This window comes from Sarcophilus harrisii, chromosome 2, assembly GCF_902635505.1.
Source record: "Sarcophilus harrisii chromosome 2, mSarHar1.11, whole genome shotgun sequence".
NCBI classification, from domain to species: Eukaryota; Metazoa; Chordata; class Mammalia; order Dasyuromorphia; family Dasyuridae; genus Sarcophilus; species Sarcophilus harrisii.
In genome coordinates, this window is record NC_045427.1 from 355945876 (window position 1) to 356090054 (window position 144179).

The following is a 144179-nucleotide window of genomic DNA, read 5'->3' on the forward strand; positions in this document are numbered from 1 at the left end:
TTCTTGGACATCTCCCAGCATTTAATGAAGGTTTTTATTTTCAAAACTTATGTATGGATAATTTTCAACATTCACCCTTGCAAAACTTCATGTTCCAAAAATTTTCCCTCTCTTCCCTCCTCCCCCTCCCCTAGATGGCTCCAATATATGTTAAACATGTCTAACTTTTCTATACATAGTTCTACAATTATCATGCTGCACAAGAAAAATCAGACCAAAAAGGAAAAAAATGAGAAAGAAAACAAAATGGAAGCAAACAACAAAAAGTGAAAATGCTATGTTGTAATCCACACTGGGCTCCCATAGTCCTCTCTCCGGGTACAAATGGCTCTCTTCATCACAAGACCATTGGAACTGGTCTGAATTAGATAAGTAATTTTAACATCATCTTCACCTCATTCACTTCTCCCTCATCTCCATATCTATTTCTGAACCTTTCCATCTTTCCATCTCTTGAGATTTGCCTTTGACTTTTCTTCCCATTTACACAACCATACTAACCATAGTTAGACCATCATCACATGTCCTGGACTAATAAAATTACTTCTTTTCAACTTCTTCCTTGTTCAATCAGTCCTCTGCTCAGCTGCTTAAACAATCTTCCTAAAACAGTTTTGAAAACATATTATCTTCTTACTTCCAAATCTTTAGTGACTAAATTATATTATATCACTTTCCTTCATGGTCTCTTGCATTCCAGATCTACTTCCATTCAATGAATCAATCATTTCCCTTTGCATTCCAGGTACTCTTGATTCCTTCAGGATTCAGACCAGGTACCACCTCATCCATGAAATTTTCCCTTTTGGATAAAACAATCAACAAATATAGCAACCTAGTCTTTGACAAACCCAAAGACCCCAGCTTTTGGGATAAGAACTTACTGTTTGATAAAAATTGCTGGGAAAATTGGAAACTAATATGGCAGAAACTAGGCATTGATCCACACTTAACACCATACACCAAGATAAGGTCAAAATGGGTTCATGACCTAGGCATAAAGAATGAAATTATTAATAAATTAGAGGAACACAGGATATTACCTCTCAGACCTGTGGAAGGGGAAGGACTTTGTGACCACAAACAAAACTAATGCAGACAAGATTAGAAGGGAAGCAATAAACTGGGAAAATATTTTTACAGTTAAAGGTTCTGATAAAGGCCTCATTTCCAAAATATATAGAGAATTAACTCTAATTTATAAAAAATCAAGCCATTCTCCAATTGAAAAATGGTCAAAGGATATGAACAGACAATTCTCAGATGAAGAAATTGAAACTATTTCTAGTCATATGAAAAGATGCTCCAAGTCATTATTAATCAGAGAAATGCAAATTAAGACAACTCTAAGATACCACTACACACCTGTCAGATTGGCTAACATGACAGGAAAAAATAATGATGATTGTTGGAGGGATGCGGAAAACTGGGACATTGATGCATTGTTGGTGGAGTTGTGAACGAATCCAACCATTTTGGAGAGTAGTTTGGAACTATGCTCAAAAAGTTATCAAACTGTGCATACCCTTTGATCCAGCAGTGTTACTATTGGGCTTATATCCCAAAGAGATTATAAAGAAGGGAAAGGGACCTGTATGTGCACGAATGTTTGTGGCAGCCCTTTTTGTAGTGGCTAGAAACTGGAAACTGAATGGATGTCCATCAGTTGGAGAATGGCTGAATAAATTGTGGTATATGAATATTATGGAATATTACTGTTCTGTAAGAAATGACCAACAGGATGATTTCAGAAAGGCCTGGAGAGACTTACATGAACTGATGCTGAGTGAAATGAGCAGGACCAGGAGATCATTATATACTTCAACAACAATATTATATGATGACCAGTTCTGATGGACCTGGCCATCCTCAGCAACGAGACCAACCAAATCATTTCCAATGGAGCAGTAATGAACTGAACCAGCTATGCTCAGAGAAAGAACTCTGGGAGATGACTAAAAACCATTACATTGAATTCCCAATCCCTATATTTATGCCCACCTGCATTTTTGATTTTCTTCACAAGCTAATTGTACAATATTTCAGAGTCTGATTCTTTTTGTACAGCAAAATAACGTTTTGGTCATGTATACTTATTGTGTATCTAATTTATATTTTAATGTATTTAACATCTACTGGTCATCCTGCCATCTAGGGAAGGGTGTAGGGGGGTAAGAGGTGAAAAATTGGAACAAGAGGTTTGGCAATTGTTAATGCTGTAAAGTTACCCATGCATATAAACTGTAAATAAAAGGCTATTAAATAAAAATTTAAAAAAAAAAGAAATTTTCCCTTTTATGACTCTCCCCCTATCTCAAGACATTATTGTTTTTGCCATCCTCAAATTATACTGTTTTTATTTATTGGAACATAAGTTGTAACTTTTGCAATAATAGGGACTATTTCATTTCTTAAATTAAAATCCTAATACCTAGCATGGTGCCTGCTTTTAGAAACTTAATGAATATTAAGTTAAATTATGGACTTAGCTAATACAGAAAAGTAGGGAGGGTAAGAGTAGGGGAGAATTCTGGGATTTTGATGTTTAAACAGAATGGAAAGGGGGATAGATACCACCCATCTCAGGCTCAAGCCAGGAAGACTTTCTAGAAGATGCAGTTCTATTCTTGTATATCTTCTTGGTCATTAGAAAGAAGGCTCCTTGTTTTGTGCAGTTAGTTAGTGATGTACATAAAAGATTTAAATCTGGAAGCATTCTTAGAGATAATCTAATTCACTTGCTCATTGATCAGTGTCAGATATCTAATACATGAGGAACTGACAAATATATAAGACCAAGAATTAGTCCCCAATAATTACACGATAAAATGATATATACAAACAGTTCTTAAAACAAAACGTGTAAACTATTAACAGCCATATGAAAGATTATACAAAATATCACTAATACTAAGAAAAATGTAAATCAAAACAAGGAAATTTTACGTTATGTCTAGCAAATTGGTAAAGATGGCAAAAGTTTGTAACAGTTAATGTGGAAGGTCATGGAAAAAGACAGGAATGCTATATACTGTTGATGAAGCTGTGAACTGATCCAATCAGTCTGGAAATTGTTGTGAATTATGCTAAGAATGTGACCAAAATAACTCAAGATCCCAACTCTAGACAAGTACCTCCAAGAGACCTAAGGCAGAAGAAAAAGTCCCATATGCACCAAAATCTTATAATAATACTTTTTTTTGTGGTAATAAAGAACTAGAAACAAAGTAAATTGTGGTACGTGAATGTAGTGGGATGTTATTGCTCCATAAGAAACAATGAACATAAAGAATTCAGAAAAAATAGGTTAAGACTTTTGTGAACTGATGTAGGAAGAAGTAAGGAGAACAGGAAAACAATGTATACACAATGAATACAACGTTGTTGACAGAAAGAACAAAATCTCCAAACTGAACAAAAATAGATTTCCATTCTTTTTTTGCTGAGTAAGGGACTAAGGTTGTGGAATATTGCACTGTCAGGAAAGATCATTCTTTTGGTTGTTTTTGATGAACCACTTTTCTTCCTCTTTCTTTCTAATATTTTTTCCCCTGGTAGGTGGCTTGCTAGGTAGGAGTAACAGGAGGATTAGAGTTAGGATTAGGGTTAAGAATATATTCAGAAATGAAAGTTATGTATAAACAAAATGTATCAAGAAAAATCAGGTTGAAAAGGTGCAATGAGTTTACAGTAGAGGGATTTGGATTTTTAATTTAGTTTTGTTGTTTTGTATAAACAAGTTACTTCAATGCTTTGGGTCTCAGTTTTGTTATCTATAAAGTGATGACCTCTAATAGTTCTTTCAACTCTAAATCTATGAATTTAGGAGTGTCAAAAACATATTGTCTCCAGTAACATAAGCTTCCATGGACCAATAAGGAAGTTCCCTAAGAGAGAGGATTGCCTATCTATTTGTTAGCAGTTTGGGTCAAGAGGAGATGAGTACCTGGCAGCCTATATAGACAGCTCTTCCTCTAGATAGTAGCACCATTCTATGAAACTGTAGGAGAGAATATAGTAGCCATATTATTAGCATTTGTTGATTAAGAAAATGCATGAGGCAAACACTTTTTAAAAAGCCATTTTAAAAAAAGAAAGCTCACGTTGGAAATCAAGAAGACCTGGGATCAAGTCCCCTGACAGATACTGACTGTGACTCTGAGCAAACATTTAACTTCTGAATACTTCCTAGGCAGTTCTCTAAGACTAAACTTTGAAAAGTGGTAAAGGGAGTTCTTTCTCTGAAGTTTCCTATACCAATTGAGACAAAAAAACAAAAATAAAATCAAAATACCAATTTTCCCCCAAAATATGTTAAAATGAATATTTTATTAATCACAATAGTATCTACATGCACTTGAACACTAGTAATATGTATATGTGTTGACATATTAGCAATTCAGTCAGTCAATAAACATTTATTAAGTATCTACTATGTACCAGGTACTGTGATAGACTCTAAGGCTAAGCACTAGAGATTTTAAAAAAAAGACTCTTGCTGTCAAAAAGTTTACAATCTAATGGGGAGAAAGCAAGCAAACAAATCTATACAATCAAGGTACATGCAGGATAAACAGGAAACAATAAATTATTATTGTTATTAAAGATAAATAGAAAATAATTAAGAGAGAGAAAATTAAGAGGAATTGAAAAAGATTTCCTGTAGAAATTTATTTTTAATATTTTAATTGGGACTTAAAGAAATTTAATTGGGACTTAAAGAAAGTCAGGAGGCAGAAATGAAGGAAAACATTCTAGGCATGGGAGTTAGTTTGTTTTTATCCTTCATTCTTGAAAAGGATCGAAATTATATCATTATGTTGGAGTCAAAGTAAAATGTGTCTGACTGTGGCTGATCAGATCAATAGGAACTTGGAATCTCTATCAGAAGTTGGGTATAAATACTCCATGTGAACATTTGCAGTGTAAATGTCTTTAAATTTGTGTGTCTCATGAATCTTTAGAGCTACTGCAATTCTATTTCCCTTGTAGAGAAGGGGCTTTCTTTGATGATGAGGACACACAAACTGGGCAACTCTGTCAGCATCATCCATGTCAAGCAAAGTTCTTCAGAGAGACCTCAAGAGTGTCCTTGTATCACCAACTACCCTGTGAATGTCTTCCTTGTGTGAGTTCTTTGTAAAATAGTCTTTTAGGAAAATGTATATTTGGTATTCAAACGCCATGACCAGCATGGCAGATGGCAAGAGAAGATAACTAGAGCCAAGGGATAGAGTGTCTTGTTTGTGAAAGAGCCAGGAGACCATCGTCACTGGATCAAGAAGTATGTGGAGAGTGGGTGGAGGAAGGACATTATAAGAAGGCTTCAGCCTCTTTCAAGAGGACTGGATTGTAAAAGTCTTTGAATGTTAAAACAAGGGGGTGATAGGAAGCCACGGAGGTTTATTGAGTAGGAGGTGACATGATTGGGTTTAGAAAAATCACTTAGATAGCTGATTGGAGGGTTAACTACAATGGGGAGAGGCTTGGGCCAGACAGACTCACCCGCAGGCTATGGCAATAGTCCAGGTATGAAGTGATTAGAGCCTACATCGGAGTGATGGTAATGTCAGAGAAAAGAAAGAGGACTCTTGGGAGAGAAGTTGCAAAGATAAAATCAACAGGCCTTGGCAATAGTTTGGATATAGAGGGTGAGAACTAATGAGGAGTCCAGGATGAATCCTAAATTGTGAGCCTGAAGAACTGGAAGGATGGTATTGCCCTTTACAGTAAGAAGGAAGGAAGGAGCTGGGTAAGGAGAGATTGCTTTCTTGTTGGAAGGGAGCTTGAAGGAGGAGAGAAGGAAGGGCAAGTTTCATAAAGAAAATGACTTGAATTGGGGCTTGAAAGAGCAAAAACTTCAACATATAGAACAGATGGAGATTAGTAATGAATAGATGGAGCCATTCTAGCTTTTGCATTATGTGGGCATAGAGTCTAATACTTTAAGATCCCTGATTTTAATAGCTGAATAATCCTTTTTCTATCTCCTTCATACTGCAGGGAGTTTCCCAAAACCAAAGTCTCTTATGAAGAAAAATCAAGTTCATAAGACAGTAAAGCAATCCAACATTATAGAAGGGAGATTGTCACAATATGAAGGACAGTCAGGGAAAATGATGGAACCCTGGAGAGAACGGGACATCTTTCTTCAAAACGGTAAAAGTCTGATGGGTTTTTTAGAGGCTATTTATCTGGGTCTAGCAGCACCAGGCATTGGGGGAAGGGAACAAGGAGTTTGGACCTGGACCCTGATACTGATTCTTGCTAGTAAGGGGAGGAGATTATGGGGGAATGGGTGGCTGGTTGATATTCAAACTTCCTGCTGTCTAGAAAGGGGCTTTGGACCTTTATTGCTGGTCTTACTGGGACAGAATAACTCAGGATTTTCTAAACTTCCCTGAGGATTCTTTGTTTAATGGTTAGAAACTACAAAAATCATTATACCTAAGTGGTCAGTTTGGTGATTTTCTGTGGCTAGAAACATTCCTATCCTGCTGGTCTGGCTGGTCCTAAGATAACAAAAACACTATTTCATGACTATTATTCAAAGTCTTTCTATAGTATAAAACAATTAACAAAACTTGGGATCTTCTGGGAATTCCTTCTAGAGTACAAAGGTAATTTCCATACCACCATGAAGTATAATAGAAGGGAATAAGATGAGGAATCTGTGAGTTTAAAAAAATTTTTTAAAGCCACATATTCACTATAGCTGTGTGAGGCAAGAAGTACAAACTTGGGAAAACTGAGGCTCAGATCTAGGAAACTGTCCTTTCCAAAGATTAACTTCAAAGATTAAACTATAGCTAATCCAGGACATGAAGCAAGTCTTCAGACCTCATAGTTATAGGACACTTCTTTTAACGTAGTGCTTCCCCTGGTTTCAACACAGCCAGAACTTTCACAACTTCTGAGGTTAAAAACAGTTTCATTTTTTAAAAAATGCTACTTATTCCCATTGAGCAGGGCCTTTAAAAATTCTATATTACATCAGGGAATTTCCACTAAAAGGTTTTTGGATTTCTTCTTCAATTCTTGGAAATCAAAACTGGCTTCTCTCTGTGAAAGTATCTGAGCAAGTAGAGCACAAGTCCCTGTCAGGAATAGTGGGAGAGAATTCCTGCTGCCGGAAGAACATTGAATTAAAGACATTTTGGAGGCCTTTCCTGACTCATAGATTCTGGAATTTTAGACTCAGAAGCCCCTCCTCTTCACTAAAATTCTACCATTATGAGCTCATTCTTTTGGTTTAAGCTTTGCTTTTTAAGTGTTTTTTTTTTTTTTTTTTTTTTTTTTTTTCTCTTCTTTTTTTTTTTTTTTTTTTTTTGGAAGGAAGGGAGAAAGGAAGGAAAGAAGGAAGGCAGGAAGGAAAGAAAAATCATGTGAAGAATTCACAATGACTATTTTCTTTGGCAAAAGATAAATTTATTTAGGGGAATGGGCTACAGACAAAATTTAGGGACACAATAGGCAATGGTAAATATGAAATAGAGTTGGGAGAGCATATGAAAGACAAATTCCTCAGTGGAACTCACAATTTCCTAGTAGAAAGAGAGTACCCCATGAGGTTAGAGTATGCCCTTAGGTGGCAGGCTAAATCCTGAAAGGGACTTAGCACTTTAAAAGAGTTAGTTATCTTTAAGAAGTGGCATTGAAAAGCATAGTAGAGAGGGAAAATACCATGTGGCATTTGGGCTGATCCAAAGGAAGGTAGCAGCCATAAGAGATAGCCCATAAGTAGATTTAATAGGGAAAATTTAACCTCAAAAACATGGCTGGGATTCTTGTCTGGGCAGAGAGAGTGCCTCAAGAGTTTGATGTAACTTGGATTTCAGATTGGACTACCTCCCCAAAGGTGGGACTATGGAGCTAAACCGATCTCTATTGGAGCCTTCTGCCTGCTTGCCCCAGGGATCAATTCCTCTACTAACCACACCTAACACTGAAGACCTCATCATTCCTCTTCAACAAATTGTTGAGGGTCCCTAAATCAGAAAAAGGCTGAAATTTTAGGGGCCAAATCCTGGAACACTTGTTATGTGGTGTCCAGAACCTGGAAGAGAAATACAGTGGGCTATGAAATTGGAGTGTTACAGAATAAACTGAAAAGTGATATTGCAGGTGTAACAAAATTAGTTACCAGGGAACAGTAGCAGAGATTAACACAAAGTCAGTTAGCAACTTACTGGGGGCCTACTCAGACACTGAGTGGAATTTCCTGGGGTCCATTCATCCAAACAGTTTCTCTCCAAAGAAATAAGGGCCAAAGTCCTTTGGGAGATGGGATGATGATCTCATCTTCTGAAACTACTTCCTGCTGATGTAATATGATTTTGTAATCCCCGATTTTAGAGGGGGCTTCTGTTCTAACAATGTCAATAAATCCTAAATCTTCTGGTTTTGGAGTCTGCTTCAGGGAGTTCCCACACTCCCAAATTAAGAACAATCTGATTCTGAATAGACAATTCCTCAATTCATTGCTGATTGATAATCTTGTCAGTGATAATTTGGTCAGTAAGAACTACTCCTCTCCTATCTCTGGGCCAGAGAATTATCTGGATAACTGCGTCTCTTTGCTTCTGTTTCTTTGCTAATTTCTTTTGGAATTAGCCCTGCTTGTAATGGTGTTACAATTACAAAAAAAACTTTGCCCCTTGACTAGGAAATGGGCTCAAGCCTGCAAATTCTTTTGAGACACCTTGCGACACCAATCTGTGACCCCAAACTTTTGAAAGTAGAGCTGATTTGGAGGGGTGGGCCAGGAGGTGACTGAAATGAGAATCCAGAGATGTTTCAATTTCAGATTCTTGAAGCTGGTCATTGCAGCTGTCAAGTGCTCGTCATTTGAAGGTGACCAAAGCCTAAAACAAACCTGAGAAGCAGAGGTTAATAGTGTTGCCAACAGCAAAGGGGTCACTTGGGTGGCCAAGGACACATGCAAAGTGTTCAAAAGGCATTAGGTAAGGAGGATAACAGATTGAGATCAGACTTTGTCCTAGTCTGATAAAAAATCCTAATCCTGAACTGACAGGAACCCGCAGGATGGGCAGAGATAGCTTGAGAGAGCACTAAGAGCAGAGTTCTCGTCTCAAGGAAGTGTGTTCAAAGGGAATAGAATCTTCTCCACCTTTTGTGAAGAGACAGAGTCAGCCAGACAGAATGGAGATAATAATTTTAAGTGCCTTAGCCACAGTTTGGGTGACTGGAAGGCTAGTACTCTAAAGAGCTGGGCAAGCCAAAATCACAAAATGTGATCTCTTTTAGGAGAGACTTTGCTGTTCTGGGGGTGGTCTAGCTGTTCCTCCTGAGGAATTTTCTCTGCATCAGGAGTAGAAACAGGCTTAGGGACTTTTCCAGCAGAGAAATATAACCCTGCGGGATTGACATGACAACATGGCTTTTTGTTTGGATAGTAAAGGTAGGGTTTCCAGATCTCCCCACTTGGGAAAAAGTCTATTGCTTGGAGAACTGGGGGAGTAAGAAGGCCAAAATCAGAGTAGCCTCTTTTGTGACTGCCTCAACAAACCAATTTCTTATGACTTGGTCTGTACATGTCAAATAAGTTATAAAAAATCATGGTAGTGTCACAGACACACAGGACAAACATGTTATTCCCCATTAACTTAAATAGAATTGACTTTTTGCGTGGTTGTAATACAAATTCTGTTACATTTTTAAAAACTGCACTAAAATTCTCTTAAGTCACATTGCATGACCCACCTAACAGCTGGATCTCACAAATGGTTCATCAGTAGCTAAATGTTCTTACACTTTGACAGATTTAGAAACTTTATACAAATATCTTTCTTTTGTTTTGTTTTGTATTTTTAAAATTTTAAAAATTATTATTAAAGCTTTTTATTTTCAAAACATATGCATAGATAATTTTCAACATTCACCCTTCTAAAACCTTGTGTTCTAAATTTTTTCCCTCCCTTTCTCCCACCCTCTCCCCTAGACAGCAAATAATCCAATATATGTTATATATGTGCAATTCTTCTATATATATTTCCACAATTATCATGCTGCACAAGAAAAATCAAATCAAAAAGGGAAAAAAATGAGAAAGAAAACAAAATGCATGCAAACAACAACAAAACAACAATGCATGCAAACAACAAAAAGAATAAAAATACAATGTTGTGATCCACATTCAGTTCCCACAGTCCTCTCTCTGGATGCAGATGGCTATCTTCACTATAGAGCATTGGAATTGGCCTGAATCATCTCATTGTTGAAAAGAGCCATGTTCATCAGAATTGATCATCATATAATCTTCTTGCTGCTCACTTCCCTTAGCATCAGTTCATGTAGGTGTCTCCAGACCTCTCTGAAATCATCCTGCTGGTCATTTCTTTACACAATAATAATATTCCATAGCATTCATATACCATAACTTATTCAGCCATTCTCCAACTGATGGGTATCCACTACAAAAATGGGGTACACAAAGATGGGATGCACTACAAAAAGGGCTGCCACAAACATTTTTGCACATGTTGGTTCCTTTCCCTCCCTTATGATTTCCTTCAGGAGAGACACATCTAAATCAAAGGATATGCACAGTTTTATAGCCCTTTGGGCATAGTTCCAAATTCCTCTCCAGAATGGTTGAATCACTTCACAATTCTACCAACATTGCACTTGTATCCCAATTTTCTTTCTTTCTTTCTTTTTATTAAAGTTTTTTATTTACAAAACATATGCATGGGTAATTTTTCAATATTGACTCTTGCAAAGCTTGTTCCAAATTATTCTCTCCTTCCCCCACCCTCTCCCTTAGATAGTCCAATACAAATTAAATATGTTAAAATATATGTTAAGCCCAATATATGTACACATATTTATACAGTTATCTTGCTGCACAAGAAAAATTGAATCAAGAAGGAAAAAAAAAACTGGGAAAGAAAACAAATTGCAAGCAAACAACAATAGATACAGTGAAAATGCTATGTTGGGCCTACACTCAGTGCTCATGGTCCTCTCTTTGGGTATAGATGGCTCTCTACATCACTGAACAATTGGAATTGGTTTGAATCATTTCCTTGTTGAAGAGAGCCATGTTGAAGAGAATTGATCGTCATATAGTCTTCTTGTTGCCATGTATAATTCTACTCATTTCACTCAGCATCAGTTCATGTAAGTCTCTTCAGGCCTCTCTGAAATCATCCTGTTGGTCATTTCTTACAGAACAATAATATTCCATAATATTCATATACCATAATTTATTCACCATTCTCCAATTGATGGGCATCCACTCAGTTTCCAGTTTCTGGCCACTACAAACAGGGCTGCCACAAACATTTTTGCACATGTGGGTTCCTTTCCCTCCTTTAAGATCTCTTTGGGATATAAGCCCAGTAGAAACCCTGCTGGGTCAAAAGGTATGCACAGTTTGATAATTTTTTTTATTATAGCTTTTTATTTACAAGTTATATGCATGGGTAATTTTATAGCCTTGACAATTGCCAAACCTTTTCTTCCAATTTTCCCCCTCCTTCCCCCCATCCCTTCCCCAAGATGGCAGGTTGACCAATACATGTTAAATATGTTAAAGTATAAATTAAACACAAAATAAGTATACATGTCCAAACAGTTATTTTGCTGTACAAAAAAAATCAGACTTTGAAATAGTGTATAATTAGTTTGTGAAGGAAATCAAAAATGCAGACGGACAAAAATAGAGTTGGGAATTCTATGTAATGGTTCTTAGTCATCTCCCAGAGTTTTTTCATTGGGTGTAGCTGGTTCAGTTCATTTCTGCTCCATTGGAACTGATTTATTTCAAGTTTGACAACTTTTTGAGCATAGTTTCAAATTGTTCTCCAGAATGGTTGGATCTGTTCACAGTTCCACCAACAATATATCAGTATCCCAGTTTTCCCACATCCCTCCAACATTCATCATTATTTTTTCCTGTCATCCTAGACAATCTGACAGGTGTGTAGGAGTATCTCAGAATGTCTTACTTTGCATTTCTCTGATCAGTAGTGATTTGGAGCATCTTTTTATATGACTACAAATAGTTTCAATTTCTTCATCTGAAAATTGTCTTCATATCCTTTGACCATTTATCACTTGGAGAACAGTTTGAACTATTATAAATTTGAGTAAATTCTCTATATATTTTTGAAATGAGGCCTTTATCAGAATCTTTGAATGTAAAAATGTTTTCCAGTTTATTGTTTCCCTTCTAATCTTGTCTGCTTTAATTTTGTTTGTACAAAAACTTTTTAACTTAATATAATCAAAATTATCTATTTTGTGATCAATAATGATCTCTAGCTCTTCTTTGGTAACAAATTCCTTTAAAATATCCTACGTTCTTCTAATTTGTTTATAATAGCATTCTTTATGTCCAGATCATGAACCCATTCGACCTTATCTTGGTATATGGTGTTATGTATGTGTCATTGCCTAATTTCTGCCATACTACTTTCCAGTTTTCCCAGCAGTTTTTGTCAAATAGTGAATTCTTATCCCAAAAGCTGAGATCTTTGGGTTTGTCAAACACTAGCTTGCTAGAGTTATTGTAATGTCCCAGTTTTCCTACATCTCTAATATTTGTCCTTATCTTTTCCTGTTATCTTAGCCAATCTGAGAGGTGTGTAGTGGTACCTCAGAGTTTTCTTAATTACAAACACAATTTCTAATAAGACATATTTCTAGTAACAGGCAAATGACGGCCAAATATTCACCTGCCTGATGATGGAAAACAGTCATTTACCTAAAGACTACACATTTTCATATAGAAAACAGGAAGATTTTATATTTGCATTTTTGCTCATGGCTTTTAACATAGTCAGCTTAAAGCTTAAAGTTCACTTGCTCTGAGCATAGAGATTTGCTATAAGAGAAAAGGCAGGGATAGGACAAAGCATCTTTAGCTGTTTGATTTCAGGTATGAAAACCACACAGGAATTCTACCCTCTGGCCAGACTCAGAAAGAGGTGGGAATCATTCCTATAGAAACTGGATTTGGGGGGATCAAGTTAGAAGGGTCTGACCTCAAGTAGAGCTCAAAAAGCCATCCTTCAAACTCCTTTTACCCAGATGAACAAACCCCCACCTTCTGAAGTTCTGTGGCATTTCTCCAGGATGGCAGGTTTTCTGATTTATTGGTCCTCAAACATACCTGGATTCTCTCAAATAGTCAAATCCCTTATTGAGGCTTCAGGTCTGAAAAAAGGCCTAAACTAGGCATTCTTATGCCATGATTTGTTTTCACATGCAAGATCAACTTGAAGATAGATGATTTCATTTCCCAGCACTGTGCAGAGGGCATAGATAAAAAAGAAAATCCTGATTTAGGTATTTTAAGAAAGCCATAGATTATACTGGTTAAATAACAAGACCATGGTACACTAAATAAATGCCAAATAATTTGCTGAATGGATTTTTAAATAACCATTTTCAGAGAATTTGCAGTTGACCAGAAATCTAACAAACTTTTCTTAGAAGTTCCTTGATTCACTAATCAGTAGAACCTTGATATAGTATCTTATACAAGTTATCTTTAGCATTTCAGAAATGATTTTGCTCTTAAAACAATCACATATTTGAATAAATAAAAACAAATATTCATTTATTAACACCTTTTAAACATAGGCTGAAGAGGGGTTTGGTGTGCCAAGGACCCTTTTTCTCAGCTTGGTGGCTAGTAGTGACTACCACATAATGGTTTGAGGAATGAGCAGCTATCCTATTGGGGAGATGCTTAAAGTTAGAGAAATGTCATCTAATTAGTAGAGCAGGGCCTAATGAAGGGCTGGGAAGAATGGGATTTTTTCCTCTTCCCCCAATAATCAGTGAAGTGGGGGATGAGCTCAGGCCTGACTAGGAACAGCTGTACCAAGTGAGAAAGGAAATACGACAATTGGTCTAAAATAAAACTATGATACAATTTTCAGTCCTAAATTTCAGATTACAGTTGTATTTTATTTCTTGTATGGAAATTTCACATTCCATACTAACCCCATCTCCTAAAGCTTATGACTTTGCTAGCTACTAGAAAAAATATGCTAACAGATCCAAGAATAAAATCCATCTAGATAAAGTCTTCTCTGTATCCTTCTAACCTAGATATAATAGGAACAGTTTTAGGTTTTAAAATCATCAATTTCAAATAACTCAAGAGAATAATTTATCCCAGTACTACAATCTCAGAAAGAACTCATTTACTCAGTTAATATGTATTCAGGAGATTCAGCTACTAGTTTTTGTTAAAGAAACAAGATAATTCTAGAATTCAGGACACAGGTGATAACTAAATAATTTTGAGTGAACACTTCACTGTGAAAATCGCGTATTTTAAAATCAGCCGGAGTCAGGAATTCATATTAGGGGAAAATCATCAGTCTTTATTCTCAGTGAAGAAAGATCGGAGGTGGAAGAGAATGGGCAATAGCAATGCCTGTAGCTGATTCAAGAAGCTAGCTAGACCAGCAGCCACACAACTAGCAGCTAGGAGTATGGAACCCAGGCCCAATCTCTCCCAGCCTCTCTTCCTGTCTCTCTCTGCCTCCACCCACCAAAACCATCACTTCCTATACAACACATCAGGACTTGCACAGAGAGTGGACAGGGGCCATTCTTTATCCAATCATGTATATTAATAGAGTATAGCCCAATTACTATTTAGCCTCATGTGCTTGGGACCTCAGTGCATCAACTCAAACCTCAGCCCATTACACTTCACAAAGTAAGCACATGTCCAATGGGGCGATACAATTTTAAAACACAGCTCATAACATTTTTACAAATTGTACACTATACAATTTAGAAAGCAACATAACATCTTTTTTTTTTTTAATTTAATAGCCTTTTATTTACAGGTTATATGCATGGGTAACTTTACAGCATTAACAATTGCCAAACCTCTTGTTCCAATTTTTCACCTCTTACCCCCCCACCCCCTCCCCTAGATGGCAGGATGACCAGTAGATGTTAAATATATTAAAATATAAATTAGATACACAATAAGTATACATGACCAAAACGTTATTTTGCTGTACAAAAAGAATCAGACTCTGAAATATTGTACAATTAGCTTGTGAAGGAAATCAAAAATGCAGGTGTGCATAAATATAGGGATTGGGAATTCAATGTAATGGTTTTTAGTCATCTCCCAGAGTTCTTTTTCTGGGCATAGCTAGTTCAGTTCATTACTGCTCCATTAGAAATGATTTGGTTGATCTCGTTGCTGAGGATGGCCTGATCCATCAGAACTGGTCATCATCTAGTATTGTTGTTGAAGTATATAATGATCTCCTGGTCCTGCTCATTTCACTCAGCATCAGTTCGTGTAAGTCTCTCCAGGCCTTTCTGAAATCATCCTGTTGGTCATTTCTTACAGAACAGTAATATTCCATAATTTTCATATACCACAATTTATTCAGCCATTCTCCAACTGATGGACATCCATTCAGTTTCCAGTTTCTAGCCACTACAAAAAGGGCTGCCACAAACATTCGTGCACATACAGGTCCCTTTCCCTTCTTTATAATCTCTTTGGGATATAATCCCAGTAGTAACACTGCTGGATCAAAGGGTATGCACAGTTTGATAACTTTTTGAGCATAGTTCCAAACTACTCTCCAAAATGGTTGGATTCGTTCACAACTCCACCAACAATGCATCAATGTCCCAGTTTTCCCGCATCCCCTCCAACAATCATCATTATTTTTTCCTGTCATCTTAGCCAATCTGACAGGTGTGTAGTGGTATCTTAGAGTTGTCTTAATTTGCATTTCTCTGATTAATAATGACTTGGAGCATCTTTTCATATGACTAGAAATAGCAACATAACATCTTAAAGATATTTCATCTAATTAGGAAATACAAACATATGACCTCTTTAAGTAAGTTATTAAGAGAGAACTTTGTATTGTTACTCCACCACTGGAGTACCCAATTTTTAGCTTAGAATTAAATCAAATTTACATTTAAATGTCCAGTAGTAATACTACAACATTTGCACAAATTTCTAAGATTTTATACCCAGAATAAACAAGTTCACAATTTAGTATGTACCAGTTAATAGTAATTATCTCTTAATAATTCTTTCATACAATTTCAGTCAGAATTCCAAAATTTAAGGTGGCAGAAACTCCCCTTTCAAAATAAGTCTATCTAATTCAACTCTTCTGCAATTAGGGTTGAAAGGAAAGTAGTTACAGAAAGGCTGAGTGGAGAAGTCATACCCTTTTACTCAGTTGAGGTTCTGAGAGGAGAATTTTAGCACTCAAGAACTTGGAGACATAGGAAGTCCCTATCTAGAGAGAAACTGACTTCAGGATATAGGGAGAAGTTCTTATAGATATAGAGAAAGAAGAGTGCTTTTTAATCTTAGATGGTCAGATATCAACACTAATTCCCTTTGCAATATTGAGGATGCAAACACCCCCCCAAAATCTCAAAACACAATCCTACAGTCTAGCAGCTTCTTCTACTCCTATTCCATCCTCATAGCTCATTCCCACAGATCCAGCCTTCCAAAAAAGTGGGGTACTCAACAGAAATAAAACAACTTGATTCAGGGTAGCCCCCACTTTTTTGCGAAGTGATCAATGAGCCTTTGGGGAAGAAAAAACAAACTGGGTCTCCAGCTGGTTAAAGATAGAATGTCTCTCTTCCAGTCCTTCTTAGCCCTTATATACCTTATTGTAATTACATCATTACAGCATACTGATTATGTGTGAACTAGAGAACCATTACATCACCATACTAAGTACTAAGTATATATGTGAACTAGAGAACCATCATATCATCAATTCCACTGAGTTAACATCTTGTTTCCAGTATACTTCTCCAGAGTGCTGGCCCTCTACACACTGGAACTGGCTTGAATCATCTCATCGTTGAAAAGAGCCATATCCATCAGAGTTGATCATCACATAATCTTGCTGTTGTAATGTACAAAGTTCTCTTGGCTCTAACTCATTTCAACTAGCATTCGCTCATATAAGTCTTGCCAGGCCTTTCTGAAATCATCTTGCTGATCGTTTCTTATAAAGCAATAAATATTTGTAATTCTTTTTCAGGGTAACAAAGTATGGTCATCTGAGACCATTGGGAGAACACATTATGATATTTAAATATTATGGATTGCTATTGTAATGCTAGAAATAATGAAAGGAATGGTTTCAGAGAAATCTAGGAAAACTTACATGAACTGATGTCAAGTTAAAATGAACAGAACAACCTATCTTTAATTAGTTAATTAATTTAATTTTCTCCCTCTTCCCAGTCCCTACTCCATTAATTGAGAAAGCAAATAATACGTATGATACCTATTAGACATATTTCCATATTAGCCATGTTGCAAAAAAAAAAAAAGTTGTCAAGAAAAATAAAGTGAAAAATGCATGCTTTAGTCTGTACTCAGAGTTTACCAATTCCAAGAGCATACTTTATACAAAGAAAACAATTTGATAAAGACAAATGACTTTGGAAGAATTGGGTACTCTGATTGAAGTAATCACCAATCATGAATACAGACAACTAATGATGAAACTAATGATGAAATGATGAAACATGCTGCCCATCTGTTGATACAGAGGCGAAGGACTTGGAATGAGATATTTTTTTGGGACATTACCAAGCAGAAATCTATTTTGCTTGACTATACATGTTTGTAACAAGAGGTTCCTCCCTTCCTCCCCCCCCCCCCCACATATTCTTAATGAAGGAAGTGGTATTGGTTAGGAGGGAGAAAAGGAAGATTCTTGCTGACAAAAAATATTTTATATATATGTATGTATACATATACACACATATATATGTATATATACACACGTCCCATACACAGACACACACAGATATATATGCATATTTGTATTTTTTTAAACTGCAAACAAAAAGAAAGATAATCCCTCCCACACATGAAGGAACTAAAAAGAAGTGGGTGGGAAGCAGTGTGGGAATGAAGGTACCCAAATAGTGACATGGTTTGAAGTAGAGAAATCAGGAGCAAGGCTAGAAGGGATTGAATGAAGGCTAGTTAGCTTTAGCCCCTCTACAAAATGAAAGTCCCAGGAGAAATTCACCAAGGAGAGCACAACCTTTTCCCTAGAAGTGTGAATATATTGGTTCCTATCATTTGAATGATCATATAATCATAAAAGTGGAAGGAATCTAAGACATCATGGGCTCAACCTCCCCCTTTTAAAAATGGCAAAACTAAGGTTCATAAAAGTTGAATAACTCCCTCAAATTCATACAACTGTTCTGGATTGAAATTTAGATCTTTATACAAATGCAGGAATTTTTCCATGACCCCAATCAACATTCCCTGGTTGAAAAAGCTAGTTGAAGAAGAAGGCTGGCTAAAGAGGCCCAAAGGGTGAAAGGAAAATAATATTATCAGGCATTTCTGACTTAGATCAGACAGAGACCTGGAAATGTCTGAAGAATAGACACTGACCTGGAGCTCTCTGACCATTTCCCTCTTTGCATTACCCACAAGTGCCTTGTCTTTACAGCTTATCTCTACAATTGTTCCTTTTTGACCAGAGACATGTTAAAAAGACTCCTTCCCTTCTCCTGACTCCTCTGTGGTATCTACTATTGGCCTAGGTCCAACCTAGCTGCTGGCTGAAGGACGGAATAACTGGACAACATCTGTCACAGTAGCAATCAGTGCCCTCTGCCAATGGGAGAGTGTTGTGTTTGGATGAAGGTCCCACTTGAGTAGAAGGAAGCCTTATCCCACCCCTTACCTCCTGCCAGGACAGCAGCCAACAAAAACTAATGACCTGCTGGAGCCATTCCCTGGGCCCCTGGAGCTTTTAATAGTCCTTAGGTCTTAGAATAACACTTTTTTTGGTGACAACAAATAGAGGAAGTGTTTTCAGGAACCAACCCAAAATAATTAATAACAATAACTCATATTTCTATTGGGGTTTAAGGTTTAAAAAGAATTTTCCTCATGACAACTTGGTGAGGTAGATATTAGAATTGTTATTATCCTCCTTTTACAGATAAGGAAACTGAGTTTCCAAGAAGTAAAGTGAAGTGAGGGGGCTACTGTATAAATACAGTGACAAAAGCACTGTATTTGGGGTCAGAGGACTGGAATTAAATTCTTAGCTGTTATAGAAATTTGTGTTATTTTTACCTCATTTTAAAAGTTTATAAAGGAAATTTTTATTGTTAATTTTGTCATTAATTATTTAAATTGTTAATTTTAAAAATTAAGCTTAGTTAAGTTTTCGTTTTCTTAATTTGCTTGATGAATTGAAAATGTCCTTTATGGTTTAGCATTCAATAAACATTTCTTCTAAAATAGATAAATAACTAAATAAAAATCTTCTGCTTGTACAGTCTAATAAAATTTGCTGCTCTGTGTACTTACTTAACTGTGTGATTTTAGGCAAATCATTTTTCCCTGGGTTTCAGATGCTTCATTTGTAAAAATGGAGGGGTTGGGCCAAATGGTCTGTCTCTAAAGTCCTTACTAGCTCTGAATTATTTGATCATATGCCCAAGGTCACAGAGCTGGCAAATGTCTCTGAAGCTCAACTAAGCCACAGATTAGAACATTCCCTTCACTTCTTTTGGTGAGAAGGTTCTCCATTTTAGGGAATGCTTCATTTCTCCACCCTTCATCACTGCTCCCTTTCTTTACTTTCATCCTCCTACTTCCCTCAGATTTCTTTTATAGATTATCTTTCCCATTATATTATAAACTTCCTTGAGAGTAGGGTCTAACTTTCTTTTTGCTTCTATTTGAATTCCTGGCACTTAGCATAGTGCCTTATTATAATGAAGACGTAAAAAATATACTTCACTTGTTCCACTGGCTCCACTTTCTCCACCATGATGGATGTCAAGGTCCTTCTTAAAAATGTAGACTTAGAACTTACATTTACTTCTCAGGAGAAAAGTATGGACAATCTTTTTCTGACTCAGGATATTCAGATGGTGAGGGCAGCCTCATGGAGGCATTGGTCTCCATCCAAACTGGCTTGATTTAGGTCAGTTTCAGGGATATATATATATATATATATATATATATAGAGAGAGAGAGAGAGAGAGAGAGAGAGAGAGAGAGAAAGAGACTTGTTTGAGGGAGGACCCACCTCCCTATGGATCTGAGGGGTGAGGCCCTTGATTACAAGTAGTATGAAATATAGTTGCCTAATCTCCCCGTCATGGGATGTTATTTTGGATGCTTTCTTCGAGGCCCAGACAATCCTGGCCAAATATTCAGGAAACCCTGACATTCCTGATTATTATCCTTTTCCCTTCCCGAATGCCAAGCCTTGCTCTCTTGTCCCAAGTCACAGTGGGTAAGATAACAGGATGAAGGAATAAAAATACTCCAGCTTTATTTACATAACCTACACCCCAGGGCCTCTCCAGATAAACTATTAAAAAAAAAAAAAAGATGAAACTAGCCAAGCACAAGCTTGGACATACAGGAAGTATCAGTAGGCAGGAAAAAGCCTTGGATGGGGTCTGTGATTCTGTGACTTTTGGTTTGATTAATTCTTAGCCAATCCAACCCATATCTTCCCCCTTTCTAGATGTAAATATTGCCTCACATCTATCCAGATTCTTTACATAATAAGGAAGTTCTTTCCTCTCCTAATCCTTTAGTTTGGTTCTATAGACCTCCTTTCTGGTCCTCAAATCTGTAAACACTTCTTCCTGTCATTACTTCCTTCCAGGTCTGACCCATTGAACCATCACAAACACCTTTTTTCTCCAGATTTTCTGTACCATCAGGATGCTATTTCTGGTTTCCCAACTTTCCCCCTTAAAATATAAACTCTTTGAGGCACAGGGACAGTTTCTATTTTTCACCCCAATATCTCCCAGCACTTAGGACGGTTTCTGGATACCAGCAGGTACTTCATAGAGACCCACTGATTGTTTCCATGTTTAGGTCATGTGGGGAGACCTCCCGCCTCCTCCATGAAGGCAACACCTACTTCTCTATCCTGCATAGAACTTCCCTTTATTTTGTTTCTCATAGCAATGACAGGAAGCCCTGTAATTTGCAATTTCAACATTTGTGTTTTCCAGAGTCCAAGCTTCTGAGGCACAGGGGGCTGCCAGCATTATCAGGGTTTTACACTTCAAACTTGTCAAGGACCCTCTACCCTAATCATGGGCTTCTTATACTCCAAAACCCTCAAAAGAAAATTCTAGCATCTTACCATATAATGTATTTTTGATGGAAGAGCTTTTAGAATAGTGGTATCAGTCTTAAATAGAACTGGATACCTGTGGGCTGCGTATTAACTCAGAAAGCTAAATATTAGGAGAAAATGACAAACATTGGAAGGAATATGGAAAAATTGGGAAACTTATACACTGTTGGTGGAATTATGAAGTGATCCAACCATTTTGGAGAGCAATCTGGAATTATTCCCAAAAAGTTATAAAACTATTTATACCCTTTGACTCAACAATACCACTAGTAGGCTTATTTCTCAGAGTGATCAGGGGAAAAAGAAAAAAAAAAAACCTTTATGTTCCCAAACATTTATAGCAGCTTTTTTTTTTTTTTTTTTTTTTTTTTTTTGTGGTGACAAAGAATTGGAAACGAGAGAATGCCCTCCAATGGGGGAATTTTTGAACAAATTGTCATAAAGTTGTGGTTTGTTCTTGTTTTTGATAAGAGGACCATAACATTAGGGAAGTGATTCCATGACATGCAAGTCAATTGGATTTCACTGAGGGAGGACTGTTCAAAGTCCCCTGCCTCACTTTCCCCTCCAGAGCCATCTGGGTCTAGTGGCAAGATATAAATCAAAACAATTGGAAATGGCCCTGACTGAAATGGGAGACTTTGGACTGTTAAAACTAAGGTCTTCAATAGATCTTAGTTTGACTGAGACTATAACAATTTTAGTGATTCAAGTAGCAATTGAGGCAAAGCATTTCTTCTTTCACTTAGTCAAAAAAATTTAAATGAATGAATCGAGATAGGGAAAACCCTCAGGCTTTCTGGCCAAAGCAGAATCCAGCAAGTTATAAAAAAAAAAGAAAAGTTTTAAGAACAGCCAGATGAGGAAGTATGAGGAAAAAGAGGAGGACAAAGAACAGATTAATGACCATATTGCCAGAGGGCATGGGGAGTTAAGTGATGTTGAAGAGCGTGGTGATTCTTGATCTCACAAGGCAGCTTCAACACCACCTAAACCGGAGCAGGTTCTTGACATGCCCCCATCAACTTCACCTTCCCCGTTGGAGGGAGGAGGAAGAGTGGGAGGGACAGTGATACCACTAGCACCTCCCCCCCACATTCACCCCCTCCTATGTATGACTAGATTACAAATAGCCTGTGCATTATTGCTATGTGCTTGTATAATACCTCCCATGCTGATGGATTTGTGCATACCTGTTTCTTATAAGAGCCTTCAGCTCAGAAACCCACTAGCAATCCCCACTTTCCTTTGGAGCTTTTCATCTCCCTTCCTGAGATGTCAGGGAGGGCATGATCATCTCCTTTTTAGTGCTTTCACCTCCCTTCCTGAGAAGTCAGGGAGGAGTGTGATTGCTTCCTTTTTGGGGTTCTCACCTCCCTGAGAAGTCAGGGATGATGTGACCACCCGTGTTCTAAAACAAAAGAAAGTGGGAGATGTAAAGGGCTGAAACTCTGAGTTGATGCACTAAGGTCAGGCAACTGAGCACTTAAGGCTAATTACTTATTGGACAATACTCTATTAGCATATGCTTGGAAAATGGCCCTTCCCACTATTCTGTGCTGACTCGATCTTTTGGTGTATACAGATAATTGTAGGGGGGATTAGGGGATGGAGTAAGACAAGCCAGGATCACTTTAACAATGGACGAGGAGAAGGGAGATTGTAGCCGAGCTTGTGTCCATCCCCTTCACTTCTCCCCTTAAAGACTAAGAATAAAGACCAAGGACTTTTGCTTATCCTGACTCCGGCTGATTCTGGCATCCAGGTTGCTAATCTGGACTTCACACCTCATGACCTGTTATCACCCTGCCTTTGTAGTTTTAGTTTCTACTCTTACTCTCTGTGTTTGCTATATACTTCCATACTGAACCGTTCATGATGGTTTGGTTGAGAAAGATCAGCAGCCCCACCTTCACTTCTACCACTACCATCATTATCCCTCACTTCCCACTTCCTTCACACACACAATCCAGCTGAGCTCAGTGGGCTGGCTAGTCACAGAAGGCATGTTCAACCTCTGGAGCATCAAAAAGAAACCTGTATTATTATAATATGAAAGCCATCAAGATGAGCTGGTGGTAGTGGAAGAGGAGACAAAAGCTCTTTCAGCCAACAGGGATTTATAGAGTAGGTTCCTATTAGAGAAGATTCCTGAGATAAACCTTGAATGATGCTTGATGCAGGATCAGTTTGGTAAGTGAAGTTGCCTCCATTTGGGTTTCAGGCTTGTTTTTCAAAGTGGGGCAATCCCACTCCTCAACAAAGACATTTTTCTGTATATATATATATATATATATATATATATATATATATATATAAACAAAGTGCCTCAATTGGTTCTTTTTATAGATGAGGGAACCAAGACCTAAAGTCTCCTGTATCAGATCTGGTATAGCAAAACCTCCTGACTCTAGAATAATTCCTCAATACTGCTTCTGAAAAGATATTGTCCCTTCTCACCTTCTCACCTATTCTGACTCAGCGGATTATCATTGAAGGAGTTGGGAAAGAGTTCTGGGGAAAAGAAATTGAAATCTAGAATTATCCTGGGGCTCTGCCTCTAGACAGTTCGGTCCTATTGCCATTACCATAATAAAGGATTAGATTGAGCCATAGGGTTACTAGAGCTGAAGAAGGTAGGCTAACTTCTGGGACAGCTTCTTTGGCTGGGGAACTTTCAAAATCCATTTTTGGGAAATTTCCAAGGAAACCTGGCAGTTATCCCATCTCTTCTCCTGGAGTCAGGTAAACAATGCCAGACAACAGCACCAAATTCTCTCTTTGAAGAGAATTTCCAGGGCCTAACTAGCCCCTGCCCCAGGAAGCTCAAAGGCATTCCATGGGAAACAAAGGTCACAGGTCTTCCTCTTTCACTGACAGAGTTAGGGTCAGTAAGAGAAATGAGGCCTCTCAAGACTATATGTAATATAGGAAATCAATTGCAAACTGGGTAAAGTGCTGGCTAGTTCACCAGGTTACCCTGGCTTTCACAATCTGAACTCCTTGATCTGTTTTACCAACTACCAGAAAGTTTCCCTGGAAATGTTCTAAGATTGGATTTTGCAAGTCCCATTTTCCCAGAATCTGGGGCTTTGAATACCAAGGAGGCTGTACCAGGGGTCCAGAGTTTGCCATCTCTCAACCTGTCACTATTCAACAGGGAATCATGAGCAAGCCTGGACCTGCCCAAGGCCAGATTCTCTAACCAAGCAGAAAATTAGCTTAAAGGTAATGTGAAAGAAATGTAGTAGGATTTTTTCCTTCTTTTTATTTCTACTGAGACCTAAGCCTTTCCAAGGAGAAATAAGGATATGGCCTTAGGGATAGGATTAGAACTGAAAGTTGGAGATAATTTTTTTTAATTCATCCTGATTCAGAAAAAAACTCAACAGAGTAGACCAGGTCAAATAGAATAAATATAAATGTAAAGTTCAAACTTCAATTTATGTAAAAACAACATGCCTACTATCTACTACTCTATGTACTGAATCTTGTTTATATATATATATATATATATATATATATATATATATACAGAAAAATGTCTTTGTTGAGGAGTGGGATTGCCCCACTTTGAAAAACAAGCCTGAAACCCAAATGGAGGCAACTTCACTTACCAAACTGATCCTGCATCAAGCATCATTCAAGGTTTATCTCAGGAATCTTCTCTAATAGGAACCTACTCTATAAATCCCTGTTGGCTGAAAGAGCTTTTGTCTCCTCTTCCACTACCACCAGCTCATCTTGATGGCTTTCATATTATAATAATACAGGTTTCTTTTTGATGCTCCAGAGGTTGAACATGCCTTCTGTGACTAGCCAGCCCACTGAGCTCAGCTGGATTGTGTGTGTGAAGGAAGTGGGAAGTGAGGGATAATGATGGTAGTGGTAGAAGTGAAGGTGGGGCTGCTGATCTTTCTCAACTCCTTCTTTATCTTGGACAGGGAGCAGAGGAATCAAGAGAGTCCTAGGTAAAGCCAGGCCACGCCAGGTAGAGAAAATAATAAAAAAAAAAAAAAAATTCCTTCTTTTTTTAAATATATTTTTAAAATTTTATTTTTATTTTTTATTGTCACTTTTTATTGACAAAACATATGCATGGGTAATTTTTCAACATTGACCCTTGCAAAAATTTCTGTTTCAACTTTTCCCCTCCTTCGCTCCACCCCCTACCCTAGGTGGCAGGTAGTCCTATGTTAAATATATTATATTATACATTAAATACAATATATGTATACATATTTATACAGTTTTCTCGCTACTCAAGAAAAATCAGATTTAGAAAGAAGGTAAAAATAATCTGGGAAGAAAAATAAAAATGCAAGCAAACAATAACAAAAAGAGTACAAATGCTATGTTGTGGTCCGTACTATTTCCCAGAGATCTTTCTCTAGGTGTAGCTGGTTCTGTTCCTTACTGATCAATTAGAACTAATTTGGATCCTCTCATCATTGAAGAGAACCACTTCCATCAGAATTGATCCTCATATAGTATTGTTGTTGAAGAGTATAATGATCTCCTGGTTCAGCATCAGTTCATGTAAGTCTCTCCAAGCCTCTCTTGTATTCATCCTACTGGTCATTTCTTACAGAGAAAAACAATGAATTTTTAAAATGACTCTTAAGTTTTTCCCAATCCTTCCTGTTGCCATTTCACTGGGAAGTAAACTGAGGCCCAGAAAGAAAAGAGAACCTGCCCCTAATCCCATAGAAAGCTAGTACTAAGAACAGTATATATAGGATCATTGCTCTAGTAGTCCAAGTAGTCCAACCCCCTTATTTTACAAATGAAGAATTTAAAAACCAAGGCCTTAAATGACTTGTCCAAGATTACACAGAGAGTAATTATCAGAAGTGGGATTTGAATTCAGGTTCTCTAAATCCACAATCAGAGTTCTTTCTACTATGTCATTCTATTACTCAAATTCCCTTCTCCTAATTCAAACTCAAGTTTCTCATTCCTAGTGAATTTGCCATTCTGCCATTATCTTTTTTTTCCCAATAGCATTTTTTCCAAATATATACAAAAATAGTTTTCAACATTCACCTCTGCAAAACCTTGTGTTCCACATTTTTTTCCCTTCCTCCTCCTACTCCTTCCTCAAGACAGCAAGCAATTTGATTTAGATTAAACCTGTGCAATTCTTCTAAACATATTTCCATATTCAGCATGCTATGCAAGAAAAATCTGATCAAAAGTCTACCATTATCCTTTAACTATTATTGCTTGACCCTGATAGTTCAAAAATTAATTATATTATGTTCAGTTCTGTTCTTTGTCCCCTCTGAAAGACAAGATATCTTTCTTCCCAAGACTTTGAGAAAGGTCAAGACCTAAATCTGACCTTCATTTTTTCTCTCCAAAATGTAGCAGAACACAAGGCTGGACACATAATAGGTTTAACTTTTAAAAAGTATTCTTCATTCATTCATTCAATAAAGATTCCAGAACTTGTCTTGGGGCTGTGACAGCTAGGATAGTGGTATTAGAGATAATCATATGAAACATATTCCCTCAAGGAAAATCTGTAGTATAAAATGGGACATGTATAATTACAGTATAAGAGACATCAAGATGAGCTGGTGATGGAGGAAGATGAGACAAAAATCCTTTCTGCTAAGAGGGAATTAATTATAGAGCAATGTCCTAGAAGAGATGATGCTTGAGATGAATCTTGAATGATGCTTGATGCAGGATAACTAGGAAAGAATGTTGAAATAATGTTATTCAATCTCTCTTCTTTGTCTCCTTTTTTCCTCTCTCTCCAAATCTACCTATCCCCTGCTGCCCATAGCTCCTGCCTTCTACCTCCTTACCCTTATCTTTAGGACCAAATTACCCCCTCACATAGTCAGTTTTCCCCAGCAAGGCTCTGCTTGAAGTTTCTGTTGTGAGTCCAAATAAGTGATAACCAATGCCAAAAGAAATGTAAATTAGTAAATAACATAGTGTTTGTCCCTTGGGAATTTGAGGGGCACATTGAAAGAGAGAAGCCCTAGATTGATGATGCTGGAGCTAAAAGGATTGTTTTTAAAATTCCAGGCATTTTGACAAGTTGGTGGGACAGATATTTGATCTTTGGAATTCATGATAATTTCCCCCTCACTGACTTAGAGAATCACCAAATTTGAAGGTTACAGGGATCCAAAAGGATTCTCACTACTAACATATCAGGAGTTATTAGGTTCTACTTTAAGAGCTCCAAGAAGAAGGAAGCTACCACCTCTTGAGGCAGCTCATTCCACTTGGACAGCTCAAGTTGTTAGGGTGTCCTTCCCGACATCAAGCCTAAATTAGTTTTGTTCTTGAAGCCAAAGAGGACAATCCCAATCCCTGACAGGAGATAGCTATTATGTCCCTTTCTCCTTCTCTTTTTCATGTTAAATAAGAAGACCTGACTTCAAATCCAGGCTCAGACACTGACTAGCTATGCTCCCCTACGCAATTGAGTAGCAATTGAAGAGGGTGAAAACATAGCAAAACAAGAAGGAATAAAAAAAGAATAATCAGAACTTATTATATGCAGTTATTTGCTAACAAAGCTGAGAACATAAAAGAAATAGAGTATCTTCAAAAATATAAAATACTCATACTATCAGAAGATGAATTAGAGATAGTAAATAACCTAATTTCAAAAAAGGAAATCTATCTAGCTAAAAAGGGACTATTAAAGGAAAACAAAATAAAGCAAAACTCTTGATCCAGGTAGACTCACATGAGAAATCTATCAAACTTTTAGAGAACAGTTTATACTCATACTTCACAAATTATTCTCAAAAACTAGTAAGGATATCCTACCAGAATTCTTTTATGAGATAAATATATGCTTAAACTATGGAAAGATAAAACACAAAGAAAACTATGTCAAAATCATTAATGAATATTGATTCAATAATTTTAAACAAAATTCCACCATATTACCATGATTTATCCAAGAAATCATTTGTTATAACTAGGAAGGCAAAGATGTTTCAACATTAGGAAAACTATCAACATAGTTAATCATGTTAAAAACCAAGACATCCAAAACCATGATCATCTCAATAGATATAGAAAAGCCTTTCATCCTGGAATACTAATGCATTGTTGGTAGAGTTGTAAAATGATCCAACTATTGTGGAGAGCAATTTGGGACTATGCCCAAAAGGCTATAAGTGTGCATACCTTTGATCCAGCAGTATCTTTACTCAGTCTACATACCAAAGAGATCACAAAAGAAGGAAAAGAACCCGCAAATGCAAAGATGTTTGTAGTAGTCCTTTTTGGAGTGGCAAGGAACTAGAAATTGAGTGTACGACTCTCAGTTGGGGAATGATTGAATAAGTTATGGTATATGAATGTAATGGAATATTATTGTTCAACTGATTCCAGAAAAAACCTGGAAAGATTTATATGAACTGACATTGAATGAAGTGAGCAGAACCAAAAGAACATTGTATACAGCAACAATAAGAGTGTTACAAAGAGCAACAATAGTGTGATGATAGCTGTGATGGACTTAGATCTTTTCAATAATGAGGTAATTCAAGACAATTCCAATACACTTGTGATGGAAAAAGCCATCCACATCCAGAAAGAGAACTATGAAGACTGAATATAGATCAAAACATTGTATTTTTACCCTTTGTTGTTGTTTTTGTTTGCTTGCTTGTTTTTCCCCTTTCTCTTGTTTTTTTTTTTTTTCATTTTTGATTTTATTTTTCCTGTTTTGCTCAGGATGGAAATATGGAAATATGTTTAGAAAAATTGCACACATTTAACTTATATCAGATTGCTTGCTGTCTTAGAGAAGGGAGAAGAGGGAGGAGAGGAAGAAAAATCTGGAACACAAGATTTTGGGAAGGCAAATGTTGAAAACTATCTTTGCATGTATTTGGAAAAATAAAATATCATTTTAAAAAAAGAAAAGAAAAAGCCTTTCACAAAGCACAGCACTTTTCTTAAACTAAAACTAAGCATAGAGGTATTTTTCTTAATATCATAAAATTTCTATCCAAAACCAAAAGCAAATACCATATGGAAGGGAGATGCACTAGAACATTTTCTAATTTATATAAAAATGAAGCAAACATATGCATTCTCTTCATTATTATTTGATTTAGTTCTGAAAATACAAGCAAAAGTAATAAGACAAGAAAAAGAAGTAAAGGCATAAAGATAGATGAAGAGGAAACTATCCTAACTTGCTGATGACTTGTTAATTTATTTGTAAAATATTATGGAATCAGCATTGATTCTGACTAAGCCAATTAACAGTTTCAGCAAAGTTGTAGGCTGCAAAAAACATTCTCAAAAATCAACAGTATTTCTATGTAATAATGACAAAATATAAGAAGAATAATAGAAAAGGAAACTGCATTCCAAATGATTATAAAGTTATTAAATATCTAGAGTTCATTAGCTTACCAAAGTACACAAAAGGCTTGTGTAGATTCAATTGCAAAACATTCCTTAAAGAAATTAAAAAAAAAAAACTTAATAACTGGAGGAATATTCAGTGCTTGTGGCTAGGCCATTACAAATAATAAAAGTGATAATATCACCAAAATTAATGTTCACTTTTAAAGCTGTCAATTAAATTACCAAAGGGATAATTTATAGAACTTAATAAAATAGTAACAAAATTCATTTGGAAAAAGAGAAGATCTAGAATATCAAGAGAAATAATGATAACAAGATGGAATAGCACTTTCATACCTCAACCTATATTTGAAAACAATAGTCATCAAATTTGTTGAAAAATAGAGGGATAGATCAATGAAACAGATAAGGGAGAATCAGAAGCAATAAAATCCAGTAATTTAGAATTACCTAAGGAAAAAAAAACTGATAAAAACTATTAAAAAAAAAAACCTGGAAAGTGGTCTGATAAAAATTAGGTTTACATCAATATTTCACACATACTCCCAAATATTCTACAATAATGGATACATAACCCTACTAATAAAGGTTACACTATTTAAAAAAGTAGAAGACAAACAAATCATAACAATCAATTGTTCAATAAACATTAATTGTCTTCTTTGAAGAGTTATAAAAAAAGTGGCAAGATAGTCCCTACCCTCAAGGAGCTTACAATCTGATGAGAGAGACAACATGGAAACAAATATAAGGCATGTAATATACTGAATAAATAGGAATTAATTAACAGGAGGTACGTACTGAATTAAGAGGGGTTGGGAAAGGCTTTCTATAGAAGGTCAGATTTTATTTGAGACTTAAGGAAATCCAAGATGGTGGAGTGAAGCCAGGAAGATGCTCAAGCTTTCCCAGTTTCCCCCCCCCAAAACCACACGAAACCAAGCTTCTGAACAGAGTCTGATGGAATGAAACACTCTCTAGCTCAAGACAGATTGGAAGAACTTCAAGAAAGGTTAGTCTCACTGGGGTGAAAGAAGTGTTCAGCCCAACTCAAAAGGTGTCTAAGAAAGCCAGTGAGAGGGTCTTAATCACAGCAGATCAGCATCTGAGACCATTGGTTCTGGCTCAGTAGCAGAGCATATAGTGGGGCAGCCTCCAGTCCCACCACAGAAATTGCAAGCCTGGGAAACCAGGCTGGGAACAAAACACAAAACACAAAACACAAAGGGTGCCTGTGCTCAAAGCCAAGGCTCTGAGTGGCACAAGAAGCTTGGGACTGCCTCCAGCCTGACTAGAAAAGTCACAAAATGGGATAAAAGAAAGAGAGGAAATGAGCAAGAAACAGAAAAGAACCTTAACCATAGAAAGCTACTATGGTGACAGGAAAGACCAAAACACCAACTCAGAAGATGACAAAATACCCACATGGGAAATCTCAGAGGTTGCTATAAATTGGCCAAAGGAGAAATCCTATTGACAATATGTTACAATGCATAATATACTTGGGCTCTGTCTCTTAACCTTTGCATTGATATCCTCCAGTGCAAAATGATAGGTAGATGGCACAGTGGATAGAGTATCAGACCCAGGTCAGGAGGATGAATTTAAATCTGGACTCAGACACCTACTAGCTTCAGTTTCCTCAGCTGTAAAATAAGGAGAATAATAGGACCTACCTCCTAGAGTTATTGTGAGGAAGCGTTGATAAAGGATTTTAAAAAGCAAATAAGAGAGGTAGAAGAAAAATTGGGGAAAGAAATGAGAGGTATTCAAAACAGAGTCAACAGCTTGGAAAAGGAAGGGCAAAAATTGACTGAAGAAAACAATTCCTTAAAAAAAATGCAATGGGACAAATGCAAAAAAAATTCACTGAAGTAATCAATTCCTTTAAAAACACAATTAAATCTTAAGGAAGCCAGAGAAATCAGCAGTTGGAGAAGGGGAAGGAGAGCATTCCAGTAATGGAGGAAATGCAAAAAAAAAAAAAAAAAAAAAAAAAAAAAAATTCCTGGAGCCAAGAGATTAAATGTCTTGTTTGTGGAACAAAGAGGAGATCAACTTCTCTGAATTGAAGAGTATATGTTGGGGATAAAATGTAAGAAGACAGGAAAGGTAGGGGGCTATATAATGAAGGGCTTTGAATGTCAAATAGAGCATTTTGCCCTAAAAGCAAAAGGAAATCACTGGAGTTTATTGAGTATACTTCTCCCAGATATGAATAGAAAATGTATTTTTTAAATGAAGCTAAAGCACAGACTTAAAAATTTTTTTTATTCTATTCCAAATTCTGTCCCTTTCTCTTCTCTCTTTCTCATTCATTAAGAAAGCAAGAAAAATGAAACCTGTTAAAAATATATACAATCATGGAAAACAAATTTCTGCATTAGGAATGTCCAAAAAAAAAAAAAAGCATGTAACAATCTCTTTGAGTTAATGCAGAGTGAAGTATGAAAAGCCAAGAAAATTTTATACACACACACACACACACACACACACACACAGTAACTACAACAATGCATTTTGAAAGAGAAGCTACATATCAAAAAAGTTAAAAGCAACTATGGCAAAATTATCAGCAAACTCAACTGAAGAGATATGAAAGAGTAACCCTATCCCAGTTTTTTGGGGAGGTGAGATTTCCATAGGTTTTATATATCACACATATTTTTCAGACTTTTTCAATGTATTGATCAGTTGTGCTAATTTATTTTCTTCTCTAAAAATTTCTATGGGGTGGTTCTCTAGGAGGGGAAGGAGGAAGTCTGCTTGGGACAACTGTCATGATGTAAGAAGCAAAAAAAAAAAAAAAATAATTAAAATTTATGAAATAACACAAAGTGATGGAGAAAATGTTAAAAATAAATTTAAGAGGGTATAGTACATATTAAGAAAGATGGTTATGTTGTGCCATAGTTCCCTTTAATTGTCCTGCCTCAGTTTCCTTAAATTGTTCTGCTTCAGTTCCTAATAGTTCTGCTCAATCCTGCAACACCACCTCTCCCTCCTAATCATCATGATCCAGATAAGGAGAAAGACTTATCTTAGATATTATGACCTCAGACCTTCCCTACTTATCAGAATAACTGGTGCCTCCCCCCACCCTATCAGAACCAGATTGATACACTCTCAGTGTTCTGACTCTGCCCCTGCCTCAGTCTACTCAGGTCACTTGGAGCCACATGTGTATATATACTTCACGGAAAACACACGTTAGCTGCTGGATTCTTGGAGACGATAGTCTCATTCAGCCCTAGGACCAAACCATGGATCCATTTGGTCCCCAGTAAATCTCTCCCTCCCATATAAAATGTTAAAAACTCTCTAATCTCTATCTTGCCTCAGTTTCTCCTGCATTACATTTTTTTAAACATTTGCCAGAACACCCTGGATAATGGATTCAAAATGCAAATGAAAAATACTATTTTAAACATGACTAAATAAGTTTTGCTTATTTTGCTCAATTATACAAGCCTGAAATGGGGATTTTGGTTTTGCTTGCTTTCTTGATGGTGTTGTGGAAATTAGAGATAGGAGAAAGAGAAGGTAGATCTTTATTGAAAAAGAAAATAAAATTGAATTTTGAAAATAAATTTAATTGTTTATGGAAAATTAAATAGAAATTCCAATTTGAAGAATTTAGAAATTTTGCTTTTAATTCACTATAATGGAAAGGGAAAGAAGGAAATAAATAAAAACAATATACTATAATTGTAGTATATGCTTTATGCACATTATCTCATTTGATCCTCACAACAATTCTAGAAGGTAGGTGCTATTATTATCTTTAAATTACAGCTACAAATTGAAGCTAGTAAGTGTCTGAATCCAAATTTAAATTCATCCTCTTGACTCCATGCCTGGCACTCTATCTAGTGTGCCATCTACTTAGTATTTTGCACTGGAAGATATCATTGCAAAAGTTAAAGAGACACAGCCTGAATATCTTATGCATTGTAGCATATCCTTAATAGGATTTCATCTTAAGCAGTTTTGAAGATGATTAGGAAGATAAATCAAAGTTTTATTTGTCCCTGATTCCTCATTAGCCAATATCTTCATGAGGCGCAGAGTTGGAAATAATGGGAAGGAAGATGACATTTTTTGGTGGGCAATGGTGCAGTAGAGCTAGAGAAGAGCTAGGTGACACAGTGGATAGATCACCAGGATTAGAATCAGGAGGACCTGAGTTCAAATCCAGGTATTTATTGTATGATTCTGGTCCCTTCACTCTCTTTACTTCAGTTTCGTCATCTGTAAAATGAGCTGGAAAAGGAAATAGCAAACCACTCCAGTATCTTTGCTAAGAAAAAATGGGCTCACAAAGAATCAGATATGGCTGAAAAGTGACTGGAATCTTTTGACTCTAAGATGAAATATAAACTTCAGTGTTTTGCTTTTGAAATTCTTACGGTTTGTCTCCAAATTTTTCTTTTTTTACTTCATTGCTTCAGAAAGAGTAATAATTTACTCCTCTTACCACATTTTATTATGTTAGAAAGTCACTGGAGTTTATTGAGTATATCTCTATCAGCTGTGAATAGGAAATGTATTTTAAAAATTAAGTTAAATTAAAATGTAGAGACTTAAAATTCTTTTTAGTCTATTCCAAATTTCTAACACATGATGATTTAATTCCATGTCTTTGAACTCTCTCTTTCATGCCTGGAATACTATTTCTTTACCTTTCCCTCACAGAATCCCTCTCCTTTCAAACTCAAACTTCCAGGAACTTTTCCCTTATCTTTTCAACTGGCACTATCCTCCCTCCCCAAACTACCTTGTATTTAATTACTTTGTGTACATTTATTCTGTATATAATAATGCTGGGTATATGGGGAGTTCAAGAGAGGACTAGGACCTCTGATGTGAGGGTTGCCATGCCTTTCCAGGGCTTCTCATTTACCTTTGGAGTCCACTTGCCACTCAGCTCTCTCCCGTGGCTCCAAGAGGCTGTAGCAAACCTAGTGTCTATAACTCAGTAAACCATCTTCAGTAGATGACTAGACTACTAGACTAGAGTCTAAAAAAGGCAGCATCATTCTCCATCAAAAGCACAGTGCAAGCAAAACTTAGGGAGATACAAAATTCTTAATTTAGTAAGAAAGCAGATGAAATCCAGTTTTATACTCATAATAGCAATCCCAAGTAATTTCCTCAATGCCTCAGGGACCAAAAGATCTGGGCCAAAGACATATGTTGCATCTCAATTATTCAGCACTGATGGAATGACATTGATCAGTGATAAGCACAGGATCTTGGAGAGATGGGCTGAACATTTCCATAGTTTTCTCAACAAGCCGTCATCAATCAAAGCTGAAGCCACTGAGCATTTACCTTGGGTTGAAGTCAATCTCTTTCTGGCTGAACTTCCTCTTGAAGAAGTTATAAATACTACTAGGCTCCCTTCCTATGACAGAGCATTTGAGGCTGATTCCATTCCAGCAGAGATCTGCAAGGAGATCGACTGCTCCTAGAAAATCTGACAGAAATCTTCCACGTTACATGGCAAGAAGAAGTTATACCACAGGAGATCAAGAATGCCTCTGTTGGCCATCTATATGAAAATAAAGGAAATAGGTTGTACTGTAACAATCATAGGGGTTTCTCTCTCCTAGTCATTGCTGGCAAGATTTTTGCTAGAGTTCTCCTTAATAGACACTTTCTTCACCTGGAAAATGGTTTATACCTGAGAATCAGTGTGGCTTCAGAAAGGTCTGAGGAACAGATGACATGTTTGCTGCCTTTGATATTATCAGTTGCAAGGGCCCTGACAAAATTTGGTTGCTCAGAGAAGTTCATAAGTATTATGTGTTAGTTTTGTATTGACATGTTTGCATATATTTTGGATAATGGATGCTGCTCTTTTTCTTTCATAGTCATCAATGGAGAAAAGCAGGGATGGGTGCTAAATCCCAAGGTTTTTGGTATGATGTTTTTTGTGATGTTGTCAGATTCTTTGAATAAGAAAGAAAATAGCATCAAGGTCAACCAAGGTACTGACAATAAATTACTTAATTTGAAAATGCTGTAAGCTAAGACTAAAGTGGAGGTAGAGTTGGTGCATGACTTTTTCTTCACAGATGGTTATACACTCAATGCAGTCTCTGAGGCTGAGATGTAATAGAGTATGTATAAATTCTCTACCACTTGTGTTAATTGTGATCTAACAATTAACATTAAAATGCACAAAATAAAGTACATAGAACTGCAAAGGAAATAGAGTAGTACCATTATCCTACCTCTCCTTTAAAGTTGTTGGGGTTTTTTTAAATAATTTTTTTATTTTCAAAATACATGCAAAGATAGTTTTCAACATTAACCCTTGCAAAACCTTGTGTTCTAAATTTTTCTCCTTTCCTTTCTCTTTCCCCTCCCATAGAAACAAGTAATCCAATATATGTTAAACATGTGCAATTCTTCTGTCCACATTTCCACATTTATCATGTTACACAAGAAAAATCAGAAAAAGGAATAAAATGGGGGAAAAGTGGGGGAAAGCAAGCAAACAACAACAAAACATGGTGAAAATACTATATTGTGATCCATATGAAGTTCCCACAGTCCTCTTTTTGGATGCAGATGACTCTCTCCTTCATGAGTCTATTAGAATTGGCCTGAATCACCTCATTGTTGATGAGATCCATGTCCATCAGAATTGATCATCCTATAATATTGAGATGTTGTTGTGTATAATGATCTCCTGGTTCTGCTCATTTTACTCAGCATCAGTTCATGTAAGTCTTTCCAGGACTCTCTGAAAGCATCCTGTTGGTTGTTTCTTACAGAATAATGATATTCCATAACATTCATATTCCACAACTTATTCAGTCATTCAATTGTTAGGTTTTTTGATTTTCACTCATTTCATTTTTGTCTGATTCTTTGCGATCCTATTTAGATTTTGTTTTGTCTTTTTTTTTTTTTAAAGGTACTGGAGTGATTTGCCATTTCCTTCTCCAGCTCGTTTTCCTCATTTGATGAGGGGTAAGTGACTTGTCCAGTGTCATCACAACTAGTAAATATCGGAGGCTGGATTTGAATTTAGGAAGTTGAGTCTTCTTGACTCCAAGCCTGGCACTCTATGGAGCACCAGTGCTCTCTCCTTCTTGGAGATTTCCCTCAGCAACTCTCTTGGTACCTATCTTTCCCTTTGAACCTTTTGGATCACTTTGTTTTACACCTTTTTTCTAAATTCACATATTACTGTATATTCAAGTTATCTGCATTTATGCCTTTTTCCCTAAGTAGAATGACATGATTCAATGGGCAGGGGGTCATTTTATCTAAACATCCCACCTCCCACCCTCACTATCAATACTGAGTATTTTGCATACAGCAGTTGCATAATAAGAGTATGATAAATTTATTTAAGATAAGGACCATGGAGTTGGGGATTTAATTGGTGGTTTAGAAGATGGAGTAACAGTAGTGAAGAGTAGAATGTTGATGAAGATAAAAATGAAAGGGATGGTGCTCTCCCTGTTTCTAAAGGTCACTGAACACTGGGTTCAGGTTCCCTGTTGCTCCCTGGCACAGTGGAAAAACCAATGGCAAGAGAGTCAGAGGATCTGAATTCAAATCCCACCTTTACTGCTTGGTACTTGTATGTGTTTGAGCAAGTCATTTAAGTTATGTAGACCTAAGTTTGAACTTCTGTAAAATGTTTTTTTATGACTCCTGGGGTCCCTTCTGGCTCTAGATTTATGATCCCTCTCTGTAGTTTCTCTTTATAGCATGAAGACACTCTCCATTCCAGTGGATTTACTGATAGGACAGCCTTGTAAGGGGAACTTGGGGAACATCAGGGACTCTCCAGGTCTAATCTGCTTCCTTAATTACAGTCCCAAAAATTTCCAGCCTCTTTGTGTCTTTTATGTTTTTTTCAAACAAGAACCATGACTGGCATCAAAGGTCTTGTTCAGGCCTCTAGGGTGAGTCATCCTGCCCTTACAAGGAGGTGTTGGCTTCCAAAGGGAGATTTCAGATATCTATTCCAAAGGCCAGTGTTGCCCTAGGGAACTTGGCAGCTTGAACAATAGCAGCCTGTCAGACCCCCTTCTCTTCAAAGTATCTTCCTTTTGCCACTTAAAGCTCACAGGCATTTCCCAGACCGGTAAGTATGGCCAGAGGAAACCTAATGAGAGCAGTGAAACCTCCTCACAGCTTTCTGACCCTCTGAACCCTCTGCCCCAAGCTGAGGATGATCTCAAGAGACAATAATAATAATAATAAAACAGGAGATATTTCCGTGGAGATTTCTAAAGAGGGAGCTGTCTCTCCTACCTTTTCCAAATCTGAAGAAGGAATCAGCTTAAGGTTACAACTGAAGTCACCCTCTCTCCTCCTAGGAGGAGTCATCCTCTCTACCAATATAAACACCAGCCTAAGAAGGCAAGAGGGGTAGGAATGGGAATCTTTGTGGTCTAGGACTGGAATAGAATAGAATGTGATAGAATGGGATGGGATGGGATGGGAATAGAATAGAAGAATTCCAAAATTGGAAAGGACCTTAGAACACAGGGTACCAAATGCTACTAGTGGTGTCAAATTCAGAAACAGGGACCATTAAAACCAAATGTAAAGATTTTTGCAGGCCAGATATTGACTGATTATATTGTTATATTGACAAATAATATTATTAACTATTTTGCTGTGTTTTATTTATTTTCATTAAATATTACTCAATTACATTTTGATCTGATTCAGGCTATGCTTGAAAGTGTTATGGGCCTCTGGTTCAGTGGACCAAACATGAGGACCTGAGTTAAAAGCCTAGCTATGCTGGAAGACTTTGAAGAACTACTTTATTTTCTTGAGGGCTCATTGTCCTCATCTTTAAAATAAAGGGATCAGACCAGATTATGTCTACAATCTCTTTTTAGCTTGACAGCTATGATCCTATGATAGGCTCAGAGCACAAAGATCATAAAATGTCAGAGCTAGAAGGGAGTTTAGAGATCACTGGATTAAACTACTTCATTTTACAGAGGAAAAATCCAAGTCCTTAGAAAGGATATGGGTTAATATCAGAGCCAGGACTAGAATTTAGGCCTCCTATTGTGCTTGTTCAGCCATATCTCACTCTCTATGATCCCATTTGGAATTATATTGACAAAGATACTGGAGGGGTTTGCCACTTTCTTCTCCAGCTCATTTTACAGTTGAGGAAACTGAGGCAAATAAGGTGACATGATTTGCCCAGGGTCACACAGTAAGTGTCTGAGATTGAATATTAATTCATAAATGTGAGTGTTCTTGATTTCAGACTTCATACTGTATCCACTCAGCTGCCCACAATACATCTTTACAATAACAAATGATTAAAAAGTGCTAAGAACAAAAAATTCCACAATGATATTGTTTATTTATTACAAAAAAAAATTTGATTCAATGGAGTGAAATGTTACCATTAAATGATCTTTTCTAACTAGGTGTCTTCCATGTATATGTCAAAACTGATAAAATTCCTTGAAAGGTACAACAAGGGTAAATTTGACAACTCTCTGAATAACAAAATTAAGTGAGATGCAATCATCTGCCTGTCAAAGGTGTCTTCATGGTATCTTGAGAAAAGTCCAAGTGAAAGAAGAATTTCTTATAGATCCTCCAGATATTCTATTTTGTAGATAATATAGCAGAATCTACTCAATGAGATTGATTATTAATTAAGCAAAAGAATTTTTTCTAACTATTTACAAGAAAGGGCAGATAAGTGGCACAGTGGATAGAGAATGATGTCTGAAGTCAGGAGCACTCATATTCCTAAGTTCAAATCTGATTTAAAACAATTTACTGGGTTGTGATTCTGGGCAATTCACTTAATCCTGTTTGCCTCAGTTCCTTATATATAAAATCAATTGGGAAAGGAAATGGCAAATCACTCAAGTAGTTGTGCCAAGTAAACTCCAAACGGGGTTATAAAGAGTCAGACAAAACTTAACAACAATCCACAAAGGAAAAACAAGTGTGTGAAGATTGCTTATTGTTGGATGCTCTTCTCTTGGAGACTCGATCAAGTGAAACAAGATGATGATATGTGATCCCTGGATATAGAGGCAGCATATAGTTCAGTGGGATAAATACTCAATTTGGTGTGACAGATAAAATAGAATTTAGCTAACTTTGCACCTAAGTAACTTCCATCTTCTTTTTAATTAATCACAGGACTACTATAATTTAATGGGAAAGCAAAAAGTATATATAACAATGCTTATCTATAGATAAAAATTCCCTATAGCTTGAATTCTGTTCAATTAGATGTTTTTAAACTAAACACAATTGGCTACATTACATACATTCAATATCCTACTTTAATCATCCTTTTAAAATTATTTGAATCCTATGTCACCTGTCTTATTAAAGCAGAATTATCTGAATGATGATTATACCTTTAATCCTATATATTTTCAGTGTTTTTCTGCAATGAGAACATTTTTCTCCCATATTTTCCTGTATCCTATTAGCAAAATAAGTTGCTATGACAAAACATAACCTTTAAGAGACTGACTAGTTTAATTCCTATATTGTACAGATGAGAAAATGAGGCCTGGAGAGAAATGATTTGTCCCAGACTTATACACAGCAGAAGACACCCACTGTGTAGTGGGTGAAGTGCCAGTGAATGCACTTATCCATCCATCTTCAGCCCTTCCTTCTTCTTGCTAAGTCCCTATCTCTGTGTCTCTGTTTTCTCAGCCCTTACCTCCCCACTTTTTTCCAGGAGGTCCTCAGGGACGCTTGAAGTTTAATGTGATTAATGTCTCTGATGACCCATTGGGGTTGGGGTGGGGATAGGGAGAATCTGGGCCTTCCCTTCACTAAAAAAGTTCCAGGAGGGCCATCTGCATCCAGAGAGAGGACTTTGGGGACTGAATGTGAATCACAACATAGTATTTTCTCCCTTTTTTGTTGTGTTATTGTTTGCTTGCTTGTTTTTGTTTTTTTTTTTTCCCTCATTTTTTTCCCTTTTGATCTGATTTTTCTCGTGGAGCATGATAAATGTGGAAATACGTTCAGAAGAATTGCACATGTTGAACATATTTTGAATTACTTGCTGTCTAGGGGGAGGGGGAAAAAGGGATAGAGAAAGAAAAGTTGGGAACATAGGGTTTGCAGGAATGAATGTTGAAAAATATCTTTATAAGTATTTTGAGAAATAAAAAGCTATTATTAGAAAAAAGAAGAAGAAGGAGAACAAGCTTCGGGAATTTGGTTTCCCTTCCCCTTGACTCCAATTTCCCGACCAAGTCTCCAGGTAAATCACATCATAGCTGGAAGAAACTCTGAGACTTTGAATTCAGAGAGACTGGGGGGCGGATGGGGAAGGGGTGTTTGAATGAGAGGAGGAAGGGGACTGGTATGTGATATTATCAAAGGATTCCTCACTTCCCCCACCCACTGGCCCCCAAATATCTCTGACAGAAGGGGCTGGGACAGATACACAAGGCTGGGGTGGTGCAAGTTCCCTGCCCCTTCCTGCGATTCTCAAATACAGAGGGCATAGGGGCCCCTTGGCTTAATAGCAGGATGTAGCTCAGCTCTAGTTCCCGAAACCCCCTCTCCCCTTTTCCCAGATTTGGGATCTTGGTCATGGGGAAGTCAGTTGTGAGGAAGGGCCCAGCTTCCCCACTGGAGTGAAGGTGTGTGGGGTTCTTTGCATGCCAGCCGGAAGTGCTTTCCTTTGCCCATGCAAATGGAGCTTATTTCCCCATAACAGAGCCCAGGGCTGTAGGGAGTGGCTGCTGGGGAAGCCCATATAACCAAGCCCTGCTTTGCAATGCTGTTTCCTCAAGAGCCGGGAAAGTTGGAGGTACTAGGGAGAAAAGGCCAGGGAGTAATAATAGCTGGAGCTTATATAACTTAATGGTTTGCTGAACATTTTATATACATAATCTTGTTTAGTATTTAAGAGTAAGGAGCCAGGTGCTCTCTCTTCTCTCAGCCATCCATCCTTAGGAGAAAGTCTTACTAGAGTCCCCTTTTTCTGTAGCTCTTAGGGGCTGCGATCTAATCCCCTTGGGGATGGAGAGAACAGTAGCTCTCCAGCCCTGGGACAACAGACCCTGGCACTTTTCCCAGTTTGCCTAGCTCCAGACTCAGTTCCAGGTTAAACAGTCTGGGACCCTGCAGCATTTTTTCTTTTTTTTTGAAAGATTCTCTATTCTTTCCCAATCAGGTTTTCTCCCCGCCTCCAAATCAGGGAAGTAATAGTAGTTACTGGAATATAGAGTACAAATATATAATTAACTAGGAAAAGCAGGCTGAAAAGTAGATTGTGAAGGGCTATAGTTAAATGCTAAACATGATTTTTATTTCATCCTAGGGACAATAGGGAGTCATTGAAGCTTCTTGAGGTGAGGAAGAATAGAAGCAAACCTGTGCTTTAGAAAGATCAGTTTGGGGGTAATGAGGTAGCATAGCAGATAGAGCTCTGTTTCCTATATATTAAGAGAATGAATGAAGCATTTAAGTACTTACTATATACAAAGTACTGCAAAAACTTTGCAAAAATGTGCTTAGGATTTATCTATTTTTACCTTTGCTATGTAGAAGGCTTAGTTTCTTTCAAAATTCAGTTTAAGTGGGAGTAGCTTATAGGAAGCTTCTCAAGATTCCCCTAATTGCCAGTGTCCATCACCCCAAAACAACTTTGGATGTATTTTGTATATACCATGTAATTTTTTAGCCATATATATGTTCTTTACTTCTTCTCCTGCTCTACCCCATCAAAAGGAAACTCATTGTGGTTTTTGTCACTGTATTCCCAGTATTGGCAATATAATATCATCACTAAGTGCTTATTGAACTGACTAATCTAGGTGAGAGGAGATAAGTCTTGGACTAAGGTGGAAGCTGTATGAATGGAGAGGAAGGGACCAATCTGAGATTTGTGAAGGTAGAAATGTGGAGCTGACAATCAACAAGATAGAGTTATGATGGAGAGTGAAGCATGAATGATGACTCCAAGGTTGCAGATCTGATGACTGGAAGGATGTGACAGAAAGGAGAAAGTTTGGAAGAGGTATATAAATTTAGGGGAAAATAATTAATTCAGTTTGGGATATGGAGTATCCATTTGGAGATGTCCAACTGACAGTTTGAAGTACAGAATTTGAGTAAAGGAGAGAGCTGAAAGTTAGAAATATAAATTTAGCAGTTATTTGAATAAAGATGATAACTGGATCTATAAGTTGATGTGAGGGAAACAAGGAGGTCCCTCACAGGTCTTAGCTACAATTGAGGGACAGAATATGAATGAGCCTCCTTTGAAGCACTCTAAGATGGATTGATCAGACAGGTAGAGGAGGACTAGGAGAGAGTGATGTCCCAGAACCTGAGGATGAAAGAGGCTCTAGGAGAGATGGTCAACAGTGTGAAAAGATGAAAGGTCAAGAAGAATTGTGTAAAGAACAGTTGAGGGCTTGTCCGTGACTATAGAGAGAAAAGTTTCATTTAAATGTGAGGTTAGCTGGAAAGTCCTCCATGAACTCAAGCAAAGTGAAATGTACTATGTTCTGGGATGATCAGCTATGAATAACTTTTCTATTTTCAGCAATGCAATGATCCACAACTACTCTGAAGGATTTATGATGAAAAATCCTATCCATACCCAGAGAAATAATTGATTGTATCTGAATACACATTAAAGGATATTCTTTTTTTTAACTTTATTTTTCTTGAGGGTTTTTTTGGGGGGTGGGAAGGAAGGAGATCTATATTTTCTTTTTACAACATGACTTAAATGAAAATATTTTGCATAACTTCACATGTGCTTTCTTATTGGCAGCAGGGTGGGGATAAGTGAGAGAATCTGGAACTCAAAAGGTTTGTTTTGTTTTTTTTTTAATGGCATTTTATTTTTCCAAATACATGCAAACATAGTTTTGAATACTCATTTTTGCAAAACTTTGTGTTCCAGATTTTTCTCTTCTCCTCAACCTCCTCTCCCTTCCCAAGACAGCAAACAATTTGATATATGTTAAATGTGTGCAATTCTTCTAAATGTATTTCTAGATTTATCATGCTGAGCAAAAAAAAAAAAAAAAAAAAAAAAAAAATCAGATCAAAAGAGAAAAAAACACAAGAAAGGGAAAAAAGACCCAAGCAAGCAAACAACAACAACAAAAAGGTGAAAAATACTATACTTTGATCCACATTCAATCTTCATAGTTCTCTTTCTGAATGTGGATGACACTTCCCAACCCAAGTCTACTGGAATTGCTTTGAATCATCTCACTGTTGAAAAGAGCTGAGTCCATCACAGTTGATCATCACATCTTGTTATTGTGTACCATGTTCTTTTGGTTCTGCTCACTTCATTTAGCATCAGTTCTTGTAAGTTTTTCTAGCTTTTCTGAAATCAGTTTGCTTATCATTTCTTATAGAACAATATTCCATTATATTCATATACTAATTTATTCAACCATTCTCCAAGTGATGGACAATTTCCATGGAACTCAAAGTTAAAAAAAAAATAAATGTAAGAAATTGTTTTAAATATAGGTGGAGAAAAATAAAATAAAATAAATAAATGTGAAGTTAGAAGCCCAATTACAAAGGGAGAAGTGAGAAAGTGAAACAGAGCATCATGGTTTTTTCCAGGTGTTTGTCTGTGAATAGGGTGGGAGAGGAAGGAGGAGGAAATGTAAAGTGATACTTGGAAGGTTAAAACGGGCTCAAATGCAGGTGTTTAAAGGATGAAAGCAATGTGAGGATGGGTTAGTCAGCAGAGAAGGAGATTTAAAATTAGAGAAAGAGAAATGGTGGTCAGGGACAAACTCCTGGAAGAGATTGAAAGATGGAGATAGGGGTGAAGGGATGGCCACAAGTAGGACAGCTGCTCTTGGCCAGGAAAAAGTTAATATCTTTCTCAGAGAGGTAAACAAAAATGAAGAAAAAAGGGATTTGAAGTATAGAATTAAGTAGAAATAAGAGCTTGAGGTGGATTACCTTTATTTCCTCTTTAGAATATGAGAATTGGGGCAAATAGAGACAGAGATGGTGTCTTAAGGAGAGAGTTTGAAACAGATTCTGTGGGGCAGACAAAAGTAGGGGTTAGAGCCCTGTCCAGATTGATCAGCTAGTGTTAATTTGTAGTGGACTTAGAAATATCATGTGACTTTCCTCAGTGGTGTTTATGAACAGGTGCAGAGAGGGTAAGATGGTGGGGATATCCCAGAGTGGGTTTTGGAAAGGCACAGGCAAAGATGGGAAAGGGGAACAGGGAATCAAGGGTAGGCTTTCCTAGTGTGTTACTGAACTTGTTGACTATTTCAGGGTCAAGATTTTGAGGGAAGGACTATGATCCAGAATAGGAGTAATACACTTGAAAAGTGGGTAAGATGAGGGATATAAGTAGACAATAGGATTAAAAAGAATTATAGGTTTTTAAGAAAAGTGAGATAGAAATTAAGAAAGATTTTAGTCTAAGAGAGGAATATTAAAGTTCTGAACCACGGAGATTTAACATTCATGGATGTTAGAGAAATTGAGGGCATTACAACAGTCTCTGTGTGCCTGAGTGGGGAGGAAGCTTGAGAGAGTAGTGTTGGAAGCAAAACTTGAACTTAGGTCTTTCCTAATTCCAAAGCAGGCTGCCTTTCCAGTCACCATTTTTTCAAAGAATTCTCATAGAATACAATTTTATTTTAAAAATAAATATAGAACATTGAGCATGTGAAGTTGTTCTCCCTGTCACAACTGGGAAGAATTCTCTGCTTCCTAGAGGGGATGGATGATTCAGGCATTCATATCATATCCTACCCCACCCTACTCCCCAATTCCTGAGCCCCAAGAGTTTTGGGTATGACTGGGCGGATCCACAGGCATCCTAGGACTGGAGCCTTCTTTCCAGTCCTTCCTGTCAGGGCTCTGCTTACATGCAAAGGAAGGAATCCCTTGGTCTCAACCCTAATTTCACCAGTCATTAAACTTCCCATATTGGATCACACATAACACATAACAATACTATTTAGGTAATATTGGATGTTATAGCTTCTGATGGTATCTTACTCCCCTACTAGATTATGAGCTTCATGAAGTCAAGGACATCTTAGCTAAAAAGGTTTAGTCTTTTTTATTTCCCTCAGTGCTCAGTAGAGTACACAGTATGGTTTAATAAATATTGAATTAATTATGTATATAGTTATCTATGTTTATATCTAATTCATAACTAGACTGAAAGGATCTCCAAAGATGGGGACATAATCTTCTTTGAACTTTCAATCTCCTGGGGTCTCCATTCTTCCGCCATATAGTGGGCACTTGAAAAATGTTTATTCTATTGTATTTTGTCTTCTTAGAATTCCGCTATTTGTGTTTCCCATGTCTGAGTTGAGCATTGACCTCCCCTGGCTCCTATTTAAAGGAAAGAATTCCTTTTTTGGAGAAGAGGCATAAACAGAATTTCCCACTCAAGAGAGAATATGTTTATCTCCTAATTTCTTAGAAATGGGCGGAACCAGCTGGTTAGGAGCAAGAGAGGAAAATCTGCGAACCAGTTGGACATCCATCTAGAGGAAGCAGAGGGGGATATTGCAGTGGAGAGAAGGAAAGTCAAGAAAGGTTGCCGAACTAACACTTTCCCTTTATTCTTGGGGGCAGTGACACCTGTACTTTCTGGAATCCCTCTGTGCCTCTTCCCAGTATTTGGGATCCTTAGCTCCATGAAGAACCCACTCCAAGGGAGTCCTTCATTCTTTCACCTTTAAGAATTCACGGGCCCTGCTTTTCCTCTTCTCCAGGCCAATTTCTAAATGCAGGTGAGGAACACTTCCACAGATGTGGGTACATCTATCTCCTCAAAGAGTCTGTGGTCTAAGAACGGATTTGGGGCCTTCTTCAGCAGGGTCTGAGCATGACGAAGAAAGATCTGGTTTTGTCTTCGTCCCAGGTTCCGAAGGGCTAAAATGGCAGCCACGTGCTCCTGCCTGCAGAGAAGGGAACATCAGAAGTGAGTCAGAGGATCATGCAATTTTCAAATTTCCTAGTCTTTCATTTTACTGATCTCCCTTAATGCTAATGCTTTTCCTCTGAGCTTAGTACAGTGCCTGACACACAGTAGGAGCTTAATAACTATTGAATTGAATTATCTCTAATTTATGCTGTCGATGGCTTGCTTCTACATAGTTGTTTACAATGTAAATAATAGTAAACTTTACTAATACTATTTTCTAATAGTAAAATAATAGTAAATTTACTATTTATATTAGATTGAGAGCTCCTTGGGAGCAGGCTCTGTCCTTTGCCTTTCTTAGCATTCCCAGTGGCTGGCACATAGTAGGTGCTTAATGCTTATTTAATGACTGAGATGGGAAGGGAATCCAGGAGATTTTTACAGATACAGTCTTTATTCTTTAACAGTAACAGCAGAAGTTGTAACATACACTAAAGCACATATCCCCTGATAATCAAGGTTGCAAATGACACAAAGCTAGGAGGAAAAAAGGATCTATTAAATGCCTACGATGTTCCTGAAAGACAGGTAAATGGTGCAGTGGAGAAAGCGTTGGACTTGAAGTTAAGAAGACATCTTCCTGAGTTTAAATCTGACCTAAGATACTTACTGTATGACCCTGGACAACTCATTTAATCCTTTTTGCCTCAGTTTCCTCATCAGTCAAATGAGCTGGAGAAGGAAATGGCAAATTATTTTTCTTTGCTAAAAAAAACCTAAACTGAGTCACAAAAAGTCAGATATGACTGAAAATCGCCTAAAATGTGCTTGACATTTTACAAATATTATGACACTTGATCCTCCAAGAACCATGGAAAGTAGATGCTATTGTCAACCCTATTTTCCTGTGGAAACTGAGGCAGACAGAGGTTAAATGAGTTGTCAGGATCGGAGCATCTGAAGCCACATTTGAACTCAGGTCTTCATGATTCCAGCTTCAGTGTTCTATCTATTGTGTCATTTAGTTGCTTCCCATTTTAGTTGAAATCCTGGGAGGTATAGTTAGTGCAAACAAAAAGCCTTGTATTAATGCTTGTTGTTGTCATGTCCAATGCTTTGGAACCTCATGGACGTACTGTCCATGTGTTTTCTTGGCAAAGAGACAGGGATGCTTTGCCATTTCCTTCCCCAGTGGATTAGTGGAAAATTTAAAACAAATTTTAAAATTCAACTCCAGATGCAAAAATGCCTTCACAATTTAGAAGGAGGGGCAAATCTAATAAGATGTAGCCTCCCTAAAATCATGCAAGCTCTCTACTGGGTTTTGGAGTGTCTGTTGCACAAATATAGGAGGGGGAAGATGTGGTCAGAGGACAGGTCATAGGAAAAGCATTTGTGGTTTGAGTGGTCTGCACGCTAAATATGAGTCAACAGTAAGGCATGGTGCTCCGAAGAGCTACACTTTCAGATTGCATTAGCAGAAACATCTTTTATAGTAGGGCTTCTTAAAACTTTTTCCTTCTGATCCTTTTTTGCCCGAGAAACTTTTATGTAATCCCAATGTATATAAACTTTTAAAACAAGTATACAAATAAAACATTTACTGATAATAAATCCAATTTCATAAGTCCACATTCTAGTTCTGAAACCCCATATATATGCTCACAAGCCATAGTTTAAGAAGTTGGGCTTTAGAGAAAAAACTGTGGCTTTTTGGGTAAAGAGCCAGGTTCCCAGTTAGAACATGTGGGTTCAGATTCTGCTCTTAACACATTCTGACTATGAGGATGTACAGTTTACTTAACATGTCAGGACCCCAGTTTGATGTTGACTATAAATTGCAGACTTGCAAAGGCAGAGGAAGTTTCCTGAGGAACCACTCCCTTAGGAGAAAGGTTTGGAGGGAGAGAATACACAAACATATACATATATATTATAATATATATCTAATACACATTATAAGTGTTTGTGAAGTACTTGACTTAGAAATAGTGTGTCATTTGACATAATGATGAAATCATTTATCTGGACCAATAAGAATAAGGGATATGAGAGTCCTACTAAACTCTGCCCTGGTCAAAACCCATCTGGAGTCCATCTGAAGTTTTGTACATCACATTTTAGGAAGTATATTGTGGCAAGCTAGACTGAAGCTAAAAGAAGACAACCAAGATAATCTGAAGAGTAATTGAAGTAGTTCAGCTTGGAGAAGAGAAGGTTTAAGAGTAATATGGTCATTATCTTTAAGTATCAGATAGCTAAGGACAGAGTGTTTGGGCCTGAAGTCAAGAACACTCATCTTCCTGAATTCAACTCTGGCCTTAGATACCTACCAGCCGTGTGACCCTGGACAAGCCACTTAACTCCGTCTACCTCATCTGTAAAATTAATTGGAGCAGGCAATGCAAACCATGCAGTACCTTTGCCTAGAAAACCCAAAGGAGGACACAAAGAGCTGAATTTAAACCGAATTCTTCCGACTACAGAGTTAGCTGGGCAGCTCAGAGGAGAGAGCACTAGGTCTAGTCAGTAAGATTTTGTATCTGTCTGATTCTGGGCAAGCTACTTAATCTCTCAGCCTCAGTTTCCTTATCTATAAATTGGGGTTAATAATAATCTACATTATAGGATTGTTAGGAGAAGCAAATAAAACCATATTTGTAAACTGCTTAGTCCTGTGCCTGGTACATTATAGGGGCTTAATAAATGCTTCCTTCCTTCCTTCCTTCCTTACTAATACTTTGCAAAGTATTTTACTCATTGAAATCCTGGGAGGTATTTGTGCAAGCAAAAAGCCTTGTATTAATGCTTGTTGTTGTTCGGTCATGTCCAACGCTTGGGGACCTCATGGACCATACTGTCCATGGTGTTTTCTTGGCAAAGACACAGGGATGCTTTGCCATTTCCTTCCCCAATGGATTAGTAGAAGCTATTATTAAATAAAGAGAAAGTTATTATGTGGGAATAGAAATACATTTGTTCATATGGGCTCCAGAGGGGAAAACTAGAAACAAGGAAAGGCAGGGGGAATTACAAGGCAGGTTTTGCTCAATACAGGGAAAAATGTTCTAATTAATCAGAGGTGGGGAGCAGTGGCTAGTCTATCACAGTAGATAGTGAGCTCCCTATTATTGGAGCTATTGGTATGGAGGCTTGATGACTTCCCATTAGGAAGGCTATAAAAGGGATTTCTATGGAGGTGAGGCTGAACTGGTGGTATTTACTCAGAAGTCCCTCCCTGGGTTCTTTTTAAGAGCTCTGGGTTCTATTAAGCATAAAGATGTTTATTCTCATGGGCACTTCAGGCTGGATTATACCTCTAGAGTAGCAGAGGGAGGAGATTTGAAAAAGCTCAAAATGACTTATTCTCACAAACTAGGAACAGGCCAAATGCCCAGAAGCACCCTGAATATCTGCAGAAATCTTATAATTATAGAATTGAAAGAGAGCCTCAAAATCTATCCACTAAATACCTCCATCTTCATTCTTCAGAAACTGAGGCTGAGAGAGAAAGCACGATTAGCCTAAGGTAACAAAGTGAGGGAATGGCAGAGTCAGGACTCCTAGCTCCCAGGCCAGGATCTCCTATTGACTTTGTCCCTCTGGATGGAGCAGTATCCAACCTATAAGCAAAGGAATGAGGGACATAGAAGAGGAAGAATGATATAGAGATGAGACTCCTGGATATAGAATCAGAAGACCCAAATTCCAGGTCTTGATGTGCTAACAATAATTACTACTATCATGTATATAGTATTTTTTTGCAGTTTGTACAATGCTTTTTCCCCCCAAGATATTTTTTATAAAAACTTTATATTTTTCAAAATATATGCAAAAATGCTTTTCAACATTTACCCTTGAAAAAACTTGTGTCCTGTATTTTTCTCCCTCCTTCCCCCTCCCCTAGACAGCAAGTAATTCAATATAGATTAAACATGTGCAATTCTTCTAAACATAATTCCACATTTATCATGCTGCACAAGAAAAAAAAAAAGAGAGAAAATAAAACCAAGTAAGTAAATAACAAAAAGTAAGAATACTATTGTGATCTACATTCAGTCCCCATAGTCCTCTCTCTGAATGTCTGCACAATGCTTATTTTTATCTCATTGGGGCAGTTAGATAGTGCAGTAGAGTCAGGAGGACCTGAATTCGAATCCAGCCTCAGACATTTAACACTAGCTGTGTGACCCTGAGCAAGTCACTTAACCCCAGTTGCCTCAACCCCCCCCCCCCAAATGAACAAAATAACAAATATTATTTCATTTTATTCTTGGGAATTAGATCCTATTATCAATCTATTTTAGAAATGGTGAAACTGAATCAGACAATGATTAAGTGATTAGTTAAGAGTTCAGAGTAATGTAGCTACAAGACTATGGGCATGTCTCTCGTGCCTCATCTCCCTGTCTATAAAATGATAGAGAAAGCCTAGGGAAGATTGCTGAGGTTTCTTACAAGCTTAACCTTCTATGCTTGAGTATAGTTGATTAAGAAGCATCCTTGGTTCTAAGGGCAGAGTCTCTTCTCTCCCTTTGATCAGAGACTGATTCCCCCCCCCAGACTGGGCACTCCCTCAAGGAATGAAAGCTTTTTTCCTTCTTCATTCCTCTTCTATGACAACTTCCAAGACCAGGGGCTGCCTAAAGCTAAATCACATCACTACCTTCAGACTAGGGGGCTGTCAGGGGACAGAAGATCTATGGGAAGGAGGGCAAGAAGGACTTCCTGAAAGCAATAATGTTCCTGCCTTTTTGGGACTGTTAAACTAAAATATGACTTTTTTTCTTTTTCTGAGATGAGGAGAGGTTCCACCCTATCTCTGGACCAGAAGTTGCCTCCCTTCTTTGAACAAAGAGGTGCCAATCTGGGAGATGTATGACTCTCCAGGGAAAGTCCCATGGCCATGCTGGGACTGGATCACTCCCTGATAATGAACTGTCCAAAGTTCAAGGGGAAGCACACTAGATTTCAGCTCCCATCATCCTGTTCTGATTTTGTTTACCCACTATGCTTCAAGCTCTCTCTGTATGTGAGGCTGCAAAGGGGGGAATATGGGGTGGAAGTCAAGAGCCCTGATTTAGACAATAACATCATTCTAGGACTTGGAATTGGAAAGAACTATAAAGATTGGTTCTTTTAATTCACAGATGAGGAGATTGATGTTTGGAGAGGGAAAGGAACTTTTCCAAAGTTACAAAGCCCGAATGCAGAATTCAAACCTAGATCTTCATTGCACATGTCTAACCTATATTGGATTACTTTCTGTCTAGGGGAAGGGAAAGCAGGGCAGGGAGGGAGAAAAACTTGGAGCATAGGGTTTTGCAAAGGTGAATGTTGAAAACTATCTTTGCATGTGCTTTGAAAAATAAAAAGCTACTATTATTAAAAAAGAACTCTAGATTTTCTAGGGGTCTTTCCCTTATTTAATGTTGCATTTAGATCTGCCACTAAGCTCCATTTTCTGGACTTCACTTCCCTTGGCGGAAAAATGAAGATAAATGCATCTGCCTTGTCCTGGCAGGACTGGTGTGAGGACCAAGGGATCCCGGATGGTAAAGAGGGCTGGGATGGAGGTGATCAGCATGTGGGGGTGAAAGAAGCTTGTGTCTAAAGATGGACTAGTTCAGGGATCTCACTGGCTGTGATGACCCTGAGGAGCCTCCAGATGCAGGATAGCACTGACCTGATGTCCGGGTAACCCCTGATGAGGGCTTCAATATGTTTTTTAATGTTCTCTTTGTGGTTCTCTTTCAGGATGTCTGAGATGCAGGGGATCGCCAAATCCAGCCAAGAAGCTTCCGAGCCCTGGGAAGACAAGCAACCAGGTATAAGAAAAAGGGGTGAGCATGAAGAAGACTGAGCCTGAAGTCAGAAAAATTCATCTTCCTGAATTCAAATCTGGTCTCAGATGCTTATTAGCTGCGTGACCCTGGGCAAATCCCTTAATTCTATTTTCCTCAGTTTCCTTATCTGTCAAATGAACTAGAGAAGGAAATGGCAAATCACACCAGGATTTCTGTCAAGAAAACTCCAAATGGGGTCATGGTTGGACATGACTGAAAACGAGTGAAATACTGCAAATTCTGACCACAGTGCCAAGCACACCGCATCAGCAGCCAAAAGAGATAACTTTGGGTAGTACCAGATATTGAAAGGTGCAGCCAATGGCATCCGATTCCTGGCTCATCTTGTGGGCACTGGCCACTCGGTCTGCTCCTCGAAGCCTCTCTCGTGGCTTCAGCACATGGGCCACGTATTCCCGAATCACATAGCAGTGCATTTCCTGCAGACACTCCTGAGGGAGGAGTAGAAGAGTGGAGGTCAGCCTCAAGGCTCCTTCCGAGCTTTTTCCATCTGAGTTCCCTCTCCCCATTCCCTCCATGTCCCTCCCCAGGACCATCCCCAGGACCTGACTATGGGGTTGAGCCAGGTGCTTCAGGTGCTTGGCAAAAGGGACCACCTTCTCCATGATCGGCTGTAGCTTGTCAGTAGTCAACCAAGCCTTGTTGCCCACATCCTTGAATAGGACCTGTGGGGGCAGAGAGCGAACCCACTCATACCCTTGTTCTCCAGCCTATAGGATCTTCCAATACACTATGACACCCTTCTTCCCTTCCTTCCCACCCCCACATTCTAGGGCCTGAAGAGGCTCTCCCCCCACCTCTGCTAATCCAAATCTTCCATAGCCTTGAGGACCTAAGGCACCTCATTCCTTCCAGGAAGCTCTCTTAGATCCTGCATCCCACTCCTGCTCTCCAAACCTTCTTTGCCACACAATATATACCCTTTGTGTATTCCCCAAAACCAAGCCTTCATTTCCTGAACAGACTCTATCTAGCTCATGTTCTCATAGCTGAGCCTCCGCCTCCCCCATGTTGGATCTACCTCTTCCTTCTTCACCTTCCCTACAGGTGGGGCCAGAGCCACAATCAAGATTTTTATAAAGGATTTTTGACTGGTGGAAGGCTGAACTTTCTGATGCTATTCACAATATCAAGGCCAAGTTACAAACTTTGATTTTTTTTGCCAGAAAGGAATTGGAAGTTGAACAGATGTCATCTGGCTCCAATGATTCAGAAGGAGTCTACGCCACATCTTGTTTTGAGACTTCAGTTAGTGCCAAAGAAGAGAAAGAAGTTTACACTATTTTTTAAAGAATAAGCATAGAGAAAGAAGGCAAAGTTTGCTGTGCTCAAGTGCCATAAGATTGATGAGAACTACAAGACTTGCCGTCATCTGTAAAATAAGCTGAAGAAGGGAAACTACTCCACTATCTTTGTCAAGAAAATATGACCCAAGCAAAATAGCTATAATTCCACCTTTCTCATCCTGAATAATCCTTCCTGATTAAATTTTAGGGACTTCCCATTCTTTTGATAGTAGTTCACGTTCCTTGGCCCTGATGTGAAAGCTTCCTTGACAGACCTTTTCTGAAAACCCTATGTAAACCTAGTCCTTGTGCAGCTCTGAACCTTCCACTTTAGGACAGATCTCAATTTTCATTTGGGCTCCCAGCCAAAGAACACTGCCTGTAAGTAGGAGTGGCAGGCTTTGTGTTATTCTATCCCTGACTATTCATCTGTCCATACCCACTTAAAGCTTTTGCATGACTGTATCAATAAACCATTCTAAACCATACTAGTGTAGCCCCATGCCAATCATTAGAATTTAACTTCCTTCTTAATTTGCATGATAAGTAACAGTGCCTGCTATAGGAAGTTAGGAGGGGATTTGGTAGAGAAGATAATAATCTCAATTTTGTACAGATTGAATTTGAGGTACCAACAGGAAGTCCAGATATGCAGCAGATAGTGATGTGAAACTAGAATTCATGAGAAAGTTTATTGCTGAATATATAGATCTAGGATTTATCTGTATAAAGATTAATATTGAACTTATGGAAGCTAATGAAGGTGAGAAAAAGAGAATGAGAGGAAAAAGAGAGAGAGAAAAAGAGAAGATGAAGAGAAAAGAGAAAGGTAGATAAGAGGGAAGAGAGAGGTAGGAAGAAGGAAGGCAGGGAGGAAAAGAGAGGGAGAGAGAGAAAAGGAAAGAAGGAGAGGGAGAGCAAGAGAGAGAGTGAGAGAAAGAGAGGAAGAAAAAGGGAAAAAGAGAGAGGGGGGGGAGAGGTAAGTGGGGGCGGGAAGAGAGAAAATGATTATAGAGGGAGGGGAAAAAGGAAAGAGTACCTAGGTCTTAAGCCCTGGGGAATACCTGTATTTAGAAGATAAGAGATGGATAAATAATCAGCAGAGGAGACTTGAGAAGGTACAGTTAGGATAGCCAAGAGAAGAATTTAAGTTAAGGAAGTTGGGGTGGGGTGGAGAAAAGGCCTGGATGAGCTGATCACTAGAAATCTCATGATGCCCTTTAACTCAACCTGGGATCCCCACACCTTCCCAGTTTCCTTAGCCCTCTTTCTTTTCTGATTGGAGGACAGAAGAATATTATACTCTTCTCAAAGCTTTCCTTTATTGAGGGTAGAACCTAAACTTTGTAACTTACTCTGCTTCCCCTGTACAGTTCTGCTTGGTCTGAACTCCTTGGAACATAGTGCTTTGACTGTAGGAACCCTTTGGTTTCCCTTTCCTCTCAAGTTTTCTAACTTCCTTTTGTGCTCTGTCTTCCTCTATTCAGCTGTGCTCTTTGATGGTAGGGACTGTCTTTATATATATATCCCCAGTGCTTAGATCAGTGCTCATAGTAGGAGCTTAATAATAGTTTCAAAAGCTACAGAGAATTCAGTGAGGAAAAGAATTGAGAAAAAGTTCTTAAATTTAGCAATTAAGACATCTCTGGTCACTCTGGAGAGAATAGGTAGCAAAACCATGTTGTATGGAATTAAGTGAATGGATGATGTGAAAATAGCAAGTATAAGCAATTCTAGGAACTTGGCAGTCACAAGGAAGGAGAAATGTGAGGCAGAGGCTTGTGAGGATGGTAAGGTCAAGCAAAGGGTTTTTAAGGATAGGTGAGACAAGCATTTTTGTAGATAGCAGGGAAAGCAACCTTTCATGAAAAGAAAGAAAGTGAAAATGATGAATGCAGGGAGCTCCCAAAGGAGGGGATAAGATAAAAGGCATGTGAGAAGTGACTATTTCTTTCTGGTATTAATAATTATTCAATCAGAACCAAGGTTTATTTGTTTTTTTCCCCCTTTTCTACTTCCTCATGCAGAAACCAGCTAGTGTGGGAGATCTCTCTTAAAGATTTACCTAATTTATCTAATCAGACAGTAAAATAAAGTCTAAGTTTGGGCTAATAAAATACATTCTTGCTCATTGTGTTTGCTCAGACAAGTCTGGGAAAATGTGGATCCTCCCTTTTGTCAGACAGGTGATAGGAAAATTGATGAATCTCTCTAACCAAGACTCTGGTGGTCTAAGTTATATACCCTAAAACCCTCATTGGAATATAACTCAGCCTCTCGTAATATTTAGTTTCTCATTGTTAACCAATCAGAATTTGTCACCTTCAGAGCACATACTCTTTGAAGGGCATATAAACTGTGAACTCTCCTCCATGAAGAGTCTTTGGACTGAGAAATATGGCCAAATGACCCTTTTATTACTAAATATGTTTATTATTGTTATAATAATAAATATTATTAATAAAATAATTACATTATCTGGAAACTGTGTCTCTTGGAATTTTTTAAATAATCACAGACACCATAAAGGGAGTTAGTTTTGGCAAGAAGAGAAATGTGCCTCATTCTCAGAGACTTTGGGCAAGTGGAAGAGGGTAAGTGGAAGTATAGACACATTTTGGAGCATGGAGAATGGGAGAGAACAGCGCTCACAATGGATGACCTCAACCTTGTCTGCCAAGTAGGAAGCAGTCATATATTGAGGGTAGAGTTCATAGGAGTATATTTAGAAACCTGAAGAGAGAGAACTTTTGGGAACAGATTTTGTGGCTATGTGATAAAGGATTGCCACTCAGCAGTGAGGGCCCACTTCACATAATAGACAAGTGTACACTGTCTCACATAGTGCATCCATCCTCTGACACACTGCTTCCTCTTATACTATCTCTTCTCCCATGCCCGCTCCTTTGGACACCACTTCTTGTTACATGGCTTGGGCAACTTCTCCTTTTGCCTCTTACAAAAGGGCTTTTTGTAAAGAGAGATGAGAGGAAAATGAAAAACTTTCCCATATTCTCCTCCATCTTTCCCAGAAAGCCCCTGCCACTTGTCATGATCCTCCACTCCGGCCTTTGTCAAAGATCAGTGTGGATTCTGGCAGGTCAGCAATCTCATGCATTCCTGCTCATTCAATAGCCGAGTCTACTTGTGTGTCCTAAAAATGATTGTCTGCCTCTGTCTATATTCTTTGACTTCCTTCAAGAGACCAAACTGGAATATGTTTGTGGAAGATGTCTGTGTATATGGACAGAGGATAGGATAGTTATAAACACACACTGAGACACACACCAAAATTAGGACAAAATTAGGACTAGGTGGTACAGTGGATGAATGCACCGGCTCTGGAGTCAGGAAGACCAGAGTATGAATCTGGTCTCAGACCCTTATTAGCTGTAACCTTGAACAAGTCAGTCCAAATTGCTTCCAAAAACAAAACAATAACAATGAAAACTGGGGGAGAGAAGGGAGGGGGACACCCTGGACAACAAGAAACTGATTTCATTCACACATTTGATTCTTCAAAAGGTACTTTCAAAAACTAGTTATTTGAATTTAGCATATTCTATTGCACCCAGCCACAAGATTATGTGATGATCAATTGGGATGGCCTTGGCCCTTTTCAATAATGAGGTGATTCAAGGCAATTCCAATGGACTTGTGATGGAGACAGCCATTCATGTACACACAGAGAGAACTAGTGAACTGAATATGGATAAAAGCATAGTAGTTTCAAATCTTTTTTGTTTTTATTGTTTGCTTGTTTTTTTTTCTCGTGTTTTTTTCCCCCTTTTGATTTGATTTTTCTTGCACATTTCAAATGTGGAAATACATTTAGAAGAATTGCATGTTTTTAGCCTATATTAGATTACTTGCTGTCTTGGGGAGGGATGTGGGAGAGAAGGAGGTAGAAAAATTTGGAACACGAGGTTTACAAGGGTGAATATTGAAAACTATCTTTGCATGTGTTTGGAAAAATAAAAAGCTATTATTGTTATTTAAAAATAAATATCAATGAATCAAAAAAAAAAAAGAATTTAGCATGTTTTTTTTCTCTCCCACAACAACTATTTCTATGATACTTTAAGGTTTTTGTTGTTGCTCAATCTTTTCCGTTCTCTCCAACTCTTTGTGATCCCATTTGGGGTTTTATTGGCAAAGATACTGGAATAGTTTGCCAATTCCTCCTCCAGCTCATTTTTAAAATGAGGAAACTGAGACAAATAGTTATGTGACTTGCCCAGTATGACCATACAGCCAGTATGAGGGCAGATTTCCTACCCCTACCTTTGGAGGAGTCAGTGGGCATGGAATAGAATAACAGAAAGCCCCAATCATTCTATCCTATGGCCAGGACAGTGTCTGAGGGAAAAAAATATTTACTCACAACTTTTCTGGATCTGTTCTATTCTTTAAAGCTCAACTCTGGGGCAGCTAAATGGCATAGTGAATAGAACACCACCTTTGAAATCAGGAGGACCTGAGTTCAAATCTAAGCTTTTAGAGTTATTAGCTGTGTGACTCTGGGCAAGTCACTTAATTCCAATTGTTTTGCCAAAACCAAACAGACAAACCACCACCACCAACAACAAAAAATAAAACAACTCAATCCCTTTCTCCTCCAAGAAGTTCTCAGCTCCCCCCAGTGACCTTCTTCTCCTCTCCATTTTTTCACCTTCTTTTGCTGCTGCTCCTTATTAGGCACTGAGTCCATGCAACATTTGAGAGTCAGTTCCCTTTTCTTGAAAAGGAGATTTGGCTCTTCCAAGTTGAAAGTTTCCTGATGGCAGAGCCTAGGTCACCCCTTCCTCTCTTTCCCAACTTTAGACTCCCTGAGAGCAAGATCTAGTTCTCCTTTTTCTCTTTCTCAGATTTTAGGTTCCCTGAAGACAGAATCTGAATTTGCTCCCTTTCTGTCTTCCTTAAACAAAGCATATTTGAGATGTCAAACACTTAACCTTTGGAACCCACAACATTCTACCAAATTAAAGTACAATTGGGAAATATTTAACAAAATAAATAAAAAATAATAAAATAGGACATAAATAAAGTTAATATGTGGTTTTCTAAGTCAATATGTAGCCTAAAATCATGTTTATATATTGTTTTAGTAACCTACTTTCATATATCACTGGAGCAGATGAGTCTAGAAATTTAAAACTAAAGGTCTTACCTGTGTTTCTTGATGCAAATGGACCAACATTTGCTTTTTGAACCTGTTAATCACCTCAGACAGAGTTGTTCCCACAGTCTTAAGGCTGCTCGTGAATTTGACAGGTAGGTTGGTCCTGGAGAGAAAAAGCCAGGAGCAGATAAGCTTCCTAGAACTGGTCAGGGCTCAGGACTCTGGGAAGGGGAGACGGCCTCCATGTCCATTTAGTGAGAGACTTCTCTGTACTTTGGGGTCTGTGATTGCTACCCCTTTTATCCTCTGCAAACAATGGTCTAAGAATACAAAAAACCTCATTGAATATTAGACTTTGAGACTACTGGGTTCTAGATTTAGGGCTGAAATTCTCAGAAGATGGTTAATCAAATTTTTCCATTTTACATGAGTTCCTTCTCATGTTCTCATAACTGCTCAGAAAACTGATGCTAAATCCCAAGGTCACAAGACCATTGTTAAGTAGCAGAATTTAAATGTAAACCCCAGTTCTCTTATTTCAAATGTAACAACACTCTTTTTACTGCCCCATGTTGCTTCTCTCAATTATTCAAATCCTATGGAGGCAAAAGAATACAATGAAATGCACATTAATTTTCTAATCATGGTTCTATGTATTAGCTTTGATATTGGGCAAGTTGAGCCCCCTGCTTTGAAACTCCACTTTATCTAAGACAACTTTTGCTGATTTTCTCATAGGGTTGTTGTGAGGGAAATGCTATGTTTGGGGAAACTGAGGCCCACAGAAGAGACCTGACTTGCTCACAGTTATAAAGAGAATGATAATGCTGGAGTTAGAATCCAAATTTGCACCTTTGAAGACCTGGGCTCTCAGCCTTACCTGGGTTGCCTCCAAGTTATCTTGTTAATTGTCATTGTTACAGGTCTGGGAATGGAGCCCTGAAGGGATGGGAGGTGAATCTTGTGGTCAGTTTTGATGGGGAGAAGAAGAAAAGACCTGCATCTAGAGAAGGTATCTGGGCAAGGGTTACAGTGGGTACCACTTGAATTCTGAAATGGTGTTACCACAGACAGGGAACTTCCTCCCCACCTCCCCTCAAATATAGGCCCTGGATCTCCCAGCAAGAAAATGGCTCCAAGGCTCCTGAATCTTCCCCTGCTCTGAGAAGGGCACTGCTAGTTTCATGTCCATCTGTTGCCTGCCGACGAGGGAGGGCCCTGGGCTGGAAAATCCCAGAATTGTAGGATTGGCTCAGCTTTAACTGGTTGTTTTGGGGTGTGCCTGGGAAGCATGTGAGAGAAAGACCAAAAGGGCAGCTGCTAGCTGGAGGAGGAGGAGGAGAGTCTGGCATGGCCCACTCTGGGGATCATCTGGGCAACCACACCATAGAGTGTAGAATGTCAGAGCTGGAAGGAGATGGGAAGCTGTCTTATCCAACTTCCTCATTTTGCTGAGGAGGAAAACAAGATTCACAGGGAGAGATAATTAGGCCAACATAATGCAGAGAGTCACTGGCCAACCAAGTAAATATGAACAAGATTAGATGGGACAAAATGAAATGAGAAGCAGAGAGGCTCACTCCTTCGATCAATCAGTCAACTAAGAAGCATTTACTAAGCATCTGCTGTGCTCTAGCTGCTGTACAAGGTGCTAACAATGAAAGGACAAAACAAAATAGTCCCTTCCTTCAAGAAACATGAGACATGCCCAAGTCTAAGTGTATAAAAAACAAACAAGATAACCCAGGCATCTACAGCTAGGAAGAGCAGGGGAATGCCTTCCTCAGAAGGTGAAGATCTAACTGAATCTTAAGGAGTCTAGAGGTTCTGAGAGGTGAAGATGAACACAGAGAATATTCCAAGCATGGGGGACAGCCAAAGGCACCGAGATGGGAGATGGAGCAGGCTAGAGTAGATACTAGAGTAAGTAGAGGGGTGGGATTTGTACATCTGGAAAGGAAAGAAAGAGCTACGTTGGGAAGAACTTTAAAAGCCTAGCAGGATTCCCTATTTTGTTCTAAAAATAATGTTATTGGAATTTATTGAGTAGGGGGTGATGTAGTCAGACCTGAGTTTTAAGAAAATTATTTTGGCAGTAGAGTGGAAAATGGATTAAAGGGAGAAGAGACTTGAGTCAGGAAGACTTGAGTTGAAATTTGGTTTCAGATACTAACTGTGGGCAAGTCACTTAATCTAAGAAAGAAAGAGAAAGGAAGGAAGGAAGGAAGGAAGGAAGGAAGGAAGGAAGGAAGGAAGGAAGGAAGGAAGGAAGGAAGGAAGGAAGGAAGGAAGGAAGGAAGGAAGGAAGGAAGGAAGGAAGGAAGGAAAGAAGGAAGGAAGGAAGGAAGGAAGGAAGGAAGGAAGGAAGGAAGGAAGGAAGGAATGAATTTGAAACAGAAAACCAATTAGGAGGCCAATCCTTTAGTCTGCTTGAGAGGTGATGAGGGCCTGTACTAGAATGATGGCTGTATGATTGGACAGGACAAGTTGTATCAATAAAAATAAAACTGGACAACTGAATGGATATTCTTTGTGATATAGTATAAGGAGTAAAGAATGGTGATGACCTTGACAAGTTTCAGAAGCGTGTGCATCCTAGATGAAAGAAAGTTCTCTTTTGGATCTGTTTAAGATGTATAGGAGATATCCACTTTACAAGCTCCAATAAATAGGTAACTCATTATGTTGGACTAGAACTCAAGAGAGAGAAATTGAGAGTGGATATATAGATCTCAGAATCATTTTAAAAAGATAATAATTAAACCTATGGAAAAGAATGAGAGATTGAGACAGAAAAAATAGAAAGAAAGAAGAGGATACAGGAAAAAATACTTGCATCATATCCCAAAGTTAGTGGATGTAGCATGAGTGTTAGAAACTGAAACTAGAGAAAGCATTTCTTGGGGACTTCTTGTGTTCATGAATCATGGGACCAAAAGATCACAGAATTAGTACTGGATGATGACATCTAATCCAAATCCTTCATTATAAAGGTTCAAGATCACATAAGTACTGAATAGAAGACACAATAATTGAACTCAGACCCCAATGTCCAGTCTAAACAGAGCTCCTAAGGACTCTGTGCTCTTGCCAGTGTCCTTCTGTATCTAGGTGATCACCACCCTTGCTACTTAGACAGCCACCATGCCCTATGCTCCTTGATCTTATATAATATAGTATGAGCTTTGTGACCTTGGACAAGTCACTTAATTTTGTTTGCCTCAATGCCTCATCTATAAAATGAGCTGGAGAAGGAAATGGCAAACCATTCCAGTCTCTTTGCCAAGAAAACCCCAAATGGGTCCATGAAGGTTTGGAAATGACGGAAATGACTGACAACAACAACAAAATGTAATTTCTAAATCCTTTGCTTTTGAATGCCTTAATCTAAAATGATTGGCCTGCTTTGCTTATCCTCTTGACCACTACAGAATTTCTGTACTATGTGCATCTCTAAATTCAATCCACTGTTGATACCTGGTTTGGTTACTTCCAATTCCCAAATTTATTCCCATCTTTATATACACATCACCACCCCCTCATTCAATTTCTTTTTACCTAATTTTGTCAAAGCTTTCTAGATAGCCTCTCCTCCACCTCTGCTGCTTCTCCTTCCTCCTTCTAAAGACTGCTGAAATAAGTCCATAATTTCCAGCTAACAAGTAAGATCATGTTTCTGCTTTGCATGCATTTTGCATAGGTAACCAAGCCTGGATCATTTCCTCATCAGTGGAGTTTTATGCAATTAGTTTGGGCCTGAATCCCAGATTACATCTATGTGTATATATTGTATATGGATGTGTTTTATGTGTACATGTTGTCTCTCCATTAGAATGGAAGCTCCTCGAAGGCAGGAAATGGTTCACTTTTGCCTTTGTGACTCAGTGAGTGACACTTATCAGGTGTATAATAAATACTTGTTGTCTGATGTTTCCTGATCTCCAACCTTTTGTGGCTCCCCATTTCTACTCTTATTCCATATAATACAACCTCTTAGCCTGGTATTTAAGGCTTCTTCTCTAGCCTGACTTCTGCTTCTTTTCCAAGTTTATCTCATCCTATTCAATACATCTCTTATGTCTCATTAAGCACTATTTCTTCATTCTCATACCTGATACTCATTTCCATCTTTTTGTTTTTTGTTTTTGAGCTACTCCTCTTACCTGGAATGTCATCTTTTCCTTGGATAAGGGGACAGTAATCCCTTTAAGGTTAAGTTCGGGTAACCTCCTTCAGGAAACCAGGCCCGATTATGCCAGTAAACAATGGTTCTTCTTGAATCTCTCTGTCCCTTATAATACCCCACACTGGCCTGAATTGACTGTGCCCTATCTCATGCCCTTCTCCTATAACTAGACTCTGTACTTTCCAAATCCAGGACTGGGTCTGTTTCTCTTGTCTACTCCTAAGGGAAGGACCCAGAATGGTGTCCTTCTATAATCCCCCGCTGTCTAAGACTAGGAACATGGGGATTTAAAGAACTCCTGTTTGGAGACTGATTCTTCAATCCATTGATTCTTAGTAGTTGGGCTAGACCAGTGATTCCCAGTGGCCTTCTGCCATCTTGAGGTCTGGATTTGTATTGCAAGTAGGGGAAACTGGTTCCCAGAAGTCAAGAAATTGAGAGTAAATGAGGACTTTGGGAAGCTTTTTTTTTTTTTTTTTTTTTTTTTTTGGGGGTGGGGATGAGAGGGAAAGGAGGGCAGAAGTGGGACATATGAAATATTTATGAAATCCCTAAGCAACAGCCCTGATGGTATCTCTATAGGAGGTGGGGATGTAAAGGAATTCTTATTTAAGTTCTAAAGTGGAAAAAAAATCTTTTTAGAACATCCACTTCATTTTAGAAATCAGGAAACTTAGTTCCAGTGAAAGAGAATGACTTATACCATTAAGTAGTAATTGTAGATCTGGCAATGAAACCCAGGTCTTCTGACTTCGAATCCCCTAGAGGGATAGATAAAATCTAGTCCCTTAAGTTCATAAATTGGTAGGCAAGTGAGAACTGGGAACAGAATTCTAAACCTCACCAAAAGAGGGGGTCAGTAAGGAGAAATTGGAAAAAGTATCAGATGGAGAGTGAAGGAGTCTGGGTTTAAGTTCTAACTTTGCTCCTGGATCATTTTATGACACTGAACAAATTACTTCCATTTTCCAGGTCTCAGATTCCTGATCTGTTAAAAGAGGATTAAAAATCCTTGTATGTGAAGATACAATACTCTTGTGGAGAGAATATTTAAAAACTGTTAAGTGCCATAGAAATGGGATCTGTTGGCAGAGTAATTACCAAAAGGTTAAAAAATCCCAAGGAAAACCAAAAGGCATCTTTCTCTCATGATCCTTCTATTCCTTTGCCACAAAGTTGGAGACATGGGGATTTGGACAATTTGCTTTTTTTTGTGAGCTGCCTTTTCTGGACCTCAGTTTCCTCATTCCTAAATTGAGATCCTTGACTTAGATTTTCAAGTCCTTTCTATCTCTAAATTCTGTGGTTCTTGTTCCTTCCCAAGCACTGATGTGGTACAGGTTCAGAACATGAGCCAGACAAGATTTGAGAGATCATCTGAGCCGATGCTCTCTCATTCTACAGATCTGAAAAAGGAGGCAGGAAGACAGGAAGGGAGTTAGCCATCATCACAAACTAGTAAATAGCAGAATCAGGATTTAAACCTACATCTACTGACTTCAAATCAAGTGCTTTTCTAAGATACCACATCCTCTTTCGTGGGATGAATTCCTCAAACAGGGATAAAGATAGAACATGAGTGAGCTTTCTGGTAGAGCTTGGAGGCCAATCTTTAATGATTTCAAGATGGTGAATGATTCTAGCTTCTAAGAGTTAACTACTTTCTAGGGGACTTTGTGGTAAATATGAGTGGGAAGGACTATCTACCTTCTCTGTCATTTCATTCATGTCATTGGGTGGCTGAGCTGTCAATTAAATATTATCCACATCTGGTATTGCGGTTAGAACTGACTGGGTCTTTCTTATCTCCCTTATGTGGAGCACCTGCCTATCAGCTTCCATATAGAAGGGGCCAGCTCATGGCCCAAGTCTGCCTTTAGATTTAATATTTTTCCTGCAGAATTGTAAGAAAAAGACAAGACAGTCTCTTCCATTTCTTTGCTCAACATGCTGCAAGGTACGTGCTACAAGTATCATTAACTTAATATTATAGATGATGTTTAAATAGATAAAGATCCTTGTACAAAGTCACTGAGTGAATAATTGTCAGGGCTGAGGAAAATAGAATCAAAGATTCTTCTCCACTGAATTACACTGATGAGGGAATAAATAAAAAGTAAGGAAGGAGAGAGGGTAGAAGAGGTAGAGATGAGCATAAAGCTGAATCTTCATCCTCTATTCTCTCTATTCTTACATCCATTCTTCATACTTTTGTCAAAACAAGTTTCCTATTGCATAGAGCGAGTCATATTTCTGCTAAAAAAAATCTTTGCTGGCTCTCTCCTGAACGTCAGTATAGACTCTTCCTCCAGATATTGGAGGCACCATCTGGTGCCAGCCTGCTTTTCCAACTTTATCTCCTATTACTTCCCTCTACCTATTGCACCCCAAATAAAAGCATCATTTCTGTTCCCCAGACATAATTAGCCCTCTTCTTCCTCTAAGCTTCTGGTTACACTCTCCCCGGTGTTTGGAATGCCCTATCATTTCTCTCTGTGTCTGTCGAGTTCCTAATTTGCAATTTCTTTCCTACTTTAAAACCCCATTCAAAACTGGGAAAACATTTTTACAATCAAAGGTTCTGATAAAGGTCTCATTTCTAAAATATATAGAGAATTGACTCTAATTTATAAGAAATCAAGCCATTCTCCAATTGATAAATGGTCAAAGGATATGAACAGACAATTCTCAGACAAAGAAATTGAAACTATTTGTAGTCATATGAAAAGATGCTCCAAATCATTATTAATCAGAGAAATGCAAATTAAGACAACTCTGAGATACCGCTACACACCTGTCAGATTGGCTAGAATGACAGGGAAAGATAACGCGGAATGTTGGAGGGGATGTGGGAAAACAGGGACACTAATACATTGTTGGTGGAATTGTGAATACATCCAGCTATTCTGGAGAGCAATTTGGAACTATGCTCAAAAAGTTATCAAACTGTGCATACCCTTTGATCCAGCAGTGTTTCTACTGGGCTTATATCCCAAAGAGATACTAAAGAAGGGAAAGGGACCTGTATGTGCCAAAATGTAGTGTTAGCCCTGTAGAAGCTAGAAAATGAATGGATGCCCATCAACTGGAGAATGGCTGGGTAAATTGTGGTATATGAATGTTATGGAATATTATTGTTCTGTAAGAAATGACCAGCAGGATGAATACAGAGAGGCTTGGAGAGTCTTACATGAACTGATGCTAAGTGAAATGAGCAGAACCAGGAGATCATTATATACTTTAACAACAATACTGTATGAGGATGTATTCTGATGGAAGTGGATTTCTTCGACAAAGAGAAGATCTAACTCAGTTCTAATCGATCAGTGATAGACAGAAGCAGCTACACCCAGAGAAAGAACACTAGGAAATGAATGTAAACTGTTTACATTTTGGTTTTTCTTCCCGGGTTATTTTTTACCTTCTGAATCCAATCCTTCCTGTTCAACAAGAGAACTGTTTGGTTCTGCACGCATATATTGTATCTAGGATATACTGTAACCTATTTAACATGTATAGGACTGCTTGCCATCTGGGGGAGGGGGTGGAGGGAGGGAGGGGAAAAATCAGAACAGAAGTGAGTGCAAGGGATAATGTTGTAAAAAATTACTCTGGCATGGGTTCTGTCAATAAAAAGTTATTTAAAAAATAAATAAAAAATAAAAAATTACATCTCCCCCCCCAAAAAACAAACAAACAAACAAACAAAAAAACCCATTCAAACATTACCTCCTCCAGGAAGCCTTCCCCACAGCATTTATCCTGAGTTCTTCCAGAGGCTGTGTTCTGCCTCTCTCCAATATATTTAGCAGGTATTGTTAAGTATTTCAGATAAGTATGTCCTTATCCTTCTATCAGATTATAAACTTGATGAAAGCAGGGACCATATTATGCCCAAACCCCCATTGTTGAGGATAGTGCTTTAAACAAATGAGTTGCTTAATAAACTTTTGTTGAGTGGAAGATGACTTAGGTGGGGTTTGGACCTTAGCCAGAGACTGACCTAACTGACTACTTGTATCCCTTCCTCCCCAACCACTAGAGTGTCTTCCCCTACAAATTGAAGCCTACTTTAGCTCCTGAAAGTCATTGATGTAGGCACACAGGTAGGGCAGGAGCAGGGTCTGGTCTTTGACAGAGTCTGAGTCCAGGAACTTCTTTTCAAACCTGCACAGGGAGAGAGGCAAGGAGGGAAAAAATCCTGACGGCTTAGTCCAAATTAGGAAACAATTTAGATTCAGAACACAAGTGAGAGACCATGTAACCCAACTACCTCATGCTATAGAGGAGGAAACTGAGACAGAGAGGAGGGGCCCTACAGATAATGTCAGAGCCAGTATTCACCTGTGGGTCTCAACTCCAAACCCAAACTCCCTAATATGATATGTTATGATATGGTACAATATAATATAAATGTCTAGGGGCATTGGTAAAATTAATATATATATATATATTAAAATAGCTTCATAAAATAATCAAAATTACCCAGAACCCCCTGGGACACTAAAGGCATTAGGATGGTTTGAACAGTGGTAGTAATCACTGCTCCAGGGCTTTGGAGAACAGTTCCAGGTGGTAGAGAGTTCTCATGGGGTCCTCAAAGTTTTTAAATAGGGGGCTAGTTCACTGTCCCTCAGACTGTTGGAAGGCCGGACTATAGTAAAAACAAAAACTTTGTTTTGTGGGCCTTTAAATAAAGAAACTTCATAGCCCTGGGATAATCGTCCTCAGCTGCCGCATCTGGCCCGCAGGCCGTAGTTTGAGGACCCCTGAGTAATGCCTGAGAAGTAGGAACTGAGACTTAAAGGGGCAGTATTGTTGTCTCCACCCTCACTGTGGAAGAGAGATGGCGATGGAAGGGAGGGCAAAGGCTGCCCCAGCCATAACCCACATCCTCACCTTCCAGCGTGGGTAGGGACATAAATTGTGCAGAGAGTCACCCAGGGCTGAGATGAGACAGCTGTCTATGGGTGCCCAAAACAAAGCTGGAAGTTCTTTTCCTCTCCCCTTCCCAGGTTGATTGAGTTACCTATTTTAAGACTCAGTTCTATTCTTTCAGATATGTTTACATTTCTTTGTAATTAGAACTAACTGGTCAGCTTGGAGCAGTGTCTGATTAATCTGCTTCGTTATTACAAAGGAGGTCAAAGAGAAACAGGGGCAATGATGGCAGGATGGGCAGATAAAGGAGTCTGCAAGATCTGAATTTTATACATTATACAGAAATTATTCTTTTAATAAAGCATAATCAAAATATCTGCACAGCTAGGAGCACAATAGAAAGAGTGCTGGACCTGGAGTCAAAAAGACTTAATCTTGATGAGTTCAAATCAGGTCTCACACTTACTAGCAAGTCACTTAACTCTGTTTGCCTCAGTTTTCTCATCTGTAAAATAAGCTGGAGAAGAAAATGGAAAACTACATCAGTATCTTTGCCAAAAAAACCCCAAAATGGGATCACAAAGAGTCAGACACAACTGAAAAATGACTGAACAACAATGAAAATCATATCTAAAATAAATAAATACACACATAAAAATAAATGAAAATAGAGGGGGGAAATGGCATTCTGTTAGACTTGTCAATCTAGAGGTGCTAGAGCTAAATGAGGGAGAACCTTAAGGATTTTTGTATTTTATACACTTCTTAGAACAGAATTTTAAAAAGAAAACTAAAAAGCATGAACATGATCTTTTTTCTTTTATGTTAAAAGCAGTTATTGCCTGGTTGGTGGAAGAGAGGAAAGGTTTGGGCTGTCTGCCATTTGTCTGCCATGCACCTATTCAAGGACTTCGACTCTGCTGGGGAGAACTGGGGCTGGTAAGTAGAGGTGATAACCAGGTGGGAGCAGGAGGGGACAGGCTAAGACAGATGGACAATTTCTACATTCTAGAGGTGGGGGTTGGACAAGAGAAGAGGGACAGAGGCATGTGCCCTGCCCTTCCACAGGTAAATTTTTCCATGTTAATGTTTGTCACACAGAAAAAAAAAAATAGGCTCTGGTCCCAGCTCCTGGGGCTAATTCTCTCTGTGTGACCCTGAATGAACTTTGTCCCTTTTCTAGGTCTCAGTTTCCTTCTCTTCAAATTGGGGACATCATAATTCCTTTCCTCTTAGATTTGGTAATTCTCACACCAACCTTGAGAGGAAAGGGATTTAGAAATAACAGGGATCTTCAAGCCAAAATAGTCCAATGCCTTCATTTAACAGGGAGAGAAAAGAGAAGCCCAGAGACAGCCTTTGTCCCAAATCAACAAGTGGGGAGTAACAGAGGTGAGATTCAGACCCAGATTCTTTGATTTTTAAAATCCAGGTTGATTTCCAAGGATCTGAAGAAAATATAAGTATGATGGGTTATAATAACTATTTTAATCTTTAATAGGTGAAGAAGAAGAAATTGACCCAACCTTTCCCCAGCCAATCTCATTGTGGGTTTCCCTTAGACCCTTCCTTAAATCCCAGGAAAAAGGAGGACTCTATGGGGTGTGGAGATGGGGTGGAGAGAAATTCTCACTGTGAAATTTGGTTTCAAGCACTCATGTCTAACCAAGCTTGAAGCAATTCTTTGGGTTACAGATGGCAAAATTGAGCTTTGAGTTCCCAGACTTCTGTGGGTCCCTAGTGATAGTTTCTCTTTCCCACCTACTCCCTCTGACTCCCCTCCCAAGGAAAGGTAGGAGTCCTGGCTTTAGGTAATCTTGGGCCAAGCCCTCTGGGGAGTAAAGGGCCCAATCTTTGGGGGATGTAAGACTGACCTGGGGATGAATTCATTCAATGACTTCTCCAAGATCTGTAGCGTGGTAGCCTTCAGCCCCGGGGAGATGGCCTCGGCTGATTTCACATGCTCCCCAACTAGCTGAAGGCCAAGGGAGTACAGCTATACGTGATGAAGGCCCCAGTTGATGACCACCATATTTCCTCCCCCTTCCATCTATCTTTTATGATCCGCTACATTAATTCTCCTTATTTATGGGTCTGGTGACATCACACCCCTGCTCCAAAGTCTTTTCTGGTTCCCTATCACTTACAGAATAAAATTCAATTTCTTAGTTTTCCCGGGTCACTACAATCTGGAGTCTTTCTACCTTTCCTGACTTATCTTCCTTCCACACATTCTAGATCTAACTCAACTGACCTTCTTTGTCTTTTACAACATGCCCTCACTCCTCAGTGCCTCCCTCTTTTTCACTTGTTTAATCTTTTACATGAACTCATTCATCACTTAAAGTTAAATTCTAATGCTATCTCTTCTAAGAAGAGCATCCTTGATTCCCTTCTCTACCCAACCCCCTTCTCTACTTACCTTTTTCATTTTAAACTCTAATCCCATTCCCCCAGGAAGAATCTTGTGCTCAAATTTCACTTTGAATTCTGCTTTATATTTTGCTAATTATACATTTTGGGGCAGTTAGATAGATGGTTCAGTGGTTAGTGATCTGGGAGTTAGGAGGACTCATTTTCCTGAGTTCAAGTCTGCCCTTAGACACTTAATAACTGGGTGACCCTGGACAAGTCAGTTAACTCTGTTTACCTCAGTTTCTTCATCTATAAAATGAGCTGGGGAAGGAAATGGCAAACCATTCTAGTATTCTTGCCAAGAAAACTCCAAATGGGGTCACAGTTAGGCATTACTGTAAAATGACTCAGCATCTCAACAAAATATACTTACTACATAATATTGTGTATTGTGGTTAAATCTATATTTAAATCTTATTTTTTTCTAGACTGTAATGATGGGAAAGACTGGGTTATTGAAACTTTGAATCTTCCTCCACAGCAAGAATTTTGCTGTGCATATAGATGAGGGACTTAATAAAGGTTGATGATGGTAAATAAATTGAATTCCTGATTATTTACAAGCACCGCCCCCCTCCCCCAGTAGAGACAAATTGGTTGCCAAAGCTATGTCCTTTTCTCAAATTCCTGCTGTCTCTGATGACCCTCAATCATATCTCAGAGACTAATCTAGTTCTTATCTCCCCCAAAGACGCTGGGATTGTGTGACTTAATGTAGGTAACTAAGATTTCCTGCTCCTGGAGGCAAGAACATGGTGCTCCTCATCCTGAAACCCTCCTGAAAGAGAAATTTTGATTTCTCTTAGATTCTCACTGTTCCAGCATAGACTTCCAATAATAGCTGGTATCTATGAAACACAATTTTATGTTTGTAAAACCCTATATGGATATTACCATATTTGTTCCCCTTGACAACCATGCAGAATTGTTACTATTTTGTCCCCCTTTTACAAATGAGAAAATTGAGGATGAGAGAGAATAAATGACTTGTCCAGGATCATATAGTCAATATTTGAAGCAGTATTTGAACTCAGGGCTTCCTGATTCCAAACTCTGTGCTCTCTCCATTAGCCATCCAGCCACAAGAAGATGATATAAAGAGACCTTGCCATTGGAAGGGACACAGAAAACCATGTATGTAAAAACTGAACTTAAATTTGAAGATATTCACCAGAATAATTCTTCATTTCTCTATTATTTCCACCTATAATATGGGCATGTGGAATGACAGACATTTACAAATATAGAATAATCTCTGTTATTGAAGTGGCCTGGCTCAAGTTCAGTGTGTTCTTTTAGCCAGTACATGCTCTACTAGCCTCTGACATTTAGTTTCTTGTATAATTGATAGGCTGCAATTTTTTGATGGAAAAAAAATAAGAATAAATAAATTATAAGAGTTTAAAATACCACTTATTTGCCAGGAAAATTGGTGTTTCTGTGAGCTGACAATAAATGAGAGAGAAAGACAGACAGAGATAGAGACACAGAGAGAAGGACAGAGGGAGGGAGGGGAGAGGAGGAGGAGAAGAAGAAGAGGAGGAGGAAGAGGAAGAAGAAGAAGAAGAAGAAGAAGAAGAAGAAGAAGAAGAAGAAGGAGGAGGAGGAGGAGGAGGAGGAGGGAGGAGGAGGAGGAGGAGGAGGAGGAGGAGGAGGAGGAGGAGGAGGAGGAGGAAGAAGGAATAAATAAACAAAGAAAGGAAAGAGAGAAAGGAAGGAAGGAAAGAGAGAAAGGAAGGAAGGAAAGAGAGGAAAGAAGGAAGGAAAAAAGGAAGGAAGGAAGGAAGGAAGGAAGAAGGAAGGAAGGAAGGAAGGAAGGAAGGAAGGAAGGAAGGAAGGAAGGAAGGAAAGAGAGGAAGGAAGGAAGGAAGGAAGGAAGAGAGGAAGGAAGGAAGGAAGGAAGAGGTAGGAAAGAAGGAAGGAAGGAAGGAAGGAAGGAAGGAAGGAAGGTAGGAAAGAAGGAAGGAAGGAAGGGAGGGAAGGAAGGAAGGGAGGAAGGGAGGGAGGGAGGGAGAAAAGGAGAGAGGGAAAAAAAGAAGGGAAAGAAGGGAGAGAAAAGGGGAAAAAAAGGGACAGATTTGACCCAAGAGTCAGAAGACCTATGTTCAAATTCTTACTGAGTCCCTCACTGAGACCTATGGCTCTCTTTTCTAATTTCAACCCTCACAGCACGCAAGAGCGCATGTACACACACACACACACACACACACACACACACACACCATTTGCTCCCTCCTCCTCCCAGTCAGTAGAAATGCCAGATCTATTTTCTTTACCTTATCTGTTCCCATGCAACTATAATAATAATAGCTAACACTTATATAGCATTTCAAGGTTTGCAAAGTGTTTTACATATATTATCTCATTTTATCCTCACAACAGTTAGGAGACAGTATGAGAATACAGATATTATCTCATTTTACAGATCAGGAAATGGAGGCACAAAGAGGTTATCACAGAATATTATAATCCTGTGAGTTAAAAGGGGCTCCTAGAACAGTTCAGTACAACTTTCTTTGTCAGTAAAGGAATCTTCCCCTACAACAGGGGTGAGGAATGTCTATCCTAAAGGCCAAATAAGGCTTGCAAAATCATTTGCAAAGGCAACTACAGGTTGAAAGCTAGGTACAAGAACCTCCCCCTGCTTGAGTTCTATAAGTTGATAATTTTGTATGGCCTGCAAATGATGTTACAAATATCCAATATCAGATTGCTTGCTGGGTTTTGTTTTTTGGGGGGTGGGATAAAGAAGAAAGTGAGAAAAATCTGGAACATAAAGTCTTATGAATGTTGAAAATTATCTTTACATGTATTTGGAAAAATAAAATACTATTGAGGAGAGGAAACGAAGCAATATTGGAATAATGGACAAAACAATGGACTTAGAGTGAGGAGATGTGGGTTGAATTCCACTCTGGCAAGTGACCCTAAGCAAGACACTTCAGTTTTCAGAGCCTATTTTCTCATCTGTAAAATGGGAATGATAATACTTGCCTTACTCAAAGGGATATTGTGAGGAATGTGCTTCATGAACTTTGCATATCATGTGAGTATGAACTTTTGTTACTAAGAGATAAATCCTCCTGTGATCTTCATTCTCTTCTTCTTTGGGCTAACCATCACTGGGTTTGTTTTGGATTTTTTTTTTTTTACTCATCATATGGATTGGTCTTGAGTAATTTTACCATCTTGTTTGTCCTGCTCTAGATCCACTCCAAGTTGTCAATGTTTTCCCTAAAAGTAGTTTCCAGAACTAAACTCCAGATGGAGCCTGACCAGGGAGGAGGACATCAAGGATCATCAACCTTCTCATTCTCAACACTCCTTGATCTGGCTCCACTACCTTCCCAAATTATTTCTCATATACTGGGGTGACTTTAAGCAAATATTTAACTTTTCTGAGTCCCTGTTTCCTCATTTGTAAAATGAACATAATAATATTTGCACTCTCACTCTGTATTGTTGTGAGGAATGAGGTTTGGAAACCTTAAAGTGCTACAGAAATAAAAACTGTTATCAATTCTATTATTCTTACCCACCATGTGAATGTCGATGGAGATGGAGGAGTGATAGAGATCTAGAAGCAGACTGGGACTCTTCCTTTCTGACCACCGGTCCAGTTCCAGACTCAGAATGCTATCAAAGCAGTTGTTGATCCTGGTCTAAAAAGGAAAAGAAAAAGAGAAAGAAATTCTCTCGTTCTTTTTCTTTATTTGTAGTCTTTCTGTTGCTTGATTTCCCTCCCTCCTCTTTCTGGCTCTTTCTCTACTTTCTTTCTGTGTATCTCTCTCTTCCCCTCATCTCTCTGTCTGTCTGTCTCTCTCTGTCTGCCTCTCTCTGTGTCTCTCCCCTCCTTCTCTTCTCCCTTTCTTCCCTATTTCTCCTCCTATTTTCCCTTTTTTCCACCCCAAAGTGTTTGTATCTCTAAATTCTTTGATCTAGTTGACTTTTCCTTCCCTGAATTTATCTGTTTCCCCCAAGAATAGAATCTAATTTTGTGAGTGCAGAGAGGTTTATGAGAGTCTGTTTCAGCTACAGGTCATGTTTAAACAGTACCAGTCCTCCTGGGGGAGAGAACAGACCCACATGCCTGGACGTACCTATGTCAGATTGAAGGTTTTCTGTGTACACAACCTTTTGTTCTTCCTCACATGGTGCCAAAGCTAAAGGAACCAGCCCTTCCCTGTACCTTTCTGGTAACTAGTCCAAACTCTTACTGTAAAGGAATCCCTTGTATAACATTCTTTAGAGGGAGTTATACAGCCTCTGGGACTCTAGGGGGGTGAACCTAGACTCAGGAAGACTCCTCCTCCTTCAAATCCTGCTTCAGACACTTACTAGCTATGTGACCCTGTGCAAGTCACTTAACCCTGTTTGCCTCAGTTTCCTCATCTACAAAGTGAGTTGTAGAAGGATATGGCAGCCTCTTTTTAAGAAAAGCCCAAATGAAGTCACAGAGTCAATATCCATAACTGAAATGACTGAACAATAGTTCTTAGATAACACTGTTCTTAGAGACTTAGAAACTCTGATATATATTATGACCGACCATGATTCCAATGTACCAATATTGAAGCATGCTACCTACTTCTCAAGAGAAATGATAGACTCAGGACACAAATATTTAACATGGCCAATACAGGAATCTATATTCCTACTTATGTGCCTATTTATGCACATTCATTCAAGGATTTGCATTGAATAAAACTATTCTCCAGATCAGGATAAATTGGAGGGACTTTAAGAAGGCCTGGTGTGGGTGGATGCTCAGCCTGCCTCAGTATCTGGGATGGCCAGTGGGAGGGTTTCAGTCATGGTGAGATCAGCTGCCAAGACCCCTGGTCCTGGCTCAGTGGTGGAGCAGACCAGTGCGGCAGCCTCAGGTCCCAGCATAGAGAGCAGGGCCCCAGCCCTGGAGACTGGACAACAGTGTCAGGGACTGGGTAGGATTTCCCCATCCTGTGAGCAGGACACCAAACACAGGGAGCCCTGTGCTCAAAGCTAGGACTCAGAAAGAAACTCAAAGCTTTCTGTGCCCAAGAGCAGAGCTCGACCTTAAAAGTCACATAATAGGAGAAAAGAAAGAAAGAAGGAAAGATAATGAGTAGGAAACAGAGAAGAATCTTAACCAACTCAAAGGAGGATGGGATGTCCACACAGGAAGCCTCAAAGGATGATATGAGTTGGTCTTGGGCCAAAGGAGCCTTCTTGGAACCACTCATGAAGAATAAAGAGTCAAATAAGAGAGGTGGAAGAAGGGAGATGAGGGGTGTTCAGGAGAGAGTCAACAGCTTGGAAAAGGAAGAACAAAGATTGACTAAATAAAACAACTCCTTAAAAATATAACTGATCAAATGCAAAAAAAAAAAAAAATCCACTGAAGAAAACAACACCTTGAAATGTAGAGTTGATCAGATGAAAGGGGAGAAGGATGGGCCAGCTGAAGAAAATCATACATTAAACAATGAATCATGCAAATGGAAGCTAATAACTTCGTGAGATGTCAAGAATCAGTCAAACTAAAAAGAGCGAAAAATCGAAGAAAATATGGAATACCTCATTGGAAAAACAGTTGATCTGTAAAATAGATCCAGGAGACACAATTTAAAAATTATTGATGTATCTGAAGGCCACCACCAAGAAAGGAGCCTGGATAGCATTCTCCAGGAGATCATCAAGGAAAACTGCCTTGATATACTAGAACCAGAGGGCAAAGTAGACATTGAGAGAATCCATGGATCACCTCTAGAGGGAGATCTCCACAAAGAAAACCTCAAGAGGCACTGTTGCAGGACTCCAGAACTATAATCTCAGGGGAAAAGTGCTGCAGGCTGCCAGAAAAGAACAGTTCTAGTGTTGAGGAGCCACAGTCAGGATTTGGTAATTTTTACAATGAAGGTTTGGAAGGGGAGCACTGGAATACCATATTCCTGAAGGCAAGGGACTGGGATTGCAGTCAGGGATACTCAGGGAGATTGCGTCTCATCTTTCAGGGGAGGAGATGAATTTTCAATGAAGGGTTGAACTTCAAATAATTTCTATTGTGGTGCTGGTGCCTAGACCAGGAGGAGCCAAGGAGGAGATAGACCAGTCTTCCTAATGAATATTGGTGCAAAAATTTTAAATAAAATATTATCAGGGAGATTGCAACAATTTATCAGCAGGGTGGTGCACTATGACCAAAGTGGATATGTACCAGGAATGCAGGGCTGATTGATTGACTGTGGGGAAAGCTATTGGCATGATTGGCCATGTCAATAGAAAAACTAACAGAAATTATATGATAATCTCAATAGATGCAGCAAAAGCTTTTGATAAAATATAGCATTCATTCCTATTAAAAACACTGGAAAACATAGGAATAAATGGAGTTTGCCTTAAAATGATAAGCAGCATCTATCTAAAACCATCAGCAAGTATTATTTGTAATGGAGAGAAGCTAGAATCCTTCCCAATAAGACCAGGATGAAACAAGGATGCCCATTATCACCACTATTATTCATTTTTGTACTAGAAATGTTGGCTTTAGTAATAAAAAGAAATTAAAGAAATTAGAGTGGGCAATGAAAAGATATAAACTATCACCCTTTACATATCATATGATGATATACTTAGAGAGTCCTAGAGAATCAACCAAAAATCTACTTAAAACAATTAACAGCATTAGCAAAGTTGAAGGATATGAAATAAATGCACACAAATCATCAACATTTCTATATGGTGCTAATAAAGGCATAGCAAGAGATAGAGAATTTAAATTAACAACATTTAAATTAACTGTAAAGAAAATAAAATATTTGGATGTCTACCTGCCAAGACAAACCCAGGAACTATATGAACACAATTACAAAACACAAATAAAGTCAGATCTAAACAAATGGAAACTATCAATTGCTCATGGGTAGGCCAAACTAATATAATAAAAATGGTTATTCTACCTAAATTGTTCTCCTTGTTCAGTGCCATACCAATGAAACTACCAAATAATTGTTTTATAAAGCTATAGAATAGCTTTGTTATTATTAAAAATAATAATAAAATTAATGTGGAAAAAGAAAAGGCCAAGAATATCAAAGGAATTAATGAAAAAATATAATTGTTCTATTAAAAATAATGAACAGACTGATTTTAGAAAGACCTGGAAAGATTTATATGAACTGATGCTGAGTGAATCAAGCAGAACCAGGAAAACATTATACAAAGAAACATCAAGTTTGTGCAATGATCAACTGTAACAGACTTAGTTCTTCTCAGTGGCTCAGTGATCCAAGCAATTCCAATAAACTTTGTATGGAAAACTCTATCCACATATAAAAGGAGAACTATAGAGACTGAATGTAAATCAACACATGCTATATTCATTTTTTAAAATTCTGAGTTGTGTGTGTTTTTTTCCTTTTTTTTTTTGATTCTCTTTCCCAGCATGATTTATATGAAAATGTATTTTAAAAAATAAACGTACATGTATAACAAAAATGTTGTTTTACATATAACTAGGGACAATTTTTTAAAATTATTATGAGATGGGGAGAGGGAGAGGAGAGAGGTACAGTCTAGTAGATGCAATGATACTTTTCAGATACCTGAAAAGTAAAAAGTTGAACCTGATGAGGTATTTGTAACTTGAGATCCATGAACTTGTTTTTTAAAAAATATTTTGGTGAGGAATTTAGAGTGCAGATTGAGACATATACTTTGGATATGGGCAACATAAGAACTTAGTTGTTCTTAATTATTTCCATTTGCAACAGGGGTTTTATTTTTCTTATTTTTCTATGAAAGAAGAGAGAGGAGATAGAAAAGGAGAATATTTGTTTGAAAATAAAATTTAATTAAAATATTTTGTTAGCTATGTTTCCAAAAAAAAAAAAAAGAAAAAAGTTTGGAGAATCACTTCTAGGAGCTAAGATGGTGGTGTAAGCAGTGAATCACTGTAATCTTCCCAAGTTCATCTTCAGGCAAACATAAAATAGCTCCCCAAGTCAGGTTCTGGAGCAGCAAAAATCAGCAGGAATAGATGAAACAAATCTCAGGAAGCTTGAAATATCTTCAGGAGGGGTCCCTCTTTCACACAGGTAAAGAACAGGAAAGAGAGAGGGTTACAATCCAAGATAGGAAGCTCCCCTGTGAGACAGTATTAAGCAGAAGATCCTGAACCCCAGGGTGGTGGAGCAGGTGAAGACCAACATCAGAAACCCCCATGTATTGGCAAAACCAAGGGAGCCTGCAAACTCTAGCGGCAGGGAATTACCACATTCTCCTACACAGCTTCAGATAATTAGACACTCTCCAGAGAACAGACCTCTACTATGGCTCAACACAGGCAGGACTGGAGAGCATTTTCCAAGAAATTACCAAGGAAAACTGTCCTGATATTATGGAATCAGATGGAAAAATAGGCATTGAAAGAATCTACTACCAATCAACTCAAGAATGATATCACAAAATAAAAACTTCAAGGAGCAGCCAAATTCCAGAGCTATCATGTCAAGGAAAAAATATTCCAAGTGGCCAAAACAACATCTTACTAAAAAGTAAACTTTCTATGGTCAAATTCATTTTTGTTGATTTTTTTTGCTCATCTCTTTTTGTCTCTGTCTTTCTTTTCATAGACAAGAAGCAATATCAATACTAAAGAAATATGCACTAAGTTGTATCGATCCAAATTCTGAAAGGAGAAGTTTTACAGAAGGAAATAGTCAACAAAACTATATTAATGGGGGACTTCAAATTCCCCCTCTCAGAACTTAATAAATCCAACCAAAATCTGAACATGAAAGAAACTAAGGAGGTAAATAGAATATTAAAACTCAAGCTTTTGGAATATTAAAACTCAAGCTTTTGGGATAAGAACTCACAATTTGACAAAAACTTTTGGGAAAACTGGAAAACAAAAAAGACAAACTAGGTATGGATCAACATACTGACACACCATATACCAAGATAAATTTAAAATGGGTGCATGATTTAGACACTATAAGCAAATTAGAAGAGCAAGGAATAGTTTACCTGTCAGACCTATGTGAGGGGGGAAAGTTCACAATCAAACAAGAGATAAAAAATATTATAAAATGCAAAATAGACCATTAAATCAAAAAGCTTTTGTACAAACAAAAAACAATGCAACCAAAAATGAGAAGGAAAACAGAAAGCTGGTAAACAATCTTTCTGATAAAGGCCTCATTTCTCAAATATATAGAGAATTCAGTCAAATTTATAAGAAAATAATCCTTTCCCAAATGATAAGTGCTCAAAGAATATGAACAGGCATTTTTTCAAATGAAGAAATCAAAGTTATATATAAATATCTATGAATAAGTCCTCTAATCACTTTTGATAGAGAAATGCAAATTAAAACAATTCTAAAATACTACCTCATACCAAATTGGCCAATATTATGAAAAAGGAAAGCAATAAATGTTGAAGAGGATGTGGGAAAATTAAGACACTAATGCACTGTTGGTGGAGTTGTGAACTGATCCAACCATTCTGGAGAGAAATCTGAAACTACTATGCCTAAAGGGCAATTGCCCTTTGTATATCATTTGATCCAGCAATATCACTACCTGGTCTGTATTCCAAAGAGATAACAACAACAACAACAAAAAAGCAAAAAAGACCTACATTTACAAAATTAATTATAGAAGCCCTTTTTGTGGTAGCAAAATATTAGAAATTGGGGGAATGCCTATCAATTGGAGAATCATTGAACAATCTGTGGCATATGAATGAAAGAGAATACTATTCTGTAATAAATTATGAACAGGCAGATTTTAAGAGAATCTGGAAAGACTTGTATGAACTAATACAGAGTGAAATGAGCAGAATCAGGAAAACAGTGTACACAGTATCAGCAACATTGTGTGATGATCAGCTATGATTGATCCACCCCTTCTCAGCAGTACAATAATCCAAGATAAGTACAAATGACTCAAGAAGGAAAATGCTATCCAGAATCAAATAAAGAACTAATGGACTTGGAGTGCAGATTGTAGCATATTTTTTTCACTTTAATCTTTCTTTTTTTTCTTTTGATCTGTTTCTTCTACAACTATGACTAATAAGGAAATATGTTTAACATGAAAGTACATGTATAAATTATGTAAAACTGCTTATTATCTTCAGAAAAGGGGAGGGAATGAAGGGAGGGAAAAAATTTGGAACTTAAAATCTTGTAAAAATGAATGTTAAAATTTTCGTGACATGTAATTGGGGGAAAATAAAATACTACCATTGAAAAGACATAAACTAAATAGTATGAATGGGGGGAAATATTTGCATCAAACATATTTGATAAAAGTTTGACAGTCAAAATTAAAGGGTATTGATTAAGAGCTAAGTAGTCAAACATGGTCTTCAAAAGCAGACAAGTAAACTATCAGCAACTATGTGAAAAACTTTTCAAAATCACTAATAATCAAATAAATTGCCCTAACAAATTGACCAGAATGTGAAAAAATGGAAAAATTCAATGTGGTGAAGGTTATGGAATAGGTAGGAATATTAATTAGTTTCTGATAGAACTATAAATTAATCAGATCAACCTGAAAAACAATTTGGAATTACATTTTTAAAATTACTGAATTGTTTTTCTCCTTTCATGTGGTAGACACATTACTAGGTTTATACTGCAGAGGTCAATGGAATATATTGAGGAACATATGAAAATATTCTTTCATTTACTACAATAATATAAATGAAAATACCACTAAAAAAGAAGAAAATCCAGATTAAAAACATCAGAAAGTTATTATTCTAAATTTTTGAAGTCAATATGCACATTCTTTTCTATTAACAGATAGTAAACTACATAAATGTAATATGGCATATCATTAGCCACAATCATTTTAGTAGGTGATTTTACATAACTTCTTTTTTAAATGAGAAAATACTATGGGGAGGAGCTTGTCATTTTTGGTGAAATAACTGATCTCAAACAAATATATCAATTTCTGAAGGAAAAAAAAAAGAAGATAAATGTGAGAAAATTCAGGTAGCAGAATAGATAGAGCACCAGCCCTGAAGTCAGGAGTACCTGAGTTCAAATCTGGCCTCAGACACTTAACACTTCCTGGCTGTGTGACCCTGGGAAAGTCACTGAACCCCAATTGCCTCAGGAAAAAAAAATCTATCTATCTATCTATCTATCTATCTATCTATATGTAATTCTATTAGAAACTTTATACCTCAGAACACAACATACCACAGACAACAGAAAAAAGGATATAGAAGGCCTCTGTTGGGAGTAGTTGCCAATTATGGATAGAAGGCCAGGGCAAACAGGGGAGGATCTTCTATGAGATATAGATAATTCTTGGGATATGGAGAGTTATGGAATCACAGTATCACAGATTTAGAAATAGAGGATATACAACATCCAATCTCTTCATTTGTTATATAAGGAAACAATCCCAGAGAAGTTGTATGATTTGCTCCATCTTGGTCCTTCTAAGGGTAGAACGAGCCATAGCTTTGAAATGTTGTACACATTGCATTTATAGTCACATTTGTCCTGTTGGTTAAGCTTTACTCCCATATTTGTCAATTAAAACAGAAAATTCTACGCAGCATAGTGCCATATTGAGGAATGATTATAACTAAAGAAAAAAAATAGAGATGAAAGTTAATTAGAGGAAAAAAGAGCCTGGTGAAGAAGATTACTGCTGGTGTAATTAATCCCAATATAACCCATTCCTGTGATTGTTCACTCTTAAGAGATTCTTCATCATATCTCATCTAAATTTCTTTGTAGGATGAGGGCTTTTGGAGCTGGAAGGGAATTTTAAAGTTATCTAATCCAGGTCCACATATTTTTGGAAAAGAAAACTAAAGCTAGGGATAACTACGTGACTCAGTGCACCAGCCCTAAAGTCAGGACAACCTGAATTCAAATCCATCCACAGACACTTACTAGCTGTGTCACTTAACCCTGATTACCTCACCAAAAACAAACAAACAAAAAACCCATAAAATAAAATCCAAAAAGCTGAGGCCCTGAGATTTGCGATGGTGAAGCAAATATTAAGAAAAGCTGGGACTTGAACTGATATACTCTGCCTCCAGGTACACTTCTCTTTTTTCTACACCACACAGTTTAAGTTTGTCCTGACAGCTCTGAAATGGCACCATCATCATCTGACCAAGGAGCTCCATATCAAAATTCATACAGAAACAAATATTTTTGACTGATCACAATGATATAATTTTCATGTAGTATCTTAATGTGCCTTGTGCTAACTCTGACTTCAGCACACTGCCCAAAATCACAGTGAACACCCGGTAAAAAGTGGTACCATTTGGGAACTTCCTATTCTCACTAATTATTTTCTTCCTATCTAAATGTTAAGCTCATTTGTTTCTACCTAAAGGAGATAAATGCTGTCAGTGCACTTTCAATCTCATCAACCTGGGCAGAGTCCTGCTGACCCACCCATCACACAGTTCACAGCCACATAGGAGCTGGCTGTCCATACCTTCCCCCACCAGCCACAGGTCGCCCAGGCTTTGAATCTTACCTCCAGTAACTTGGTGTAGTCACTTTCTAGTTTTTCCCGCACCTCAGGTGACAGCAGCGTTGGCATTGTAGTCATATTTGGGCCCAGGAAGTCCTTGCTAAGACACACAGAGATGGTCATAACCTTGATCTTGCCCATCACCTACAAATGCACTACTTCAATGTTCATGAACTCTGAAATTCCCTTATTTGATCACAATCTGTTGTCAGTCCACTTCCTCCTATCCTGCCTTACAACCCCAAACTCCACTTTCTTCATTCTCACCATTGCCTCCAATTCCTCCATCCTTAAGTTCTTTTCTAGATCATTATTGTTGCATTGTCTACACTCCGCTCCCTTCCCCATCTTGACCCTTTCATGGGTTAGTTCCACTCTATGCTTTTTTCTTCTCTTGAATTCCTTGCCCCCTTATCTTATGGAAGGTCTTCCTATCTTAAACCTTAGCCTACTTGATTACATCCAACAATTCTGCCTTTGGTCTTAGATGCTACTTAATAAAACCATGTTGACTGGATTCCTTACAGATTTATGTTACACAATTTCAACTGTGCATTCACTACATCAAAACAACTTTTTATATCTCCCTAATTGACTCACTATCTCACCCAACACTGGCTTTTCCAACAATCTCTTCATTGTCAAATCTAATGACCTTTCTTCATCTTTTTTTATCTATAGTCTTTACATTGGATAGAACACTGAGCTTGGAATCAGGGTGATCTAAATTCACAGATGACCCTTACTAGCTGGACAAGTCATTTAACCTCTGTTTACCTCAGTTTCCTTATCTGTAAAATGGGTAGAATAATCACAGCTACCTCCAAGAGTTGTCATAAGGATCAAATGAGATAATTTTAAAGCAACTGGCATAATGTCTGGCACATAGAAAGTGCTACATAAATGTTAGCTTTGATATTCTCTTCTATGTCATTACTCTATCTTAGCTCTCCTCCTACCCATCTGATTATTTCTTCTCAGTCTCTTTTGCTGGATCTTCATCCAGGTCACAGTGGCTAATGGTAGGTATCCTCTAGGATTCCAGTCTGGGTCTTTTTTCCTCATTCCTATATACCATTTTGCTTAGTGATCTTGTAATCTCTCATGGATTCAATATCATCTCTGTGCTAATGTTTCTTAGATCTACTTATCAGCCCTAAATTCTTCCCAAAATTCTAGACTGGCATCTCTAGTTGCCTATTTGATTGCTCAAACTGGATGCCTTGTAGACATCTTAAACTCAATGTGTCTTGAACTCAGCTCATTATCTTTCCCCTGCAACCTTCCCCTTTTATATTTCTTTCTTTCTTTTCTTCTTCTTCTTCTTCTTCTTCTTCTTCTTCTTCTTCTTCTTCTTCTTCTTCTTCTTCTTCTTCTTCTTCTTCTTCTTCTTCTTCTTCTTCTTCTTCTCTTCCTCCTCCTCCTCCTCCTCCTCCCCTCCTCCTCCTCCTCCTCTTCTTCTTCTTCCTCCTCCTCTTCTTCTTCTTCTTCCTCTTCCTCCTCTTCCTCTTCTTCTTCTTCTTCCTCCTCCTCTTCTTCTTCTTCCTCTTCCTCTTCTTCTTCTTCTTCCTCTTCCTCCTTTTCTTCTTCTTCTTCTTCTTCTTCTTCCTTTCAATACTTCCCCATTTTCAATCTATTGCTAAACCCTGTCAATTTTACTTTCTTAAGATCTATTATGTAAGCCCAATTCTCTCCCCTGACATTGCCCATCACTCCGGTGTCATCATCTCATCTCTGGATTATTTCAATAGCCTAGTTGCTCTCCTTGCCTTGATTCTCTTCACACTCCAGTCCATCCTCCACTCAGCTATCAAATTGTTTCCTAAAGCTCGAGTTCAATCATGTAACTCCTTATTCTGTGAATCCCAGTAGTTCCCTATTACCTCCAGAATAAAAAATAAAATTGTTTGTTTGGCATTCAAAGCCCTTGATAATGTAGACTTCTCCTACCATTCCAGTCTTCATTCACCTTATTCACTTTTACATGCATTGCAGTCCAGTTACACAGGCTTCCTTGCTTTTCCTCAAATAAAATACTCCAGATTCAGGTTACATGCATTTTTATTGGCTGTCTCTTCTGCCTGGAATTTTCTCCCTTCTCATTTCTCTACCTGTTTTCAAGTTCCAGATAAAATCCCACATTTTATAAGAAATCTTTCCTAATTTCTCAATTTCTAAAATTTTCCCTCTGAAAACATTTCTAATTTGTCTTGTATCTATCTTGCTTGTTCCTAGGATTCCAGATAGCTCTGGAAGAGAAAATGACTTTGCAAAGTCTTCCCTCACCTAAATCCGACTCACTTTCATGTCATGGTTTCACTTCCTTATCAAGAATGAAGGACAAACAACAATAACAAATACTGGCCTCTGACACAAGCTGTGTGATGCTGGGCAGTCACTTCACCCTGTTTGCCTCTATTTCCTCATCTGTAAAATGAGCTAGAGAAGGAAATGGAAAACTACTCCAGTGTATTTGCCAAGGAAACCCCAAATGGGATCAGGAAGAGCTGGACATGACTGAAAAACCTCTGAATGACAACAAATAGTGGTCTCTCCAATTTGATTGTGAACTTCCTTAAGAGCAAGGTTATCTTATGCCTTTCTTTGTATCCTTAGTGATTAGTATAGTATAATATACTATTAGTGAATAGTATATTAGTATACTAGTATACTATTAGTGAATGTTTAATAAATACTTATTGACTAATTGACCTACTAGGAAAGCAAGACTCAGGACAAATAAAGGAATTGCCTGATGATGGAGGAGCTCCTTTCTTGGGTCTGGCTGTGTTTACCCTTTTCTTCTCATACTCCTTTGCCCTCAGACATCACCCTGGTCAATAAACTAACTTTTCCCAAATTCCCTTTAATCCCTTTAATCAAGGATTTTCTTCTCACAAGATTTTCTTGTGAGAACCTCAGATATCATCTAGTGCCATCTTCTCTTTTTAAACTGGAAAAAATTCAAATCTGGCCTCAGATACTTACTAATTGTGTGACCCTGGGCAAGTCCCCTTTATACCTTGCCCCTTACTTCAATTTTCCTTCCCCTATACCCTTAACCTCAGCCAAGAGAGAGAGAGAGAGAGAGAGAGAGAGAGAGAGAGAGAGAATAACCATAAAACAATAAAAAACTAAACCACAAGAAACAAAATATGATCAGGAATACATGTCAGATACATGTCAGGCTGGCAACAGGAAACGACTTTTCCAAGATCACACTGGAAGCTAGTAGCAGAGTTCTGACTAGAATCCAGATCTCCTGACTCTTAACCCAGGATACTTCCTAACCCAACTCACTTGCCATAGACTTGGCAGGATAGCTTTGCCTAGCCAGAACAAATGGGCCATTCACTAAGGAATACAATTGGAAGGGTCAATACAATTTGCAGGGTTGTGGGAGGACAGAGAAAGAAATGTCTAACTGAATTATCCAAAACTCCTAAATATTCTAAACAACCTCTGATGACATTTGGGCTTATTTTGGAGACCCCACCTGTTTGCAACCTCACATGGGAAAGATATATGGATTCATTTTGGTCATATCCATTTCTTCCTGATGCCATTCAGGGTTTTCTTGGCAAAGATACTGGAGGCCATTTCCTTCTCCAGATCATTTGACAGATGAGGAAACTGAGGCAAACAGAGTTAGATGACTTGCCCAGCGTCAGAGAGCTAGTAAGTACTTGAGGCTGGATGTAAGCCCATAAATATGAGTTTTCCTGACTCCAGACCCAGCACTCCATCCACTGCACCAGCTAGTTGCCCCAAGGTGGCAAGGAGGAGCATATTATTGGCTGGCAGACAAAGGATCATGTGGACTGGTGGGGTTGATGGGGCTGAGTTAGTGAATGTTATTTACTTAACTCATTTCTAACATTCTGATTGAAATTCTGTATGATATTCTTCGGTGAATCAAACGGCCTACAGCCAGCCTCTGATCAATTTTCCTCCTAGGATGGGGCTGAGCCAAGATCTAACTGGATATTCTACGCAAATAAGTCTTATATTAATGCAATGAGTTATACCTTTTGAATAGCTCCAATTTATCCTGTCTACAGCTTGTCTATATGTAATTGTTTGAATTTTGTCTTCTCCATTATACCATGCGTTCCTTAAAAGCAGATGCTGTATTTTTTGTCTTTCTTTGCCTAGCACACAGTAGGTTCTGAAGTGTTTGCTGATTGCCTTGCCTTGACTCCCTTAGGATACAGGAGGCAACATGGTACAATGGAAAGAACCCTGGAAGAACCTGACTTTGAATCTCCCACACACCTCTTGGACACATACTATTTCTATGACTTTGGGCATGTCGTGGGTCTCAATTTCCTTACCTATGAAATAAGGAGGTTGGACTCAATGACTTCAGAAGTGAATCTAGGATCCTATATCCCTCCCAGCCCACCTGCTCCATGATTCCTCCTCCATCTCATCCCAAGCCCAGAGGGACTCACCCGCAGTAGACATTGTCTACCCAGTCCATGATCACATAAAGCTGCTCAAAGCCCTGAGGCTCCTGCAGGAACTCCTCAAACCGGGCAGACACGGCTTCGTGGAAGCCATCCTTATAGGTCTTGCACACCGGGAAGTCCTTGGGGTAGCAGCGCTGCACCTCCTTCCAGATCTTCATTAGGTCCTGCTTGACCACCCTGCCCAGGTCCGCAAGGAGGCTGGCCAGGCTCGATTCCCCGGTGCCCTGGCCCACCTTCCCCACTCGGTCCCGGGCACTCTTCTTCACTGTCTCCTCCCACCGGTGCCTCCACTTCCGAGGATTTCTCAGGAAGTCAGTGTTGGGCAGGTCTGGGTGAATCTCCTCCTCCTTCTCAATCAGCTGCCCCACACACTTCAGAGCCTCCACGTCCACCCCCGGCCGGCTCAGAGTCTCCTCCACAATGTTCCTGATCTCGGCCGCCATCATGTCATAGTGAAGACAGATGTCCATGGCGTGGCGAACATAGGCAGTGGGATCGTCCTTGAACCTCCCCAAGCGATGGTCCTCCACAAGGTTGGCCTCCTGCTGACTTAGCTGGGAAAAGGCTTTCAGCAGCTGCCGTTCAGCAATGAGCTCAGAGATGGGCTTTTCTGTCCAAAGACAAGAGTGAATGGTAAGTATCTGGGGGTAAGGGACTCGGTCCTGGCCTAGAATCTATAAGACAGGTGACTCTTCCTGAGAATGTGACTTTCCCTTTGAGAACCTCAGTTTCCTCCTCAATAAAATGGGGATAATAACCATGAATTTGTTGTAAGGATCAAAGCAATTAAAAAAAAAACAACATTTTTTTTTAAAGTCATGTCTGATTCTTCATGACCCATTGGAGGTTTCCTTGGAAAAGAATACTGGAGTAATTTACCATTTCTTTCTTTCAGCTCATTTTACAGATGAGGAAACTGAGGCAAATGGGAAGTGACTTGCCCAGAGTCACACAGCTAGTAAGTATCTGAGAATGGATTCAAATCCATTGAAGATGAGTCTTCCTGACTCCAGACCTGACACTTAATGCTCTATGGCACCACCTAGCACCCCAAACAAAACCAAAGGAGGTAATAGACTAGAAATCATATTATAAACTTTAAGGCCCTTATAAATTATAAAGTGTTTTGTAAACATTAAAGTACATTTTAATCTATACAGTTCAGTTCAATTGAAAAGTGCTTTGTAAGCCTCAAGGTATTATTTTTAAAAAGTTAATTCATTAGACTGTAAGTTCCTTGAGAATAAGGGCTGTCTTTCTTTTCTTACTTATATTCCCAATACTTAGCACAGCACCTAAGCACTTAATATATGTTAATTGAATTGAATTGAAGCTTTATTATATAGTAAATATACCTACTATATACAGACATGAAAGTAGCCCAGGGGATACAAAGATACATGACAAAGTTGCTACTCTCAAGAGAAGTTACCTGGGAAGGTTATAACATTTATACAGGTGTGTGTAATACAAGGTGGACATTGACAGGAACACAGATCAGCAAGTGTTCTGGGAAAATCTGAGGAGACAGAGCAGTTTGAGCTAAAGGGAATCAGGAAGGTCTGCACAGAAGTTGTGTCAATTGAGGTGCATGCAGGAATGATGGAGGACCTGCCTGAAACCAGGGAAATTTTTTAAAATGACATATTGAGTTTGGGGAAAACAAAATAAAACAAAACACTAGTAGTTTGGTTTGGGGGAGCTGAGAGTATGTGAAATAAATCTGAGATGGAAACAAGGCTGGAACTCAATTAGAATGAGCCAGATTGTGATGAGCCTTGAATGCCAGGCTAAGGAATTTATCCCTATTTATCCCTATTTATATTCTATTTATAGGGATCATCTAAAGGTTTCCGTGAAGAGACGCAGCCTGCTTCATGAAACCTGTACATTAGGAATATGGATTAAAGAGGGGAGAAAGCAGAAGCAGAGAGACAAGTAGGAGTCTTTAAGGAATAGTCTCACAAAGAGGCAATGAGGGTCTGCATAAAGTGGGAACCTTGAGGTAGAGGCAATGAAAACATTTGCTCAGTTGTAAAAGCATAAATAAATTTTTCCAGAATTCAAAAACTGTTAAGATTGATGAAATGTAGCTTCTGGGGAAGACTGCAATAATTTTAAGATCTCCAGACCTTAGGGTGCTTCTGCTCTAACAATCTGTCAGTGATTCTAAATCTTTTGGCTTTGGAATCTGTGATCCTGAGGCCCTCTGATCTAAGAATGTTATTGTTTTGTCAATGATTGTAAAAGTCTTCTGGTCTAAGAATATAATATTTCTTCCCTAAAGTTTAGGGAAGATACATTAGTGATCCAGAGACTAATCTTAAACTGCTATTTTTTGGACAATGTTGTCCAAAAAAAGATTCTAAAGTTTTCTAAAAGATTCTAAAGTTTTCTGGCTTTAGGATAATCCTAGGTCTGCTGGTCTGTGATAATCAAATTCCTGAGATCACTTCTCAGTTCTATCTCTAGACCATAAAATTAGCATATAAATGACATGAACTGGATAAATTTGTCTCCTTGCTCCAGGTTCTTTGTTAAAATCTGCTTCAATTGGTGTTACAATTACAAAAAAAGACTTTGTCCCTTGACTTGCATATGGGTTCAAGCCTGTAAATTATTTTGAGACATTTTGCAGTACGGGTCTATGACCCCAACCTTTTGGAGTCCCTTCCCAACCTCACCAAGACTACAGATGAGGGATTGCTCTTCTGATAAGTGGTTGCTATTCCCCTTACCGTCCTCCACTTCCATTGTTATCTCTGAGGGTTCTTCATCAGGGGACCCGAGGGATCTCTTTGGTAGCCTGGGAGCTCCGCTGGTCCCTTCCTCCTCATTTTTCCTGAAAGACTTGAATAAGCGTGAGCTCTTTCGAAGAAAGCCACTTTCCTCAGCTGCCTGGCTCTCAGTGCTGCTTTCCCTCTTGCTCTTTCTTAAAATAGTCCTCTTGAAGTTGGATAGCCCAAGACCAACATCCTCCTCCTTCTCAGTGCAGGAGTTAGTGGAGTCGACACTAAGCTTCCTTCCAGTCTGGCTCTGGGTGGGAGAGCAAGGCTTGCTAGGGTTTCTTTGTTTCTCTTGCTGGGGGTCCTTTGTTTTTGCTGGCTTGGTCTTGCTGGAGGAATCTGAGGACAGAGAGAAAAGCGCCCCAATGAGATTCTACAAGGCGGCAGGATTCTGGATCCCCAAGTTATGGTACATAGGCTTTTGAGCTTGAAACGACTTGAAACAATCACAAGAACAAGAAAGAAGCTTAGAGGCCCTTGAATCTAGCCTTCTCATTTTCATATACTACAATTTACCCAACCATTTTTTAATTGATGGGCATCCACTCAGTTTCCAGTTTCTAGCCACTACAAACAGGGCTGCCACAAACATTTTGGCACATACAGGTCCCTTTCCCTCCTTTAGAATCTCCTTGGGGTATAAGCCCAGTAGTAGCACTGCTGGGTCAAAGGGTATGCACAGTTTGATAACTTTTGGGGCATAATTCCAAACTACTCTCCAGAATGGTTGGATTCATTCACAGTTCCAACAACAATGTATCAGTGTCCCAGTTTTGCCGCATCCCCTCCAACATTTGTCATTATTTTTTCCTGTCATCTTAGCCAATTTGACAGGTGTGTAGTGGTATCTCAGAGTTGTCTTAATTTGCATTTCTCTGATTAATAATGATTTGGAACACTCTTTCATATGAGTGGAAATAGTTTCAATTTCATCATCTGAAAATTGTCTGTTCATATCCTTTGACCATTTATCAATTGGAGAATGGCTTGGTTTCTTATAAATTAGAGTCAGTTCTCTATATATTTTGGAAATGAGGCCTTTATCAGAACCTTTAACTGTGAAGATGTTTTCCCAGTTTGTTGCTTCCCTTCTAATCGTGTTTGCATTAGTTTTGTTTGTACAAAGGCTTTTTAATTTGATGTAATAAAAATTTTTTATTTTGTGATCAATAATGGTCTCTAGGTTCGTCTTTGGTCACAAATTTCTTTCTCCTCCACAAGTCTGAGAGAGAAACTATCCTATGTTCCTCAAATTTATTTATAATAACCTTCTCATTTTATAGATGAAGGAGGTTAAATAAATCATAAAATATTTTGCAAACTGGATGCAAAATGTTTTATAAATAATTTATAAAATACTTTGTAGTATATAAAGCAGATTTATTTTTGAAATACTATTTAAATTATAAAATGCTGCAAACAGGTTAGTTATGACTTGTCAGCTCTAAAAGCCTTGCTCAGGCCAGACCTAACGCTGGCCTCTCTTACCTGTTTCAGACTCCTCCTCCAGAGGCTGTTCCAAAGACACCTGCTGTGCCGTTATCTGCGGTTCACAAGGATGGTTTCTCAGAAACCATGGTCGAGGGTCACTGTTTGAGTCCTGATTGACTCCCATGGAATATGGCAGTCATTTCTGCCTTGGCCAAAAACCCTTCCAGATTCACTCATTCATTTATTTAGATTTTTTTTGGATTAGGTGAAAGAGGAGATTCTTTGTTTCAATTGCTACCTAGCCTAATCACTGAATCGATGAGCCTGAGTCAAACTGAGACTTGTTGAAGCATAATATTTGAGCTTAGCTGAAAAAGGCCAAGGTCTCCCATTACATCCAGGGCCATCTCCAGTCATCTCTATATCTGGCCACTGAACCCAGATGGCTTTGGAGGGTAAACTGAGGCAGATGACCTTGCCCAGCCTTTCCTCACTCAAATCCAATTCACTTGCATGTCATGATATCGCCTCTCTGATGCTATAGTCCTCTTCTAGCACAAAGGACAAACAATAACCTCTGTGAGGGTCACATAGCTAAGGATATCTGAAGTAGATTTTAATCTAGGGCTTTCTAATTATTATTATTATTTTTTATTTAATAGCCTTTTATTTACAGGTTATAGTGTATGGGTAACTTTACAGCATTGGCAATTGCCAAACCTCTTGTTCCAATTTTTCCCCTCTTTTCCCCACCCCCTCCCCCAGATAGCAGGATGACCAGTAGATGTTAAATATATTAAAATATAAATTAGATACACAATAAGTATACATGACCAAACCGTTATTTTGCTGTACAAAAAGAATCAGACTCTGAAATATTGTACAATTAGCCTGTGAAGGAAATCCAAAATGCAGGTGTGCATAAATATAGGGATTGGGAATTCAATGTAATGCTTTTTAGTCATCTCCCAGAGTTCTTTCTCTGGGCGTAGCTGGTTCAGTTCATTATTACTCCATTGGAAATGATTTGGTTGATCTTATTGCTGAGGATGGCTAGGGCTTTCTAATTAAGTCTAGCCTTCACTCCACAAAACAGGGAAGGGAACTGGCATTTATAAAGCACTTACTATTTTCCAGGACTGTGTTAAGTGTTTTAGAGTATCTCATTTAACCCTTTAACAACCCTGCACAACAGTATTATTATCCCCATTTCACAGTTGAAGAAACTGAGACAGACAAGTTAAATGACTTGCTCAAGGTCACACAGCTAGGAAGTGCTTGAAGTCAGTTTTGAACTTGTGTCTTTCTGACTCCAGGCCCAGCTATCTATCAGCTATATCACCTGGCTGCCTATCAGTCTCATAACTAGTCCAAAACCATGCTGACTCTCATCATCTCTCCATAGCTAGTCCCCAAATCAAACGTAGTGCAATGAAAGAAAAGCTCACATTTATCCAACATTGAGAAAGAAATGATTATTAATACCCAATTATGAGGAGATCCAGGCTTTTTCCCTGACCTATTTTCTTGTTCAAAATCACCTTTGAAAGACATTTGCTCACCTGTGACAAAAATTTACTGCACCTAGACAATGGCATTTAGATGAATCGGTTACTTCCTGCCCGTTGTGTTTTACTCAGGCAAGCCTGAGAAAATGTGGATTCTTCCTTTTGTCAGAAAGATGTTACAGATATAGGTAATCTTCTTTGATTAAAAATGAGAGATCAAAGTCATGTGCTCCAGACCCTCATTAGAAGAGGTCCACCCTTGTGGCAGGTCTCTTTGTAGTGGCAAGAAACTGGAAACTGAGTGGATACCCATCAATTGGAGAATGGCTGAATAAATTGTGGTATATGAATATTATGGAATATTATTGTTCGATAAGAAATGACCAACAGGATGATTTCAAAAAGGCCTGGAGAAACTTATATGAACTGATGCTGAGTGAAATGAGCAGAACCCAGAGATCCTTATATATGGCAACAAGAAGACTATACCATGATCAATTCTGATGGACCTGGCCCTCTTCAACACTGAGATGATTCAAACCAGTTCCAGTTGTTCAGTGATGAAGAGAGCCATCTATCTATACCCAGTAGGTGGACTATGGGAATAGTGTGGAACACAACATAGCATTCTCACTCTCTCTGTTGTTATTTGCTTGCATTTTGTTTTCTTTCTCAGTTTTTCTTTTTTTTTCCTTCTTGATCTGATTTTTCTTGTGCAGTAAGATAACTATATAAATATGTATACATATATTGGAAAAAAAGAAGAGGTTCACCTTTATTCTCTCACTAACTGTTAATCAATCAGTGTTGATTTCTACTCTTAGGAATACCCATTTTTCCAAGAGCATATAAGCATTGAATGGGTTCCATGAGGAGTCATTGGTCTAAGAGAGAAAGCCAAATGACCAGCCTTTTATTAATAATATGCTAGCATTATTAATAAAATGATTAATTACCCAGAAATTATCTCTCAAAGTTTTATACATCACATATATTAAGGTTTCTCATAGCAACCCTATGAAGTGAATTATGGTGGTCCTCTGGACCTTTTCTGTAACAGGTTGTCTCTGCTCAAGAAACTTCTTTCCACCTTGTCTCACACTGCCCTGCCCCTTCTCTGAAAGTGGTCTCCATCCCACCACCATATTTGGAATCTCCCTTGCCAGAAATCCCCAGTTTATTAAGTAGTTGATACCTACCTGAACATGACACTAATGATGGGGAGTCAGGAAGACCTTGTCACTCTTCCACATCATCTCAGGATTGACTGAACCTATCCCTGATTATCTCTTAATAACCTCCTCATTAATCTCCCTACTTCCATGGTTTCCTTTCTCTAATCCATCCTTCAAACAGCTGCCAAAATTATCTTCTTGAAAAATGCCATGTGCATCCAGAGAGAGAGAGAGAACTATGGAGACTGGATATGGATTGAAGCATAATATTTTCACCTTTTTTGTTTGTTTGTTTCTTTCTGATGGTTTTTTTCCCTCTTAGTCTGATTTTTCTTGCACAACATGACAAATATGGAACTATGTTTAAAAGAATTACACTTATTTAACTTATAATAGATTAGTTGCTGTCTACCTCATTCCTAAGAATAGCATTTATATTGAATAATTTTGAGTTGAAGGAGTGGGAACCAATCCAACTATGGGTTTAGGACTATTCTCCCTGCCCCAAGCACATTGTAATGGCCTCAGTCTGTTCCAGAATAATATGATTTGTTCAGAAAATCAGTGTGAGGAACTTTCCATCTGCCCCTGTCTTTAATACACTATCTGTAATCATTTAATGAAAACCTTAGCTACCAATACCAATGGCACCTAAGACTTAATAATCTTTTTCTTTTCCTGTTCTTTACTTCCTAATGGATATCTTTGAAAAGTCCTGACTTTGGACCAGTCATATAATTTCTAAGGGCTCAAGGCAGTGTAGTCTTTAAGATAAACCGAAAAGATGCTGACCTGTACTGACAGAAGGAATTTCCTAGTCTTAAGAATTCCCTAGATTAGTGAAATCAGAAGTCCTGTTATATTTCTATACTGTCTCAGTTAAACTAATTAGAACTAAGTGGCTTTTTTTTTTTTAACTCCAAAAGCCCTTAATGGGGAAAATTTCAAGGGCAATGACATGCCCTCACTAAGGGGAGAGTATTAAGGGAATCCAATGACATAATAGATCAGAAAACATTTTATAACCTGTAAAATGCTTTATAAATTGTAAATAATTTATAAACTCCAAATCCCATTGTAAACATTTAAGAACAAAATATAAATAATATCTTTTAAAATGAAAAATGATCCATAAATTGTGATGCACCTCAAACTGCAAATAGTAAAGTGTTTACTGTGAAATCCAGTAAATTGTACAAAGCAGGCTAACTGGTAAAAGTTGTGCAAACTATAAAGTGCTTGCAAACAATGAATTGTTTGGTAAACTATAAAACACTTTATAAGTGGCAAAGCATCTTCAAACCATAAGTATTTAATAAGCTAAAAATCTTTTGTAAAAACATTCATAAATCATAAAATACCTTGTATGTAAAATTTCATAGTATATAAAGATTTATTTTTGAAGTGCCTTATATACTGTAAAATGTTACGCAGATATGTAATGGATGTATAATTTCATGATTTGAACTTGTCAGCTCTCAAAGCCTTGTTCATGTCAGACTTAATTGCTGCCCTCACCTGCTTCAGACTCCTCCTCCAGAGGCTCCCTTTCAGGGGATACCTGTTGAGATGACTTCTTAGATTTGTCTTCCTCTTTCTCCTCCACCTTTTGGAAGGAGCTGAGGAACAAATTTAAGCTCCCACGGATGGGCTTCTCCTCTACCACGTGGTCACCAGATGCCATATTCACTTTGTTCTTCCATGAGAAGGTCTTCTTGAAACTTCCAATTCTCAGAGAGCCATTCTTTCCCTTTCTGGGACTCAAGCTGGAAGAGTCATCAGTCTCTGGCTCTTGGCTCTGGGTCAGAGAATCCTTGTGGGGGGAACTCCTCTGCTGCTGCTTCTGGTCCGTCATGCTTAACAGAGATGTTCTGGAGCCTCAAAGGAGTCTGAGAACAAAGAGAAGAGCCCAAGAGATACCATTCATTATTCCCCAATTAATCTAGCCATGGCTAATAATGTCATAGAATACTAGCATTTAGGGAGCTAATCCTCAGATACTCTTACCCTGAGGATTTCTTTTCTAAAAAGTATTGCCTCCAGAGTAGTAGACTGTAAGCTCCTTAAAAGAAGAGACATTTGGTTTTCTTCTTCATATCCCCATCACCTAGGACAGACCCTTACTTAATAAATATTTGTTATCAAATTTCTCAGATGCTACATTTTAGAAGGTTGTTGACAAACAGAGAATATACAGAAAAGGGGGAAAATGGTTTAAAAAGGTGTTAAAATGTTAAAACAAATCAACATTAAGAATCATCTCCTATAAGAATAGCTGAAGAAACTCAGACTCAGAGATACCTATAAAATTACAAAGCAAGTTACTGGAAGGAAGAGTCAGGACTGGCAGGCATATATCCTGGCTCCCAGAGATGCATTTTTTAAAATTATGCTATAATACTTACTCTTGGCACCCTCAAACAGGAACCCAAAGGAAAAAGGAGAAAGCCTCCTCATCCCATGTGGTTTTTCCATTCCCAGTCATCTCCCTTTATGCTCCCAACAAACAGCCTCCTCTGGGAGGCTGGACACACAAGTAGGTTTTCTGCCTCAGACACTGATTGCTCCTGCCAGCCCCTAATAGGCCAATTTCTTGTGCAGCTCTGAGACAAGGACAAAATTTCAGAGAGAAAAGCATTGGAGAAGACGGAGACAAATTACGGGCTTCTTAGGAAGAAGTTTTGGTAACTCCCCTCTCTATATATCTTCCTGCCACAAATTTCAGGGAAGATGGGCAGAGTCATTTCTCCCAAAGAGAAATTGATTTTAAGGTTCTACAGAGGGCTACACCCTGGGATGAAGGATGAGGTTCAGGTGCCAGGTTGATATGAGTAGGTGCTCTGGATGGCAGGCTGGCCTGGACAAGGGGCAGGGAACAAGGTCCTAGCTTACCGGGAGGAGGCAGAGAAGTCTCAGGCTCAGAAGGGAGATCATCGACCAGTCTATAAGTAGAAAACCAGAAAGATTTCCTGTATAAAGTAACCCAGCACAAAGGCATGGCTTATCTGAGTTGGACATGAGGGGAAGGGAAAAGGAAAGGAGGGAAGAATAGAGTTGTATGCTAGCTATGTCTATATTTAACATGAATGTGGATGGCCCCTGCTTAAATATTTGGGGATAGGAAAGCCAGGGGCAAAGGGAAATATATTCTTTCTCTTTGTTCCCAGGGCGTGGGCAGTCCCCAAAATGAGGAGATACAACCCTGGTTCAGTGAGTAGGACCCCAATTAAGCAGGTGAAAGATGGGTCTTTCTATATTCTATCCTTTGTCAAACCCCCATTCCCCTAGCCATATGACATTGGAAAAATCACTTCACTTCTTTTGATCCCAGTTTCTCCACCTGTAAAATGAGGAGACTGAATTAGATCTGGGGTTCTTAATCTATTTTGTGTCATGGACATCTTTGGCAATCTGGTGGAGCCTTTGGACCCTTTCTTAAAACATTATTTTTTAAATGCACAAAGCAAAATACATAAAATTACAAAGAAAACCAATTATATTGGAATACATTTGTCAAAAATATATTTTTAAAAAGAGAGGCAATCAGGGTTAAGTGACTTGCCCAAAATCACGTAGCTAATAAATATTAAGTATATGAGGATAATTTGAATTCAGGTCCTCCTGACTTTAGGGCCAGTGCTCTATCTACCTCTGATTTGAGATGAGAAAGTCTTTTCCAAGTCTGAAAATCATCTTCCTTCCTTTCTTTCTTCCCTCCCTTCTTAACCCTTCTCTCTCTCTCTCTCTCTCTCTCTCTCTCTTTTTTGTTTGCTCATTCTTTTCTGCCTTCTTTCCTTCCTTCCTTCCTTTTCCAATTCCATTAGACTAGTTCTGTTTCTAACCTGAGCCCCACCTCCCATAATCTTAGTGCAGTCCCATAGCTTAGCCTACTATAGTTTAGAACTCCTGAACCCAGGAGATGTGTTAGCCTCAGTTTCCCTCCTAATAATGATTAAAAGTATATACTCCCATGTCTTTGTGAAACAGTATGTTTTAAGTACTTTTTCATGCTGATATTATATATTCTATAGTATGGGAAAGACAAGAAGAACATACTGACTTACATAGCTTCTAGAGCTTTATAGGCATTAAAAATAAGAGGAAAAGATACAGGCCCTTCTTGAATCTCATGGTCTAGAGGGGACAAAGAAGGAACAAACTCAGCCTTAAGGATAATTTGGGAAAGATCGAAGAGCCAACCTGGGCTTTCCCAAAAAAGAACTTAGAGCCTGACCAAGACAAGGATTGTTAAAGGTTAGAATTTCCAGGGACTGCTTAAGTTTCCTGACCATAACCTGTAGGAGGGAAGATGGATCTAAGTATTCTCTTTCTAGGAGATAAGATAATGCTGAAGTCTCCTTTCTGACTAGACAGGAGGGGAAAAGGGGAAAAATGCAGGCAAGAACTCCAGAGTCTCTTTCTTATTCTCCCAGTGGTTTCCTGCCCTTCTCACGACTGATATCAGTTCCATGGTTTAGCAATATTATGCATAGTCATGGCTTTGGGTGACCAAAGCTTCAGGGAACTGATCAAGTTACTCAGACTCTTCCTGCCTTCTCCTGCCTCAAACCAGCAACAATCCTCAAACCTAGTCGATATGAAACTAGGATGAAGTTAGAGCTATTTACTACCTTGGCAAATAATTGTGTCTTTCTGGGCTTTAGCTTTCTTATCTATAAAATGAGAGGTTTGGACTATATGATATAATAATAAATTACTAATTTTATAAAATACCTGCTCTGGGCCAGACTCTGTGATAAGTGCTTTACAATTATTATCTCATTTGATCCTTCCAACAATGTTGGAAGATAGGTGTTCCTACTTTACTTTGGATCTCCACTTTGCAGATGAGGAAACTGAGGCAAATAGTTTAACTGCCTTGTCCAGGCAATTAGTGTCAGAAGCTGAATTTGAACTCAGATCCTCCTGACTCCAGATTTGGAGTTCTGTCTCCTATACCACAAAACGTAATACTTTTTCCCATACTAAGTGAGCCTAAGAATTAGAAAGGGCCTATAGATTGTCTAGTGCAGGGATACTTAGCATTCTTTTGCATCATGCACCCCTTTGGTAGTCCGGTCAAGTTAGTGGACTCCTTCTCAGGGAACCACTATGATCCTTTTTTTTTTTTTTTCTTTTTTTTTTGAGAGGCAATTGGAGTTAAGTGACTTGTCCAGGGTCGCCACATAACTAGAAAGTATTTAGTATCTGAGTCCAGTTTTGAATTCAGATCCTCCTGACTCCAGGGCTGAAGCTCTGTCCATTGTCCATCTAGCTGCCCCCTGATCCTTTTAAATAAATGAAGGTACTTGTAAATTTCAAATAGAGATTAGTTTTTTAAAATGGAATTTTTTTTTCCTATCTGGTTATCCTCAGACCACACAGGCATCCATGAGTCCCAGGGTAAGAACTCTTGGTGTAGCGAAACCCCTTCATTTTGTATATGGGAAACCAGCTGCCCAGAGAAACAAATTATTTGCCCAAGTCCAGCTGGACAACCACTCCATTTTAGATCTTGCTGCATCTTCTCTATCCTTCCCATCATCTCCCCCTACTCTCCCAGGTAAGCTTGGAAGGGGAAGGAGCCTGGCTTCCCTCACACATGTCCTTCTTCCTCTCTTCCCTTCTCTGGTCCTCTGTTAATATTCCAAGGACAAAAAAACCCACAGGTTTGTAGCAGCAAGCATCAGTGTCAGGGCCCCAAATGGAGAGGAGTCCCAGCCAAAAAGCTTTTTCCCTGACGTCATGTGTTCTTCTTCTCCATGTTTTCCCCTACACATTTCCTAGCCATACACATTACCCACATGTTTTCTCTCCCAATCCAGTGACATGGAAGTCTAGAGCTTCCCCTATAACCCTGTGGGTATGGGAGAATTTTCCCTTGTCATTTATTTTGTAATGCTATTTAATTTTTGCTTTTAACTAGTGTGTCCTCTAGTTGGTCTAGCAAGGAAGCATGGGGAGGGAGGCTCATAAACCATATTTCTAAGTAGAGGCCAAGCCTTCTAAAGCCTGGCTTGTGCTGGGGATAGCTCTCAAGGGGCCCACAATTTGAGGAAGCTGGAGTAATGACAGCAGGCTATGTTTACACAGTATTTTAAAGTTTAAAGTGTTTTTTTTTTTCGCCAACCCCATGAGATAAAAAGTACAAACATTCCTATCAGTTTGCAAGTAAGAAATCTGAGGATTTTTCAGAGAGGAGGACTGATTTGTCCAAGGCCACAGATATCAGCTACTAGGCCCAGAGCCATATACTCTGCCTCCTAATCGCTAAATAGGGATTTTCCTCCTTACCCTATGCTTGTTATATGAAGTCCCAGAATTTCAAAGCCTGAAGGAACCTAACTGGGCATCTAGTCTTTACAATATCTCTTTACAATAGCCTCCATAAATCATAACCCACTCCTGTTTGAAGACCTCTAGTTTTGGGTCAGTCCATTATCCTTTTGGACATTTGTAATTATTTCCTCACAAATTTATATATTTTTTGATTTTCCCCACCTCACCCCCAACTATTATTTCTAGTTATTTCTGGAAGCCAACTTGAATAAATTGCATCCTTCTTTCATATAGCAGCCCTTCATAATATGCAAAGGACATAAATTTAGAGTGGGGAGGGATATTGGAAACCATTGAGGCATCTCTTTATTTTACAAATGAAGAAATTGAGGTCCATAAAGGTACAATGAGTCTTCTAAGGTCATACAGCGAGTAAGCATTTGATGTCCCCTTAAATCTTGTCTTCTGCAGACTAACCATTCCTAGATCCAGTCCTCACATATAGCCTAATCTCCAGGGCTTGCCCTGTTCTCGTCACTCTCCACCAAACATACTTATGTTTATCAAAGTCCTTCCTAAATGACGGCACACAGAATTCAATACAATATTCCATGTGATCTGACATGTCAGAGTACAGGGGATATCAATGTCCTCCATCTGGGCACTCTGCTTTCTTAATGCAATCTAGGATCATGTTAGCTTTCTTGGCTGTCTTGCCTGGATTGCTCCTCTTATTGTTCAGTCATGTCTGACTCTTCTTGACCCTATCTGGGGTTTTCTTGGCAAAGATCCTGGAGTAGTTTGCCATTTCCTTTCCAGAGATTAAGGGACTTGCTCAGGATCACACAGCTAATAAGTATCTGAAGGCTGATTTTGAAATCAGGCCTTCCTGACTTCCAACACTCTATTCACTGCATCATCTAGTTGCCCTTCAGTTACTATTATCTCATGAAAAATGAATGCAACATATCAGTGACATGAAACATCTGATCTCTTTGCCTTTTTCCTATAAATTTATCTTCTTACTCCTGGTTCTTTGCTGAATTCTTTTGGAACCTTAGCCTACTTCAATTGGTGTTATAATTATAATGGACTTTGCTCGAGCCTGCAAGTTCTTTTGAGATACCTCATGACACCATTCTGGAACCCCAACCTTCTGGGATTCTCCTTTGAACCTCAACACTAGGACTGTTTGACTTTCTTTGTATCGCCAGTCCTTAGCACTGTGCTTAGCATAAGGCAGGCACCTAATAAATGTTTATTGCCTGATAACAAAAACAAAAAAAAAAAAAAAAAAAAAAAGAAAGAAAGAAAATGAGTGCAACAGAATAACTAAGACAACAGTAGCAGAACAACACACATCTCTCAGTTAGGGACCTCCATCCCTTCGCGGGATCTTACAAACAGAACTGGAAAAGTCAGAGGGTGGTAGCATTTAGAGTTAGAGTTTAAAAGAACATTTAGCCCAAATACCTCATTTTACAGAAGAGAAAAGTGAGACTCAGAGAGGGGAAAGAAGTCTGTATCCAAAGTTACAAAGACAGCTGGGTGTGATCATTTGTCACACTAATTAGTCATTAGTGTGACTCAAAAAGTCACTTAACCCTGTTTGCCCCAGTTTCCCCACCTGTAAAATGAAATGGAGAAAGAAATAGCAAACTATCGCTGTATCTTTGCCAAGAAAACCCTAAATGGGATCACAAAGAGTCTGACACAACCAAAAAAAAAAAAAAAATCTAAGATCATGCATTAAATAAGCCACAAATTCAGGAATCAAATCTGAGTCTTTTCACTCCAAATCCATTGATCTTTCCCCCTATACCTGACAGCCTCTCTGATCCACCCATTCTCTTGTCTCCACAAAAATGGGAGAATTTGGCTAAAATTAAGGACAGCCCATTTACTACCAGAGAGCACTTAAGATCCAGTTCAATTGATACCATATCCAAGCAGCTGACCGGATCCATCCCGATTTGGAAGTGATCTCCGTGATGTCTACATTTCTCTTGTCATGTTCTAGTTTTTTTTTTTTTTTTTTTTAATGATACAACAAATATTTATTAAGCTTCTAGTCTATTCACAATCCTGTCTGGTGCCATTTTAGATAAGCTATCATTCCTGTTCTCATGGAACTCAAAGTCTAGTAGACTGGGAAGGGGATAGGAAACCAGAGAGGCAGCTGCGAAGCTAGCTATGCTACACAATGGTGGAGTGAACAGAGCACTATTTTGGGTTCAAATCCTGCCTCTAACAAAAGCTATATCACAGCAGGCAAGTCCCTCAAGTCTCCTTGATCCTCAGTTTCATCATCTAAAAATAAGAATAAAAATATCTATAATATCTACCTTGTAAGGGATGTGGGGCTTAAAAAATAATAATAATACAAATAATCAACATTTACATAGTGCCTACTATATGCCAGGGCATGTGATAAGCACTTTACATTTATTATCTCATTTGATCTTCACAACAAACTATGAGATAGGAGCTACTATTATTTTCATTTAACAGATCCTGGGAAATTGAGACCAAGATGAACTGACTAGACCAGAATCACACAGCTAGTAACATGAACTCAGTTCTTCCTGATTCCAGGTCTACCTAACTGTTAAGATATTATGCTTGAGCAAACTTTATGAGGGTTTCATAAATGTCACATATATATATATATATATATATATATATATATTGCCTGATCATTTGATAAATGCAGTTTCAAAACAGTACTTTGTGAGATCCATGTATATATCTTGTTTACTCTACTAGATTGAACTCTCTAAAGACAGAAACCAGATGTCATTTACCCAACTCCTAGAAGAGCACTTCCTTTTCCATAATTGATAGAATTTATTTTACACTTTTTTCTTACATCCAATATATGTATACTTCTTTCTTTTTTTAAAAAAAAAATAGCTTTTAAAAAATTTACACTTTTTAAAAATAAAAAAAAAGTATGAAATGGAGATTCAGATTTTCATGTAGAATTATTTTTTGTGCTCTTCTCTATGCTTGAAAATATCATTTTAAATATTTAAGTTAGAAAAATTAAAATAAGTTAATAAAAATTAAAGATAATAAACCAGTCAAAAGCTTATTAGGAAAAATGAAATAAAAGCCATTTATTCTTCCTGGGCCTCTGTAATATAAGGGAGTTGGAAAAGAGGTCCTTAACCTTTTTTGTGGCATTGGACCTTTTTGCAGTTTGGTGAAGTATATGGACCTTTTCTCAAGATAGTGCTTTTAAATGTATATAGTAAAATATATAGAAGACCAATTATATTAAAACAAAAATATCAAAATATTTGACTTTTTTAAGAAAGCAAATTCATAGACTACAGTTTAAGATACCTCAGTCACCCTAGACTGGAAGGATAAGATCCTTCCAGCTGAAGATTCTCTCTTCTACCTCTCTCCTCTTCCCACCCAAATGCACATACTGAAACAACTTTGATGTTTTATATCCAATATTCTCTCCTAAATTCCTTCCAACTCTAATGTCTTTTGAGTCCCTCTCCCATTCTCAGCACGCCCTGTTCAAGACAAAGGCCAGGGCTACACAGATACTCTTTGCAACCACCCTACCTTGAGTGACAAAGCAGCTGCTCCCGCAAGGGCTCCTCCCTGGCTCAGGACATGGCTGAGACTGAACTTATTTCATTCTGGACAAGAGAGGAAAGGTCGGCTGGCCCAGGAGGAGGTGTTATCACCTTTGGACTCAGCAGGGGCCAGAGGCCACAAGCACTTTTTGGGGTAAGAGGGCAGAATCTTAGCTCTGAACTGGAAGGATCATAATATCATTGCAATTAGAGCTGGAAGTGATCGTAGCTCACAGACTGGAAGAACTAGACAGCAATTGAGAGACTATTTAGTTAGGGTTCCCAACCTAGAGTATGTCTGAGGGATAGGTGTTGGAGAATACAAAAAACTTGATAGGGGAATACAGGAAATTTTTGATAAATAAACATATGATTCTATATATACACGTGTATGTATGTATATACAGATATATGCCCTATATTTGGAATTTTGTTCAATATTCCAAAAAGCAGTTAGTGAAAAAAATTGGAATGGAGAGAAAACAGCGAGGGGGAAGGGTCACCATGTTTTCCCTTTTCGGGAGGAAAAGGATACCTGAAAATGGATGAAGGAAAATTCTTACTGAACAGGACCAAATGAATGAGGTTTGGATACAAAAATCCTTTTCATAATGAGCTAGGAAAAAATCAATAACAACAACAGCATTTAATCTCTGCAATATTTTGAAACTCCAAACTGATTTCCCATCATCAAAATTACGAAATTTTTGATGTATCCTTGGAGAATCATACCCCATATCTTATGAAATGTGCTCAAGGCTTTAATTTCATTGAAAACAACTTAATTCTGTGAATCGGGATTCTCAGTCTTGTTCTCATTCAAAGAGAAGACAGGAAACAAAATGGAGGCTGAACATAATTTGCTGGTATCTCTTTCAAAAGTCACACACAGCTAACATTTATACAGTGTTTAAAGTTTTGGCTGAGTTTCCTACAGATGAGGAAACTGAGATTGCAGGAATTTAAGTGACTTTGCTCAAGGCCATATAGTAAGAATATCTGAGGCAAAATTTAAATTCAGGTCTTCCTAATTTTAAGTCAAGCATCTAACCACTGCACCATGTAGATAATTGAGAATAATATAGAACCTCATTTCACTTATTTTTAAAAACTATTCTAATAAAACATTTTTACAATGTTATGATACCTAAAAAACTTATGTGCCAGTTTTCTTTATGAAAAATCACTCCATTTAGCTTCTAATATGCCTATGTATAAGTTCTAGAATTTATTTCATATTGAATAGAAAACATGTGAAAATTTATTGAAAGCCAAGGAGTATGGAACCAAAAAAGGTTAGGATCATTTTTTCCCAGAGGAAAGTAACTGAGATACAGAGAAGGAACACAGGGATTCAGACACTAATCCCATTGTGTGTCCAGCCCTGCACTAGCTCAAATGTGGAGTTAGGAAAATGGAAACCTGGACTCTTTTTTCTTGATCTAAGCATAGTGTAAGAGACAAGGGATACAAAGGAAACTGTAATAGAAAGAATCAGATATTTTTAAAATGTTAAATAAAAGACTTGCTGGTTTATTCATTGTGAGTGGGACTAAGGGAGAGAACCTAAAATTCAAAAATTTTAAAAAGAAGTGTAAAAACATTTTGTTTCAAATGTAACTGGGGAAAAATATTAGATAAGTAAATTTTTAAAATACTTGTGAGAGAACAGAAGGAAGTTCAGGAGATAGAGACGAGCATGGTAGTTTTATTATATTGTGATAAGTTTAAAATATACTTTAAAAACTCTATGTAATAGAATCCTAATAGATAATTCATAGATAATTCTTTTCTGTTCTCTATATGTTGAAATATTCATGCCTGTAAAGTTCATGATTTTGAAAATATATATATATATATTTAAAAGAAGTAGCAGTGGATTTGGAGTTAGAGGACGCGGTTTGAATTGTGGCCGTACTTCTCGCTGCCGCCTATGTGACCTTAAGTAAGTTATTTAATATTTGGGGGCAATTTCTTCATCCATAAAATAAACGATGTGGTAGGAATAATATCTAAACATTCTTCCTTCCTTACCCATTCCATCCTCACTCCCTTATTATCTATGCAAGTTAGGTTAATTTTTCTTTAAAAGATATTGAGAGCATCTTCAAGGATTCATTAGCTCAGAATGTCTGAAGACTTGGGCCATTGGTATCACTGTACTTGCCACCTGAGTGCAATACAGTCACAAAAAACTGCAGTCAATCTCTCTGATGCTTGGCTGGCAGACCATCATGGGCAACTCGAAACAAAGGGGAGTTCATTCAGCTGAATCCACTCATATTATCCTTGTTGAATAACTGTCCCTTGCTATAGCTAAATAGCTTTCTTTTCATTTACTGTTGAATGACTTGCAGGTGTTTTATTTAATTCCATCATCAAACCTAAATAGACAGGAGACTGAGCTGAGTTGAGTTTAGCTCAAAACAGATTAGCTAATCTTGGATCTCTTCCAGCTCCAAATCTATGATCCTATTAGATGATCTCTGAAGTCTTTAATTCTAATAAGAGAAAAAGACAGCTCTTGGGCAATCAAGTTTTTAGCTGCAGAGTTTCAATAATCACAACTACAAAAGTTCTGAGACAAGAGAGATCCCTGGAAGGCTGAAACAGTCAGAGACAACTTCATGAAAAAAAAAAAAAAAAAGGATGCAATAAGGTTCTAACAGGGAATTAAGAATTGGGAATAGAGTAAGGAAAAGTATTCCCAATTTAGGAAATGGCATAGAATCTTAGGCTTGAAAGAGACCACAAAGGTGATCCAATGCAACCTGTGCTTGAGCAAGAATCCTTCCAAAGGAAAAAAGCAGCCATTCTGCTTTGGAATTTCTCTTTTTCCTTACAAGGAAAATAAATCTATATTCCTTCAACTTGCTCCCATTATTGTTAGATTTTTCCTTATGGCCAAGCACAACAAATCTAATCCTTCTACTAACAAGGTAGCTAGGTGGTGCAGTGGACTAAACACAGGATTTGTGGTCCAGAAAACTAGACTCCAAACCCTACATCATTCACTTACTAGCTGTGTATCCCTGGATATGTCATCTAATCTTTTTCTCAATTTCATCCTCTGTAAAATAGGGATAATGAGAGAAACATAGTTGGGGCAGTTAGAAGATAGGGCACTGGTTATAGAATCAGGAAGACTCATCTTCATAAGTTCAAACCTGTCTTCAAACACTAACTAGCTGGATGACCCTGGGCAAATCACCTAATCTTATTTACCTCAGTTTCCTCATCTGTAAAATGAGTTTGAGAATGAAATGGCAAACCACGCCAGTATCTTTGCTAAGAAAATCTCAAAATGAGATCACAAAGAATCGAACATTGCTGAAACAACTGAACAACAATAACCTTATGAAGTTGTTGATGTCAAATGAGGTAACATATATAAAGTGCTTTGCAAACATTGAAGTGCTATATCATTATATATTATTATTATTACTACATGATAGCCTTTCAAACACTTGAAGACATCCATCATATTCCTCTAATTCTTTCTCTCCCCCAAGCTAAATATTCCCTAGTTCCTTCAACTAATTTTTAAAAATTTTCTTTTCTTTTATTTTCTGTCTACATTCTTTGCCTCCCACTTCTTTCTCCTCCTCCCATTGAGAAAGCAAGAAACATAAACCCCCTGTTACAAATACATATAATCAAACAAACAAATTCCAGCATTAACTTTGGTCCAAAGACCCATGCCCTTGGTATGGTCTTCAATCTCTTTGCCTTTCTGCCCTCCCTCTTTTGGACATTCTGACGTCTTCCCTCAAGTGTGAAGTACACAACTGAATACAAAACTGCTAAGAGATAGAAAATAAGAGAACTGTCATCTCCCTTTTGGGCACATCACGTGTCTCTTAATGCTGCCAGTCCAAGAATAGGTCAGATTTTTTGCTGCTCTTTCAAGTCATTAATTGAATGAAAAGAATTGACTAAGACTTCTAGCCTTCTTTTTCCCTTAAAATAAATTTTATTGACATCTCATTTTTATATCACTGTCATTTAAAGATATACTACTCCTATCTGCCAACCTCCTTCAACCTGGTATAATAACCTTTGTTCCCTTCTAACAACAACAACAACAAATTAAATAGAAAGAAGAAGTGATTGAATCTGAAAGGGCACACAATTCTGATAGATCAGAACTAGATATAACTAGAGTTATCTCTTTGGCTTCCCTGCTTCTAAGAAAGAGATGTCTGTTTCATTATCTGTTCTCCATGATGATTTTTCCCACTTAACTCAAAGCTCTTTTGGGTGCTATTTTTACTTACATGTTGTAGCTGTATTGTTATATTTTAAAATGGTAAGCAGGTTGTTTTCAGAAAAACCTGGAGGGACTTACATGAACTGACACAGAGTGAAGTAAGCAGATGTATTTCTTTTGAATCTGTTTATTTCACTCAATCAGTAATCCCTTGCTTTTTCAAACAAATCGTTCCCTCACTACACCTTCTCTATCTCATTGATCCATCAGCTGATTTTCTGGAAAGCCATGTAGGTATTTGCATTTGTTCTTGTCAGATTTAATTTCATTAGGTTAGATACATTATTCTTACCTGTTGAGATTCCTTTTGAATCCTGAAGCTAAGGAGGCATGGTGGATAGAACACTGGTCCTGAAGTCAGGAAAATCTGAGTTCATAATCTAGCCTTGAACATTTACTAGCTATATAATTCTGAGCAAGTCACTTAAACTCAGTTTGTTCAACTGTAAAATGAGGATAACAAAAACACCTACTTCCCAGGATTCTTGTGAGGATTAAATGAGACACTTAGCATAGCGTCTGACATATAGTAGGTACTTTAAAATGCTTCTTTTTTTCTCTCCATCTCAGCTTTGTATCTTTTGTTAATCTGTTAAATGTAGCCCATGATATCTGTGCCTACAGCCAAGTTATTGGTAAAAAGTGATAAACAACTTGACAGACCTAGAACCCTCTAATGAAAGCCCCCTTTGATCAATGTCAACTGACATAACTATCCCTCTTAGGGTCCAGTTCTCTGTCTGTCCCCGAATCTAGCTAAAGCAAAGGCTAGGAGGCCAGAAGGAGTTTTAACTTCCAAATTCTGTCCCTTCCTGCCTCCCTTCTCCCCTTTCCTGAGATGGCAAGCAGTCTGATATAGATTATACATGTGCAATCAAGTAAAATATTAAAACATTTCTATCTTAGTCATTTTGTGGAAGAAATTTCAAGAAAAAGAGACAGAGAAACAGAGACAGAGACAGACACACACAGAGAGACAGACACAGAGACAGAGACACAAAGACAGAAAGAGACAGAAGAACAGAGACAGAGACAGAAGAGAGAGATAGAGACAGAGATAAAGACAGAGAGACACAGACACAGAGAGAAACAGAGACAGAGACAGAGAAACAGAGAAAAGAAAATGAAAATAGTAGGCTGGGGCTGTAGTCAGACTTTATCAATTCTTTTTTTGGAGGTGGATAGCATATTTCATTGTGAATGCTTTGAAACTGTCCTTTTGTATTGCTGAGAATAGCTAAGTCATTTACAATGGATCATTACATAATATTGCTGTTACAGTGTACAATGTGCTCTTGGTTTTGCTTACTTCAGTCTATATCAACTCATATAAATCTCTCCAGGTTTTTTTCCAAAACCGTCCTGCACCATTTTTTAAAATATCACAATATTATTTCTTTCCAATCATATGCCACAACTTGTTCAGCCATTCTCCAATTGATGAGCAATCTCTCAATTTTTTATTCTCTGACACCACAAAAAGACCTACTATACATATTTTTGTATATATATATATGCATATATATATATTTATATGTCAATTTTTCCTTTTTCTTTGATTTCATTGATATACAGACCCAGTAGTGATATTGCTAGATATGCATTGGGTATGCACAGTTTTATGGCCCTTTGAACACAGTTCCAAATTGCTCTTCAGAATGGTTGATAAGCTCACAAATCTAGCAACAATGCATTGGCGTCCCAGTTTTCCCACTTCTTCTCTTGACGCTTATCAGTTTTCTTTTCTGTCAAATTAGCAATCTGATAAGTATCTACATTTTCAAAGAAACCTTTTAGCTCTAAATCCTATGATAAATACCTATATTTTCAAAGAAATGTTTTAGTCTTAAATCCTATGATCCCATAAATCCCATACTCCCTGTATTCATCTGTGACTTCCCTTTCTCCCAAATGCCATCCTCCTGCACTGAGACTTTTATTGTTGGCAGGAGAGTGAAGGGCAGACTATGTCCCATGTCTTGTGTCTCAGAACAGGAAGAGAACTTGTAGCTGGAACTCATTGTTGAAAAACCTTAGAGGGTAAGGCATTATTGATCCTGCCCCTCCCCTATACCTGTGTAGCTGGGGGCTTCTAAAAGTCCAGTATAGTCACGCCAGATCTAGCTCTGGCAGTAGCTCTGATTAATAAGGATAAATGCTTTCTATTAATATGCACCACCCTAAGGGGCAGGGCTGTTGTTGAAAGGGGAGAGAATGCCATCAGCCCAACCCTGCAACTATTAGTATCCTGAACTCTGTTCCAAACCCACAAAATTGTTGACTCAGGAAAAGTGGAAAGTCCCAAGCATTTCAGAGCAGGCCTCAGCCCTTTTAAGCAAGAATATTATAGCAGACTGGTTTCTCTCTGTCTCTAGTCTCTCCTTTCTCCAATTAATTTAACCCAATCCTTTCTAATAAGCTTTTATTAAGTGCCTACTATGTGTGAGGCATTATGCTAAGCCCTGAAGAACCAGGGACAAGATAAATAGTGTCTGTTGTTAAGGAACTTACATTCTATTGGGGGATGGAATGTGTAAAATATCTATAAATATGAATGAGGAGGAGAGAAGGAGAGGAATTGAGGAGAGAGACAACACTAATGAGAAAAGAGATCAGAAAGGTTTACCAAAGTAGGGGGAAGGGGAGCTGAATCTTGAAGGAGGATAGAGATTCTCAGAGGTGGAAGCAAGCAGAAAATTGAGGTGGCCAGTGGAAAGCTGAATTCCAGGAAAAAGTCATTTTGACTCAAGTCATAGAGGATCTCATGGGGAGCAATATGAAATAGATCTACAAAGGGAGGCTGGAGGTATAAAGTAGAGTTTGAGAAGACGGTTAGTGACAATATGTGATTGTTCAATCATGTCTGATTCTTTTTGACCCCATTTGGGGTTCATACACAAATCAAGACATCACTTATGATATCACTGGTCCTTTTCAAAAATGCAGGATGAATTATTATTCACAAAATTATCACAAGAAGGGATAAGATCAGATCTATGTGTTGGTAAGCTTATTTTGGTTATTCTGTAAAAGAGAAGAAGAGTTTATTAGAGAAAGCCTAAAAGCTGAGAATCCAATTAGCTAGCTATCTGTGTCAATACTCAAACTGAGAGGTAATGAGTGCCTGAGCTGAGGTGGTGACCTATATGAGTATTTAGGAAATAGATGTTAGAGATGTTTTGGAGGCAGAATTGACAAGAGTAGGCAACTGGTTGGATATGGGAGTTTGGTGGTAAAGGTACAGGATAGAAACTGGAAGGAAGGTATTAACTTTAAAGAAAAAGGGAAAAAAAAAAAAAGGGAAGTACTGTATAATGAGGAAGAGGGTATGGAAGAGAATGAATTTCATTTTGGACATATTAAATTTAATGTGCTTCTAGGACATCCAAGTTGGAGATGCTCAATAGGCAATTGATGATGTAGGGGTGGAGCTTAGGAGAAAGACCACATGAAGTTGGAAGTCATCCTTACAGAGATATAAACTGACTACATGGATGGAATCACCAAGATTAGGGATATAGGGAAAGAGCAGAAAAGAGCCCATAATAGCTCCTTGAGCCACAGAAATTAGGAGACCAGACATGAAGTAGATTTGGCAAAGGTAAAGAAATCAGCTGCCAGTACTATCTTTATGAAGCCTAACATGTCAATCTTCACTAGCTTCTTGTTGCTTTTAGGCTGAAATCCAAAGCAAGCTTCACCTTAGGGAAGCTCCCCATCAAACTGCCTCCCCATCAAACATCACCTCACTCTTCTAGTCAACCAGCTCATGCTTCTTCCTCAGGTTTATTCGATTCTTTCTTTAGCCAGACTGACCAAAGTACTGAAGCAGTCTGGCCTGATTAGCAATCAGCAATCTAGAGTTGAGTGCTGATTGGAAAGCAACATTTAACTAGTTGTGGGATTGTGGACAAAAATCATCTTGATTTGAGATGGAGTTTCCTTGACTATTAAATGATGATAATAATTACACATCCTACCTATAAGAGCTAAACTTCAAACCTAAGAAGAAAATGCCTTATTAACCTTAGATTAATATGGAAATGGGATTTATCGCTGTTATTTGTCCTAATTAGTCCCTTCTTCCTGGGATCCTTTCTTACACCCCTCCTTTTCCACTATCTGAATTCTAGTTGTCTTTTAGGCCTAGCTCAGAGGTCATCTCTTGCTAGAAGCCATAGTTTATCCTCATAGCCAGAAAGTAGATCCTCCTTCTAAGATCTTCTAAGACAGAAGAAACCTTCCCTCAGAAACTCAGACTTTGGAGCCTTTATACCTCTCACTAGGAAAAGAGTCTCTTAGGCTCCTATCTCACTCTATCCCATACTGGGTCCTCATATTACTCCTTGGCTCCATCTGGATTCTCCTTGATCTTCTTTGCTAGACTTATGTTTCATTTCCTTACTGTAGAAATAACCTACTGCTCTGTACTGGCCCCTCTCCCAAAACTAATTTATTATGTCCTCATCAGTTTCAAGGTACAATTATAATTTCTCCAAAGATGTCTTAGATCTAAATATTTAGCCCTATTCAACTTCCAAAGCCTTAGGCCCTCATGATTTAGAACTAGATGTTCTGTAGGCACCTCAAATTCAACATATCCAAAATTTCTATTTCATTCCCTAAATCCACCCTTCTTTCTAATTTCTCTCCTTCTCTTGAGCTTCCTTATCCTTTTATTTGCCCAAGTTCACAACCTCAGAATAATCCTCATTTTCTCACTCTCATCACTCATTTTATTCAATCAGTAGCCATATCATGTCATTAGTATTTCCAGAACATCTCTCACTTCCATCTTCTTTTCTCCACTCACACAATTAACTCCTTAAGCTTAGGTTTTCATCACCTCTTCTCTGGACTCTTGCAATAACATCTTTTTTCCTGTCCAATCCATCCTCCAAACAGCTGCCAAATTAATATGTAATATACTTCACAAGCTTTGAAGTGTTATAAAATGTTATATTTTATATATAATATACATAATAATATGTATATAATATTATTAATTTTGTCTCCAAAACTTGGGTCTGGCCATGTCAATTTCCTGCTTAAGAAACACCAGTGGTATTTAATAGTCTCTAGGGTTTAGTTCAAACCACTTTGCTTGACATTTAGATATTTTCCCAATCTTTGGAAAGGCAAGACTGCTTTTCCAGTCTTATTATATATTTATTCACCTTCACACATTCTTCAATTCTGACAAACTTAGCTTGAATTTCCTCACACTTGACATTCCATCTTCCATTTCTGTGTCTTTGGCATCACACACACACACACACACACACACACACACACAGACTTGAGTGTACATTTTATTTCCCTAAAAAAGTGTGACCTCCACTAAAGAAGATATTTTCTTTTTCTCCTTGCAGCCTTGTTGTTTAGTGTAGTGCATGGAATATGAGAGGTGCTTAATTGTTGATTGGTTAACATCTCTGAGCTTTGGGACTATAGTTTAATCTTCCCTGTTTCTCTCATAACGTGACATAATATAGGACTGTACAGCAGTAGGTGCTCAGGAGATACATCTGCTTTCCTGGTAGACATCATGATTTACTGACAGACCAATGGACCAATGGACAGAATGAAGAGAGTTTGATGATTTTCTCTATCTTGGTCATAGCATAGCCTACCCTAGCCCAGGCCCTGCACTGTAGGTGCTCAAGGAAGATTTATGCTTGTCAGACAGACATCATGATATGGTGACAAACTGACAGACTGATGGACTGACTAACATAGTGATGGGCTGATGGATTGAAAATTAATAGATTGATAGATTGATGCTGACAGACTGATGAATTAATCATATGAAAAACAGGAAACTCATGGCACATGGTACAGTACAGTGAAAGAGCAGGAAACTCTTGAAGCAGAGATAGGCAAATGGCCTTGGATCAAGTCTCATCATTAGTGAAGCAGGGGGATCTCTCCCCCATTACTTTCCAAAGGCCTCTCTAGTAATTGTTCTTCTATTTTCCTCCTTCCCCCCTTTTCTAGACTGTGTCTTAGGCCTGCCAGTGACCCTTCCTAGTTTTTCCAGAGTCTCTAGGGAGGTTGGACTAAGTCTAAAGAAGAGGGTCTGAGCTCAGAGTTTCTGAGGAAACTTGTTTGTGGTAGGAGTGGATGGAGAGTGTGGAATTTGTGAGAGGAGTCTGGGAGAGAGGGCATGGGCCTGGGGAGAGAAGGGTTGGTATATGGTAAGATCTAAGACAAAGCTGAGTTGGAGCATAATGTGTGTGTGTGTGTGTGTGTGTGTGTGTGTGTGTGTGTGTAGTTTACCACCAACAAGGGGACTGGGTGGAAATTCCCAATGCTATGTGAACTATTGTGGGCTGGCAGCCAGGCCCACACTGTTGGCCCAGGGGCATAAGATCATAAACCAGTGGCAAGACTTGGCCCTGAGACAGCATTCATCCTGAGTCTCTTCTCCCTGCTTTATCTCTGATTTTGGGGATGAGGTGAGGTTAAAGCTTTGAGGCCTTGAAGGATCCCAGCCCTATTTCTTCTTCCTCCTCTCCATCTCATTCTTCTTTTACCTTCCATTTGAGTGGAAAATGGTACCAGAGGAAAAGAATCAGGAGACTGAGAGTCTCTGTCTTCTTTTTTCTCCTCCTCCTCCTCCTCTTCCTCTTCTTCCTTTTTCTCCTCCTCTTCCTCTTCCTCCTCCTCGTCTTATTCCTCCTTCCTCTCCTTCTCCTCTTCCTTCTTCTTCCTCTCCTCCTTCTTCTTTTCTTCCTCTTCCTCCTTCCCCTTCTTCCTCTTCTTCTTCTTCTTTTTAAACAAGGAGCTTATGTTATCAGAATTATAGCAATCACTTAAACTATCAACTAAAAATGGCATTTGTTACATTTTTATGGTAAAACTATCTGGGTTTTCAATGAATTTTTTGTTTTTGTCTCTTTTTTAATGTGCATTTATTTTTTTACATATCCCCATATGAATCATAATTGGGAGCAAAAAATCAAAACAAAAGGGATAAACTCCAATAAAGAAAAAAAAGAGGGGAAAAAAGGTAAAAATTGTGCGCTTTAATCCTCATTCAGTCCCTATAGTTTTCGCTGGATGCAGATAAAATTTCCCATACAAAATTTATTGGAATTGCCTTAGATCACTGAATTGCTGAGAAGAGCTAAGTCTATCATAGTTGATCATAGTCTTGCTGTTGCTGTGCACAATGTTCTTTTGATTTTTCTCACTTCATACAGCATCAGTTCATTCAACTCTTTCCAGGCTTTTCTGAAATCATTCTGCTCATTGTTTCTTATAAAATAATAATATTTCATTATTTTCATAATAATTACTTATTTAGCCATTCCCCAATTGATGGACAACTACTTACTTTCCAGTCCTTTGACTTGGCTATTTCTTAGCTTTATGATCCTGAACCAAATGCTTAATCTCCCCTACCTTGTTTCCTCTAATATAAAATGAGGATAATATCTTCATAATTTGCCTCACACACTGTTATATATAAACTGTTTTTTAAAACTCAAAACAATAAATTTAGGAGCTGCTATGTTCTTAAAGAATCTGAGACCCATTTGAGTCTTCTCTTGGGGGCAACCAGATAGTACAGTGAATAGAGCATCTATCTTGGAGGACCTGGAGCACTTAACCTCAGGAAGACCTGAGTTCAAATCCCACTTCAAATATATATTAGCTGTTTGATCCTGGGCAAGTCACTTTGCCTTAGTTTCCTCATCTATAAAATGGGAATCATAATAGTTCTTAACTCAAAATTGTAAGAATCAAATAAGATAATAATTATAAAGTGATTAACACCATGTCTGCCCAGAACATAGTGAGCTAACATTAAATATTAACTATTGTTATTTTACTATTAGAATGGACTTTGGGGGTTTTTTGTCTTTGGATCTCCAGTAGTTTGTACGTTGTCTGGCAAATAATAAACACTTAATAAATGCTTGCTAATTGACTGACAAGTTAAAAAAGAGTAAAAAGACTTGAGCTTTCTTCATTAACTTGCTGAGTATAGGTAGGTCTTTTAAATCTAAGGGGGAACTGTGATGACTGAATGCCTCTTTTCTTCTTGTTTTATCTCTTTTATGCAAAGTGCAGCAAAAAGGAAAAGTGAGAATAGAGTGGGTTGGTTCTACTCAGTCTTAAAGATTTTAAGGAAAGTGTTCTCTGAGAAGAATCCATCCCACCCTCTCACACTCTGATCATGTCAGAGGTGTTGTTCTGGAGCCAGTGCATACCTATTATTAATTTTTCTTGATGTGAATACACTCCTTAGAAATCAGCAAATGTTACAAATTAGGATTTGATTTATTGTTTCTAGACTTAAGAAAGTTATGAAGAAAATGTTAATGACTGAAAGCAGAAAGAGTTCCTGAGAAAGTCTCAAGTTGGCCAAATAGCCAGAGAATAGGATCCTTGGGAGCCTTGGAGAATGACAGGAGGCAACAACACAATAACCAGTAATTAGCAAATGACAGTAACACTCGGATCCAGACATCCCCTGGCTCAAAGGCTTTAAGGCTTCCTAACACCAGTTGAGAATCTCAAAGACCCAAATGGACTAGCTCCAAATAGTAGAAGAACAAAAACCCAGGTGACCCAGAGAGAGACACCACACAGTGCCAATCACTTCACCTAAAAGTGCAGAAGGAGACAGAGAGCCTGGCCCTGAGATAAAGTTTCAATTTATGAACCAAAATGGAAGATACAGGTAAATCAAAGAAAACACTGAAAAGTATCAAAATTATTGCAGATTCAAATCCATTAGTGTAAACTATGATAGCTATAAGCAGAGAGCCAAATTAAAAAATGGGTTGTCCACAAGAATGATATAAATATCTCAAAGAAATAAAAAGATAAAAAAGAAATGAAAATTCTAAAGAAAAGAACTGAAAAGAAACTGAATAACTTACAAGAGAAAGGGGTAAGAATCCTCCCAAATTAGAATAAACCAATCATAAATCAATAGTTCTATGAAATAGTAAAAAATATTCAAACAAAATATAAAGATTGAAAAAGTAGAAGATGGTGAGATATCTGATATTAAACTTACCTGGAAAACACATCAAAGAAAGATATTTAACAATAAATAGACTTTCACAAACAAATTAATGCACTCAAAATCAGAAGGAAGACAGGAAATGGGAAATATTTAACAAGTTTCTTTGTTAAAGGTCTCATTTTCAAATATATAAGAAATTGAACTAAATTTATAAAAAACATATATTATTTTATTTAGAAATCTATCTGCCAAGGGAAAATCAGAAACTTTATGAGCAAAATTACAGACCACTTTTCACACAAATTAAGTCGGATCTAACCAATTGGAAAAATATTAAATGCTCTTGGATAGGGCGAGCAAATATAATAAAGATGACAATATTACCTAAACTAATCTATTTATTTAGCGCTATACCAATCAGAGTCCCAAAAACTATTTTAATGACCTAGAAAAATAACAACAAAGTTCATATGGAAAACAAAAGGTCAAGAATTTCAAGGGAATTAATGAAAAAATCAAATGAAGGTGGCTTAGCTGTACCAGATCTAAAATTATATTATAGAGCAGCAGTTACCAAAACTATTTGGTATTGGCTAAGGAATAGATTAGTTGATCAGTGGAATAGATTAGGTTCAAGGGATAAAACAATCAACAAATATAGCAACCTAGTCTTTGACAAACCCAAAGATCCCAGCTTTTGGGATAAGAACTTACTGTTTGATAAAAATTGCTGGGAAAAATTGGAAACTAATATGGCAGAAACTAGGCATTGATCCATACTTAACGCCGTACACCAAGATAAGGTCAAAATGGGTTCATGACCTAGGCATAAAGAATGAAATTATTAATAAATTAGAGGAACACAGGATAGTTTACCTCTCAGACCTGTGGAAGGGGAAGGTCTTTATGACCAAAGCAGAACTGGAGATCATTACTGATCACAAAATAGAAAATTTCGATTATACCAAACTGAAAAGTTTTTGTACAAACAAAACTAATGCAGACAAGATTAGAAGGGAAGCAATAAACTGGGAAAATATTTTTACAGTCAAAGGTTCTGATAAAGGCCTCATTTCCAAAATATATAGAGAATTAACTCTAATTTTAAAAAATCAAGCCATTCTCCAATTGAAAAATGGTCAAAGGATATGAACAGACAATTCTCAGATGAAGAAATTGAAACTATTTCTAGTCATATGAAAAGATGCTCCAAGTCATTATTAATCAGAGAAATGCAAATTAAGACAACTCTAAGATACTACTACACACCTGTCAGATTGGCTAAGATGACAGGAAAAATAATGATGATTGTTGGAGGGGATGTGGGAAAACTGGGACATTGATGCATTGTTGGTGGAGTTGTGAACGAATCCAACCATTCTGGAGAGTAGTTTGGAACTATGCTCAAAAAGTTATCAAACTGTGCATACCCTTTGATCCAGCAGTGTTACTACTGGATTATATCCCAAAGAGATTATAAAGAAGGGAAAGGGATCTGCATGTGCACGAATGTTTGTGGCAGCCCTCTTTGTAGTGGCTAAAAACTGGAAACTGAATGGATGTCCATCAGTTGGAGAATGGCTAAATAAATTGTGGTATATGAATATTATGGAATATTACTGTTCTGTAAGAAATGACCAACAGGATAATTTCAGAAAGGCCTGGAGAGACTTACACGAACTGATGCTGAGTGAAATAAGCAGGACCAGGAGATCATTATATACTTCAACAACAATACTATATGATGACCAGTTCTGATGGACCAGGCCATCCTCAGCAACGAGATCAACCAAATCATTTCTAATGGAGCAGTAATGAACTGAACCAGCTATGCCCAGAAAAAGAACTCTGGGAGATGACTAAAACCATTACATTGAATTTCCAAATCCCTATATCTATGCCCACCTGCATTTTTGATTTCCTTCACAAGCTAATTGTACAATATTTCAAAGTCTGATTCTTTTTGTACAGCAAAATAACGTTTTGGTCAGGTATACTTATTGTGTATCTAATTTATATTTTAATATATTTAACATCTACTGGTCATCCTGTCATCTAGGGGAGGGGGTGGGGGGGTAAGAGGTGAAAAATTGAAACAAGAAGTTTGGCAATTGTTAATGCTGTAAAGTTACCCATGTATATATCCTGTAAATAAAAGGCTATTAAATAAATATATATATATATATATATATATATTATTTGTCAATTGATAAGGGGTCAAAGGATATGAATAAGGCAGTGTTCAGAAGAAAAAAATTAAAGCTATCAAATAGTCATGTGAAAAAAATATTCTAACATTACTGATCAGAGAAATACAAATGAAAACAACTCTGCAGCACCATCTCACACTACCAGATGGATAACATGACAGAAAAGGGAAACAATAAATGCCAGAGTGGATGCAGAAAAATTGGAACACTGATTCATTGTTGGTGAAGCTGTAGATTAGTCTCTCTATTCTGAAAAAACAATTTGAAACTATGTCCAACATATTCAGCATATATAGGACTGCTTGCCATCTAGGAGAGGGGGTGGAGGGAGAGAGGGGAAAAATCGGAACAGAAGTGAGTGCAAGGGATAATGTAAAAAATTACCCTGGCATGGGTTCTGTCAATAAAAAGTTATTATAATAAAAAAATGCAAAAAACAAACAAAAAGAAACTATGTCCAAAAGGGTATAAAACTGTGCATAATTTTTAACTCAGTGATACCACTATTAGGTCTGTATCCTGAAGAGATTGATCAAAGATAGAAGAAAAAGACATATGTGTATAAAAATATTTATGGCAGATCTTAAAGAATTGGAAATGGAGGGGATCTCCATCAATTGAGGAATGGCTGAACAAGTTGTGGTATATTTTTGTAATGAAATTCTATTATGCTATAAAAATAATGAGCATATTGATTTCAGAAAAATCTGGAATGGCTAATATTAATTGATGCAAAGTGAAGCAAGCAGAACCAGGAGAATACTGTATACAAAAATAGCAATATTGTAACAATGATCAACCATGAAAGACTTTACTACTCTGATCAAGACAACAATCAAAGACAATTCCAAATTTCCTATAGTGAAAAATGCTCTCTCTAGAGAGAGGATTGGTGAACTATGAATGAAGGCTGAAACATACTTTAAGAAAAAAACACTTTCTTTCTATTGGTTTTTGTGCATGTGTTTTCTTTTGCAACATGGATAATGTGTAAATATGTTTTGTATGAATTCACATGTAATCACATAAGAATTTACACATAAGTGATCTCATATTCACACATAATCAATGCTTTTATTGCTTATCTTCTCAAGGAATGGTAAAGAGAAGGAAGAGAAATTGGAACTCAAAAAATTTTAAATGAATAAAATTCTTTTATGTGTAAATGAGAAATATTGAAAAAATAAAAATATGATTTAAAAAGTAATTGGATTCCTTTAAAACTATGTCTATTCCCCAAAATTCTTGGATACTATAGTTCAAGAAATGAATGCAATCCAGACCTATTAGAACTAAAAGATAAAAAAGAGATAGAAAATACCTATCATCTCCTGAAAGAACTTCCAAAAGAAACAGTCCCAGGAATGATATTAGCTAAAATCTAGAACTCTCACATCAAAGAAAAAGTACTACAAGAATTCAGAAAGAAATAATTCAAGTACCAAGGTCTTACAATCAGTATTACACAAGATCTATCAGTTTCTGCCATAAAAGAGGAAAGAGATTAGAATACAATATTCTGAAAGACAAAAAGATAGAGGCTTATAATCAAGGAAAAAACTTTCTTTATAAAACTAAGTATAATCCAATGGGGAAAAGGAGGGAAATGGATCTTTAACATAATAGAAGAGTTTCAAGCATTTTTGATGACCAGAGTTAAGCAGGAATTATGAGAAATCAGAAAAGCCTAGAAAGATAAATTTGTGTGAAAAATTAAAAGGAGTTGTATGATGTTGTAGTGCTAATAGTCTAATAAGGAAAGAAGAAGTAAGTTTCCCTTTGGAATTTTAATGTCTTTAAAGTGCATTAAAGTAATTGAATAAGAAAAAGAGAGGAGTTATGGGTGGATTTGGTTATGTTCTGAGGCATTGAAGAGTAGAAAGGAAAAAAAGAAGGGATTGTCACTTAGGATTTCTTATAATTGGGCTGAAGGAGAAGAAAAAATATATAACCATGGTAGAAGGGGTAAAGGAAGTAGGCATCAGATGAATTTTACTTTTGTCTCAATAGACAATGGAGCATTCAACGCAAATATATACACACATGCTAAGAATTTAATGTAGGAATAGATTAGACTTACTAGGGAGGAAAAAGAAGGGATAAAGTGAAGAGAGAAAATGACAACCAAGAGGAACAATCATGAGTAAAATGCACTTTCTAATGTTAAAGGGGAGAGTAAAAGGAGAGAAGAGAAAAGAATTAGAATCTGAAAAGGTATATTAGATTTATTCTTGGCCATTTGAGGACTAGCTGAGCAAATCTAAAGAATGGTTGAATGAATTGTGTGCAATAAATTCTCAAAGAGAAAACTTCAGAGACTATTGGGTAGTGTGATTCACACAAAGAAGCAAACAAAACTAGGAGAACAATTTGGATAAGGACAGTAATGTTATTTTAAAAGATAATTTTGAAAGATTTAAGAACTTTTATCAAAGTAGTGACCAACAATCTCTTAAGAGGATCTATGATAAAGTATGTTATCCATGTACTAAGATAGTGATGATGGAAACTAGATGCAGAGACATGAATTTTTGGACATAGATACTATATAAAGTCATTTTTCTTTGATTGTACTTACTTGTTAAAAGGGTTTTTTTTTTTCTTTCATTTAATGTGAGGTAGAGAGGCTAAATTTAAGATTAAAAATTAGTAATAATGGGATTTCCCCACACACACACCAAAAAAAAAGATCCATTAAAAATTCACAGAACAGAAGGCAATTTGGAAGAAAGCATAGATAAGCAAGACAATTTTGAAAGTAGCTTATTATATATATATATATATATATATATATATATATATATATATACATACACACACATACACACACACACACACACACACATATATATTTTTAAAAAGCAAGCTGTGTGAAATAGAGATTCACTATTATACTGAGAGTTCTCATTTTTCTATGTGAATGGAAATGTTCTTTTTCACGTTTACATTCCGAATAATTTTATATTAATAGCTAAGTAGAAGCTGTATGGTTTAGTAAATGGCACAGCAGACCAGGAGTCAAGAAGATCCCAAGTTTAAACCCCACAAGTTAACACTTGTTAAGGTAGAATTCTGGGCAAATCATTTCACTAGTCTATGTCTCAATTACCTCATCTTTAAAATAAAAATTGGACTCAATAGTCTCTAAAATCCTTTTCAGCTTAAAAAAAATACTTTTCTTACAACAACCTTGTGAAGCAGGTAATACAAAAATTATTATTATTATTTTATAGATGAAGAAATGGAGCCTAGGGAATAGAAAGGGAAAGTTTCTCATCACAGAAAATTAGTGAGGGTTTGTAACTTCCAGATCAGACTTTTTCCCTTCCAGAGGTAGGTATTGCCCTACCTCTCCATGAAGATCATCTCCTCCAGGAAGATTTCCTTGTCCATTCCTAAACTCTGTGACCATCAATGTCTCCTAAACTCCTATAGGGCTGATTTAGGCATTTCATAAGGTCATAGATTCAGAACTGGAACATAACCACTTAGACATCATTAGATTTCATTTTATAGATAAAGAAATGGAGGCAGAAAGGGTAAGTTACGTAAATATTAAGTATCTAAAATTGGATTTGAACTTAGTCTTCTTGATTCTTGACTGAGAAACTGGGTGCCACAGTGGTTAGAGTACTGAGCCTAAGACTCATTTTCTTAAATTCAAATCTGACACTTACTAGCTGTGTAACCCCAGGCAAATCACTTAATCCTGTTTGCCTCAGTTTCCTCATCGGTAAAATGAAGAAGGAAAGAGCAAGCCACTCCAGTATCTTTGCCAAAAAAACCCCAAATGGGATCACAAATCAGATATAAATGGTCTGAACTTCTGGATTCCAAATCCCTTATTTTATACACTACTCCACACTGAATACTTCAGTGCACTATATCTAATAGGACTTTTAAGTAAGCCTCCCCACCAAGTACAAAAAAAGACATTAACTGAACTCCTGTTTTGTTCAGGTCCCTGTAGTCACTGTTTGGGATACAAAGACAGAAACTACATAGATGTTGCTCTCAAAAAGCAGATAATCAAATTGGGTAAATACCACATTTACGTAGTTAAATAAGGTGCAATGTGTAATGTGACTAGGGCAAAGGAAAGGTCCAGATACAATTGTCGAGGGAGAAGAGAGGAAAGAAAAGAGGGAGGAATCAGGTAATGTTTCCTGGAAGAGGGAGCACCTAAACCAGATTTCTTGTTTGCTTCCTTTAGAAACAGATTCCTGAATCTGTCATTCAAGGTTCCCACTAACTTTCAGGGATGATTTACAAAAACATAGATTCCCGAGCCTAGGAGGAACTTTAGAAATAATCTAGTCCAAATCTTTCCAGACATATAAAATAAATCATCCAACATTTATTAAGCACCTTACTCCCCCCCCCCCTTGTCCTACCTTCTACACCCATTCAGATGAATGTGAGTGTCAGCCCCTGCTGATAGCAGTTCAGGCTGGCTACCAGCTCTGTGATGGAAACAAGGAAAATAACTGACAAATCTTTAGATGCCAAAGGGATGCCCTCTCCAATTTCATTCCCTCCCATATTCACACCTACCTAGAAGAATTATAATGTACCTATGAGCTCTAGAAAGTGGTCAGGTCTCTGATGAAAGTCGGACTGGAACAGCTGTTCATCTTCTTGGCCCTATGTGGGTTTGGCAGCCAGCCCTGAGATGAGAAGTCTTCAATGACCAGTAACTGGAATCGTTCTCCTTCTTTCCTGTCCTTCCTTTCTGTGTCTGCTTCCTCCTCCTCCTCTCTCTCACTCTTTGTTTGTTTCTACCTCTTTCAATCTATTTCTATTTCTCCAGACGCTTTCACTTTCCAAAGTGAAAGTAAACAGAGGAAATGCTGCAATTTTTTCGCCCTTTGTCTTAGCTTATTCCAGGGGTGGGGGGGTTAATTCCTAAAAGTAAGAATCAAGTTATCCTTGGAAAAATTTGGAGTTACAAGATCATAAATTTAGAGTTATAAAGACCAAGTATTCCTCTCCCACAATTTTACAAATGAAGAAACTGAGATTCTAGAACTCATTTAAGTGACTTGCAAAGTCAGAATGAACAAATGAATGAAAAAGCATTTGTTTGTTCCGTTGCATTTGACTCTTTGTGACCTTTCTGGGGGTTTTATTGAGAAATATGTTGGAGTGGTTTGCCAATTCCTTTTCTAGCTCATTTTACAGATGAGGAAACTAAAGCAAACAGTTAAGTGATTTGTCCAGGATCACATAGCTAGTAGGTGTCCAAGTTTGGATTTGAAATCAGGAAGATGGGTCTATCCACTATGCTATCTATCTAGCTGTGCAGAAAATAGTTTAGGAATCATCTATTATAAAGCTTCAGCACATAGCAAGCATTCAAAGAGTAAAAAAATATCAAAATGTCAGAGCTTGGAGTATGCTCAGAAGCTGAGATCTAGGGTTTTTTTTTGTTGTTGTTGTTCTTGTTATTTTTGTTTTTTTACTTCCCTTGCTCACTACTAGAATCCCCTAACAGGATGGATTATTTCTTTTTTTTTTTTTTTAAGATTTTACCTTTTCTCAATTACATGTAAAAACAATTTTTAGCATTCATTTCTTTAAAATTCTGAGTTCCAAACTGGAAAATAGTATGGCAGAAATTAGGCATTGATCAACATTTAATACCCCATACCAACATAAATGTTTGTGGCATCCCTTTTTGTAGTGGCAAGGAATAGAAAACTTGGGGGATCAGTTGGGGAATGGCTGAATAAGTGGCTGAATGGGGAATGGATGAAACAGCAAATCATAGATACAATAATTTCATCCAAGAGAATAACAATAATGAGACAAAATACCAAAATTTGTGGAATACAGCCAAAGTGGTTATAAGGGAAAATTTTATATCTCTAGATGCTTACTTGTATAAAATAAAGAGAAGATCAATGAATTGGGCTTGCAACTAAAAAGCTAGAAAAAGAACAAATTAAAAACCCTCAATTAAATACCAAATTTGAAATTCTGAAAATAGAAAGGGAGATTCATAGAATTGAAAATCAGAATACTATAGAATTAATACATAAAACTAAGAGTTGGTTTTATGAAAAAAACCAACAAAATAGTTAAGCCTTTAGTTAATTTGATTAGAAAAAGGAAAGGAGAAAATCAAATTGTGTGTCTCAAAAATGAAAAGAGAGAACTTTCCACCAAATGAAGAGGAAATTAGAGCAATAATTAGAAGTTATTTTGCCCAACTATATGCCAATAAATTGGATAATCTAAATGAAATGGAGGAATATTTACAAAAATATAAATTGCTCAGGTTAACAGAAGAAAAAATAAATTATTTAAAATTCAGGGGTTCTCAAACTACGGCCTGTGGGCCCAAGGGTGTAGCAGCTGAGGACGATTATCCCCTTCACCCAGGGTTATGAAGTTTCTTTATTTAAGGGCTCACAAAACAAAGTTTTCGTTTTTACTATAGTCCGGCCCTCCAACAGTCTGAGGGGCAGTGAACTGACTCCCTATTTAAAAAGTTTGAGAACACCTGAAATAGTCTCATTTTAGAAAAAGAAATAGAACAAACTATTAATCAACTCCCTAAGAAAAAATCCTCAGGGCCAGATGGATTTATATGTGAATTCTAACAAACATTCAAAGAACAATTAATTCCAATACTATATAAACTATTTGAAAAAATAGGGAAAGAAGGAGTCCTACCACATTCCTTTTATGACACAGATATGGTGCTGATAGCTAAAACAAGTAGGGTGAAAACAGAGAAAGAAAATTATAGACCAATTTCCTTAATGAATAGTGATGAAAAAAATTTAAATAAAAATATTAGCAAAGAGATTACAGAAAGTTATCCCCGGGATAATACACTATGACCAAGTAGGATTTATACCAGGAATGCAGGGCTGGTTCAACATTAGAAAAACTATCAGCATAATCAATTATATCAATAAACAAATGAACAAAAATCATATTATTATCTCAATAGATGCAGAAAAAGCATTTGATAAAATCCAACACCCATTTCTATTAAAACACTAGAGATATAGAAATAAACTGACTTTTCCTTAAAATAACCAGTAGTATCTATTTAAAACCATCAGCAAGCATCATATGTAGTTGGGACAAATTAGAACCATTCCCAATAAGACCAAGAGTGAAACCAGGCTGTCCACTATCACCATTACTATTCAGTGTTGTTATTAGAAACTCTTGCTTCGGCAATAAGAGATGAAAAAGAAATTAAAGGAATTGGAGTAGGTAATGAGGAAACCAAATTATCACTCTTTGCAGATGATATGATGATATACTTAGAGAATCCTAGAGAATTAACTGAAAAACTACTAGAAATAATTCACAAGTTTAACAAATTTGCAGGATATAAAATAAATCCACATAAATCATTAGTATTTTTATATATTACCAACAAAATCCAGCAGCAAGAGGTTCAAAGAGAAATTCCATTTAAAATAACTGTTGATAGTATAAAATATTTGTGAACCTATCTGCCAAGGGAAAGTCAGGAACTATAGGAAAACAACTACAAAACACTTTCCAGACAAATAAAGTCAGACTTAATCAGTTGGAAAAATATCAAGTGCTCATGGGTAGGCTGAGCGAATATAGTAAAAATGACAATACTACCTAAATTAATATTTAGTGTCATACCAATAGAACTCCTAAGAAATTATTTTACAGATCTAGAAAAAATAGTAACAAAATTCATCTGGAAGAACAAAAGATCAAGAATTTCAAGGGAATTTAATGAAAAAAAAATGCTAATGAAGGTGGCCTAGCTATGCCAGAGCTAAAACTATATTATAAAGCATCAGTCATTAAAAGCATTTGGTACTGGCTAAGATGTAGAGCAGTCAATCAATAGAATAGGTTAGGATCACATGGCAAAGTAAGCAGTAACTATAGCAATCTAGTGTTTGACAAACCCAAAGACCCCAGTGTGAAGACCGAGTTAGCACCCTGGATATCTTAGAATGAGCAGGAGTCAGCATAAGCAAAAGTCCTTGGTCTTTAGGGGTAGAAGTGAATTGGATGGATGCAGGATCTCCACAATCTCTCCTCTTCATCTCCCGCCCAAAAGTAACTCTGATTTGTCTTACTCCACCCCCTAGTCCCTCCTACAATTTGCTGTACAAACCAATTATGGAGCTAGCACAGAATAGTGAAAAGGACCATTTTCCAAGCATATGCTAATAGAGTATTGTCCAATTGGTAATTAGCCATAAGTGCTCAGTTGTCTGACCTCAGTGTATCAACTCAAGAATTTCAGCCCTTTACATCTCCTACTTTCTTTTGTTTTAGAACACAAGTGGTCATGCCATCCCTGATTTCTCAGGGAGATGAGAACCCCCAAAAGGAGGTGATCATGTCCTCCCTGACATCTCTGGAAAGGAGGTGAAAATCCTGAAAAAGAGGTGATCACACTCCCCACCCCCCCAACTTCTCAGGAAAGAAGGTGAAAGCACTAAAAAGGAGATGATCACACCCTCTCTGACTTCTCAGGAAAGGAGATGAAAAACAACAAAGGGAAGTGGGGATTGCTAGCGGGTTTCTGGGCTGAAGGGTCTTATTAGAAACAGGTATGCACAAACCCATCAGCATGGGAGGTATTACACAAGCACATAGCAATAATGCACAGGCTATTAGTGATGACTCTCCCCACAGTCAGTGCAGGCTCAATGTGGTGTAACAAACATGAATTGCACATGCAAGTAGTGATAGAACAAACAATATGAATCAACATGGTATTGTAAAAGATTTCCAGAAGTCCTAGAAGGAGGGTATGTAAATAACAATCATACACACACCATCTTCAGCAGCCAAGAGATAGTCCAAAACCATTCTATTGTCCATTGCTTCACATATCAGGGAATCCAATTATCCCTGGAAGTTTTTGAAGTCCTGCAACAGTCTTTTTATGTGTTAGGTAATCCAATAATTCCTGTAGATTTTGACGTCCTACAACCATCTTATCATGTCTCAGAGAATCCAATGATTCCTGAGGGTTTTCAAGTCCTACAACAATCTTTTCATGCCTCAGGGATTCCAATGATTCCTGAGGGTTTTGAAGTCCAACAATTTTTGATGTCCATGAGTCAAACGCCATAATGCCAGGCTCTTTTAGTGGTGGGCACAGTCAGCAATGGAACCATCTAATGTTTCTCAGGTATTCTCCTTCATTTCAAGGGTCTGCTCCATCTCTCTCCAATGGACAAGATGAATACAGCTCATTGGCACTTATCTGATTCCTTCTCCATCTGTGGAGATACAAGCAAACCCTCTCCCCAAGCAGTTAACCTATCTGGTCCCTTCCATTCACCATTTTCTGGATCTCTCTACATCACCTGGTGAGTATCTAAAGATAGTGGAGCTGCTCACACTGGGCACTGCCCTTCCAGTGGGTTATAAAACCTGTCTGCCAGAGCCAGTGCATTTTTGTCAAAAATCAAGAAGTTAATAATATAAAGAACTAGATTTAGAAGTTCTCTAGGGTTACCTGTGCTCCCCTTTTCTTTTGTTTTTGGAGGAGCATCTTAATGTCTCTGTTTCTCCTCTCTACTATTGCCTGCCCTTGAGGATTAAAAGGTATTAAAAGGATTAAAAGGTGTGTAAAATCTTATACTGTGCACAAAAGTGTGTAAAATGTTTAGAAGTATATGCAGGTCCATTGTCTGTTTTTATTGCCTTGTGGCACACCCATAATTGCAAATGCTTGTATACAAGGAATTCAGTGACCACTGGGGCTGTCTCTTTTGCTGCTGGTATTGCAAAAGTGAATCCTGAAAAGGTGTCTACCACAACGTGGATAAAAGACAAGCAACCAAAAGATTTATAATGGGTCACATCCATTTGCCAAATTTCATTGGGTGTCAAACCACGAGGGCTCTTCCCTGGAAGCAGTGTAGGAGCATGAAAAGGAAGGCAAGCTGTACAGGCTTTTACTATGCTCTTAGCTTCCTCTCTTGTTATTCTAAATTGTAAACATAAAGCTCGAGCAGCCTGATGATATTTAGAATGAGATTCTTGGGCTTCCTGAAATAAAGGAGTATTAGCCAACATGGTTAGAAGGCTATCTGCCTTTGAATTTCCATCAAATAAAGGACCTGGAAGTTCACTATGAGAGTGGACATGCAAGATATAAATCATACCTGAATACTTTCTCACTTGTTCTTGAAGTTCCTTAAAGAGCTGCTATATATTAGAGGTTACAAATTTTATTTGGGCTATGGCAATTCTTTGTACCATACCTCCTGAATAGGCAGAATCAGATATTATATTTATATCTCCTGGATAATAAGTAAGAGCTAGAATGATTGCATACAATTCATTCTGTGGAGTGGACTGAAAAGGAGTTCTGACTACACTCTTTATAGTTAAGTCACGAGAGTATACAGCACAAATGTTATGTTTGGATGCATCTGTAAAGATAGTTGGTCCTTTAAGAGGAACTTTAGAAACCTTTTCTTCAAGAATCCATGGCCAATTATGTAATAGTCTGGTTATCTTTAATGGAGATCCATGTGTAAGATTTGGAGCCATGGCTAATAAAATTTGCTACTCTGGGATGGTTTCACAGCATGCATTAGTTTGTGCATTAGTATAAAAGGTGCATATCTTGTCAGGTCTTATCCCAGATAATTGTACTGCTTGCTTAATGGCCTTTAATAAAATTCTAGCCACAAACACTGGGTAAGGAGTAAGGCTTTATTCTGGTTATGCTGGGAGGTTCACCCACTCTATCACACTGTCTCCTTCATGGACTGCTGTGGGTGCCTCTTGTGTAGCAAAAACTGATATTTTCAAGAGTTTTTGAATGACTCTTTCAACCACATTGGATAAAACCAGTTCAACTTCTCTCAAAGCCTCTTGAGCTTCTTTTGTAAGGTGGTGTGGTGAGTTTAAAGCATTGTCTCCCCTTAAAATGTCACATAATAGTTGTAATTGATAGATAGTCAAGCCTAACACTGGACGCATTCATTGGATATCTCCTATCAATTTCTGAAAGTCATTTAAGGTCCTTAGCTTCTCTGTTCTTAAGGAAAGTTTTTGTACTCTAAGCACCTTAGGGTATACTTCATATCCTAAACATTGAAAAGGAGCATGTCTGAATTTTTCTATGTACAATTTGTAGTTCCTTAGTGTTTCTATGGTCTTTTGTAGACATGCTTCTAACATTTATTCCTCAGGTGCACATCCCAATATATCATCCATGTAATATAATAACATTACTTTTGGAAATGCTTTTCTTACTGGAGTAAGAGCAGCAGCAACATACATTTGACACATAGTAGGGCTGTTTTTCATTCCCTGTGGCAAAACTGTCCATTCATATCTTTTATAAGACTCAGCTAAGTTAACGCTGGGCACTGAAAAGGCAAATCTTTTCATACCCTCCTTATCTAGAAGGATAGAATAGAAACAATCCTTAATGTCTATAACCCAAAGAGGCCATTCTCTAGGCAATTGAGTAGGAGATGGAAGTCCAGGCTGAACAGTTCCCATAGTTTCTACCTGTTCATTTATCTTTCTTAAATCAGTCAACATCCTCCATTTTCCAGATTTCTTTCTTACAACAAATACTGGGGAATTCCAAAGACTTAGAGAAGGTTGTAAGTGTCCTTAGTCAAGTTGCTCCTATACTATATCTAATAAGGCCTGAATTTTATCACTACCTAAGAGCCACTTTTCTATCCAACTGGTGTTATCAGTTTTCCATTGGATAGGAACAGGTGAAAGTGTTGGCAGGCCTTCAATAGCAGCCCTGCCTAAAAAACCAAGATACTCCTTTTTAATCCTAATTGTTGTAAAATGTCTCTTCCCCACATATTGATGGGGATTTTTTCAACTATAAAAGCAGTAAAAACTCCTGTTTCACCTTCAAAAGTCCATCTCAAAGGAGTAGCACTAACTTTAGCTGCTATTGATCTTTCTACTCCAGACATGTAGGTGTCTGCCTTAACCTTTGGCCAGTGACTGGGCCAGTTGGCACCTCTAATGATTATATGATCTGCACCTGTGTCTACCAATCCTTCTAATGGTATGTCATTTATATAGATAGTGAGTATAGGTTGGTCAGCTGTCATAGCTGCTGTCCAGAATATTCCTAGATTCTGTTGCTTGGAGTCAGAATCTGGGCAACTATCACCAGATTGCTTATTAGGAGTCTGTATCAGTAAACCTGATGCTACTGCTTCTCTTGGGTGATGTCATACATTGTCTGCCTGTATTAGTGACTGGGATAGTATCTAAACATTCTCCAGTTTTCCACATCAGTGTATGGATGAACACTGTTTTGTAAGTGCTCTTAGGAGGTGAAATGGTCATGCCTACTGTGCCTGGAGGTAAGGGATCCATAGGCTGGAGAGGAACAGATTTCACCTCTCCAGGGGTTACCTCAGTAGTCCCAGCTGCATACAACTCTATTCTCCCCAACTGTAATTCCTTTCTCCCATCAGATTGTTTCCTGAATGATTGATTGTGTAATCCCTTTCTCCCATCAAATGGCTTCCTGGCTGATTGGTCATGTCTGGGTACTAGACTTCTAGGCACTCTCTGGGTAGAGCATCAGCTGCCATCATGCCCCAAATGTTTTTTGTCTTGGGCCCTGGGATTGGGCTCCTCAGCCCGTTTCCCTGAATCAGTCTACATTCTGATGCCCAATGGAAGCCTCTGTTGCATTTTAGACATGGGGTATTGGATCTTCTTCTCCCACCCTCTTTTCTCACTCTGTCTCTATGCCAACATTGAGCTTTCAGATGCCCTACTTTACCACATTGAAAGCATTAATGAGTCTCTCTGGAAGTCCCTTGCCAAAAAGGATCCTGTATTCCCATGTTTGGATCTTGGGAAATCTGCATCATACCCTGGCTATAAAAGGCATTTGTGCCCACTGTGGCACAACATCTTATGATCTCCTCTAAAGGAGCATCCTTGTGTAGTCCCAGTAGAATTCTTCTATAAACCTCATTAGCATTTCCTTTGGCAAGTTACCTTGTCATAATGTCTCTTACAGCATTTTCACCATTAATTCGTATGACAGCTTGTGATGACCATGTTAGCACCCTGGATACCTTAGAATCAGCTGGAGTCAGGATAAGCAAAAGTCCTTGGTCTTTATTCTTGGTCTTTAAAGGTAGAAGTGAATTGGATGGACACAGAATCTCCACGACCTCCTTCTTCCTTGTTTACCGCCAAAATGACCTTGGCTAGTCTTACTCCACCCTACTCCCTCCTACAATTCTCTGTATACACCAATTATCGAGCCAGCACAGGAGAGTGGGAAGGGCCATTTCCCAAGCATATGCTTATAGAGTATTGTCCAATTGGTAATCAGCCTTAAGTGCTCAGTTGTCCAGTCTCAGTGCATCAACTCAAGAGTTTCAGCCCTTTACAACAGCTGTCTGCAAATGTCCCACAAAATCAGCAAAGGGTTCATTTGGACCTTGTGCAATTTTTATGAAAGCTTCATCCTTGTCATTTTTACCAGGGAGAAAAGCCCCTGCTTTGATAGTAGTAGCAATTTGCTTATATGCTGCTATAGGGTAATTAATCTGTACTTAAATTTCTGCATAAGAACCTACACCTGTCAGTTGGTCATAGGTGATTGGAAAATTAACTCCACTATGACTATTTTGTTGGGCTTGTATCCTACAGAGTTCATTATATACAGAAAGTCACAACAAGTTTTGTCCAGATTCTAAACTTGGCCTTGCTATTGATTTCCAGTCCCTAGGGGTTAAAATTTCATAAACCAAATTCTGTAATAACATCTTAACACAAGCTGATATAGCCCCATAAAGAGATCTTAAAGAAAAGAAAAGGATCCACATGTGCAAAAATGTTTGTGGCAGCCCTTTTTGTAGTGGCAAGAAACTGGAAACTGAGTAGATGCTCATCAATTGGAGAATGGCTGAGTAAGTTATGGTATATGAATGTTACAGAATACTATTGTTGTATAAGAAACAACCAGCAGGATGATTTCAGAGAGGCTTGGAGAGACTTATATGAACTAATGCAAAGTGGAATGAGCAGAACCAGGAGATAATCGTACATGCAACATCAATATTATATGACGATCAATTCTGATGAATGTGACTCTTTCCAACAATAACATGATTAATTCTAATTCCAATGATTTTGTGATGAAGAGAGTCATCATCTACACCCAGAGAGAGGACAGTGGGAACTGAAAGTGGATCACAACATAACATGTTGTTTGCTTGTATTTTGTTTTCTTATTCATTTCCTTTCTTTTTTGTTAAGGACCATGTCTAAGTGAAGGGGCAGGTCAGTTCTCTGAGAGCCTCCATAGCTGTGGATCATAACACTTGAAGGAGTTGCAAACAGCACTATAGCAGGTGTTGAAGCTTGTGAGATATCATGAAGGCAAACTTTCAAATGGAGAAGAGGACAATAGTCAGAACAGACATTTAAGTCTCTCATCAGTCTCCTGGCTCAGCCCTTTGAAATCAGCAAAGGGTTCATTTGAACCTTGCACTATTTTTGTGAAAGCTTCCCTTCTATCTTGTCTTCCTGGGAGGGTGCACCATGCTTTGATAGCAGCAGAAGCAATTTGTTCATATGCTGTCAAAGGGCAATTAATCTGTACTAAAGTGTCTGTTTAGCTGATCAACCTGCTAGTTGATCAAAGATAATTGGTATATTAACTCTAGATTGCCCAATGTCTATTTCATTGGGCTTGTATTCTACAGAGTTCACTATACTCTGTAGTTTTGTGTAGTGTACACAATGTAGTTTTGTCCAGGTTCTAAACATGTCCTTGCTATAGATTTCCAATCATTAGGGGTTAAAATATCATAAACCAAATTTTCTAATACCATCTTAACATAAGATGATGTAGAGCCATAAAGAGTGCAAGCATTTTGCAGATCCTCAATAATTTCCAGATTAAAAGGAGTGTATTGTCTTCTTTCTTGACCTGAAGAGTCAAATTCTTCAATCACAGGGTATGTTTCTATTCTCAAATCAGATGTATCCTGTCCTTCCTCTTTAGCTTTAACAAATGCCTTTTGTAATCATGTCATAGGGGGTGGACAAAGCTCTTAAATAGATGGTGCTGATGGTGTCACTGCCCCTCCTACTCCTTCTCTCCCTCTGCCCATGAAGGTGAAATTGAAGGATGATGAGGAGATGGGGAATGCCCGAAGGGCATCTGCTCAGGTGTAGGCTGAAATGAAACTGAGCTATGAAAGTGAAAAGCAACACACTTTTTAAGCTCATCAGCATTGTCCTTAAGGTATTTCTTGTCCCCTTCTCCATGCCTTTCAGCTGCTTTGTCAGTATCATCCCCCTCCTGTTCTTTCTCCCCATACTTTCTTGTCTGGCTGTTCTCATTAAATTTTTTTTCTTTTTTTAGAACTTGTGGGATTCTTTAAAGCCAATTGTATTATATTGTACTTAAGAAATGTTTCTTCAGAAATTGAGTCAGGACCCATAACTTTGTAATATTCAATTAGTAACTCCTTCAAATGTTATGATCCACATAACAGCCTATGGAGGCTCTCAGAGAATTCACCTGCTCCTTCCCTTAAGCATGGTACTTAATACTTTTTGATCTGATTTTTCTTATGCAACAAGAGAATTATATAAATATGTTTACACATGTTTATACATGTATTTTAACATGCATAATATATATATATATGTATTGGATTCCTTGCCATTTAGGGGAGGGGATGGGGAGAAGGAGGGGAAAATCTGAAACCACAAGGGTCAATGTTGAAAAATTATCTTGCATATGTTTCGAAAATAAAAAAACTTTAAATAAAAAATAAAGAGAAAGAAAATAATAAAATCCTAATTCAGATTAAAACAATATTACACACAAATGGAAGAAAACATGGACTTAACTCTCATAACTTTAAAAATGAAAGGATTAAACAGTTCAATAAAATGGAAGAGAGTCATAAATTGGATTAAAAAAATCTACAATCTGTTCACAAGAAATTCACTTACAGAATACAAAAATACATACATCGAATAAAAATGGAAAGTTGGAAAAAATTTGCTATGCATCAATTAATCCAAAAAAGCAGGTGTTCCAATAATGTCATCAGGCAAAGTAAAAACAAAAACTTATAACAAAAAGAGATAAACAAGGAAACTACATTATCTTGAAAGGAACCATGGAAAATGAGCCAATATTTGGCTGATTTTTCTTATACAACAAGATAATTATATATATATGTTTACACATATTGAATTGAACATGTATTTTAACATGTATAAAATATACATATATATATTGGATTGCTTGCCATCTAGGGGAGGGGATGGGGGGAAGGAAGGGAAAATCTGAAACCACAAGGGTCATTGTTGAAAAATTATCCATGCATATGTTTTGAATATAAAAAAACTTTAAATAAGTTTTTTATTTTCAATATCATTGAATAATTAATTGAATTCAATATTCATTGAATAATTAATTGAATTAAATTTTCAATATTAAATATATTCTCCAAGTGCCTTAATATCTAAATTCATAAAGGAAAAATAAACTGAATTTCAAGAAGACATAGGAATCTTTCAAGAAGTAGGAGATTTTAATGTTTCATTTTCAGTTTTGGACAAATCTAATAAAAGATAAAGGGGAAAATGAAGAATTAAAGATATTGCTGGTGAAGCTACAGCTCAAAGAATTATGACATCTAAATGCCACTGCTACAGAATATATATATGTATATTTCATAGTATAATGTGAAACTTTTATAAAAAAATTAATAATGTCCTAGGACATAATGATTTTTCAAATAAATATTAAAAGGCAGAAATATTAAACCTATCTTTTACAGATCACAATGCAATAAAAATAATAATCAGTGCAGGAAACACAAATAAAAGACACAAATTCAAATGGAGATTTAATGCTGAATTCATGAATAATGAGTGGGTCAAAGAACAAATCATAGAACTATTTAGTAATGATATAAATAAAATTCTAATAATAAAATATACCAAAATTCCTGTGATGTGGGTAAAGGAATTCTTGGAGAAAATTATGTCCTCAAAAATATACATTAACAAAGTAGAAAAGGAGAGCATTGATAAGCTGAATATATATCTAAAAAATTAGAAATACAGCAAATAAACAAACCCAGAGTAACCAGAAGGGAAGTGAAATTGCAAATCAGAGAAATAAATAAATTGAACACAAAAAAGACTACAGATTAGATAAATACAACTAAAAACTGCTTTTGTGAAAAGATTAACAATGCTAAACCTTTAGCCAACTCAAAAAGGACAAGAAATCAAATCAAGAAAATATCAAATGAATAATCTGTAATCATATCAATATCAAGAATTATCAGACAAATCTAATTCATGTAGCTATATGCTAACAAAACTGAAAACTTAAAAGAGAACAATTTCTTTAAAAATATAAAATGCCCAAACTAACAGAAGATCAAATAGAGTTCTTTAAAAAAAAATCCAATCTCTGAAAAGGAAATAGAATTAACTATAAAGAAACTACCAAATAGAGAAGAAACATTCCTGGCCTTAATGAATTCACAGGAAAATACTATCAAATTTTTAAATAATAGGGATAAAATATTACACAATTTTTTCTCAAAAATTGAGAAAGGAAGAACTTTTCAGATGCTTTATGAGAAAAAATATAGTTCAAATAATCACACCAAGGAAGAATTAAAAAAATAGAAGAATTATAAATCAATGTCATTAATGAATGCCAATTTTAAAATTTTAAGTAATGTAATAAAACAAAAGAAATCAGTTCATTTAAGATATCATTCATCAAGTTGTATTATACCATGAATGCAGAGATAACATAACTAATCATATTAAAAATAAAAACATCTAAAATTATATAACTATTTAAAAAGATGTGAAAAACACCTTTGACAAAATACAACACACATTTATACTAAAAGTCTACAAGTATAGCCATGAAAGTGCCTTTTTTAATATTATTAAAATATTTATCCAAACTAAAAGAAAGTATTGTATGCAGTGGGGATACAATAGAAGATTTTCCAATAAATACAGGAATAAGGCAAGAATGCCCTCTCCTCCTATTGTATTTATCCAATCATTGATAATAATAAAATCCTAATATGCCTCAAAATATTTATATTAGTACTTTTTGTAGAGACAAGAATTGAAAATGAAGTGGATGCCCATTGAATGAGGACTGACATAAAAAAAGTTGATACATGTATGTAATTTATTTACTATATTGTAAGAAATTAAGAATATGTTAAATACAGAAAAACATGGAAAGATTTGTATGATCTGATGAGAAGGGAAGGAAGATAGGATATAAGAAGAGATAAGAAAATAATACAGATAAGAACACAATTATTACAACAATGTAAATGCAAAGAACAGCTATCACAAAATAAAAAAATATATTTTGCAAAATTATAAAGAATAAGCATGTATTTAAAGAAGAGCTTTGACAATATGATCCAACCTCATTTTCTTGCATAATTATATATATTTCCAATTTTTCTGATATATTGATTGGTTTTCCTGGTATTTTTCAATTCTTTCTCTTTTTCTTTTCTCTTTAAAAATATTCTTTGGTATGTGGGATAACTTTCTGGGAAAGGAAAAATGAGAAATACTGGAATAAGTTCCAAAGATACAAAAAAAATCAATAAAATTTATGTAAGAAAAAAAAAGAAAGTGAACACTACAGAATTACAAAGTGCAAGAATGGCCCTTAAGGAGAGATATGAAAAAACTATGCATCCCACTCCTTTGCAGAAATGAGAGGTCTCTAAATATAAACTATTGCACATATCTTCAAATTTATTTGATGTCTTGGTAACCTTTGCTGGGTTTTTCTCTTCTTTTCTTTTTTCCTCTATTTTTAATAGTATTTTCCCCAATTACATGTCAAGAAGCTTTTTTAGCCTTCATTTTTACAAAATCTTGAGTTCCAAATTTTCTTTCCTCTTCCTTACTCTTCCAAAGATACAGGTAGTTGCGGCACCATATTTCCATATTAGTCACAGTTGTGAAAGAATAAACAGATCAAAATGGTTCTAAACACAAGAAAGAATAAAGTAAAAGAGAAAAATGCTTCAATGTTCAGAGTCCATCAATTCTTTATGTGAATATGAATAGCATTTTCCTTTGTGAGTCCTTTATACTTGTCTTAGATCACTGTGTTGCTGAGAACAGTCATTCATAGTTGATCATCACACAATGTTGCTGATGCTATGCACAATGTTTTCCTGGTTCTGCTCATTTCATTTTGTATCAATCCATGCAAGTCTTTCTTGTACATTCTAAATCTTCCTATTCCTTATTTCTTATGCACAATATTATTCCATTACAATCATATATCCCATAGTCTGTTCAGTCATTCTAATGGATAAGAATTTCCTTAATTTCCAATATTTTGCCACCACAAAAAAGATTGCTATAAATATTTTTGCACATTTAAGTCCTTTTCCTTTTTTTTCCTTTTAAGTCTCTTTGAGATACAGGCCTAGTAGTGATGTTGATGGATCAAAGAGTATGCAGAATTTGATTGACCTTTGAGCATAGTTCTATACTGTTCTCCAGAAGAGTTAGATCAGTTCACAACTCCACCAACAATTTATCATTGTTCTTTTTTATTCTCTTTAAAATTATTCTTTAGAATCTCTCTAGAAGAGAGCAAAGGGGAAGTTTATTGAGAAAAATTTAAGTAACACTAAAACAAAATGTATCAATAAAACTTCACTTTTTTTCCCCCGAGGCAATGGGGTTAGGCGACTTACCCAGGGTTACACAGCTAGGAAGTGTTAAGTGTCTGAGGCCAGATTTGAACTCAGATGCTCCTGACTTCAGGACTGTTGCTCTAGCCACTGCACCACCTAACTGCCCCAAAACTTCTCTCTCTCCCTCTCTCTTTTTTTTTTTTTTAAAGATGAAGGTGGGAAGAAAGGTAGTGGAAATGTCAAAGTAATAATCAGTGTAGAAGAGGGAAAATGGTGGGAATAATCTTACCAAAGCACATTGTTCAAAATAAAAGTCATTTTATCAAACAGCTGATAAAAGAACAAGAAATGTCTCTCCCCTCCAATAGTTACATAAAGTTCAGTCTTCCATAACCACACCATTTAGCATAGGAGGGCATGTGAGCAGGGAACACATTTGACCTGGGAAGACATAGAGAGGGCATACATATAAGGAAATCATGAGACCAGGGTACATTGTGAAAGGCATATATTTAGGGGGCATGTGTGGCCACAGTACATGTATATCTCCTATTTCTGACAGTACAGAGATGCTTATGTCTTCTAGTGATATTAACAAGATACTTTCCACTATTCTGTGATAATCTCTATGGTGTCTGCTGAGCACATCATCGCTGCTCGGCAACATATCTCCGTAATAAACATCCCATCTCCACACATATTGCTGTATTATCTCTAAAAGGCATGGCTGCCAAGGTGTTTTCTCTGTTAACGTCCACTAGACTTCAGGTTTTCAGGGTCTGCTGCTGGCTGCCATTTCTTGATCAATCAAAAAACTCAATCAACAAGCATTTATTAACTGCTACTGGGTATCAAAAGTTCTAGGTATTAGGGATAGAAAGGAAAAAATGAAACAATCCTGCTCTCAGAGAATTTACAATCTGGCTAAGGGAGATATCATGTATGTGTGTGTGTGTGTGTGTGTGTGTATGTATATATATGTATATACATATATATATATATATATGTAGTATAGGAATTAGGGATGATAATGACACCCCATATGTATCCTAGATAGGGCTGTGGTATACTAGTATATTAATTGACAATTACACTAAATCCTTACTCCTCAGCCTGCTACTTGACTTATTACCTTATTGTCATCATAAGCAATTAAAATATATTCTGATATTTCCTCATAAATTAATGGAAATGTATATTTCATCAATCAGCTAATTAATTCTGAGCCTCTAATCAAATTTATAAAATAAATTGGAAAAACTCTTTGTTCTATAAATGTTCTTTCCTCTCTTCTAAATCCTCTATTCTCATAGGCTTTAATAAATATCAATTCACAAACTATACAATTCATTAACAAATAAAAAGACATTTCAAAATGTTAACTATTATTAACAATTAGAAAGGTCCTAGGCTATTTGACCTCTAACCTTCAACTAGAACTGTTGACTTTTCAATTCTAGAAATAATCCTATCATTCAGCTCTCTCAGGATGGCACAAAAACCATTAGAAGCTAGTGATTCTCAGAAATGGTGATGGAAGGGATAATGAATTCTACATACAGGAACAGTTAATGGAAAAGTTGTATTAGAGCACAGAGCTCATTATACATGAAAAATAGGGACAAATTCTGAGTATCAGAATATATAGCTACAGGTGTTCAGAGAAAGCAGATATCTGTGCAGATTGGTATAGTTGGGAGAACTATACTTTGAAAACTGGGTGGAAGCTTGACCTTGAAGGATAGAAAATATTAGGAAAGGTAAGAGTACAGATTAGACAAGGAGAATGATTTAGAAGTTCTGAATTTGAAATGAACCTCACCCATAAATGAGAGAGAAGGGAATATTGGGCCTTTTGTTATCCAGATTTCTTCTAAAGGTCAGACCCTTCCTGTGTCCCAGGATTCCTGCCAGGGTGAGCCATGCAGGAAAACCAGGGAAAAACCAAAGAGATTTTTTTAAAAAAGTACCAAGTATGAATACCTTACTATATTCCCCTTTGATTCTTCAAGTGCTATGCTCCTCCATCTCCTCTATCACTTTATTTTTATTGTCCCCTGAACCTTTCTACTTCTCTGAAATGCCTATAATCCATTAAGACCCAAGTTAGGCACCAGTTCTTTCAGATGCCTCCTCTGATACAGTTATCTCTTCCACATTGTGGGAGCTAAGTGCATGGGACATCCACAATTTAAAAAATCCACACAAAATTTTTGGCCCTGCCTTCATACCAGAGAAGCAGTTTAAATTATTATGGTATTAAAAGCAAAAACATATAGATATACAATACGATACACATGCATTCCTAAGTTTCTAGCTTTTTCTGTGTCATTTATTGGCCTTCACATGTTATTTCCAACTTTCACAAAACTCCCCCAAAATTCCCATTTAATTTCTTACGTTGATCTGCAATATATCAAAACTGTGATAAGAAAAATCTCAGTGTAGAAGGAATAACTGTACAAAGAAATTATCCCTTCTTTTCCAAACTTCCCCTGTACCATTTGGATGGTTTTATGTTGTCAATACCCTCACAAAGCAGCCATCTCCACACTCCACACCAGCCATGTGGACCCTCCCTGCTCTCCAATCCTACCAAAGACAAAAACCTGCTCGCTCCTGTACCAAAGGACACAAAGTTTATCCTCTCATCAACCCCAGGCAGCAGCCAACATCCCTGGGTTATTCTGGAGCTCAGAGAAGTATTTGGAGCCACACCGAGATGGAGAAGAGACCTTAGAAAGCATATAGTCTAACACCCTCAATTTATATATCGATGCCTAGAAAAGTGAAATACTTATCAGTGGAAAAGCCAGGATGAAACTATGTTATCTGACACCATATTCAGTGATCTTTCCCCAACACAAGTTGCCATTTCCCTCAAATCTATCTTGGTTAACACTAGAAGTGCTTTAGAAACAATTTTTTTTTTAAGTAAACAGTTCTTTAGTATCTTTCTCAATGCCAGTTTGCTCATTTGTGAAATGTAGATGATAATACTGCCTGTTTTATAAGTCAAATGAATAATATATAAAGTACTTTGTAAATCTTGGTGTGCTATATAAATGCTACCTATTATTAATAAGTATTGGTAGCTAAGTGATATAGTGGATAAAATGGAGTCAAGAAGAATCATCTTCTTGAATTCAAATCTGGCCTTAGACGGTTACTGATTATGTAATCCTGGGCAAGTCACTTTATCCTGTTTGCCTCAGTTTCCTCATCTGTAAAATAAACTGCAAAAGAAATGGAAAACTGCCCTAGTATCTTTGCCAAGAAGTTCCAAATGGTGTCACAAAGAATTGGACACAAGTAAAAAGACTGAAGAATATTATTATTAAGTAGCTACTGGTACATCAGGAGCTGTGTTAAGCACTTATGATACAAGAGCAAAAGAGAAACAGTCCTTGTCCTCAAATACCTTATATTCTGCCAATTGCGATATCATATACATAAGCAACTATATACAAGATATTCTAAAAAGAAATTAGGTAACCGTGTCCTCCATATGTCAGATAATCACAGGTCATGTATCTTTAGGGAAGAATGGGAATCTCATCTTTTTTTTTACACTATGTTTTTTTAATACACTATGCTACTTGCTTCCATTTTATGGGAGAGTTCATCCCATTCACATTACCAATTATGATTACCACCTCTGTATTTCCTTTCATCCTATTTTCTCCCCTGTATATACTTTTGTTCTCTCTTTCCACTCTGTCCTTAGTTGCATTTTTTTAACCTAATTTATCTCCTACCTTATCCCTCTTACCCTTCCCCCTTTAGTAGTGTTTTTTTTAAACCCAGTCCACTCACTACTTTATCTTCTATCAATCCTTTCCTCCCTTCTCTTACCTTTTCTCCTAGTGTTTCTGCCCTCCCTTCTATCCTGTTCCTCCTTTTTTTTTCTTTTTTCTTCTTTCTCCTCCTAATTCTTTATAGGGTTACACAAATTTCTATAACCAATTGAACGATTAAATTAGTCCCTCTTAAAGCCAAAACTGATGAGATCAAGTTTCAGATAATGCTCATTGTCTGAAGAGTTCTTTTGTACCTCTTCATGTGAACTGATTATCTCATTATACCTCCCCTTTTCCCTTTTTTCAATACAGACCTTTTCCCACCCCTTAATGTCTTTTTCTTTGATATCATCACATCAGGGACCAGAATGGGAATCTCATAATACTAAGAGGTTGACCATCTTATAATAAGAATTACCTTTTAATCAGAGGAGAAAAAGGAAAGAATTAGGGATGATATAAGGGGTTTTGAGATAATAAGAAGGAAAAAAGATGGAAATCATCTAAATTTTCTCAGGAAAATAAAAGATGAAATTCTCAGCTGAGAGGGTGGGGAAAAAACAGATGCAGGAGGCTTGAAAATGTTTAAAATAACTTCTAAGGGAATTGAGATAGACAATCAATAACAAAGGAGTTAAAGGGGTAGGCTTGATTCAGCGAAGGCCCAACTAAAGTTGGATACCATGAATTTATAACTTAGAATAGATATGTGACTTCTTTCAGATCCATTCAGTAGCATCTTGTGTAGGAGTAAAGAAGAACAAATCTGAAGTTTGTTAAGAAATAAGAATTGGTAGGATAAGGGGGTGAGAGGTTTGAAAATAGAGGACAGTGTAAAGTTGAATTTTCTAACTGTAGTATTAATATTGGAAGGGGAAGAAAGTGAAATTAGAGCAGAGTAATTGCCTGAGGAAATAGCGAGAGCTAAAAGAACTGCAGGTTAGAATGAGGAGGAGGAATTGACTTAGGAGGTATATTGGGAGATGGAATAATAGGACATTATACTCAAATAGAACCATATCAGATTTCTTTATTAAGAACACCACTAATAGATAATGGTGAAATCCAGGGTATGATTACTCCTGTGTGAAGCTGAAAAAGAAAGAAATGAGTCATTTTTTTTAAGACTGTGGAAATGTTAAGTTAGGGAGTTTAAAGGAGCTGGCTTATGGCTATTGAAGTCTCCTAGTAAAATAGAATAAGTAGGGGAGTCTTGAGAAAAGAGGGAGAATGTCCTGGGGTTTAGTATACAAAAATCATATGATCCAGATTGTGTGGAAAACTTTAATAAGAACTTCATAT

The 144179-nt window shown here is 37.6% G+C and overlaps 1 protein-coding gene across 2 annotated transcripts; it reads right to left on the bottom strand.

The window, feature by feature from the left end:
- Positions 1-44033: 44033 nt before the first annotated feature.
- Positions 44034-97026, bottom strand: EXOC3L4 (exocyst complex component 3 like 4). Of its 2 annotated transcripts, none has more exons than XM_031953202.1 (12): positions 96950-97026; positions 95576-95946; positions 89896-90282; positions 87140-87767; positions 82689-82785; positions 73713-73835; positions 69633-69733; positions 66949-67044; positions 58740-58854; positions 52562-52948; positions 52103-52224; positions 44034-46450 (listed from the first exon to the last, which is right to left on the bottom strand). In XM_031953202.1, the coding sequence occupies exons 2-12, from the start codon at positions 95910-95912 to the stop codon at positions 46273-46275; spliced, it is 2571 nt and encodes an 856-aa protein (XP_031809062.1). In that variant the 5' UTR covers positions 95913-95946; positions 96950-97026; the 3' UTR covers positions 44034-46272. The 2 variants fall into 2 exon arrangements, with proteins under 2 accessions (XP_031809062.1, XP_031809063.1); XM_031953203.1 differs by lacking the exon at positions 96950-97026 and having other exon boundaries at positions 46273-46450; positions 52562-52714; positions 52829-52948; positions 95576-95938.
- Positions 97027-144179: the final 47153 nt, after the last annotated feature.

What these genes read in the sequence shown, in the direction of transcription:
- EXOC3L4 (XM_031953202.1), bottom strand. Translation starts at nt 95,912, where the DNA reads ATGACGGACCAGAAGCAGCAGCAGAGGAGTTCCCCCCACAAGGATTCT. An exon ending in ACTACACCAAGTTACTGGAG is followed by an intron (nt 73,836 to 82,688) that starts GTAAGATTCAAA and finishes TTTCCTTTTTAG; the next exon opens with ACCAGGATCAACAACTGCTT. An exon ending in TCTCCATCGACATTCACATG is followed by an intron (nt 69,734 to 73,712) that starts GTGGGTAAGAAT and finishes CTTGGCCTTCAG; the next exon opens with CTAGTTGGGGAGCATGTGAA.